At 43.3% G+C, this 144,179-nt stretch overlaps 1 protein-coding gene across 7 annotated transcripts; it reads right to left on the bottom strand.

Moving 5' to 3' along the window:
* Positions 1–24,459: 24,459 nt before the first annotated feature.
* Positions 24,460–89,563, bottom strand: ACTR3B (actin related protein 3B). 7 transcript variants are annotated; one of them, XM_082633082.1, is made up of 12 exons: positions 89,422–89,563; positions 72,615–72,670; positions 57,324–57,448; positions 56,549–56,659; positions 46,069–46,164; positions 45,096–45,144; positions 41,460–41,599; positions 38,518–38,691; positions 37,137–37,229; positions 26,992–27,117; positions 26,037–26,120; positions 24,470–25,481 (listed from the first exon to the last, which is right to left on the bottom strand). In XM_082633082.1, the coding sequence occupies exons 1-12, from the start codon at positions 89,463–89,465 to the stop codon at positions 25,386–25,388; spliced, it is 1,194 nt and encodes a 397-aa protein (XP_082489208.1). In that variant the 5' UTR covers positions 89,466–89,563; the 3' UTR covers positions 24,470–25,385. The 7 variants fall into 7 exon arrangements, 6 of the variants coding, with proteins under 6 accessions (XP_082489211.1, XP_082489212.1, XP_082489208.1 ...); XM_082633081.1 differs by having other exon boundaries at positions 24,471–25,481; positions 41,460–41,603; positions 45,037–45,144; XM_082633085.1 differs by lacking the exon at positions 72,615–72,670 and having other exon boundaries at positions 24,460–25,481; positions 41,460–41,603; positions 45,037–45,144.
* Positions 89,564–144,179: the final 54,616 nt, after the last annotated feature.

The following is a 144,179-nucleotide window of genomic DNA, read 5'->3' as shown; positions in this document are numbered from 1 at the left end:
GTGTCCTGTATTGTTTTCTGGTGACCCCATTTGAAAGCTGACTGGGGCAATCTTCAGGGTCACAAAAGCAGCTTTAGGAAGCCAGGTATGTGAGGAATAGCGATGGGGGTCTCAGAATGTGGAAGGTGTACAGAAAGAGAGGTAAGAGGGCGCACCAACCCAGACACTGCTGGGGGCCAGCCCAGGGCACTGTAAAACAGAGCTGGACCGGGAAATGAAGTTCTGCCCAGAAAATCAGGACTATGATGGCCCTTCAGAGCAAGTCTTTAACATTCGACCAGCGTATATTTAGCAAAGGTGAAAAGACATGACTTTTCTCTTAGTAAACATATTATATCTCTTTATATTCCAAGACATTCATTAAATGCCTTGAGTGTCATATAACGTTCTACCCTAGTTGGAGTGGACGGCAATGAATTTTTTTATGAGTCTACTATCGCATGAATGGGGCTAATAATTTACATTTTGTTCATTATGTCAGGATATGGGGAAGCGGGTATTGTGTTTCTGAGTTACTTAAATATTGTCTAAATATATATTCTAGATCAGCACCCCAGCCAGCTTCCTGGCAAACCCATCCCTTAATCCAAATGTGAACAGTATCTCATTACATACAGCATAGCTTATGTTTTTGCTGGGGCAAGGTATTGAAGAATATGAATATAGTAGATTATTTGAGCTGGCTTTCCAAGTTCTTAATTGATTTGTCTCCACCCAGCTTCCTTTCTATCACCATCCCTAATTTTAAAATAAGTATTTTCAACTTCTATGCATGGAAAAATTGGAGTATATATCCCCCTCGGCCCACAAAATCATCAAAATATCAATGAGATGCCAAACCTCCCACAAATTTTGGAGATGAGGGCCAGAATTATTTTATCTGAATAGTGAAAACAAAAACAAAAACCAAATACTAATCTTTAAGGCCCTTCAGGTGCAAAAAATAAAATCAACGTTGTTTATTAAGCATATGCTAGTCAGCAAGTGCCTCTTCATGCTTCTGTTCAAGCATGACAATAGCGATTCACAAGGTTTTGTCAGAATTAGAGAAATTGATCACAGAAAGCATTTAGAACCGTGCCTGGCAGAGTATAAGTGCTTAAACCAATCCATGTCATTATTATTATGATGATTGGTGTTGTGCTACGTGAAATAAGTCAGACAGAAAAAGACAAATACTGTATGACATCACTTATATGTGGACTCTAAAAAATACAACAAACCAGTGAATATAACAAAAAAGCAGCAGGACTCACAGGACTCACAGGACTCACTAGAACAAACTAGTGGCTACCAGTGGGGAGAGGGAAGGGGGGAGAGGCAATATAGGGATGGTGGAGTGGGACGTGCAAACTACTGAGTGAAAGACAGGCTACGAGGATGTATTGTACAACACGGGGAATAGAGCCAATATTTTGTAATTACTGTAAATGGAGTGTACCCTTTAAAATTATATTAAAAAATAAAAAAATTAAGTCAAAAAAATTTTTTAAATAAAAGGCATCAGATGACATCCAAGGGAAGATATTTGTTCTAGGCTTAAGCAAAGTCCTAGTCTTCTCCCTCTTTTCCAAGCTAGTTGGGCAGATATTGAGAACCCTCCACCCCTAGGATTGCCGGTCAATTCAAGGAGAAAGTTCATGGAAGGTTCTATGAAGCAGCCCGGCATGTGACTCCACGGATCACAGGCTGCTGTGGTCAAAGTCAGCACACAGGCCGTTGGGGGTGGTTTGGAGGCACCAGCGTTTTTGAGGATCTGAACCATGAATACCGTATTCGTTTGCTAGGGCTCTCATAACAAAGTACCTCAGACTGAGGGGATCGCATGACAGAAATGCGTGGTCTTGCCATTCTGGAGGTCCCTGGGGACTGGCAGTCTGTGGTTTGGGGTCGAGGACCTGGTATATTTAAGTCCTCCTCTTCCCCCACTTGCTCCCTGCTTGACGGGGCCCCAGCCCATCTCTTTGTTTGTTCATCTGTAAAATGAGAATAAGAACACTAGGCCTAGACAAAGAAAGATAAATATCATATTGCTTAGATGTGGAATCTAAAAAAAAAAAAAAAAAAGATACGAGTGAACTTATATACAAAACAGAAATAGACCCACACTTATGATTCCCAAAGGGGAAAGCGGGTAGAGGAATAAATTAGGAGTTTGGGATTAACATATACACAGACTACTATATATAAAATAGATAAACAGCAAGGACTTACTGTAGAGCACAGGGAACTATACTCAACATTTTGTAATAACCTATAATGGAAAAGAATCTGAAAAAATTGATATGTGTATATATATGTATAACTGAATCACTTTGCTGTACACCTGAAACTAACAACATTGTAAATCAACTTTACTTCAATTTTTAAAAAAACAACACACTAGGCCCTCAGTAGATTTGAGGTTGATATAATCAAACTACGGTGAATGGCCTGGTTCAGTGTCTGGCACACAGCAAATACTCAATAAATGCAGGGCCTGTCCTCACTTATAATAGGATTAAATGGATCCATGTATGGACCTGGCACACTGTAAATACTACCTATGGCTATCATTACTACTTATTATTGAACTTTACAAAGTAGAGTACGATTGCAACCATCAAGGCATTTAACATACAGCTCGAGAGTTGAGCAGTAAACCCACAGGAAGGTGAATCAGGCAGAGATGGCCGTGAAGAGGGACCAGCATCAGTGTCAGGGGTCCAGGAGCTGAAGCAGGATTTGTGCTGAAGAGGAAGGGGTCTGAGGACATCAAAGCTAGAGGCCAGGGCTTCCCTGGTGGCGCAGTGGTTGAGAGTCCACCTGCCGATGCAGGGGACACGGGTTCGTGTCCCGGTCCGGGAAGATCCCACATGCCGCGGAGCAGCTGGGCCCGTGAGCCATGGCCGCTGAGCCTGCGTGTCCGGAGCCTGTGCTCCGCAGTGGGAGAGGCCACAACAGTGAGAGGCCTGCGTACCGCAAAAAAAAAAAAGAAGGGGGATGGGGTGGGCGCGTCCTCTGACACTGTGAACCCAGGCTTCTCTGGCTTCCAGCTCAGGTGCCTATGTGGTCCCCTCCCTCTGCCCATCATGCATCCTGCCTTGCCTCCCTCCCGTATCTGCGGTTTATCAAAGGTAGCGGGTGGTGGAGGTCATGGGAACTGGTGATGCCTCCCTGCCCTGGCCACTCCCTTGCCTCTGCCCCCAGGAGCTCCCAGCTCAGCCCAGATCTTTCCATGCTCTGTACCTCATCCATCTCTTATTCCTTAATGTTAAACAGAGTACTGTGGCATCAGAAGCCCACAAACATTAGCTGAAAAATTAATTAACTGGTGCTTAATATGAGAGCAATTACTGATTTATTAGTCAACACCCATGAAGAATGTCTCCTAGAATTAGAAAAGCAAACAGGTTCCCTCTCTAGTATCCTCTGGGTGATTCTGAGGCCGGGTCCGGGCTCGGGAGGAAAGAGCATTGCCGGCAATTTCCCAGGATGCCCTGAGCCCAAGAGAGGGGGTCGGAGGTCAGGTGTGTCAGTCGGGGCTCCAATAGCAGGTCCAATAGGAGATGTGCATGGATGTGAAGGCAGGGGCCAGAGAAGGATTTATTTTAAGGAATTGGCTCACATGATTGGAGGGACTTGGCGCATCTGAAACTTAAGAGTGTTGGTTGACCATTTAGGAAGTCAGGAAAGAGTTGGTGTTACAGTCTTGAGTCTGAAATCTGCAGGGCAGCCAGGCAAGCTGGAAACTCAGGCAGGACGTCTATGTTAACAGGCTTGCAGCAGAATTCCTTCTTCCCCAGAAACCCTCAGTTTTTGCTCGTAAAGCCGTCAGTTGATGGGATGCAGCCCAACCACATCAGGAAGGGTAATGTCTTTAATGTCAGCTGATCCTAGATGTGAACCACATCTACAAAACACCTTCATGGTAACATCTAGTGTTCAGCCAAACAACTGGGCACCAGAGGCCAACCAAGTGGACACATAGAATAACCATCACAGGTCCCATGACTCTTCCTTCCCTGTTTTAGAGAGGGCTGCTCATCTAATCTGCCAATGCCTTTGGGTACACTTTGAACAAGGCTTACGCCATTAGGTTCTCAATGGGACCATTTCTTTTGGGTCTGACTTCTTTGTTTATTTTTTTTTATTGAAGTGTAGTTGATTTATAATGTTCTGCTAATTTCTGCTGTACAGCAAAGTGATTCAGCTAAACATATATACATACATTCTATTTTTATATTCTTTTCCATTATGGTTTATCCCAGGATATTGAATGTAGTTCCCTGTGCTCTCCAGTAGGACCTTGTTGTTTATCCATTCTCTATATAATAGTTTGCAACTGCTAACCCCAAACTCCCACCCCATCCCTCCCCCAGACCCTCTCCCACTTGGCAACCACAAGTCTGTTCTCTATGTCTGTGAGTCTGATTCTGTTTCATAGATAAGTTCATCTGTGTCTCATTTTAGATTCCACACATAAGTGGCATTGTATGATATTTGTCTTTCTCTGTCTGACTTACTTCACTTAGTACGATCATCTCTAGGTCCATCCATGGAGCTGCAAATGGCATTATTTCATTTTTTTTTATGGCTGAGTAATATTCCTAAATGGGGCCACTTATTAACAGACTGTGGAATTAATAAAGTTGATGCTTGATTGTAGAATTTTAAAACCTTGAGGAATATAATAACTCAATCGGAAAGTTCTGGGAGGGTCCAACATACGTCTAGTGAGCACCTGGTTCATTCCTCTACTTCCTGGAGGTCCCACGTTCACCATTTTTAAAGTCACAAGAGACTCCTCCCTGACGCCTGAGAAAGGGCAAGTGGGAGAGGGATTTGACAGAAAAATGGAAGGTAATATCCAATACGCACTAAGAGCTTAATACACAGGTATAAATTGATGTTCCATTAAAAGCCAAAAGGCAACAAGCTAAATAGGCCTTCTCCTGCTTATGGCCTGTACACATGGTGATGTATAGATGCAATAAGACTTAACTGGTTTTGTTGAGACGGCACAGAAGAAAAAACTACAGATCCCAATTGCTACCCCTAATTAGAATTTCAGAGAAACTGATTACCCACTCCTCCATCGTGTTCTAATCTTCTCGATCAAATCTGTGCACCCAGCCTTCCTGGTGAGTCCTCTGATACCCCTCCCATTGGGTCTGAACAATTAGGTCACCCTTGCAGGTCACCACAGATGCTTAACCCCGGGCTGATGGAGCTCCTGACCCCTAGCATCCTCCAGCGCTTACACATAACCTTGTGTTATTTAGGATGTCATGTGGATGTCTTGTCTCTGCATCAAAACTGCAAATGTTTAGAACAGCAGCCATATCTTACCACCCACTATTTTGGTCAACAAATGCTCCATGAATGATGCTCCTTTACACAGACGTCTGCAAAATTTTAGACACCATCATAACAACAGTGATTGTGCAGACGGCCAACAGAGCACTTCTACGTGTTACCTTATTTGATTCTCCCCACATCCCTGTAACATAAGTGACTTCATTTCTCATGTGGTCAACAGGAAACTGAATCTCTCGTGTCTTCAGTTACAGATGGTGCTGGAAAACTGCACGGCTACATGTAAAAAAATGAAATTAGAACATTCTTTAACCCCATACACACAAGTAAACTCAAAATTGATTAAAGACCTAAATGTGAGACCAGACACTATAAAACTCTTGGAGGAAAACATAGGCAGAACACTCTCTGACATAAATCGCAGCAATACCTTTTTTGATCCGTCTCCCAGTGTAATGGAAGTAAAAGCAAAAATAAATGAATGGGACCTAATTAAACTCAAAAAAGTTTTTGCACAGCAAAGGAAACCATAAACAAAAGGAAAAGACAACCCACAGATTGGGAGAAAATATTTGCAAATGATGTGACTGACAAGAGATTAATCTCCAAAATGTACAAACAGTTAATGAGGTTTAATATCATCAAAACAAACAACCCAAGCAAAAACTGGGCAGAAGACCTAAATAGACATTTCTCCAAAGAAGACATTCAGAAGGCCAAGAGGCACATGAAAAGATGGTCAACATCGCTAATTATTAGAGACATGCAAATCAAAACTACAATGAGGTATCACCTCACACTGGTCAGAATGGCCATTATCAAAAAATCTACAAACAATAAATGCTGGAGAGGGTGTGGAGAGAAGGGAACCCTCCTACACTGTTGGTAGGAATGTAAGTTGGTGCAGCCACTATGGATTACAGTATGGAGGTTCCTTAAAAAACTAAAAATAGAGTTACCATATGATCCTGCAGTCCTGTCCACTCCTGGACATATACCTAGAGAAAAACATGGTCTGAAAGGATACATGCACCCCCATGTTCATTGCAGCACTGTTTACAATAACCAAGGCATGGAAGCAACCTAAATGTCCATCGACAGAGGAATGGATAAAGAAGTTGTGGTACATATATACAAGGGAATATTACTCAACTAGTAAAAAGAATGAAATAATGCCACTGGCAGCAACATGGATGGACCTAGAGATTGTCATCTTGAGTGAAGTCAGACAGAAAAATAGACATATCATATGATATCACTTATATGCAGAATCTTTAAAAATAATAATAATACAAATGAACTTATTTACAAAACAGAAACAGACTCGCAGACTCAGAGAACCTATAGTTACTGGGGGGAAGGGTCAGGGGGAGGGATAGTTAGAGAGTTTGGGATTGACCAAAAAAATTGTACATCCCTCTATTGTACACCTGTAACTTATATAATATTGTAAGTCAACTATACATCAATAAAAAAGAAAGAAAGAAAGAAAAAGAGGGAGAAGAGGGAATTCCCTGGCGGTCCAGTGGTTAGGACTCAGTGCTTTCTCTGCCATGGCCCTGGGTTCAATCCCCAGTCGGGAACTAAGATCTCACAAGCCGCACAGCTCAGCCAAAAAAAAAGAAAAAGAAAAGGAGAAGAGACGCAGGAGAAAGCCATGTGAAGACAGACACCAGAGGGCAGGTGGCCATGGGGTGGCAGAGACAGAGGCTGCAGTGATGCAGCTGCGACCCAAGAAAGGCCAAGGACAATGGCCACCACCAGAAGCCAGAAGAGGGAGCCTGGCCCTGCCAACACCTTGATCTTGGACTTCCAGCCTCCAGAACTGGGAAAGAATAGATGTCTGTTCTTTAAGCAACCCAGTTTGTGATAGTTTGTGCCAGCAGCCCTGGGAGACTCACACAGGCGCTTTGTTTTAATTTGTTTTATTTGCTTTAAACAGTAGGCAGAGGGAAAGGGGAATAAGGAAGGAGATGGATAGTATAAGACAAAAATGAAGGATTCTTCTAGTTATTTCTATCACCTCATTCTTAGTCTCAACGGGCCGAATAAGACAGAATCGTCTGTGTTCATGGGGAATTAAAAGCCAGCAACGAGCATCTTCCAGGAAAGTGTCCTATTTCCTTAGGCTAAGATCAAAGAAAAGAGGCCTGAAAACCCCGTCGGTGCTCCTTGAAGCGACCAACCTGACTCTTGGGAAATGGAGATTGATGTCAGCACATGTGGGATCTCGGGGCAGGGGCAGTTCTGAAGCACTTAGGCCAGGAGAGGAGGCCCTATTGTCCTTGAAGCATCAGTCCACCCTTTTTAAAAAGAAATCTATAAAAACTGATCCTTCAGCTCAGCTGTGACAGAGACTGCTCATCAATGCCCAACATCCACTCTCCTATTTTTTAATCATGAAACACTGATTTTTAGCTAAGCCCACTGTCCCCCAGCCAAACGACTCCATTTTACCACCATCGCTGGCAGTTGGTTATTGCCATGCAATCAAGTTCAAGAAAGTGCTGGATGGTGCTTCCGTGAAATATCCTGAAGAGGGAGGAGTCACTCCCTTTCTAGCCACTTTGTTCGTCCTGCTGGCTGGAGAGCATGTGTGTCAGCTGGCGCTCCAGCCACTACTTTGGGCTATGAGGACCAGGGCCACAGTCTAGGGGCTGTAGGCCAGAATGTTTGGAGGAGCATGTCCCCGAGGCCCTCAGGGAAATCGTGATGCCAGCCATGGAGGGCCTGCCTACAGGAAAACATAAAACCTTATGTATTGAAACTACTATTGATACTGTTTTTTTTCACAAGCAGTCCAAATAAGTAGATCCTTTTATTTACAAATAAAAGCTCCACTCTTACACTAGACCGATAAATATATGGAGGGGAAAAAAAGAGGCTTCTACACTAAGTTGTTTGGGTTTTTTTAAGATTTTTTGATGTGGACCATTTTTAAAGTCTTTATTGAATTTGTTACAGTATTGCTTCTGTTTTATGTTTGGGTGTTTTGGCCCCGAGGCCTGTGGGATCTTAGCTCCCTGACCAGGGATCGAGCCCGCACCCCCTGTATCGGAAGGTGAAGTCTTAACCACTGGACCGTCAGGGAAGTCCCTACACTACGTATTTTTAACCAACCTCCTCTACCCCTGAAATCTTGTTTGTAGGTAATTAGATTCATGAAATGGGAATATTTTCTTATTTGCCTGATGGGAATCATTATTCACCCTGAAGAAGAAGTCACAGAGCTACTACAAGAGCAGTTTAAATTCTTTCTGTTTTTTCCCTGCTCTAATCCTCAGTACCTCTCATATTCCAATCTGATAGTAAAATTGAGCCTCTGTCTTCAGCTGACCCCCAGTGCTTCGTTACTGGATAACATTTTCATTTCTAAAATGATTAAAAGAATTTGATCCTATTAAAAATACAACTTTACCAAATGTGAAACTAGCGAATCTATGTCCTTGCATCTTCTGACAAAGGGGACAGAGGGACCAGCATGTCCTTCCCACACAATCGTTTCTCTTGTTCTTTCAGTTCTTTGGTCCCTGAGTTCAGCCTCTTCCACACATGTGCTGCTTCCGGAGAGGAACTCAATTTGTTTTCATTTTAACAGCTTCAGAGACAGAGTTTAGATGCACCGACGAAGGAAATAAATCACCATATTTAGGATCAGACTGGTAACACATGTACGGAGAAAAAGAGCTGGAGTCTGAGGAAGCCTGAAGTGAACTGGGCATTGCAACTGCCTTCTCCCAGACACAGCAGCATGAGTCACCCACCCAGGACACATCCACCCAGGGGGGCGTGTCCACCCAGGGGGACGCATCCACCCAGGGGGGCGTGTCCACCCAGGGGGACACATCCACCCAGGGGGACACATTCACCCCGGAGGACACATCCACCCAGGAGGACACATCCACCCAGGGGGACACGCCCACCCAGGAGGACACATCTACCCAGGGGGACACGTACACCCCAGAGGACACATCCACCCAGGATGACACATTCACACAGGGGGACAAGTCCACCCAGGGGGACACATCTACCCCAGAGAACACATCCACTCAGGGGGACACATCCACCTAGGAGGACACATTCACCCAGGGGGGACACATCCACCCAAGGGGATGCATCCACCTAGGGGCACGCGTCTTCCCCAGAAGAGACATCCACCCAGGAGGACACATCCACCCAGGAGGAAACATCCACCTAGGGGGACACGTCTACCCCAGATGACAGGTCTACCCCAGAGGGTGCATCCACCCAGGTGGACACAGATGACCTTTCCCAGATGGCCTTGCAGCTGGCGTTCCACATGTGACCAGGGTCTGCCCGGGCAGGAGGCAGCAATGGGAAGGAGTAGCCCCATCCTGAGAAGTCATCTTGGGCAGCACAGGGTTGCAGCCTTGTGTTTTTTTCAGGCTGTAGCAGTGAGAGCAGGAGCTACATGGTGGGCTGGGCCAGTGGTTCTACATTTCTGGTTGGCTTCCAGGCATTTTTCCTGATGACTGTGCTCTGGCCCTCCTGGGTCTTCTGAAGCCACCAGCACTCCTGTACTTTTAAAATCTAACTTGGTACAGCCATTATTTCATGATAATTTTTTTTTTTTTTTTTTTTTTTTTTGCGGTACTTGGGCCTCTCACTGTTGTGGCCTCTCCCGTTGCAGAGCACAGGCTCCGGACGCGCAGGCTCAGCGGCCATGGCTCACGGGCCCAGCCGCTCCTCAGCATGTGGGACCTGCCCGGACCGGGGCACGAACCCGTGTCCCCTGCATCGGCAGGCAGACTCTCAACCACTGCGCCACCAGGGAAGCCCATATTTTATAATAATTTTAAGTGGAGTATACTCTATAAAAATATTGAATCACTATGTTGTACACCTGAAACTAGTAAATCAACTATACTTCATTAAAAATTAATTAATATAAATAAATAAATAATGAACTTGCATTCTGTGGTCTGTAACTAAAACCCTGATACATGGGAAAGTGGAACATTGGGATGCTGTATTTTGTATGCAAACTCCTGCTCATTCCCTCAGGAATTCTATACTAAACCTATATATTAGTCTTCAAGCTCTCTGCTGCTGAATATTATTTAAATTTGAAAGTATCAAGAGGAGAAGCAAGTTTTGATGCAGGTATTTCTTAAAATCCCCTCCCAACCTAACTCTGTTGAAATAACTTATCTCGTTTTCAATGTATCCTATCTGTAGGTAAACTATATGTTTTGCAAATCGAAAATGAGAATAATCGGTTCTGAAGGACAACCTCAATTTGGCCAACCTCTAACATTTATTAATAGAATACACTTTGGGGGAAAAAAAAGACAACCTTGAGAAAGTGAAAGATAGATAAATGTTGTTTGAATTGATCAATAGTTTCTAAAAGCTCGAGCATGAAATCTGTGGACACGGTTGTTCTTACAATCCTGTGCTTGCTTTATTTCAAGGAGAGACTCCCTTTGGAAGTGATACTCACAGTCTATGCCCACTGGGGGCCCTGCCAACTATGCTGAGCATATGATATTCATGACACATTTTTGCAAATTTTTTAATTCTTCACTTTCTTACTTGTCTGACACAAACAAGTTTAAGCTGGATAATCAGTTTGTGCTTGACCAGAAGGAAAAGGAGATTAGGTGGAGAAGCAAACTGGTCCATCAATAGGAGTGTCCTTGTTCTGTTCCAGGGCTGAGCCACAAGCCACAAGTCTGCCCACCACGCTCAAGCTTCCCCCTAAACCCTGAACTCAAGGACACCATAGCAACGCGCAGGCGGGAAAAAGCAGAAGGCCCTTCCAGGCAGCCCTGAGGCTGCTCTAATTTACTATTCAAGCGTAAAAGTTTAATGGATGCCCTTAAGAAATCAAATGTGTTTTCTGGCACATAATTGTTTCTTCTCTCCTCTGCTTTACAAGAAGACTCATGAATCAATAAATACCATGCCCGGCCCCCATCCATCCCTGCACTGTCCATCCCTGCAGATCCATCCCTGCACTGTCCATCCCTGCAGATCCATCCCTGCACTGTCCATCCCTGCAGATCCATCCCTGCACTGTCCATCCCTGCAGATCCATCCCTGCACTGTCTCACCACCTGCTCCTCCGGGAGGGACACAGCCTTGTAATAAGATGCATCCTTAACGAAGGACCAGGAGGAAGTCAGGGTGTTAACAGCAGCGTCCTCTCCCTCCAGGGAGGGGTTCCCCCTCCAGCGGTGGCTCCTGCGAGGTGGGCGGTCCTCGCAGCATCCAGCCACATCTCCCCCATGTGCGTCTCTGGTCCTTTGACTGTCTCTTCCTGGGAAACTCTGGCGGCTTCGTGGACAAACTGCCACGTGATCACACAGGACTCCACACCCAGGTCGAAAGACCTACGCCTGCCATCCTGAAATTCTGAATAATTTTCGCACAGGGGTCCGTGTTTTCTTTTTGCATGGGGTCCTGCCACCAGTCAGCGAGGGGCCTGGTGATGAGGCGCGGAGTCCAGTGGGCAGAGAAGACCCTCAGCGAGGCCCTGCCCTCAGGAACAGAGCCCCGGGCGTTGGGGAGCAGTAAGTCCTTGGGCCGAAGGAACACAGGAAGATTGCCAACTGCTTCGAGGAGAAGCGAGCCCTGAGCTGGGCCTTCCATGTCTGCAAAAGTCAGATTGGCTGAGAACGCAGGCTGAAGGAAGCAGGTTCTCCCCTGAACCTGGACACCCAATCCCTTAGTGAGAGACACGCTGTTCCCTTTCTCCCCATGCAGATCCCTGCATTCCTGCAGACCGAGGGGCTCCTGGTTACATTTCTTTTTTTTTTTTTTTAATATTTATTTAGTATTTATTTATTTATTTTTGGCAGCGTCGGGTCTTAGCTGCGGCTTGCAGGATCTTCATTGAGGCGAACGGGATCTTTCCTTATGGTGCGCAGGCTTCTCTCTAGTTGTGGCGTGCAGGTTTTCTCTTCTCCAGTTGTGGCTCGCAGGCTCCAGGGCACTTGGGCTCTGTAGTTTGCAGCATGTGGGCTCTCTCACTGAGGCCCCCACGAGCTCAGTAGTTGTGGCGCGCGGCCTTAGTTGCCCCACAGCATGTGGGATCTTAGTTCCCTGACCAGGGATCGAATCCACGTCCCGTGCATTGTAAGGCGGATTCTTTACCACTGGACCACCAGGGAAGTCCCTGGTTACATTTCTAACAGCTATTCTGTTCCAGGAATTGTGCTGAGCCCTTTCCATGTAATCCTTCCAAACACACGAGGTATGCTATGCATCACGACCCTCCTCTTACAGGTGAGGAAACTGATTGGGTACCATGCTCACAGCTGCCCACTGAGACCCCAGGAGCACTGTGGATACCTATCAGCTCCAAGGAACCCAAGGCCTGTGTGTTCAGGGGTCTCGTTATGCACTGAATGGCCTCCCCACAAACCCATGTCGTAGTCCTAACCCGCAGTACCTCAGAACGTGATCTTATTTGGAAATAAGTAGCTTTTTGTTTTTTGGTTTTTCAGGCCACGCCATGCAGCATGCGGGATCTTAGTTCCCCAACCAGGGATCGAACCCGTGCCCCCTGCAATGGAAGCGCAGAGTCTTAACCACTGGACCACCAGGGAAGTCCCAGGAAATAAGTAGTTTTGAGGATGTAATAGTTGTGATGGTCACCCTGGAGCAGGGTGGGCCCCTCCTCTGAGATGACTGGTGTCCTTAAAAACAGGGAAAAGGTGGACCCAGACGCGCACAGAGGGAGCAGGCCACGGAGACCAGAGTTCTGCTGCCACAAGTACGGCCCTGCCGACACCCTGATCTCAGACTTCCGGCCTCAAGACCGTGAGACAGTGAATTTCTGTTGCTTTAAGCCCACCTCTTTCTGGTACTTGGTTACTGCAGCTCTGGGAAACTGATACAGGTCTCCTCACTTGTTTCCAGGGCTTCACTGTATCATCACAACACCCCAGAGAGAGTCGTGGGACCTCATCATATCCACGCCAAGGCCACTGGAGGCCCAGGGACTCACAGGGACCACACAGCACAGCAGGACCAGAGCAGGGACCAGAATGCTGGCATAGCAGCTACGTCTGAGGTTCTTTTCACCATCGCTTGAAGTCTTCTAAGGAAACACGTATTCGGTGGTAGAAATACTTCAAAGGTTTTATTGAAATATAGTGATAGCAGTACAGCAGCAGAGACTCAGGGGTGGGGCAGTCAACTTCTGTGCCTTGGGGAATGGGAAAATGTAGAGGGGACTTCCCTGGCGGCCCAGTGGTTAAGACTCTGCGCTTCCAACACGGGGGGCGTGGGTTCGATCCCTGGTCAGGGAACTAAGATCTCGCATGCCGCACTGCACAGCCAAAAATTTAAATTAATAAAGCATATGTATTCTTTAAAAAAAAAAAAAGAAAAAACTTTTTAAAAATGTAGTCTGGATCATTCACACATCACTCAAAATTTCCTTTTTCCAACTGAGAGACTAAATATATGAACAGACAGCAGCCAGACCATATGTGACAACCTGCCTCAGACCCACAACCTGCAGCGTGTGAAATAAAAGTCATATTTTATGGCAAGACAAGAAAAATTTAAACATAAAAGTTCTTCTCTGCCCTTTGGCCTCCTCTCTCCCCACACTGTGCACTGTGTATCTGCATTAAACCATTAAATCAATCAAACCTCCCCCATCAGCAAAAATACCTGCTCAACCAAAAAGAGCAACGTTCTCCCAGCATCAAGACAACTCCTTAAAAGATAACGTTCCTCCTTGAGCTCATAAGGGTCCCGTGACCCACCGCGATGGCACTTAGATCTGGATTGTGCAAGCTGTCAATAAGACATCATTTAATGTACACTGCTCTGTCTGAAAAAAAAATTTATATAACTATGCCTTGACTTGTAAAGGGCAGAACAGTTCTCAGAGCTTTCGGAGATGCTCTTCCCGGGTTATAATCCTCAAATTCGGCTCAAATAAAATTTTCCAATTCTTTCTTGGATCGACTGATTAATTTTTCTTCAACAAGCATCAGCCCAGGAAGCCAAACCACACGTGCAGCAACCAGCCCAAGACAGCCAGGACTCTATCAATGACAGACAGCTTCCCTAATTTCTGCCCCCACTTCCAACTCAGGACCAACTGGGGAAAACCCAACATACTCCCCTAACCAATCACGTGGGGAAATTAGCCGCCCAAGGTCCCCCGCGCCCATAGCCTCCACCAGGATGCCCCGGAGACCCCTTCCCCTGGATGGACCCCTACGCTCCATCAGCGCTAAGGAAGCCGCCTCTTACTTATGTGGTTCTTCATTTATTTCCATACAACAAAGTTTTATCTTCTTTACCACCAATTATTTTTCCCACAACTAAAAGGAAAGCCGTTTTCATCTTTAATTTTCCTCTACGTTCTCCAGAAGAGGTGCTGCCGTGAAGTAAAACAGCCGGAGGGCAGGGCAGGGGGACAATCAGAGTCCCCCCGGATAAGAATGGGAAGAGCCTACACGATGGAAGGTTGACCACACCCTCTGAAGTTCTGAATCAAAAAAAGGCTGAAAGTAAATGCCCTTTAGAAACTCTTTGCCCTAACCACAAATAGGATGCCCTCTGAAACTATTAAAATGAATAAAAATTATTTTCCTCTTTAAGAATATCCACACTCCCCCTGAAAAAAAAAGGAATATTCCCCAAAGCACACAATAGTGACTGGAGATTAAAGTAAAGAAAACTGGGGGTTCTCACTCAAGAACAAAGGATGTAGCATAACGTCATATCGCTCTTATTTTTTTCATACTCGTTAAAAGGAATCTGTTTTCCCTAAAAAATAACAATGGTTGTCCCAGTGACCACCACACTACCAATCCCCCACCCCCACCCCAGTTAGCACTGTAGGAACCCCTGGCATCTCTCAATCTTTTCCTGTCGGGGATTTTGTTCATATTTGAAATCAAACTCCAACAGATAGAAATTATGTCCTTACAGAAAAACTGCATGAATGCAGCCTGCAGACTGTAACACACTGAACGCATGCATCAACTCAGATGATGAATAAGAGCATAAGAAATGAAAAATTACGGAAAGAAATGCCAAACAGCCCATTTTCTTAATTACAATCTTTCTGCAAAATACCAAAATAGTTTCTGTAACTTCAATTTCCCTTAATTTTTTTTATCACCAATGACCATCAGAAGTAGAATTATCATTTCTCTTCAGTTCACAGTAAAATAAAAGTAATTATTCCAAAGTAAAAACAAAAAAATCCTTTTTAGAAACCTCGCTTTCCCTCAGTCTACCAATGAGAGAGGGCCCTCCACCGACAACCAGATCCGAAGGCGGCTCTCCCTGGGGGATCCCAGTAGGACGGATTCCCCAGACTCTGTCCTCTGGACCACTGGTGCCGAGAGGTGTTACTGTTTCGGGGGCCAGGGTGTAGACGCGGAACGCAGCGCACTACATTGTGCTCAGAAGGACACGACGCATCCCAGCATATCAAAAGCTCTCGTCAACTGAGTAAAGAAAGATGCTTTCTAAAAAAAAAAAGAAGGAATGTGCTTTCTTTAACACAAGGTTTCCTAAATATATCTGAGCTTGGAACTTGTTTTTCATCTCTCTGCTATAACAAGCACATCGGAAGCAGTTGCTTGGTATTAAGCCACAGTTCACTTGTGAGCAGGCCTGAGTAATTTTTGTTGGTCTCCATGGGGTCTCTGGGTCAAGTCCTGTGTAACCCAGCAAGCCCTACTCTGTGCGGTGGACACAGACTGCAATTCTGCTCACCATCAGTCATTTCTCATCCCACGTCGTCAAGAGGACCTGGTCGTGGGGAGGGCGGGGAGAGGTGAACTGCTTGGTCTAAAGGTCTGTAACTCTCATCCCCACAAATCCATCTCTGATGTTGGGGAAAGAACACCAAGTCCCTTTCTCATTCTATTCACACCGGCAACAAGCATCCCCCTTGGGTAAGGAACTGAATAAGCAGAAGTCCAGTACTTACAGCCCCAAGGCTTTCTTCTAGAGCAGTCCACTGGAATGGTAGAGTTTAAGATTTAAGAAAAAATATATACGCTCAAAAATGTATATCCCTTTGTGTGAATATATCCGTGATTTTTTCTTTTTTTTAAGAAAAAACAAAATCCTGAAAAACTATCCCCAGGTGTGGTTTTTAAGCCCTATCGACATCATTATTCCGTTTTCAGGTAGCTGATTTCCTAATGTGACATTGTGAAACCAGGCACCTACTTTACTATGTCATGAATATAACAACTTCTCAGGGCACTGCCACGACAAACTTAGTACACATATTATTATGAGTGGTTTAGTGATCACCACCAAATTACAGAGGGTGGCGTCCTCCTTGGAAGGGACACTGTTCACAAAGGCTCGGCACAAGGGCTGTCAGCTCTTTAAAAGTTACTCAACTGTAAATCAACCCGGACATGAAAGGCAGATCACCAGGAAGTTCATAATGCTATTCATCTTTGCCAGTAGGGGACATTTAAGTTACATATACTATTGTAATAACGTTCTTAAACTCTAATTCAGAGCACTGTAATGATATCACGCAATAATGTTTTGATTACCTATAATGTTTAATTTATCATAGACTAAGAGCTAATGAATAAATGCTAAAACATACTAATTCAGCTCAAGAAAATGACTGCATAATTAGAAATGCAAGTTCAGTATACCATCCTAATTAAGATGAGTCATGTCAGTGGAAAATACCAGTCATTTGCACCTTTACAGCTCACAAACTTATTTCTCTTGATAGCTTATTTCTAATTACTATTTAGAGCACTTTTTCTACACTGTGCTGTATCGTAAGTCCTTCTGTAATAGCTCTCAAATACCACTGATTATGCACAAATCGTAGGAGCTCTTTTTCTACAAAAGAAACAAAGCACAGAGCTAAGAAGAGTGAAAAACACCTACTACTTCTAAATTCAGCAGGAGCAATTGTCTTTCAGTTTTAAAACTGAAAACTAACTGCATCCACTGGCCGTATATTCTATTATACTAAAACCCCAAAAACCCATTCCCCACCTTCATCTGAAGATCGTAGGACCTGGCTGCTCTAAGACCTTTTGCCCACTGTTCTACAGGGTAAGGCTCGAACTTTCTGCCGGTCTTCCCTGGCTGCCTCTGCCAGACCGTCTGGTCTCACGAGACAACTTTCCCAAGAGAACACTCCAGAGCAGCCCTCGCGTCTGGCTGACTCCCCTCTTTTCTTCCACGTCTGCTTAGGCTCTAGAGAAAAGCTACAGCTCTTGGCTGAAACTTCCAGGCATGGCTGTACCAACCGGATCATCCACTCTTACGTTTAAAATTGTTTCACGTGCCTGAGGACTTTGTTCTCCAGAGAAAGACCGAGTTCTGCACCCAGCCCCACCTTGGATGCCTCTACTTCATCCATACCGGGCCTGTGTGTTAGTGAGGCATTGAATTGCCATATCGGCCCCTTCTGGCTGCTTCCCCACACCTCCACCCGGCTGGCGTCTCTCGTGGTCTCAGCTGGGTGTCACTTGCTCGGGAAGCTGCGACGCCATCCAGGGCCCCTGTGGTGTGTCTCAGCGCACCCCGCACTTCTTTCTCCTGTGGCCCTTTCACAGTCTGTGATAATCTGCGATTATCTGCTTAATGCACAGCTCTCCCACTGGCAAGGAAACATCCACCTCAGACTGGCACATCCTGGGGCTAACAGGCACTTAGCAAACGTGCGTTGACGGAACGGGGACTTAGCACAGTACCCAGAACCCAGCAAGCACTCGACAAATGATGGCTTTTCCCAGTTAAAAAAAAACAAAAACCGGAGGCCACCGCACAAACCCAGAGGGTGTGGTTCTATAGACTACAGTCTGAGAGGTGCCGTGAGAGCTGGACCACAGCCTCCTGTGGTTTCCTTGACAATGTCCCCATCCCCTCCTAGCTCATCTTTCCAGGAACTCTGGTCATCGGAGTGGTCCAGTAAGGTGGGATCCTGCGGCCACTGGCTCCCCCGGAGCACATAACCCCCATCAGTAGGTGAGCAGCAGAAAGAAATGAACTGATATTAACAAGGACCAGCAACAAGCCGACAACGATGCCAGAGTCTGGAGGCAGGATTTCAGCTGGCCCGTTCTCTGCCCAGTCGCCAAGTTCAGCCACACTGCCGTGAAAAGGGACACCAAGCGCACCCCTCAGAACTCCTTCTCATCTGGTCACCGTGGCCAAACCAGCTATAAGCACGAGGACAGACGACTCAGGCCAAAGTGTGTCTGATGGGAAACCAGTAAAACTGTATCTGCAGTGAGTGCTAGTGCAGCCACGAGTGACTTACACGGCGCTCTGATCAATTACTACAGCTGATCTGAGCCCTTAATACTGAAAGGATAGCCAATGTTGTATCATTTAAATTTTACTGGCCATCATAAACTCTTGGGTTTCTAATTATTAATTTTTAACAATGTATAGCTATATTCCTCTTTTATCAATCAAAAAGTTTTGAAATTCTTAGTAGCAAATACTATTAACTTATATATATATATGATTGTACACACACACACATAACCAGAAATAATCTGTAGCATCCCAAGCTAAAAACAAGAGGGTAAAACCTGAGAAGTCAATCTTCAGAGAATAAACAGCTGCTTACTTTTGAGACATAATACAGGGTAGAAAGAACAAAAATTTTAACATGAGAAAAATCTTTCCGTGATACCAATATCAAGCAATAGGTCTTTTCCTCCTTTTAAACAAGATTTATTTCCATCCAACCAAGTGAAATTGATGTAATTGCCAGTTAGAACCCCACACAATTATTTTGCCAATCAATTTATATTTCTATTTAACAAGCATGACAGTTACTTTTAAAAGAAACATTATGAAATAGTCTTCAATCAGATAAAGAATTATTTAACACATAAATATTCTTAATGGCGCTCTCTTGCGGTTTGAAATAAGCTACACGTTTGATTAACCTCACAAGCCTGTTCAGCACAATTGTACTTTTTACAAATGAGATAAAATGCAGGGATCATAAAAAACGAATTCATCACAAAACTGTCGGTACTTCACTCACACGAGAGCTCGTTAGGCGTATTAGTTAAGTTGGAGAATGAACTGGCCATCGCTACCATAAAATATACTTACATCTTCAAGATTCCTGCGGGGTCATTTCTTCCACTGGGCTCTCCGGCTGACCACACTGCAGACGGTGACACAGCGGAGGGAGGTCCTCTCACACACGAGAGGCATCGCACACCCACCTGTCAGGTATACGGAACACCTACTGGAGTCATGGCTTAAGAGCCAGATTTTTTTTTTTCAGAAACCTACTAAGTTCTTAACAGCTTTACTGAGATATAATTAACATGCTACAGAATTCACCTACTTAGTGTGTATAATTCAATGGCTTTTAGTGTATTCCCAGAGCTGCACAATCCTCACTAGGATCAACTTTGGACACTTTACTCATCCCAGAAAGAAACCCCGTACCTATTGGTAGGTACATTTCCTCCTAACCTTCCCCACCCCCGAATCCTCTCCCAGGCGACCACTGATCTATTTGATATAAGAGCTAGATTGGGGGAAGGATGTTGTGTACAACTTTATCTTTTTAAAAAATTTTTATTGGAGTACAGTTGATTTACAATGTTGTGTTAGTTTCGGGTGCACAGCAAAGTGATTGTTATACATATACATATATCCACTCTGTTTTTTAGATTCTTTTCCCATATAGGTCATTACAGAGTATTGAATAGAGTTCCCTGTGCTATACAGCAGGTTCTTGTTAGTTATTTATTTTATATATAGTAGTGTATATATGTCAAAGCTAATCTTTCAATTTATCCCTCCCCCCACTTTCCCCCATAAGTTTGTTTTCTAGATCTGTAACTCTATTCCCATTTTGTAAATAGGTTCATTTGTACTATTTTTTTAGATTCCACATATAAGCAATATCATATGATATTTGTCTTTCTCTGTCTGCCTTACTTCACTTAGTATGATAATCTCTAGGTCCATCCATGTCGCTGCAAATGGCATTATTTCATTCTTTTTTATGGCAGAGTAATATTCCATTTTATATATGTACCATATCTTCTTTATCCATTCAAAAGATAGATGTTATATCGTTAAAAGTCTTAAAGTCATGATGGGTAACACCCCAGACACCCAAAACCCACCTTTCATCCAAGGTTACCCAAACACACACCACTTCTCACTATACAGTATACCCAGCCTGGAAAAACCAGGGATGGAGTCTTCGTGTGAATAGAAATTTTAATTCAATATTTAACGGGCACCCACCACGTGCCGGGCATTGAGAAGGTCCTGGGGGCACAAAAATCAGTCCCGTTTTCCAGAACCTCAGTCAGGTGAGGGACAGAGGGCATAGCTGGTGCGTGGGTACGAAGAGGCTGACTCGGTGGGGAAGGTCAAAGGCGGCTTCACACATCGATGATGCTGGAGCCGAGGGCGAGAGCACTCAGGGAAAGAAACCCCTTCTGGGGCTGACCCCTTCAGGATGCTGTGCACCAACCTCCCTCTGAAATAACACCGTGATACCAAAGAGGAACTTTCAAATCCCAGTGTGTTCAACTAAAGCATGTCTATGGAACACGCATAGCCAAAACTGAGGCATCCTCACACTGGTCATACAGTGGCAGCTCCCAGCACAGAGCCAGGTGTAGTGTGTATCTGTTAATCCCAAAGTCCTAATATATCGCTCCCCACCCTTTCCCCTTTGGTAATCATAAATTTGTTTTCTGTCTGTGAGTCTGTTTCTATTTTGTAAATCAGTTCATTTGTATCATATTTTTAGTTTCCGCATATAAGTGGTATCATGTGATATTTGTCTTTCTCTGACTTACTTCACTTACTATGATGATCTCTAGGTCCATTCATGTTGCTGCAAATGGCATGATTTCAGTGAATGCATACTTTAGATCAAATAATGACTTCTCTGCTTCCTAACTGTGTGGTCTCGAGCATGTGATTAAATCTCTTTGAGCCATAGTTTCCAACCTGGAAAATGGGGGAATAATAGTAATGCCAACTTCACAGGCTGCTAAGATTAAATAAGGTCACGTGCAGTCAGCACTTGGCAAAGTTCCCCACACACTCTGTGCTCAGCTCGGGGCCACTACGCAAACGGACTCGGGACTTTGGCGACTGGGTTCCAATCTTGCTCTCACCTCCAAGGCCCCACCCCACCTGGATGATGCCAGCACGCACCAATCCACCCAACACGCTCATCTCAAAATTCCCTCGTCTCTTCCATGTCCAATGGCCTCTACACGATGACCACTCACTTCAACGATCCTGTTCTCACTGGGAAGTGCTCCACCTCTGAAATCTTAAACACTGACATCTTCCCTATGAGCCCACCCCCCTGACCTTGAAATCCAGGACCTTCAATCCTCCCTTCCCTTTACTCCCCCACCTACCCGGACTTCATAGACTTCAAGGACAGAGAACCCCCAGGACACCTGCCCTGTCGCCACACTTGCCCAGCAAAACCCCACCCTTAAGGAAGCTGACTCGCTGCCTTCCTGCCTCTCCCATCCGGGCTACATGGAAGTTCCATTGAAGGGCGTCCCTGCCCTGTGGATTTGTTCCACTAGAAGGATCTGGTGCATCCTGGGCTTCTCCTCCCCTCGACTCTGGACCACATCATCTCCCACCTCTGCGAGGACCTTGATCAAGGAGTTACCTACCCCTCCCCCCATTGGTATCTTTTTTTTTTTTTTGGCTGCATTGGGTCTTCACTGCTGCGCGTGGGCTTTCTCTAGTTGCGGTAAGCGGGGGCTACTCTTCGTTGCGGTGCGTGGGCTTCTCATTGTGGTGGCTTCTCTTGTTGTGGAGCACGAGCTCTAGGCGTGTGGGCTTCAGTAGTTGTGGCACGTGGGCTCAGTAGTTGTGGCTCACGGGCTCTAGAGCGCAGGCTCAGTAGTTGTGGCGCATGGGCCCAGCCGCTCCGCGGCACGTGGGATCTTCCCGGACCAGGGCTCGAACCCATGCCCCCTGCATCAGCAGGCGGATTCTCAACCACTGCGCCACCAGGGAAGCCTCCCCACTGGTATCTTGAACTTCCCTCTCCTGTGTTCTTCCCCTACCCCTCACACATTTAGGAAAAAAATCATAAGCCTCATGTTCTTTGATCCCATCTTGGCTAGAAAATTAATAAAAGCAGAAGTGGCAGCCCTCAGGAGGAGGTGATAATGCTCCCTCTGCAAAAACTGAGAGGCTGTTCCCACAGGTGGGTTGTAAAGAGCAACCCAGAGCCAGGCACCGCATCTTGTTAGAAAGGGAACACCGGCAGATGCTCACACACCAGTTAACCAGGTTTTCCTTAAGTAAGGCGTTCCTGTAATATTCTTATCATCATAAAGTTATGTTTACATCTGTCAAATGGGGTGAAGTGACTTCTTGTCGTATCTACAGGCTTAATAGTTGTAAAAACTACTGACTTATCATTTTAGAATGTTTTGTTAAAGTGTGCATTGCTTGAAATTTTTTATAGAAAACTGTTCGTTGAGAGTTCTAAGGCATTTATAAGGCATCACAGAGGGTTGATTTTACCCATAAACTCCATTAATACTTAACTCATTGCTGCATTATGATCCAGTGCTAATTCCATCTGAAGAAGAGGTATGTGTGGATTTTCTTAAGATTACTAACAACTCTAAGCATTTTTCCTCCTTATAGAATGACCAACGCACATTGCGGAATCGCATCCCATTTCTACATACAGTATCTGGCAGGCGTGTTGAAAAAACAAAAAAACTATAACTCCAATCTACTAACAGCAGTGGGGCCACTGCAATTCTCAGCTAGATGAGGAAACAGAAGAGAAACCACCTGCCTAAGGAACAGCCAGAATTTAGATTCAGATCTTTCAGATTCAAAAGTCCTTCCTCTGCTTCCCAGGGTTTTCAGCCCCAGCTACAGACGGGCATCACCTACGGGGCTTAAAAACAGAACGTGAAAAATGAACGCCTTCCTTGTTCCCTGCCACTCCCCCCATCCTGATGCACGGGATCTGGGAGGGGTCTCAGCCGGAGTTGAGGGCCCCTCATCACACCAGTCACGTTCTCATGTATGACACTGTCCCACCCATGTTATGCTAAAACAAAATGCTCTGATGAAGATTCTGTAAGATGAGAAACAAAAGTACAGTCTCAAAGATAATCTTGTCCCAAACAAGGGCAACGGGAGCTTTACAAGTTCTGTGGTTGAAGGACGGGTTACACTAGTTCTAGTTTAGCCGAGGTGGGTGATACTGGGCTCCTGACACAGGGTCATTTGAGGGGCAGCTAAAACAGCAAGTGGGCACGACCCCTCTGAAGCCCGGGGCCGGCACTGGCACACAGGAGCACATTGCTCTTCGAGTTTGGGGGAAATGCACCTGCCAGCAATAGCACCTGGCCGATCAAAGCAAGGGGGGACCAAGCAGAGGCAGAAACGATGCGTTCTCTGTGAGAAGCACAGAGACGGTGAAGCTGGGGAGGCAAAGGGCCCCAGTGGGAAGACGCCCACCGAGACGGGAGACAGGAGGGGCCCCGAGGGCCCCACGGTTCCTGAACAGCAGAGGAAGGCGGTAGAAGCGGTGTCAGGGGAGGTGACTCCCGCCCACACGCAGGGTGTACGGGGCGCCTGCACGAGAGTTGGGAGAGTTGGGATACAGGGGCTGGAAGACCAAGAGAAAGCAGTCCGGCCCCGGGGCCCTGAGCAGAGCAAACCCCAGCGGGGTCCAAAGCAGAGTTTGGACAAAGGAAGCACCAAGTGGCCTGAGGCTCTCCACCGAGGAGCTGGAGGGCCTGGGGTCGCTGAGCATCAGGAGCAAGTGGCAGGGCCCGCCTCCGGCCCGGGAAAACCGATTTCACCACACTGGGCGGAAAGATTCCTTTATCACCCCAAACTTCTTAACCTTAAAAAGTAAAACCAAATGTTTCTTTACAAAGGCACATTTTCAGAGAAAAAAACATACTTCATGATCTAGAAGAAATACCATAAATAACAGTTTAAAAAGTAACCTAAGTATTATATGAAGAATGGGGTAAAACTAAATCTCCTAATTTAGCAAATTACCTCTCAAGCCAGCATTCCACTCAGCAGATGTCAGAGTAGCTACTCAAAGCTTAAAGCCATGAATTCTGAATTCCCAGGAAGGGGCGGTGGGAGCCACGAGGCACGTCCCTCCACCCGGCCCCCCACGCTCACAGGCCCATCCACACCACCTCCAGGGGCCGAGTGGTCACTGCAGGACAGGCAATCCACATCATTTTAGGAAACTTCCTCCCCAAAACTTGGTGTCAATCATCAAAGCCTCCAAAGACGCGAAACGAATTTCAGTATTCTTTGAAAGAAGTTCAGGCACAAAGGGGAAAACCAAAAGACCACTACAGCACGAGAGGAGAGCTTTATAAAGAGTCTAACTGCTTTTATTACAATGGTGCAAGGTAGTATTTCATCCAGCACTCACCAACAGCAAACCGGCATCTTCTATAAAACAATTCCAGAAAGTTCCAACAAGAAAATGAAAAGATACGTTGTCTGTAATAATTCTCATACAACACTGCTTAGTGTTTAAACTTCCCATCACTCCAATAAAGTGTAACCATTTCCTAGCAAACATATGGCCAAAAAAGTTTACTCTGCTTTATTTTGTTTGCCTACAAACACATCAGAACATGCCTCACAGTTAAAAACGTTTTATGACAACACTCCATGACATCGACATCTACTCGTGCTCGGGATCAGCCAGGTGTACCAAATACCATAAAATACAAAATGATAGGAAATATAAACATCAATTTGTATTTCAAGTTTATAACATTTTATTTACAAAAATAGTCTGGGAGGAGAAGGGTTGAGAGCCCATACTCTGCCCTGGGTGGGGAGCTATTTTGCGCCGTGTTCTAGGGTTTTCCGTAACAAATCTGAGAGTCGCAGCTGAATTCCTCCAGAATTGGATCTGTGGACTCGAAGCTCAGGTGGAGAGGAGAGCGGGGAGGGGCGGGGGGAGGCCGGGAATGGAGATGGCTTTGCTGGGCTGCCCGGCACCACAGCACGCGCACTGTGTACAGGAGCCGGTCTCCTCCGGGTCTGAAGGACACTTGCACACCCGCCGTGACACCACTGGAAGGGCGGTGTCAAAGCCACCACTAAGACATGACTCCAAAGACGGGGTTGTGGCGGCAGATGCTGGGGCCGTACTCCTCGTAGCCCTTCTTGGTGTGACAGACCTGGAAGAACTCCGGCTGCAAGAGGCAACCAGCAGACGGAGCATAAATGCTCCAGAAGGGAAATGAAACCAAGTCAACGACCAAGCAAACGAGAAACTCTCCTCACCCCAAACCTCCACCCTCTCCCCGATGGCCTCTGTCACAGACTCTGACCTCTTCAAAATGGGAGCTTATTTCATTTTTTCCACTCATTCAGCTTCTATTTAGGAACAGCTACGTGCTCGCCCTAAATCAGCAGTTCGTTAGCCAGTCCCAAATTTGAGGCAAGAAAGTAGTAATTACTCGGAAAAGTCACTGGAACTAATGATTAATGCAAGATGTTTTAGGTTATTTTTGGATTCTCTTATCCATATTCTCTGTAACCCCTAATTGGCAAGGATGCTTACGAATTAGCTGTGCAGTTTAAATGGTCATTAAAGTTATTTCTTCTATCTCAGAATTAAACGTGCGGCTGTTTAGAGCCACACACAATTAAAACACACATAATTTAACCTCCAAAAGACAGTATTTATTCAAACTCAGCAGGGAACACAGAGATGAAAAGACAGCACAATCTAGAAAAGGACTTACAGTTGAGGCCAGCATCGAGCCTCCGAACCACACCGCATAGCGCTGCATGTGATGCGTTATCACCTGGACCTCCACGGGCTTGGGCTGGAAGGGGAAGTGATGTGCGCTGACTCACCTGTGCACACGCCCTTCCACCTACTGGACGCCGCTCCACCCTGAGGGCCTCCTCCCCTCCCCCAGGCCCTGCCCTCAGCTTCAAGCACCTCTGCACTCCGCCCTGAAAGGAAGGTTCTCAGCCGCTCCTGCTGCCAAATTCACGTGGCCCCCAGCCCCCAGCCCCCTCCCCCCGGCCCCAGGAGGTGCAAAGAAGAAAGCACACAAGTCAAGGGCAGGTTACCTCTATCTAAAGGCATTTTAAAAAGTAAAATATCCAAGCAAATAACCCAACTGATTTTTTTAACTAAACAAATTAGATGTTTTAGCATTTAGAGATAATTCCAAATAACACTAAGTGTCCCCAAAATACTATAAGAATTACACTTTGCCAACAGTGTGATCCCACTAGGTGAGGACACGCAGGTTAGCTCCCATTCACCCCATACCAAAGCCCAAGCCTGCCTGGGTAAACTGAGTTAACTCACCAGCTAGTTAAGAATCATTATCTTGGAGGAACACAGCAGTAACGCCCTGCCCGTGTTAAATGAGAATGTTCCCAAAGGACGCTAAAGCTCCTCACTGTAAACTGACCCGTCTCCTTGGGATGCTGGTCATTACACTACACACCTGACCTCCTACACACAAAGGACACTGCTGGCGTGCGTGGGTCGGTGGGCGGTGTAAAGCTGCACAGCTGCCTCACGAGGTCCGTATCCGCCCTGACCGCACACCTGGGGTGAGTCCAGGTGACAAACCTCTGAATGTCACTTCACACGGTGGCTGAGAGTGGCTGCATCTTGCGCTTCTCCCTCGCTGCCCAGACGGGCGCCCGCTGACTTGTGCTGTCGAGGGGCCTCACCTTTATTCTGCCGCCACTGAGCTCCTCGCTGAGTCTCAGTCTGGCGTCCACCACCCTTTTTAAGTCTCTCTGCAGGCGACGTCCAAAGTCCCTGAACATCGTCGAGCCCCCTGAAAGCACGACATTCTAAAAGACACAAAGCAGAGGTTTCCTTGCGTGAGATCACCCGCCCACGCTGGCCTAGTGACCTGCCCACAACACACCCCACGCGCCCAATCGCTTGTTTGAATAACACACTTCAATCTATGTGAAAAGATGATCACCGAAGCAGAGCTAATGCTATCAAGAAAGTATAAACTGTACTTTTTTCCTGTGTCACAAATTCTTTCTCTCGGTGCTTCTTCCTCAACTATAACCAAGTGAAAACACGCTGCCTGTTCCATTTCTCAAAGGGCCGTCTCCTACCAACACCCCTCCCCGTTTTCTCTTGACAAACGGCAAATCTAGATCTTCCAGACAACATCCTACCCCGGGATCAACACCATGAATAATCACCGCTGCATCCGGTCACCTGTGGAGAAATCGCTCCGAAACAACAGGAGACGGTTCGGCTCCTATCAGAGCCAAGGGGCCACCAACCCACGCCGCTCTCAGGGGTCACCCCTGCTCACCGACACTCCTCTTCGACCTGGCCAGGAGCTGCGAGAACCAGGCCCAAGTCCCGGACAGGTCAGATGGCAACCTTAACCGAGTCAAACAAGGGCATTCTGATCCCCACCTCCTTGAAGAGACAGGTCTCTTCGCCTGTTAACACCTTCACATAAACTGCGTATCTGCTTGCTACTGAGAATCACAATTTAAAAGCATGCTGGATATTCTGGGCATCATATCTTAGAATGAGCCTCACAGGTCAATTCTCGACTTCATGAATTACATTGATGAAAAAAACTTCATCTAAATCCATCACTGCTCTTGCAGTCCTGTCACCTGCACTATTAACACCCTTCCCAGCAGTTTTCTCTCCAGTCCCGGACACAGTCTTGGGTCAGTTGCTGCAATTACTTCTCATATCTCTGCAATGGATTTTTCCATTTAAAAATTAACTCACCAGGGTATGAAAACGAATGTTCGTTAAGATCAGAAGCATTGCAAGATCTTGAGTTGCTTTCAAAGGTGTAACACAGAAGGTTCATGTTTTCATTCATTCACACAACAATAAGAACGGTGCTGTGGGGCTTCCCTGGTGGAGCAGTGGTTAAGAATCTGCCTGCCAAGGAAGGGGACACGGGTTCGTGCCCTGGTCTGGGAAGATCCCACATGCCGCGGAGCAACTAAGCCCATGAGCCACAACTACTGAGACCGTGCGTCTGGAGCCTGTGCTCCACAAAGGGAGAGGCCGTGACAGTGAGAGGCCCGTGCACCGCGATGAACAGTGGGCCCCGCTCGCCACAACTAGAGAAAGCCCGTGCACAGAAACGAACACCCAACACAGCCAAAAATAAATAAATAAAAATTAAAAAACAAAAAACAAAAAACGGTGCTGTGTATACACTGTGTATACGTGGTCAGATGATTTTAGACAAAGTAGCCAAGACACTTCAACAGGAAAAGACTAGTCTTTGCAACAAATGATGCTGAATAATTAATATCCACAGAGGAGAAATGAACATTTGCTTATTTACCTTACTTCACACATACAATTTAACTCAATATGGATCACAGATTTAAATGCAAGGGCTAAAGCTTACAGAGCTTCTAGAAGAAAATATTTTCTTAAAGTCTTCATGACTATAATGTAGGCAAAGATGTCTTTGATCGGACATAAAAAGTGTGAACCGTAAAAAATAAAAACTGATAAATTGAACTTTATAAAATGAAAACTTCTGTTCTTCAAAAGATACCACTAAGAAAATGAAAAGACAAGCCACAGACTAGGAAAAAGTAGTTGCAATGCATACATCTAACAAAGGACTTATATCCAGAATATAAAAAGAACTCTTACAACTCAATAATAATATAAACAAGCCAATTAAAAAATGGGCAAAAGATTCAGACATTTCACAGAAGATACACAAATGACAAATAAGTACGTGAAAAGATAGGCAACAGCATTTGTAATCAGGATCATACAAACCAAATCCATTACACACCAAGTTTAGGTTAAAATACAAACAAATGAAACTCTTGCACATCGCTGGTGGAAGTATAAATGATACAACCACTTTGGGAAAAGTTCAGTCGTTTTTATAAAGTCAGCGGTTACTGTTTTCTTTCTTAAAGACTCTGGCACTTCTCAAATTTTCTAAATGCATTTTAAGCCAGAAATGATAATCCTCGCTCACCTGTAGAGTGAACGTTTCCTACACTAAGATGGTGTTTCATGGTGCTGTCCGCCGACCTGCTGAAAGGCCGCGGAGCCCAATTTGCACAGCACCTCCTCACTCAGTGCGGCTGTGCTATCTGCTTACCCAGACCACTGTGTGGACTGGGTTCTTCTACAGACTGCAGCTTACTCTGCTGCATAACTGTTTATCCCATGATGTCAAATAAAAGCCTCAATCGTAAACTACCTCTACAAAAGCAAAGGCCCTGTCTTTATGCTAGTAAAGAACATCCTAGCACACATCATCATAAACAATACACACAGCCTGTTAGCCACCTGACGTTTAAGCCAGAAAGACAAAGTCGATGTTAATAAGAAGCTCATTCAATACCTTATATAGTATTAAAAATAACAAAAACTCCCATTCCTGTAACGTTAAGTATACTTTGTGCTGGAGACTCTATTCGTACTCTTAATCCCGTCTGACAGACACGCCGTGCCCCTACCCACCATGCTATTCCTCCATTAACCAGAGGCACAAAGTAAGATGCTCACAGTGAAGTCTCCACCCCCACCGCTTGCTACAGGTTAAGATGACAACTCTCCCGGCAACCACCCCTACGTGGAAATTTTGAAAGGCTTGTCCCTCTTTAGGGACAAGGGCTTTTTTTAAAATAAAAAAATTCACAGCTTTTTAGGGAAGCATGCAACTTATTCTGTTACAGCAGTTCTCAAACTTTTATAAAAATATTTATTTTTATTTTTGGCCACGTTAGGTCTTAGTTGTGGCACGCGGGCTCTCTAGTTGTGGCGCGTGGGCTCAGTAGTTGCAGCGCGAGGGCTTAGTTGCCCCGCGGCATGTAGGATCTTAGTCCCCAACCAGGGATCGAACCGGCGTCCCCTGCATTGCAAGACGGATTCTTAAGCACTGGACCGCCAGGGAAGTCCCGGCACAAGAGCTTTTTTACTCTCAGACAGAACCCAAAGACTGCAATCCCAGCAAAGTTTGAACAAACTTACTTCTCAAAGGTGGGCCGTATGATGCCCCGCCCTGTCCTAGAGGAAATCCAACTCCAGGCTGGCTCGAAACGGCTGCCTGACCATAGGAGACGTAAAAACCGACGACGAATGTCTTCCGAGAATTACCTGCACGTCTTCTCCCCTAGTGACTCCTCCCCTCAGCTGCTGTAACCTGGCCTCTGCCCGCACCCTCACCGAGAACCCTCGTCCTGGGTGACCTCTCGGCGTCACCTGACACGGCTGATGACAGCTGTCTCCCCTTGACTCCCAGAGTGTTCTTTCTCTTCTTTCTTCGACTGCTCCTTCCTGGCTTCTTGGATGGTTAACTTTGTGTGTCAGCTTGGTCTGGCTACAGCACCCAATGACTGACCCACACGGCAACCTCGGTGTCGCTGTGAAGGTACTTTGCAGATGTGGTCAACGTTAAGGGCGTCCTCCCTAACGCGGATGGGGCCTCTTCCAAGGAGCTAGAGGTCCTGGGAGCAAGAATGAGGCGCTGGCCTCAAGCCCAACACACTCCCGTCAGGGTCTATCCAGGTGCCCAAGTGAGGCCGGGCCCTCCTTGGAGGCTCAGTGCACATTTGCTCAACGTTGTCAAAACGGTGTCAAAGCAGCCACCATCGGCCCCTCCTCACTCTCTCATAACAATAAGCCTCTGGAAGTTCCTCTCCACCTGGCAGGTCAGCGCTCAGCTGCGACGTCACTCGTCCCTCCCCAGCGGCACATGGACCCTGTCATTTCTGGACACCTGGGCAGGAAGCACCAACTATGGGGGTGCGCATGGAGCCGGGGGCCGGACCGGCAAGCCCCGAGCCTGCTCTGTCCACCAGCTGGCCCCAAACCGCCCGCCCATCTGCTCACACGTCAGACTGCACTTGGGATCTCACCTGAATAGAAGGCCTACTGTGAAAAGGGTTGAACAAACCAATAACGTCTTAAAATGTGTATTTCGATCTCTAAGTATTAAAGATATTTCAACTCGTTCACCATTAAGAATAAAAATACATATATAACTCATTTTGCAATAGCTCCTCTGACTTAAAAGGTATTAACATACTTACATACAACCCAATTCAAGCAATCTGTTCCAGAAAAATCATTCCTTGAACCACATCAAGATGCAGTCACGTCTGCTTGACAAACACAAGGAATGAGAATTTTTAACAACTCCCAGCCCACTGCCAAAGCAGGTCTAAAAATACTGAATTGCCAGCCCCGCCCCCACTCCGGGACTTGCTCCCCACCACCTTCAGTACCACTCTGGGCTCCACCCGGGGTGGGGTTCTACAGCCTCTGCCCTGCGCCCGCGCTGCCACCTATGCCAAGTGCCCTCCCCCTGGCTTGCATCCCCACCTCCTCTCTGCAGGCTGAGCCCTCAGACCAGCTCCCTGCCACCTTCTCCAAGCCCTCCTTGAGCCCTTCTCATTAAATTTCCATGACACCTCAATAAACGACATTTAGCTTGTGGTGGTTCCCATGAGAATTATTTCAGTATTATTTTTAGCTTTTTTATAAGCTCTTGAAGACAAGATCCATCTCTCATACATACTTAAGTCCTCTAAGTTAACAACAATAGTGTCTTGTATTTAGTAGAGACCCAGCTGCATTACAAAGCAACTCAAAACTGGCTTTGCCCTCGAGTAAAGCAGGAAAGCTACTAAACGCTGACTAACCCCAGAGTAGACTAGTTGCTAACAGTGGTTCTCAATTTAGCTGCACATTAAAATCATCTGGGAAGCTTTTAAAATCCAGATGCCCAGGACAATTACATCAGAATCTCTGGGGGTGGGACCCTGACATCAGTATATTTTAATGCTGCTGGGGTGACGCTCATGGACAGCCAGGGCCGAAAACGTCTTGTTTCAAGCAGCACCTGCTGCCTGCAATGACTTGGCTTCGTGGGGAAATCACAGGCCTCCAAGACTTGGCTCTCACACACGAGTCCCCTCCAGACCCGACCTCCATCATACTTAGAGACTGAACAGAAAAAGGGGGCATGTGAATACCCTTCTGATCTACAGGCCAGACTGAAATAAAAATTAGATTATAACTCCTTTTGTCCAAAAAAAACTGTTTTACGTTTTTGAAGATTCTAAATTTTCAAAGCCACATTTTATTCTCCACCAACTTCTTTTTCTTGTGTACTAGCCTGAGGAGGGTGTTAACTCAAGGACCAAGAAGGTCTCGGGTGCTTCCTCCTGCTCGCTTCTCCATAAGCAACTCCACCTACAGTTCCCAAGACTGAGCCTGAGAAACATAAGACGTCCAGGCCCGACTGGTCCAGACAGCACCTTTGGGAGCAGGTGAGGCCACGGGGAGACACCTTCCTCTGAGGCTGTGAGCTGAGCAGCAGAGCTCAGGGCACCAAGCAGCAGCCTCAGAACCCTTCCTGCGAGGCCTGTGGCTTCCCCTCTGGCTGGTTCGGCCACCTCAGCAGCCCGTCTGAGCCTGTGGGCACTGCGGGAACAGTGCACGGAGGCAGAAGTCAGGAAACCAGCCTCCTGGAGGGGCACCTTGCCCAGGCACGGAATCCAGCAGGGCTCAGCAGACAGGCTGCTTCCCCTTGGCAATCATGAGTTTCTTTGGGTACGAACCTGCTTCCTACTTCTTTAGTGGTTACTGAGTACTTTTTAAGCCCCACGGCACGTGTCTGGGACACTGACAAAAGGGGGCCCAGCAGGTAGGAAGAAACATCAGTAACAGAGGAGGGAATGACAAAGTAACGGTAAGACTGGAGAGGAAAGACATGCTACCTAAAGACACGTGAACAGAGCTCTCCAGAGCAAGACGCCCACGTGTTCTGCAGAAGCACCTGTATGTAGTATGTCTCTTAATTACTTTCAAAATCCCACAAACTGTACATGTGTGCATTTCATGAACACAGATGTCGCAGTGGAAGGTTCTTTCCATGGCAAGCTCACGGCTAAACTCTGGAGGAGGAGGAGGAGGAGGAGGAAAGCGGGACCAAAAGTTCAGAGCGAATCCGAAGAACAAGGCCGCCCGCCCAGGATGCTGCCCCGGGAGCCCGGAACACGGGGTGACGGCCTCTGGAGACGAGGGGCCAGAGCAGTGGCCTGCGGGGGCCACAGGGCCCTGGGGTGAGAGGAGCCTTTCCCAACAGCAGCCCTGGCTGCAGTCAGTGAATGAGTGTGTGAGGCCTGAGCCGGAAAGTGTGAGAATCACGCTTCCCGCCTACGTCCCCAACGCCTGCTTTCATACACAAAGTTCCTGGGAACACAGCCCTTCCTGGTCACTCGCGTGTCCTCTGGCAGCAACATAGACCGAATGGCCCACAAAGCTGAAAATACTTACCATCTGGCCCTTTGCAGAAAGAGCTGGCCAACCCCTGGTCTAAAACCACCATGGGGAAAAGCACGAGGACAGCCATTACCTGGCAGGCAAACACGCAGGAAAGGGCATTTTTAGGCTTCGATATTACACTTGCATTCACTCATCAAGCCCTTTGTTCTGGAAACAAGACCCTTTCGTGGTGGCTGTGGCAGAGGTGCCAGCAGACAGTCCTCACCCTCCCCACGCCCAGGGCTGGCAGTGCGGCCGGGCCACGTGGCAGCGATGGGCCACGGGCGGGAGCCAGGTGCCTGCCAGCTGGCTCCCCCACAGGGGTGACCACCAGGGTGACACTCCAGGGGAGCCGCCCCGCAGGGGACAGTCTGTGAACACACAAGTGAACGTGTGCTGTGAGCACCGAGACGCCAGGGTTAGCTTCTCACCTGCTTGCTGGGTGGCAGCGCAGACCGGGCCCCACTGTGTCCCTCCTTCCCCACGGGGTAGAGAGCCCGACAAAGGAGAAAAACACGGTCCACCCCCAGTCAGCCCCCCACCAAGCCTACTGAGGTCCTAAACCACTCGCAAGGCTGCCATAACTCAGCCAACGTCCCGCACAGAAGCACTCACACGGCTGGCGGAGCAGGGCCAGGCGACCAGGGCCAAGCAGAAAGCCCTCGAACGCCTCAGGGAAGAAATGACTTTTCCAGGGGGTGAAGCAGTTGGGACAGGGTTTCCCTCTTTGCGGAATCATCTTCCTGCCACATTTTACATAATCTTCAGTGTGATGTGGTGGAAAAAGCACGCGTTTTCAAAAGTGTGGCAAGTGGACTCAAAATCCAACCCTGCCACTTAGCTAAGTGATCCTACCCGGCGCTTAACCCCTCTCAAAACTCAACTGTCTGTTGGACAGCTACATATAAAAGAATGAAATTACAACACTCTCTAACCCCATGTACAAAAATCAACTCAAAATGGGTTGAAGACCTAAATGTAAGACCAGAGGCCATAAAACTCCTAGAAGAAAGCACAGGCAGAACACTCTCTGACATAAATCACAGCAATATTTTTTGGATCCATCTCCTAAAGCAAAGAAAATAAAAGCAAAAATAAACAAATGGGACCTAATTAAACTTAAAACGTTTGCACAGCAAAGGAAACCATCAATAAAACGAAAAGACAACCTACTGAATGGGAGAAGATATTTGCAAATGATACGACTGAGAAGGGGTTAACCTCCAAAATATATAAATAGCTCATACAACTCAACATGAGAAAAAACAAACGACCCAACCAAAAAATGGGCAGAGGATCTGAACAGACATTTTCCCAAAGAAGACATAGGGATGGCCAAAAGGCACGTGAAAAGTTTCTCAACACCGTTAATCATCAGAGAAATGCACATTAAAACCACAATGAGCTGTCACCTCACACCTGTCAGAATGGCTATCATCAAAAATACCACAAAAACAAATGTTGGAGAGGGTGTGGAGAAAAGGGAACCCTCGTGCACTGTTGGTGGGAATGTAAATTGGTACAGCCACTATGGAGAACAGTATGGAGGTTTCTTGAAAAGCTAAAAATAGAACTACCTAATCTAGCAATTCCACTTCTGGGTACGTATCCAAAAAAAATGAAAACACTTAACTCAAAAAGATATATGCACCCCTATGTTCATAGCAGCATTATTTACAATTGCCAAGATATGGAAGCAACCTAAGCGACCATCAACAGATGAATGGATAAAGAAAATGTGGTGTATATATATATATCTATATATATAGATATATAGATATACACAAGGGAATATTACTCAGCCATAAATAAGAATGAAATGTTGCCATTTGCAGCAACATGGATGGACTTGGAGGGTACTATGCTAAGTGAAACAAATCAGAGAAAGACAAATACTATATGAGCTCACTTATATGTGGAATCTAAAAAAGAAAACAAACCAGTGAACATAACAAAAAAAAGCAGACTCACAGATATACAGAACAAACTAATGTTTACCAGTGGAGAGAGGGAAGGGGCGAGGGGCAAGACAGGAGTAGGGGATTAAGAGGTACAAACTACTACGTATAAAATAAACAGGCTACAAGGATATACTGTACAAAAACAGGGAATAGAGCCAATATTTTATAACAACTAGGAATGGAATATAGCCTTTAAAAATTGCAAATCACTATGTTGTACACCTAAAACTTACATAATATTGTACATCAACTATACCTCAATAATTTTTTTAGAAGTCCAAGACCAGTTTGCTCCATTTGACCCAGGTCCCTCTAGTTTTGCCTCCTTTTCCCATCTCTGGGGCTCAGGGCCATCATCTATTAAACAAGGAGCTCAGGTTACAAGGCCATCTCTACTTCCTGTAAATGTACTGAAAGTGAACTAAACTGTCTGATGAGAAAAAATCTCAGCCATGAACAATCTGTAACCGCTGGCAGAAGTTTCTTTTCCGTTAGGATGAAATAAAGACTAAAACGTGCACACCTGTTCCTTGCTTTCATGGACAAGAAGACACAGCTGATGTTAAGTGAGATTTAAGAAGCAGGGAGAGCAAGGCATGTATTTTACTAAACTTACTAATACTCCCACCTGTCTCTAGTTTCCCTTTCTTGCACATTTTGTTGGAGGAGAGAGCTGTTTAATTAAGGACATGTAACAATAAAAATAGAATTATAATTTGTTTTCACCCATAAAAAGTTGCCTACATAGGAAAATGTTTTCCAATAATAAAAATAACATTTGTTAACTCTAAAATTTCAATCTTAAAACACAAGAAGTAGAAGGTAAAAGTTATGCATCTTCTTCCCCCAAAGATATGTTATTTTCTTTCAGAGTTTAGCATTCATTCAAAACCTTTTCATATATATATGCAAACTATATTTTTAAATAAAATACTACGTGTAAACTTTACAACATGCTTTTTCACTTAACAGTGTATACTACAGACATCTTTTCATTTGAATTTACATTGATTCACCTCATTCTTTTTAAAGACTGCGTAGTGTATCCCATTGTGTAGATGAAACAAAATTTATTAAGCCCTCACTCCTGAGCCTGATATGCTCCTCTTTAAACTCAGGTCCCTGGGCTGAGAAGGTAAGACAGGGCAGAGGCTGAGGGCTGAAAATTACATGAGTATTTTCTACCTGACTGCTTCACTTCAGGCTCTGACCTCTTCCTGGCAACAGCACATTTGGCACAAGCCTAAATATGCATGAAGCAAGACCAGTGAATTCATGGAACCCATGAGGGGAAGGATACCCTTCATCTTTCCATCAATACATAAGGTTAAAATTGTCCAGTTTAAAATACAGCTGGCCAGGTAAGAATAAAGCCATGAGAATACTTAAACACTTCTGGTGAGCTGAGTCCTATTTCCAAACATTTAAGTCATCTCCACTCCAAGAAAAATATTTCGCCAGTATGCTGGCCTTTAACAAATCCTGTAAGACAGGAGTGAAACAGGAACATCTGCACACTGACGTTAAGAACCTATTATTCCAAGAATGCTGGCCCTTTAACTGTGGGATGAACCCGAGCACCTTACCCAGGCAGCTTATACCTTATACAGCGGACGACGGACATCGATGGGGCAGTTCTGTATGACTTCATCAACAACGTCCGAGATGGACTCCATAAAGTCTGGGTTGGCAAACTGAATTTCATATAAATATAAAAGAAACATTACACATTTCTCTCAATAACCTTTTTTAAAAGTAACTTTAACAAATACAGAATGTACTATACCTTTAAAACCGTCACACTGGAATGACTACGTCAAATGTTCACATGTCAGAAGAACCCAAGTGACCGTGCATGGGGTGATGGTGACACGTGTCCTCAGGAGATGACATGTGTGGGGTCAGCAAGGGGAAAACATCAAAGAGTAGCAAAAACAGACCAGCTCTGCATTAGGACACACAGTGAATCCTGCTGTCAGAGTGTGAAACGTGTGCATGATGTATGTGTCATGTAATGAAAACGCCACGAGTACAGAATAAGTATACCACTTATGAATATTAACATCATGAAAAAACTAGCCATGATATAAGAAAAAAACACAGTCAATGAAAGATCACACTGTAAACCTGAGCTAGAAGCCTGGGGAGGGTTCAGGGGGGTGGCTTTTAAATGAAACAGTCAATATGGTAGCAATCATGTCACTGAGTAAACAGTCTTAGATTCAATTCCGTAAGTTAAATAAGTTAAAGTATAAATAATTCAACATAAAAAAAACTTTAAATACACTTTAAAAATCAAGGAAAGCTTTAACGTACTCAAGGGGAAGAAGGTAACATCCAGTTGCTCACCAGCTGTTCACTGGACATTTTCGGTTTTATGTCTATTTTAAATCAGTAATATCAAAGGCATGATTATTAGATTATAGTAAGGCATACATTGTGTGCCATTTCCCTATACAAAATGGTCATACACATCTAAAAACAGGCAGCAGTTTGTAACCTACTTATCAAATGTAAACTGAATTAGGCAGAAAAATATACCAAAATACAAATAAAATCCACTTCATTTAAACCTTAAAATGTTGCCTCTTGATGACTGCTTCTGCAAAATAATAATTCTTTGTGACTATAGTTAAAATGATGATATCTGTAATTCCTAAAGCCCATCTAACTAATGGAAAGGTTAGTCCTCAGACAGAAGCTTTAACTAATCTGCAGCAGGGAACACAGCAGGACCAACTGTCTGGGGTTAAAAACCGCAACTAGGATGGACCATCACCAAGGATGGAAAGGTTACATGTTACATGTTACCCTACTCCCATACAAAGTCAGACTGCATTCGGTCCCCGGGATTAACTAGTTTTCATATTACTATGGATTAATTTCATTTCCATTATCTTCTATTGCTCTTAAAGCTTCTCCCTAATTACTCATAACGCTCCACAGGTGCCATACCTCACACTCAAAAAACTAACATCTTACCTCCGGGTGAAAGAAAATCTCAGGGCCCAGGAACCTTTCGTAGCCAACATCTATAATGAACTTCTTCTGGTTGACTGCATTGATCCCCGTGTACTGTTTGATCCACTTCTGAGGATCCACATCGTACTTGGCAAATTCCTTGACGATATCAGGGCAAATGTAACAGTATTTCTCCTGCAGACACACACGAAGAGATGTCACCAGAGTCTGCCCTCTGACAAGTACCCAGTAACCCCCAGCATCAAACACCCTGAAATGAATCCCACTCACACACAACTCCAGTATGGACGTGTGGCCAAGCCTCACAGACTTTTCACGACTACGCTCTGGACTTGTAAATCTGCTTCCTTTGCAGCTCGGCTATGAACCTCAGCTTTACCCTATCAAATTTTGCTGCATATCATCTAAAGTGACGTCTAAAGTTATCCCTCTCCGCTTTCCTTATTCCTCCTGGGCCCCTCCACAGCGCCTGGCCGGGCACACACCGCCATTCACGCTGCACCAGTGGACCGCATCCCCCACGATGAATGCGGTGGGTCTCACCCCCATGCCTACCACGGTCCACCAGTGGGTCGTGAACCTGCCGTGCAGCCCGACACAGCACAGTCATCAGCTAGGCACACGGGATGCTCAAGGGAACAGAACACATGCAGACCCCTGCCCACTGGAGCATACGCTCTGGCTGAGAGTCGAGAGAGTAAAGTGACAGCCGTGATACGTAAGTAAGTGACACAGCACGCTAGAAGGCGGCAGGTACCACGGACAAAAGAAAAGGCCCGCTTAGGCACGATGGAGCTGCCGTACGCCCGTACAAGAGGAGACACTCATGGTTTCCACCCCAGCACCGGACCAGCCTGACAGGTGGAAAGTGTCTCCTCAGCATCTGGTGACGCTTGGCTGGGGATCTCTGGGTCGATCATCTGTCCTGAGAGCTAACCTCAGCAAAGCAGCAGGTGGCACTTGGGTGGCAGATTCTGAAAGTAAGCTGCCTGTGGGCAAGGTGGGCTTTGTTCAACACCAGGCACACAGCTGGAGCTCACTACACATTTTAGAAGGACCTCTGAAGGTCTTTTCATGATATGAAGTTTAAAGTTTCTGAGAATCCCTGAAACAGATCCTAACACTATCCTTGATATACTTTGTTGAATTATAAGCTACACAGCCCTGCTCATTGACAAAGGAGCGAGTCAGTCCATGTGACTTTAAATCTACAGACTGGAGACAGAAACATTACATTGCCTTAAGAGGCCTGGTCGATTTCTTAGGGCACCTCAGCTGGCTTAAGTGATGACATGAAACGCCTCAGTGAAGTTGGATGGAGAGCATCCCTGTCAGCCCTAAGCTCTGGACTCCCGCTGCAAGGACAGTGTGCGCCAGAGCCCACCAGCCTCAGGCCCACCTGTGACCCTGGGAGTAACAGGATGCAGGGGCTCTAACCACCCTTTCCAGATCTCCTCCATCACAGAGAGAGGTGAGGCGAGAACGAACAGCAGGGTCGGTGCAGCTCATCTGCAGAACACAAGGAGTCTCTCGCATGCCTGACCTTCACTGCTGAGCGACACACCGTCAGGGCCGGAATGGGCCAGCTCCGGGGTCAGGGCCAGAACCGGACCCCAGAGAGCCAGCAAGTAAAGGAAATGCCTCCCGGTCATCACCGGGGCTCTGCTCACCCCACGTCCACCCCGAGGGTCGGGTCCCATCTGTGAAAGAGGGCGTGGCGAGGGAACCTGGATCAGAGATCCAAATCTCTTTCCTTGAAGAAAGGCAAGGAGAGGAAGAGGGAAAGTTGGGGAAATATTTTATTCTAAAAAGAAAGTCTTATGTTGCTTCTATAACCTTCCCACCAGAAGGAAAGGACAGGCCCTGGTGCCTTGGCTGGGCATTCGAGGTGCTCCCGTCCTGGGCACACGGGGCAGTGGGCCCCTCGTCAAAGGAGCCCTGACCACTGCCAGTGCGCCCAGGCTCACAACACCTGTGCTCACCAAGAGTGGCGGGTGAAACGCGGGAGTCCCGCCCCCGCCCCATGCTTCCTTTCCTTTCAGCCAGCCCGGTCCTGGGTGCTTAGTGCGAGGAAGCCAGGGAGCAGCGATGGGGGCGCGGGAGGACAGGCTAAACTCCCCTGCGGCTCAGAAGCTAAGTATATGCTCAAGGCCATGTGTCATCCCCACGTTTAAATTCTTCTCCAGAAACAAACAAAACCCTTGCTCTTCATCTATATGAAGATCACGCTTGTATTACTAAGAATCTCTTGCATTTTGGCTTTAAAAAAACACAGTAATTTGTCCTAATTTTGCAACCTGAAAAGAAAGCTCCTTTCAACAGGGTCTGTCAACTGCTACATACAGAGTCATACAAAGACCAGACTGATGGATCAGGTCAAGCAGGCATCTTAAAAAAGGACCAATGAGCTATTTTTCTTCTATTCTTACTGATTTGATTTTAAAACCTCCTGTAACTTTTCCAGCATGGTAATTACAGTCTGGAAATTACATGTGGATTCTGTTTTATGATTCCACCCTAGAACAGCATTACTCTCAACTGTAATTCACAGGGCACAGAACCACAGACTACAGGTACTGGAAGTTAGTTTGAATACTGGCTGACTTCACAGGATTCCTAACGGTCGCTGCTGCTGCTGCTGCCTGTTCCTTATTCTAGAAATGAACTTGGAGGGAGACGTGGGAGACGCATCCAGCTAACTGAAGGTTCTACCTGCTCAGGCACCAATGAAACGATGCTGTACTGCGTAGGGTGCTCGATCTCAGTGATCAGGCTGTTCTCATGTATAGCTAGAAGCTCCACGAGTGTAAACAGACCGAGACCCACGTTCGCGGGGAGTGGGGAGGAAGGAAGGTGAGGGCGGGGGGTCTCAGCAGCAAGGGAAGCACCCAAACACCATTCCTGTGTCACCCGCAAACGGCCCCGTCTGCTCCTGCTTTTACCTTGATGGCTTTGGCAGTCTCCAGCGACTGCTCCGGAGGAATCCCCACCTCCCGCTCCCTCAGCAGCTGTTGCATGAAATACGTAATATCTCTCCCTGCGATAGGGATGTGTTTGATGCAGCTCCCAATGACATACCCTTCTGCCTAGGAAGAAGAGAAGACAGACGGCGTGTGAGCGACTCCAGGAGAGAAGGGCTCCCTGGGCGCTGAGTCAGTCTCCCGCCCCGCCCGCGTCACTGCATTTACTGAGTCCCCACTCTGTGCACAGCTTAGGCCTGGAGGTCTTTTCCAACAACCGCAGGCACAGTTCCGTAGTAGAACCGGAGATGCCCCGTAAGCCACCAAAATGACGTCTTCGTCAGGAATGCAAAGAGAAAAACCACATGAAATGGTTCATTTCCAGAAAGTACTGCCGTTTGTCAGAACAATGGATGATCAATCATTTTTTTCTTCCTCTAACAAAAAGGAAGAAGTTTATCTATAAAATCATTAAAACAACTATAAATCGACCTGTATTTAAAAGTCAACCATTTGGTTAGCAGGCAGGACATGGCTTCTAACAACCTGGACTCAATCCGGCTCCACATCTGTGGGCTGAGCGACCATGGACACGTCTGGTAACATGTTTCATCCTCAGTTCCTTCATCCATAATATGGGGCAAACGGGGTTTATAATACAGAATTCATGAAGCAGAGGAAGTCCAGCTCACAGCCCTGTGTGGGACCAGCAGTTAGGTACTCAATAAACGGTCCCGTTTACTGTACAAACAGCGGCACTTGTTAGGAGTGCTTCTGGCCAGTTCACCCAAATGCTCTGCCGTATGAGACCACGCTGGGAGGAGCTGGGATCCTCTCGCTGGGCCGCCCCCTGCCAGCGCCAGGAAGGGAGCTACAGCCCTTTGCCCGCGGCCCGCAGCTCGGCCCGAGGACCCACACCTTTTAAAAGGAGCTACACACACACACACACACACACACACACACACACACACACCCCACACACACACACCCATATATGCAGAAAATATGCCTGTAATATATATAAATAACTAGTAACAGGGCTCTCTGAGCAGGAGGCCTGGAGGAGGAAGATGAGAAGGAAGAGGAGGTCTGACTGTCCACTGTGCATCTCCCTGCGGGCATGGCGCCACGGAAGCCAGGCTCGGAGCCTCCGGCTGCTCTACAGAGCTGACAGTCAGAGAGAGAAGCCCTACCCAGCTTCATCAGGTAGAGAAGAGACACTCCGCGATTCCCGTGAAGCAGCGGCTTCTGTGCCAGGTGCCCCTGAGACAGAGGGACAGGAGTGACTCCACGTTTCAGGGGCATCAGTTCTAACGATCCTAAGCATAGATACAGTCTCAAGTTAAGTTGCAAGAACAAGTCACTGAATTCCTCGTGTGCTTTCTTCTCAGGTACCTACTTCTACAAGTAAGAGTAGGTGTGGCCTTTCCGAAGAGTCCAAGCCATTTATAAAATATTTTAAGATCAAGAAAAAGGGTATGTACAAACTATTAAAATAATAAAGATCAACTTCAAAACTCCTAAGAATATGAATTCTAACACAAACTATTCACAATTTTTATAATCCATGCCTTACATATAACATTTTCTAAAATGAATTCAACCAGCGTTAAATAAGCATCAGCTTCATCACAGCATTAAATATATTAAAACAACCCACAAGTCCAACAACAGGAAAATAAGTGAGTAATGTTATACCCACGTGACGGGCTATTATGTAGTTACTATTTTTTCACAGAATATTTAACCCTAGGAAAAAATATTAGGGATTAAACCAACATGCAGAAGATAATTTTAGGATTACATTGTACAATTAGAAGACAAAATCAGACATAGGATATTCCAATTTTGCTTAAAACATGCACACGTGTGTTTAAGAAAAAGAGCTTAGAAGGCTATACAACCAGAAGTATGATGCAGCCCTCCAGGTGGGTTTATGAGTCATTTTATTTTCTTCTTCACATTTCTCTATTTTGTCCAAATTTTGCACAACAAATGTAATTTTTATAATCAGCAAAAAAACTGAACTAAGAAGCATAAAAGAGTTGAACATAGGCTTTCTCTGTGGGCCTGTCCACTGTGTGGCATTCGTTTTCTTTTCTTCTCCTCAATCAGGTGGATGAGGAAGGCCAAGAAGCAGGGCCCACAGGCACCTCCCCGGACCTTGGTCTGTGCTCACCTTTGAGGGCAGCCCTCAGAGAGGAGACCGGTCAGCGTGACTCCTCAAGGGGCACCAACAACTGTCACAGCCCCCAGAGGAGGAGGTGCTCGGAGCCCGGCCGAGGGGCGGTCCGAGCACAGAGCAGGCTCTGCCCCGTCTCCCTCACCCCGCGGAGGGCACGCTGGCAAGGGCGCGGCGACCACATCGACCGTCCCCTGCAGCAATTCGTGGCCTTTCAGGAACTAAAGCCTTAGCCTTTTAGTACATCATTCCTTCGACTTCGTGAAATGAAAACGGTGGCTCTTTTTTCGATTAAAGTAAATGGTTTAAAAAAAAAAAACCCAGTTTGCATTTTTAAAAGGAGCTATACACACACACACACACACACACACCCCATATATGCAGAAAATATGCCTGTAATATACATAAATAACTAGTAACAGGGCTCTCTGAGCAGGGGGCCTGGAGGAGGAAGATGAGAAGGAAGAGGAGGTCTGACTGTCCACTGTGTGTCCCCTTGCAGGCAGCTTCGATTCATCTTCAAAAAAGCAAACTTCAGGGGCTTCCCTGGTGGCGCAGTGGTTGAGAGTCCGCCTGCCAATGCAGGGGGCACGGGTTCGTGCCCCGGTCCAGGAGGATCCCACATGCCGCGGAGCGGCTGGGCCCGTGAGCCATGGCTGCTGAGCCTGCACGTCCGGAGCCTGTGCTCCGCGACGGGAGAGGCCACAGCAGTGAGAGGCCCGCGTACCGCAAAAAAAAAAAAAAAAAAGCAAACTTCAAATAATTCATTTAAATAGTCCACTGGATCGAAAGAAAAATATAGACATTGTCTCTTGAACCTGAATTAGGATTCACTTCTCTAATATTTTGAAAATTAAAGCCAAAAGGTGACACTGCAGAGCATTCTGCAAGTCAAAAGGAACAATCTCCCCTTCTTGGCTCTTAAATAAATTTTGAAAAACAAGAAGCGATTCCTCTAAAGCATGAGCTGGGTAAAGCCGTCCACATCTTGTCACAGAACACAGAGCTCATCCTTCAGAGCGGCCGTGCACCACACCTACTGATACCCAAGCTGACAGCTCAGAACGCAAGCCAGGAAGGCCCTCCTGGTGATGTACCCCCGGTGATCAAGCAGAGCCCTGGAGACCCCGAAGGACTGCTGACATCCTGAGTACAGAAATGTCCCAGCATGAATTCCAACTTGCCAGCACCGAAGACACTGGTTTTCTTCTTCTTTCTCACATACCTGAGTTTAAAGACTCTTGTTACCTTTGCTAAGTACAGCTACGGTTTCTAAAGTGGTACTTTAATTACAGAAGGGTTTTTTCCTTTAGTCTCTCCCCTTACGTCCAGTCGGGGAAGGCCTACAGAAGGTGAAGCACTCAACACTCTGCTTACCACTGGGATAGCATGGGTGACCCCATCCCCACTGTCGATGACGATCCCCGTTAACGTACGTTCGCCCACTTGTCGCGAGGTCCAAGACGCTGCCAAGGCCAGCACTGCCTGCAGCAAAGACACGGAGACCATCAGCATTCGGGGAGACTCGTCCCAAGGGCGGCACCTGATTGCTCTCAGGGTCAATCAATGAGACCTTTCTTACGGGTACCTCTTTCCCTTCCCTATCCTGCATCTTCCCCCCAAAATTCAAATTCCAAAGTGAACAACGAACACGCAAATTCTGTATACTTCACCTGGAGGGGTCAAGTTTTCAATAAAATAAATCAAAGTTTTGCAAAGAAAAGCTGGAGAGGATCACCAGAGGCAACAGCCTGTGCTATCTCCCAAATTAATTTTCTATGCAACTCCTTCTCCTTTTTCTTAGAAGGGACTGGAATAGGCAGAAAACATCTTAGGAGATACTTTTTAAAAATTTATTCCCCCAAATCTCAGTCAATTCCCTTATATAGGGTGGCAGATAAATAACAACATCCAAAACCAACAAAAATCCCCACACTAAGAACAAGTAGCTTCAAAGGAAGTCCTACAAGCTCATGGAACCACAGGAGCCCAAATCCCAAAGGTGGAACCCTCTAGAGACATATGTTTTGTTTTTTAGCAGATATTATAGTATCTTTCCTTTTTTATGATCAGAAGTGAAAGAAGCCAAAAAAAGAACCATCATATCGATCTTGTCACCCAGAGAAGAATTCATTAGATTCTCAAGCATGTAAAAAGACAAAAGCTGGACAAACTCTATACCAGCAGTAAAAACATAAAAATATAAATTACAGAACATGGTCTGTACAGTGTTTGAGTTCAAACCTGAATGGGGTGTGTGTGTGTGTGTGTGTGTGTGTGTGTGTGTGGAGGGTGTGGAAAAGGAAGAACGCACAGCACAATCTTACAACCGAGGCCTTGAGAATCACCATGTCTTCCACTATTAGACAGCTAAGGTCATTTGGGAATCAAAAATCACTTTGTTTTTACCTGAACTGCAATGTAGAGTCCTGGTACATTAAATGATTCAAACATAATTTCTGCAAGATATTCTCTGTTTTCTGGTGTGTTCAGTGGAGGTTCTGTCTGTAAGAAAACATTCACTATATTTAGTGTTCACCCAGATTTCATGTAACTGTATCAGAATCATAAAAAAGTTAACCTAAAAGCATGTTAATTAGGATGCTGTACAACTTCCTGATTTTACAGGTAGCGTACACCCAGAGCGTACTCTAAAGAAATTTGTGCTTAAAGAAATTGTCTTAAAGAACTTTGGCTGTGGGGCTTAAAAGCTTTGACCCAGGGCTTCCCTGGTGGCGCAGTGGTTGAGAGTCCGCCTGCCGATGCAAGGGACGCGGGTTCGTGTCCCGATCCGGGAAGATCCCACATGCCGCGGAGCGGCTGGGCCCGTGAGCCACGGCCGCTGAGCCTGCGCGTCCGGAGCCTGTGCTCCGCAACGGGAGAGGCCACAACAGTGAGAGGCCCGCGAACCGCAAAAAAAAAAAAAAAAAAAAAAAGCTTTGACACAGCAGAGTAAAGGCCTCTCTAAACACTTCTGCTCTTATTAACCACCCCAAGACAGGAACAAGTTACAGAAAAGGGAACTCTACCTTCGATAATATAACACCCAAACACCCTGAAACTGAAAAGCCCTGCAGCAAGTTGCCAAAGGTAGTAATAACCCCACCAAGACGAGTGAGGATGCCAAGAGGGAACACCAGTGACATCAGACCCCAGGCAAGCTACGCAGGTCTCCAGAGAGAGGAAAAGCAGTGAGCCGTTGCTTGGAAAAAGACCAGTTTGAGCAGAACAGCTGAGAAGCCTCCCTCGCCAAGCCCCACCTGCCATCAGAGCACAGGCCACAAGGTTAGACGAAGCATCTTTGCCATCAGCTGCGAGGCAGAAAAAGCTGGGCAGAAGCAGCTTCACCCAGACACTGCCCCCCGCCCGGCCTCAACTCACACACACAGCCTGTCCAGGAAGAATTCCCCTTATTCAAAGATGAGGAAAGAAACACAGAGAAACCAGCCCAAGACCATATAAAGACACTGAAAGAAAAAGAGAGGGAAGAGAGGAAAGTAACGGGAAAAACAAATGGCAGACAAAAAAAATGTACCCAGAAAAATGTAAAAATACAGCAGATGAAAAATCATGATAAAGACATTTCAAAAAATTCAAATATCTATTTAAAAATAATAACCATTATCAAATAGGAGGAAATTAACAGGATTACAGAAAGATAAAAAGAATAAATAAACCTGCTTTTTTGTCATTCAGCAATAGGTTGTGAACATTTTTCCATGTCAATAAATATGGTTATACATCACATATTTAAGCTGCAAAACAAAGAAAGAAAGAAAGAAAAAAAGAATAAATAAAAATTCTCTGGGCCTTTTGGCAAAAACTCCCACATTACCCTTTGTTATGGAGTGAGCTGTGTCTCCCAAAATACCTATGTTGAAGCCCAACCCCCCATGTGACGGCATCTGGGGACAAAGCCTCTGGGGAGGTAATCAAGGTTAAATGAGGTCATGGGGGAAGCCCTAATTCGAGAGGACCAATGTCTCTGTAAGAAAAGGAAGAGACACCAGAGAGCTCTCTCACGCACACGCACAGAGGAAAGACCGCGTGAGGACACAGCGGGAAGGCGGCCATGTGCACACCAGGAAGGAAGGTCTCACCAGAAACCAACCCTGACAGCACGCTGATCTCGGACCTAAAGCCTCCAGAACTGTGAGAAAACACATGTCTGCTGTGTAAGCCACTCAGCCCGTGGGATTTTGTTATGCTTAGTTCGAGCACCTAAAACACCCTTAAAGCAGGAAAAGTACAGCCAGCCTTGGCCATCAACACAGATACGTTTGTAGCACTGGGACACATGAGGCCACACTTACAGAGTCTTCAGGGCAACGTTTGTAGCACTGGGACACATTGGGGCCACACTTACAGAGTCTTCAGGGCAGGAAGGTGTGACCCAAGAATTCTACATCTGGCCACACTGCCAATCAAGTATGTTGCAAAAACAAAGGACCTTTAAACATATAAGAACTTGGGAGAATTTGGTTCCTATGAAGCCTTCATGAATTAACTATTAGAAGATAAGAATGAAGAAAGTACGGCCAAAGACTCACAGTGAGCAATTAATCCATTTAAGGTGTAGGAATAAAGATTTTTCTTTCCAGGGAATAATAGCTATAGAACAGAATGCAAACATTATAAATTAAAACAGCAGAACGAGCATCAAGTTGAGAGGTACAGATGGAAGGAGAGAATATAGACATTGATATCCTTGTACCATGGAATCAAAAGATAATTGTCTTATTATAGAGTATCAGAGACATCAGTAAACCTAAAGTTGTAAATAGTAGAATAAGTTTAGTAACATAATCAATCAAAAGCAGGTGACAGAGGAAGGAAGAGGAGGTAAGAAAATGTGGAAATGTACCAACTTGATCACTAAGCACAGTAGGAAGTAATCATACCTAAACACAGGTAAATATATTATACAGAAGGACAGTTATATTAAAATAGTTTTAATGAATTATTATGAATTATTTTTATAAATAATAAGTCTTAAAATACTAATACATAAATAAAACACATTAAAACCAGAAAGCAAAGCATATAGTAGGACAGCTGAACTAAGGCCACACACACCTGTCACACAGTGGCATGCCACACCAGCCCGGTTAAAAGGAGAGCTCGTCCCACCTTCAATTTTACTAAGTTTAGAAGGTGGTTTCCTCTCTCAGTGTGTAATTAGCACTGACCTCACAGGAGTCTAAATAAAGTGCTCAGGGCAGCACCCAGCATGTGGTGAGTTACTGTTACTAAAATCATCAGCAAGTACCAGTGAGAAACTCACTAAAGACAGTCTCTTAGCTAAGACCGTGAAACAAAATCAAATTACATTCCCTAGGCAAGAAAAAACAAGGTGCCTCAGAGAGGTCCAAAGTCAGCATTGCTTCTAAGATCAGAAAAAACCTTGGGACTTCCCTGGCTGTCCAGTGGTTAGGACTCCATGCTCCCAACGCAGGGGGCCTGGGATCAATCCCCAGTCAGAGAACTAGATCTCACGTGCGTGCCGCAACTAAGGAGCCCACGAGCTGCAACTAAGGAGCCCGCATGCCGCAACCAAGACCCGGCACAACCAAATAAATAAATAAAATATTTTAAAAAAAAAACCTAAATGCCCATCACTAGGAACTGATTAAACAAATTATGCCACATCCATAAAATGCTACACTTTGCAGCAATTAAAAAGGATGAGCTTTTTGCGTGCTGGTATGAAACAATCTCTATGATAAACAGGTAAGTGAAAAGAGAAAGGCATCTCCACACTTTACACATTCTTAAATGTTCTTCTGTATCAACAACTTTTTTTTAAAAAATCAAGGTGTACGGGGGCGAGGAAAAGGGAGCTGTTCAACGGGCAGAGCTTCAGTTCTGCAGGATGTGAAGGTTCTAGAGACCTGTGACACGACAATGCGAATATAGGTAACACTCTGAACTACACACTTAAAAAAGGTTAAGGGAGTAAATTTCATGTTTTTAATCACAATTTTTAAAGGTTTTACAAGAAAAAACAAGGTTACAACCATATGTGTATTTCATTACCATTTTATAAAACAAGTTTATGTACAATCCATATGCCTGCACACAATTATCTCTGGTTAAGAACCAGTAAAGGTGTTTTCCTCCAGGAAGGGGATCTGGGGGGCAGCACAGAGCTGGGAAGGAGACACACGTGCACTGGAAATCCTTCTGCACCTTTTGAATTCTGTGCTGTGCATGTTATCGCTTCAAACAAATAAGCAAGTCTGGCTGTCAGCTCGCTGGGGGCTTTAGCTTAGACTCTTGTGTAACAATGATGGAAAGCTCAAACGCAGCGCCCCAAGTAAGTTTTAATGACTGTGATTAGAATCAATATATAATATTCCCTGGATGGGAGAGAGAAAGCAATCTTAAGACATATGTGAGAAATAATAAGGTCATCAAAAGCAGATTGTAAATAAGGGATCTGAAAGTCACCCAACAACAACATAACTTATTTTAACATGCCCACCTCAGGGGGTTGAGATTTGTTCATACCTTAAAGCGCCCAGCACACAGCTGGCCCTGTGTTATGATTACTATTTTAGACTTCTTGCATTTAAAGCACATGAGTAATAGCTGCACCTTCCAGCAGTACTGGCTACATGTATCTCCTTAAAGCACCTCCTACCCACCTGACAAACAGGCCTAGTAACTACCTCCCTCAGGGTTGTTGGTGGGATTAAATGAGTGAATACGTGTAAATACCTGGTGAGGGGAGGGGCAGGGCACATAGCAAGCGCTGAATAAATGTCAGCTATACCATCAATAATGTAATTCACACCAGAAGAAATTATATATATTAGCTACAGAGATCTATAAAATCTTTTCTCACCATGAAGAGAAATGCAAGCACCTTAATAAGTTAACTTTATAAACAAAGCATTTAAACTGAGTAGAGGGGAACAAAAGGATCCAGAGAAGACGACTAAAAAGGCATGAAAAGTGTGAGCACAGTCGAGGAACATTTCTTGCCTGCCGGCTAAGAGCTGCCTATTTGGTTTGAAGCAAAAAGTGAGCCTACAGAAGACATTCCCAGCAAGAAGTAGATTGACACTGGCTCCTGGATTCTTCCTGGGTTTAAGTCCAGTGTCAAATGATGTTCCAAATATATCCCAAATGGATGAAAATTATGTATAAACATCAAAGGAAAACAGTTTACTACATAAAAACTTACAGATTCAAAAACATAACCTACAAAGGGAAAAAAATCAATTGAGAAAAAAAGTATCTGCTCCTGACAAAAGCTTCCTATCTATTATATGGAAGAGTTCACAGTATAAACAAAGTGTGATACATATATATAAGACAGAATATCATTCAGCCCTAAAAAGAAGGAAATTCTGACACATGCTACAATGTGGCTGAACCCTGAAGACATTACACTAAGTGAAATAAGCCAGTCACAAAAGGAAAAATACTGTAGGATTCCACTTATATGAGGATCTAGAATAGTTACAGTCATAGACACAGAAAGTAGGATGGGGGGTGCCAGGGGCTGGAGGAAGCAGGAATGGGGAGCTATTCTTCAACGGGGTCAGAGTTCCAGTTTGGAAGATGAGAAAGTTCTGGAGATGGATGGTGGTAACAGGGGCACAACAATGTGAATGTACTCAATTCACCAAACTGTACGTTCAAAAATGGTTAAAATGGTAAATTTTATGTACATTTTATCACAAAAAAAACTTTTAGGTAAAAAAAAAAGACCATAGGGCTTCCCTGGTGGCGCAGTGGTTGGGAGTCCGCCTGCCGATGCAGGGGACACGGGTTCGTGCCCCGGTCTGGGAAGATCCCACATGCCGCAGAGTGGCTGGGCCTGTGAGCCATGGCCGCTGAGCCTGCGCGCCATGGCCGCTGAGCCTGCGCGTCCGGAGCCTGCGCTCCGCAACGGGAGAGGCCACAACAGTGAGAGGCCCGCAAACCACTAAAAAAAAAAAAAAAAAAAAGACCATAGAAATCACAGCAATAGGAAAAGCAATAAAACACTGATATGTACAGAACACAGGACATGAATAGGCAATTCACGAAAGAGAAAATACAGCTAATAAACACATGAAAAAATGTTTAAGGTCAAAGTTATTAAAAATGCAAGTTGACAACAAATAATCAAAAATATTAATCAGTGCTGACAAGAGTTCTAATAATGTGGCCTCTAGTACACTGAAGATTTCAGCGTGAAACGGTATGCTAAAGATTCAAAATTATTAATACTTCTGTACCCCCAAATCATATATAATTTTTATATTTTTAATATAAAAATGCTAATATAGAAAACACTGTGCAAAGATTACTTCTTAGAAAACCAGAAATTGGAAACAAAAGTAAACATCTAAAAATGGTGAAACTGCTAAACAGATAGGAAATATTCACTGGACAGAGGATTGTCTAGCCATTAAAATGAGGATTATGAAAAGAGTGTAAGAGAATGGGGGAAGAGGACACAATATTGAATGCAAAGTCATACAAAAACATGGGTGAAAAGATTAAATGAAGATATGCTAAATGTTAATATTTATGTTAATGGGATGTAAAAAGTCCCACAGATATCTTTCAAATTTTCTAAATCACACTTACAGTTCTATAATAAAAAAAAATCTTTACAAGAGTTGTGAAACCCTGGGTTACAGCCTGTGTGTAAAGACCACAGAAACCCCCAATACAACTTCTTGATCTATTTATCCAGACGGAGAAACTCACAGAGGCAAGACGGCAACACAGAGCAGAAGCAGCAGTGCATCTCGACATGGCTTTTCCTGGCCTCCTGGCTCCCGATGGGGACGACACTCGCCACATCCAGCCAGAGTTGTGAAGACAGTTGAATGAATTCTCGCCTGGCCACTGTCTTCATACCTGTAGTCACATCATTATGGAAGGCACTGCAACTTGCCTTCCCTGTACCTATTCTCCCTTCTGCCTTAATGACAGACCACTGATCAATCACAGGCCCAGAGGAAAAGCATTTCCCAGACTTCCTCATGGACAGGGATGGCTAAGTGACTAAGTTCTGGCCAATAAGAAGCAAAAGCTGATGGATGTGGCTTCTAGGAAAGCTCCTTACAGGGGTGAAGGCAGGCTCGAGCAGTAGACTCCCTTCTGCTTGCTCTTAATGCCTTCTTTCCTGGAATGCAGAGGTGGTGATGGAGCTGCAGGAGCCAGCACGGGGTCATCAGGTGACCTTGGAATGAAAGCCATACGCTAGAGATACCAGAGCACAGAGACCGCTAATGACACCAGGATGCTGCCCTGCCAGCACTGCCCTCCCTACTACAAATGGATGTAAGGAAAATAAAACCCTTAACTTGCTAAAACCAATATTTAATTACTTGCTGCCAAAAGATTCACCATCTGTGAAGAATTTACATTAAAATCTACATACTTCTATTTAAGGGAATGTTTACAATATAATTAGGTTCTCCTGGCTCCTGAATCAAATTCAGCATTATTAAAGGCATATTCTTATGGGTTCTGAGAATCATAATCATAAACCCATTTTTTCCTCAATCCTCCATTTCTTTTATGTTTACCACCAGTAACTGTTCTTTTAGGAGACCAATTTAAATGGAACTTTCCCCAAACCATTATTTACAACAAGATCTAAATAGGGGATATCAAGTTTTTCTTATTTTTTTAATACTGAAGCATATGATTAAAACATCACATGAATGCAAGTCACACAAACAAATTTATTCATAATAATGGTGAAACATCATCTGGTATTAATTCAAAAATAAAGAATTAATCTGTTCCATAAAACCAATCCATATTTCCGGATAAAGACAGCAAACTGAACACATGTACCTAATACTGCTCCACCCACAAGCCTCTCTATAATTGCAGTAAAGAAACCTTTTTAGGGCCTCCCTGGTGGCGCAGTGGTTGAGAGTCCGCCTGCCGATGCAGGGGATACGGGTTCGTGCCCCGGTCTGGGAGGATCCCATATGCCGCGGAGCGGCTGGGCCCGTGAGCCATGGCCGCTGAGCCTGTGCGTCCGGAGCCTGTGCTCCGCAACGGGAGAGGCCACAACAGTGAGAGGCCCGCGTACAGCCAAAAAAAAAAAAAAAAAAAAAAAAAAAAAAGAAACCTTTTTAAAAATATAAATCCTGAAGGGAGGGAGACCAGGAGAGGAGATGACAAGGCACTGTAAGGTGGAGGGCACATGGGCCAGGGGTGATGGACTCAGCGTACCCAGGGCTGTCAGCCTTCGCAGCGGCCGGTGGCTTCCGTACTGGACACAGCGGGTCTACATCATTCTCAAGAGCCAGGAAACTATGATGGCGAGTCAGGACTTACCACATGTCATGGTCAGCTTGACTAGGCTAAGGGACACCCGGAGAGCTGGTAAAACATCATTTCTGGGTGTGTCTGTGAGGGTGTCTCTGGAAGAGATTAGCATTCAGCGGACTGAGAACAGAGACACGCCTTCACCAACATGGGCGGGTGTCATCTGAGCCACTGAGGACCCAGACGAAGGAAGGGTGATTCTCTCTCTCTCCCTCTCTCTAAGCCGGGATGTCCATGTTCCCGGCTCCCGGCTCTCAGGCATTCTTGATCAGCACGTGCTGCTTGCTCTTCCTCCTTGACTCATATTCAAAACGTCTGCCAATCTCTTCTAAAGTTGTAACTCGATTTCCACTCAAGAGCACTGCAGTTCTTTAAAATACATGCTTCTGTTCTGAACTCTGGGCTCTTCAGTATTGGAGAAAAGAGCAGGATTCCCATTTGCTATCTGCTCGATCCACATGACAGATACAGCCGAGTCTCTGAAATGTCTTGAAAAACGTGAGCCGTAATGAGCTCATTCTCACCTATACGCTCAGGCATCTGGTCACCGCAGTCAGAAAGAACAATTTGGGGGGCTACTGAGGGACCTTTAATTTAACCCCTTTAGACTCTCTTATACCAAAAAGCATTATCTGATATAGCAGTTCAGTAAATGTCTTCAACTGACTTCTAGGCTCGGCCATAAATCTCTATACCTGCTTTACTCCCCTTGAACTATTCCATGAACTGACGACTAAGGGCATAAACCTGAAAGAAATGTACCATTCTCATTACTTCCTCAGTCACATCATGCAATGAACTGACCTTGCAAAATTCAAAGCACAATACACAGAACACAATATTTTCTCTGTTTAATTTAATAAACTTGATTATTTTTGAATATTCATTACAGGTACTCATTTTTGGCAAATGGACTTTTCCATATTCACACCAAACACCTCCAATTCCTTCCGAGAAAGTGGTTTTATCTTACTAGCCTATAATGCCAGCTAAAGTAGAAAATAATTTCTTGCAGGAAACAATTCCTGTAGGCTGTGTTCTGGTGGTGTGTGTCTGCTCCACAGGCTAGGACTAAGTGTCCCTCTGAGTGGAGTGAGAGGGGACCACCTGGCATGGGAAGCTGAGGCAGACAGAAGTGCTGGGCGGCATGCGCTCCTGAAGTCCTGTCCAACAAGTTGTTACACAACGCGCGAGAGATGGAAAGACGCCAGATGGGACAGGTAGGAATCTGTGATCTACTGAGGCTTTAAAGACAAAGCCACTCAGACACACTGTCAGTTTCCTGGCTCCATTTATTTTACATAAACCACTGTAGACGCACAGGAGAGAAAACACATGGTGGCCTGTAAAACACAGTATTCACACTTGGCAATTCCTAGTTATGGCAATATAGCCAGAAAAAAAGACCAGGGCACTTTCAAGGACTTGCTGTAATAGATATTAAATATATAGATTCCACTAACTACCATAATAGCCTTGTAGTTAACATATTTTAAACCAGATAATTCTAAACAACACTCCATATTTAACATTAGAAAGAACTAGATAATTGGGGACCAGGGACCATTTGACAATGTACTTGCATGGAAAAAATCCAAAGCTAAATTACGTAGGTTGTAATGTGCAGCTTATGCTACGTGCAATTGCTCTCCACAAAGCAAGTGTTTTGTACATGTAATTAATTTTAACTTAAAAAGAACATTTCATGGAAGGAAACATGTGAAGTTGAGTCAAACAAGTAGAACAGACTCCATAACCAAGAGATATTTCTTTTCATTTCTCTGTAATGCTTTATTTTGTTTGAACAAGATCAATTAAGTACAATATCAGGGCCCATAACTCAGCTCAATTTTATTTTAGAGTGCGATTTAAACCCCGGCAAAATAACATCTTGACTCAGTTTCCTCTGCTATAAAAGCAGCAAAAATCAGAGTCATCCAATTACTTCTCGAGGACATCCAAGTGCACAGTTGGTTTCCTACCCAAATCCATTCCTCCCTCCACCTTCCTTGCTGTTAGAGGCCTGTTTAGGTACCTACCCTCTTGGGGCCAGGTGATCAGACATCGTCCCCTCACCAGCCCAAGGGAGAGAATCTTGATCAATCTAAACCTGTCAAGGTAATTCCATTCCCCTTGCAAGGGACCAGGCTAGGCATGGATGGATGGAGTAAATCTGCTGGGGAGTAAATCTAGGAAAGGGATTCTTAATTCCTAAAAAGTGCTTCCACCTCTGACAGCAAATACACCAAGAGGTGGTAAAGGAACTTGGACAGTCATCCTGGGGCTTGAAGGTAACCAACACAAGAGGCCAAACTACTGAATTGGGCTGGTCCTTGCCTCCGTCCCTGAGTTGCTGAAATAACGAGCCCTGGAGCGGCCTGACTCTGGCCTTTTTGTTTCATGAGATAATAAGCCGCTTTTGGCTTTCAGGCATTTTTGTTGAGCTTTCCGTTATTTGTCCAAAAAGCACCCCCATTCATACAAACAGCTTTAGCAGGCATTAAAAACTCCCCAGGGAAGAACACCTTGGGGAGTGTTAAAATCTATGCAACTTGGAATTTACAGGGATATATTCCTCTTAGGTCCAGTTACTCACCATTAAAAAATAATGATCCTCAGGCTCAGCTCGAAGATATTTAAAAATCACTTGTTCCATGAACCTTTCCATTAGATCCCAGTCTTCAATTATTCCGTGTCTTATTGGCCACTAAAGCAAGAGAAACCAAACTACATCAAGCTTCAGTTCACATCAGTAAGAGCAACCGTTTAACAACAGCACTGGCCCAGAAGAGATGGAAGACAGCAAGTTGTTGAACAGTGTTCCTCTGCATGGAGTGTATGCTAATTTATATAAAGAAACAACAGGCACTTGACCAGAAAGATTACATGACATTACTGTTTATATTCTACTCCACCCATTTCTAAGCACAAAGAGTCGTCTTAACATGGGGTAACAGATGGAAAAGCAGAGCTAATCGACAATACCATTCGATCTGGATTTGGGGAGTGTTCTGTTTAGAACAAATGTCTAGTTAAATAACTTTAGTGCTTCTTTTTAAGTGATCAATCCGCAACTTTCCATATATGACAGGTTAATTAGTCAACCTTCAGGTTTCCACAGGAGCAGACCTTGCTTTCCACATAACCCAGCGGTCCCTGAGTCAACTCTGCATTTGTAAGTTCACGTGATTCCCCACATCAAAAATACCCTCATCAAAAACAACAACAAAGCCTCTTTTCACACGTAAGAATAAAATCTATTCTACAACTCACAAGTACAGTTTCTACACAAAGCGCCACTTTGCATCACTCATCCTGCTGCTCTGCTCTTGGCCGTGCACTTGCAGAAGCGAATCCCAGTAGGCGTTTACCTTTGTGGCGTACGTGGGTTTGTCTATGGCTTCGTCCCCTATGAAGAAGTCCAGGTCGTCGACACCCCTCAACACCCTCCTCTGGGCTTGGTCGACCACCTTTGCAGACTCTCTGATGGCAATACCTTGGGAAAAACAGCACAAAGAGTCCATCACCACACTCATTCATTTCAACGATCAAGAGAGGATGATAAAATCCCTATGTATGGACAAGTAAATTTCCAACGTTAGGGTTTTATTTGGGGTCGAGTGTGTTCATAGAAAAGACTCTACCAATGAGTACATAAAGTAATACAGAAACAAGTTACCATGTTCCAGCATTATTTTCAGCATGGCACAAAAGAACTCAGCTGGTCTGCTTTTAATGCTGACAAAAGCTACATTACTAAATTTCTCAGTTTCATCTGAAAAAAATCCCTCAAGATAGTAAGTGAAATGCCCATGGAGTATCAAATAGGTTCCAAATTTTAAAATATAGGAGACAAAATTTTAAATATAATACAGAAGAAGAGAGTAAACTGAAAAAATGCCTCATGTCATTTTCATGAAACTCTGTCAGATTTAAAACATATTTTTAGTCTTGTTACCAAAAAAAAAAACCTGATTTCCCATTAAAAGAAAAACTAAGAGGTTGCTGACTAGTATATGACAAAAAGAAAAGTACAATAATCAAACAATTGTATTATGTAAAAATATTAATGGCTTTTTGGAAACATTATTTTAATAAGAGCTTGACCTTGATACTTAGGAATATACTTAGTAGTAAATAATCATATAAAACTTAACTCCAGAATTAACATCTAATGAAATGTGGAAAGCTTCAAAAAGATTCAATTTTCCATTTGAACTCCTAACCCCTGGTTAAACTCTGAGTTCCTAAAAACTACTCTTTATCAAATTTATTCCAAAACAAATTAGTAAACAAATACAATTATTTTTAAAGGTAGATTATCTGAAATCCCCAATTTATTACAAATGAAGAATAGCAACAAAGCTACAGGAGTGAATTTTAATCCTTTTTCTCAGAAAGCTATCTTTAAGTAACAGGCTGAAGAGGTGGAAAAAAAAAAGACAGAAATCACTTTGCCCATCTCCTTTTCTCACTCCAACTCATTGCCACATTTAGTCTCGAAGCTTTCAAGTTACGAAAGGTGGCGCAAATCTAAAGGACAGAATTTCTGCAGGAAATGCTGGGGGCTGAGCCCAGAGGAAGCATCCAGGTCAGAAGCAGTGAGCCCATCAGGGCCACGGGGCTGCGAATGGGGCCAGAAAAGTCTGGAGGGCCAACACTTACTAAGGCAACCTGTGGAAACAAACGCAACCCATCTCTGAACACCAACCATGCCATCCAGTGGCGCACTGACACAGAATCATCCGATGCACCAGTTAGCATTTCAAGGGCCCCTGGAGAGAGGGCTTGCAGCAGACCTCAAAACTCCTCGCCGTGTGGCAGTGCCAGATTCCACCCTCTGGGCAAGACCAAACTTAACTATGCACGAATTTAGAATTAAACTTCCAAGTCAACATAAAAGACTGCAAAGAGACAAAGACAAAAAGATTCTTCATTTCATGACTTCATTCGAGTCTGTCAAAAATTTGAGGGCAATATATCTAACCAAGAGAAAACTCACCACCTTAAAGAAAACAATGCTAACCTTAGTGAGAATGAAGCTACCATACTCAAAAATTCACCTGACAACAAAGTAAATCTTATCCCTCCCAAAAGGGAGATGTAAGTACTCTGACCCCAAATCACAGGAGATCTATGTTTTAGTGGCCCTTAGCAGCAGCAGCAACAAACCATAAAGCGTGCTTCTTTTAACTATTACACGGAAGCAACTACAGCCATGAAAGAGAGTAAAGGTTTATGGAGCTTATATTCAAAATTTTTTGTTCATACCTATGAAAAGCATGTGGTCCAAACAGTCCTTGCGAACATGATGGAGAAATGGGTCTAAAGAGTAGCTATCAGTGGGCATCTCTGAGTATTCACGGAGTATATACATGACTCATCGTAGGACACAGATCTAAATCACCCGCAGCTTTCTCCAGCACACCACAGCTTCCTACAGGACCCTGACTCAGGTGTAAACAAAGACAACAAGTGTGCAGAGAACATTAAGATGGAAAGGACAACAAATAACAGATACCAGGATCAGCACCTAAACATTCCAACTGCTTACATACATGTGGCATCTCCATGCACTGGAATATCATGAGGCCACGAAAAGCAATGAAGGAGTTCACGGAGTGACCCACAACGTTCTCCAAGATGGAGCGTCAGGAGAAAAAAAGCAAGGTGCAAAACGGTGTCCGTGGTATGCCACCACTTAGGTAAAAACACGACTGCGTATATTTGCTGGTACATGTAGAGTTACCTCAGGAAGGAAGAAACCAGAAACAGTAGTTGCCATCTAAGAGGGGAAGTGGGTGGTAGAGAGTTAATTTTCACTGTACATCTTTTTACAGCATTTAATTCGTATGTCACATGAATGCATTACCTATTCAAAATTAATTAAATTTGGACTTCTGCTTCTGGAAAGATGGAGTAAACATACTTTTCTCTACTCCTCTCACTAAGCACAGCTAGAATCCCTGGACTTTATATTTGAAAGAAACATAAAAATGCTGAGCAGTGAAGAGAAAGCAGCAGACTGGCTAGGGACCTCAGGACCCAAGGAACAACACGCTGGTGACTTCCAGGTTTTCGTTTGTTTCACGTGTCCTACACTGGCTGCCACGGAAGCCAACAACCCAGAAACACCAGTGGGAACAAACACAGTCCCCCAAAGCCTGCTGTCTCCAGCCAAAGGAGGTGAAAGGGGCAGTGAAAACATACAACTGCCTGACTCCAGTCAAACACGACAGAAAAACAAACCCCCCACGCGCCGTGTAGACACCACGCGGGAGCCGGGACCCATCCCACCCCTCTGCCTCCACACCAGGGTCCTGACAGAGGAGGCCCGGTGGAAAGTCAACACTTCCACCCCTCACCCTCCCGGCGGATGGTACCTGCAGAGGCCTAGTCAAGGGTCTGATCCCCCGCCCACACTTCAGCAGCAACATGGAGCCCCTCCCCAAATGAGTGTCAACAAAGGCCAAGAGGAAAAGCTGAACTTCAGCCCCAAACTGGCATTAACAAAGGGTATCCCCCTTCCCCTGCTGGAGCGATATCAGAAATGACTTGCCAGGGCTTCCTTGGTGGCACGGTGGTTGACAGTCCGCCTGCCGATGCAGGGGACACAGGTTTGTGCTCTGGTCCGGGAAGAGCCCATGTGCCGTGGAGCGGCTAGGCCCGTGAGCCATGGTCGTTGAGCCTGCGTGTCCGGAGCCTGTGCTCCGCAACGGGAGAGGCCACAACAGTGAGAGGCACACGTACCGCAAAAAAAAAAAAAAAAAAAAAAAAAAAAAAAGACTTGCCAAAGCATAAGATTTAAATAAGATCTGGAATCTCATAATATAATACCCAAAATGTCCAGGTTTCAATAAAAAAAGAAAAAAACTCTCACCATAGCAAGAACCAGGAATATCTCAAGTAAAATGAGAAAAGATGATCAACAGATACCAACACTGAGATGACACAGATAATAGAATTACCAAACAAGATTTTAGGAGCCATCATAAAATGCTTCAATGAGCAACTACAAATGCACCTGAAACAAATGAAAAATAAAAGGAAGTCAGCAAAGGAACACAAAGTCACAGCAAAGATAAAAGATATAAAGACCAAACCCATAGAAATTTTAGAACCAGAAAACACAATACCTGAAATAAAAATGTCAATGGATGAGCTCAGCAGCAGAAAACGACAGAATAAAGAGTCAATGAACTTGAAGACAGCAACAGAAATAACCCAACCTGAACAACAAAGAGAAAACAGACTGAAAAACAAATGAACAGGGCTTCAGGGACATGTGGGCTGGACAACAGCAGATCTAATATTCATGTATTCCAAGTCCCAGATGAGAGGAGAAAGGAGGTAGGGCTGGAAAAGCATCCAAAGAAATTATGATTAAAAATTTGTCAAATTTAGGAATTCCCTGGTGGCCCAGTGGTTAGTACTCTGCGCTTCCACTGCAGGGGACCTGGGTTCGATCCCTGGTTGGGGAACTAAGATCCTGCAAGCTGCGTGGTGAGAAAAAAAAAAAATTGGCAAATTTGGCCAAAAAAATAAAATAAACCTATAAATTTAAGGTTGAATAAACTCCAAAGAGGATAAACCCAAAAAAATCCAAAAACTAAAGAGCAAAGAAAAAATTCTGAACGCCTCCAGCAAATTTCTCATCAGAAATCAGGTAGCCCAAAAGGAAGTTGCATATTTTCAAGTGTTGCGAGAACTGCCCACTCAGAATTCTATATTCAGCAAAATTTCCTTCAAAAATGAGGAGCAAATCTAGACATTCTCAGATGAACAAAAACTAACAGAATTTGTCACCGACATATCTACTCTAAAAGACTGGCTAAAGAAAGTTCTCTAAACGGAGAGGAAATGATAAAAGAAGGAATCCTGGAACATCAGGAAGAAAGGAAGAACAAGAGCAAAAATATGGAAATTACAATTACTTTCCTTCTCCTCTTGTGTTTGCTAAGTTATGTTCGGCAGTTAAAGCAAAAATTATAATGCTAATGTGCTTCTCAATGTATAACCTCAATTATAACAGAAAGGGAGGAGGGTAAAGGGACATAAAGGGAGATAAGGTTTCTACGTGTCACTGAAACTGGTAAATGCTGACACCACAGACTAAGAAAAGCTATGTATATATAAGATAATAGCTAGACCAACCATTTAAAGAGCTACACAGAGAGAAGCACTCAAAACACCACAGATATGGGACTTCCCTGGTGGTCCTGTGGTTGGGACTCTATGCTCCCAATGAAGGGGGCCTGGGTTCAATCCCTGGTCAGGGAACTAGATTCCCACATGCTGCAACTAAGAGCCTGCATGCCACAACAAAGATCCCACGTGCCACAGCTAAGACCCAGCGCAACCTAAATAAATAAATAAATAAGACACCACAGGTAAGTCAAAATGAAATTCTAAAACTATACTCAAGTAATCCATAGGAAGTTAGGTAAAACAAAACAAAGAAATGAAAAACAGAAGAACAAACAGAAAAAGAACTAATCAATAATCACGATAAATGTAATGGTCTAAACACACCAGTTAAAAGACAGATATTGGTAGAGTGGATTAAAAAAACATGACTGAACTCTACATTGTCTATGAGAAACTCTCTTCCAATATAACAATATACAGGCACACCTGGTTTTACTGTGCTTTGCTTTTATTTAGTCTTTTTTACAAATTGAAGGTTTCTGACAACCCTGAGTCAAGCAAGTCTACTGGTGCCACTTTTCCAACAGCATTTGCTCACTTCATGTCTCTGTGCCACATTTTGGTAATTCTCAGAATATTTCAAACTTTTTCATCATTACTATATTTGTTAAGGGGATCTGTGATCAGTGATCTTTGATGTTACTACTATGACTTGCTGAAGGCTCAGATGATGGTTAGCAATTTTTAGCAATAAAGTTTTTCTGGGTTTTTTTTGTTTGTTTTTTTTTTTGCAGTACGTGGGCCTCTCACTGCTGTGGCCTCTCCCACTGTGGAGCACAGGCTCTGGACACGCAGACTCAGCGGCCATGGCTCACGGGCCCAGCTGCTCCGCGGCATGTGGGATCCTCCCGAACCGGGGCACGAACCCGCGCCCCCTGCATCGGCAGGCAGACTCTCAACCACAGCGCCACCAGGGAAGCCCGCAATAAAGTATTTTTTAATTAAGGTACATACACTGTTTTTTTAGACATATGCTATAGCACACTTAACAGATGGCAGTACAGTGTAAACATAACTTTTAAATCGACTGGGAAACCAAAATTTCGTGTGACTTGCTTTATTGTGATATTCACTTTATTGCAGTGGTCTAGAACCAAACCCACAACATCTCCAAGGTATGCCTGTATATAGGTTAAAACTAGAAAGATGGAAAAAGGTACTCCACAAAAATATTAATCAAAGAAAGTATGAGTGGCCATACTGCTATCAGAAAAAGTAAACTTTATAGCACAGAAAATTACCACTGATAGAAAGGGACATTAAATAGCAGTAGTCAATCTGTCAAGACAGAGCAATCCCAAATGTGTGTGTACCAAAGAATGCTGCAAAACATGAAACAAAAACTCAAAGGAGAAAAAGACAAGTCCATAATTATAGATATAGACTTTACCTCTCTCTCAACTAGTGATGGAACAAGTAGAGAGAAAATCAGCAAGGATATAGAAGAACTCAACACCATCAACCTAGAGGATCTAACTGACATGAAGAGAACATTCCACCCAACAAGAACAGAACACGCATTGTTTTCAAGTGCACATGGGACCAAAATAAATCTAATACTGGACCATAAAATGAACCTCAACAAGTTTAAAAGAATTAAAACCATAGAAGTGTGCTTTCTGACTACAATGGAATTAACTCAGAAATCAATAACAGAAAGATAATGAGAAAATCCCCCAAATACTTGGAAACTAAACAACATAGGTCTGAATATCCATGGATCAAAGAGGAAGTCTCAGGGAAAATAAAAACTGCATGAACAGAAGGAAAATTAAAAGACAAAATATTAAAATGTGTGGGACATAGGTAAAGTAGTGCTAAGAAGGAAGCTTTTAACACTACATGCTTACATTAGAAAAAAGAAGTCTCAAATCAACAATCTGAGTTCCCACCTTAAGAACCGAGAAGAGTAAAATAAACCCAAAGCAAGAAGATGGAAGGAGATAAAGGGCAGAAATTGATGAAATTTAAAACAGAAAAAAGAGAGAAAGATCAATGAATCAAAAAGCTGATTCATCGAAAGTTAAAACGTTTGCTCTGCAAAAGACCCTGTGAAGAGGATGAAAAGACAAGCTAAATGATGGGAGAAATTACTTGCAAACCACATATCTGACAAACGACTCATATCTAGTATATACAAAGAACCCTGAAAACTTAACAGTAAAAATACAAGCAACACTATTAAAAAATGAGCGAAAGACACGAAGAGACATTTCAAAGATGATATTCAGATGGCAAATAAGCACATGAAAAGATGTTTGCCATCACTGGCCGTTAGGGAAACAAAAATAAGGAGGAGAATGAGACATCACTGCATACTTACCGGAACAGATAAAGTACACCAGTGACAATGGCAAACACTGTCAAGGTGAAGCTGGCTCTCGCATACATAGCTGGTGGGGGTGCAAAATGACACAGCCACTGTGGAAAGCGCTCTGGTAGTTACTGAAAAACACTAGACACAAACTTGCCATACAACTTGTGCTATGCACAGGATTTATCCAGAGAAATGAAAAATTATGTCCACGCAAAGACCTGTACACAACTGTTCATAGCAGCTATATTTGTAACAGCTAAAAACTGGAAATAACCGAGATGCCCCTCAAAAGAAGAATGTTTAAACATCTGTGGTACACATCCACACACTGGAATAATACCACTCAGCAATAAAAAGGGACAATCTACTGATACATGCAACAACCTGGATGGCACCCAAGGGCTTTATGCCAAATGAGCAAGCTAATCTCAAAAGGACACATATACTGTATTACTCCATCTCTATAACATCCTCTAAACAGCAAAATTATGGAGACGGAAACAGATTAGTGGTGGTCAGTGGGCAAGGACGGTGGAGGGGAGGGATATACGTGTAATTATAAAGAAATAACATGGGAAATAACACGTGTAATTATAAAATAATAACACATGTAATTATCAAGAAATAACACAACTTCTTTGTGGTGATGAAATAGTTCTATATCGTGACTGCAGTGGTGGTTACAGGCACCTACACATGGGATAAAATGACAGAGAACTGCACTTACACTGTTCCAACGTCAAACTCCTGGTTTTGATATTGTACTATGATTGTGTAAGATGTAACCTTTGGAGAGAACAGGAAAAAGGGTACACAGAACCTCTCTAAACTCTCTTTACAACTTCCTGTGACTCTATATTTCAAAATAAAATATTTTAAACACAAATAAAATACAGTTGTAAGGTATGTATGAGCTTGTAAATTATTTAAACAAATTAAAAAATAAAGCACCTCAGTTAGCTATAATGATGAATCAAAACTAACAAGATTAAACTTAATAAAGAACAATGTAAAAGTTCTGCAGATCATGCAGCTCAATAACAAAAAAACAAAGAACCCAATCCAAAAATGGGCAGAAGACCTAAATAGACATTTCTCCACAGAAGATATACAGACTGCCAACAAACACATGAAAGGATGCTCAACATCTTTACTCATTAGAGAAATGCAAATCAAAACTACAATGAGATATCATCTCACACCAGTCAGAATGGCCATCATCAAAAAATCTAGAAACAATAAATGCTGGAGAGGGTGTGGAAAAAAGGGAACACTCTTGCACTGCTGGTGGGAATGTGAATTGGTACAGCCGCTATGGAGAACGGTATGGAGGTTCCTTAAAAAACTACAAATAGAACTACCATATGACCCAGCAATCCCACTACTGGGCATATACCCTGAGAAAACCATAATTCAAAAAGAGACATGTACCAAAATGTTCATAGCAGCCCTATTTACAATAGCCCGGAGATGGAAACAACCTAAGTGTCCATCATCGGATGAATGGATAAAGAAGATGTGGCACATATATACAATGGAATATTACTCAGCCATAAAAAGAAATGAAATTGAGCTATTTGTAATGAGGTGGATAGACCTAGAGTCTGTCATACAGAGTGAAGTAAGTCAGAAAGAGAAAGACAAATACTGTATGCTAACACATATATATGGAATTTAAGAAAAAAAAATGTCATGAAGAACATAGGGGTAAGACAGGAATAAAGACACAGACCTACTAGAGAATGGACTTGAGGATATGGGGAGGGGGAAGGGTAAGCTGTGACAAAGTGAAAGAGCGGCATGGACATATATACACTACCAAACGTGAGGTAGATAGCTAGTGGGAAGCAGCCGCATAGCACAGGGAGATCAGCTCGGTACTTTGTGACCGCCTGGAGGGGTGGGATAGGGAGGGTGGGAGGGAGACACAAAAGGGAGGGGATATGGAAACATATGTATATGTATAACTGATTAAATTTGTTATAAAGCAAAAAAATAAAATAAAATAAATTAAAAAAAAAAAAAAAAAAAAAAAAAAAAAACTGTATGGGTATAGAATGTGTATAACCAGAAGACACAGGCTATTCTCCAAGTGCTAAAAAGTCATTAGAAGGCAATCTAAGGAAGATTATCAGGAAGAGTATATCTAAGGAAAAATATACCTAAAGATTTAGATAAAAATTCTATATCTCAAGAACACTTGCTAAAGCAGTTGACAGACAACAGTAATTATTTTTTAACATTTATTTATTTGTTTGTTTATTTGTTTGTTTGGCTGTGCCAGGTCTTAGTTGCGGCACACAGGATCTTTGTTGCTGCACGTGGGATCTTCGTTGTGGCATGCGGGATCTTTTAGTTGCAGCATGTGGGAACTTTAGTTGCAGCATGCAAACTCTTAGTTGTGGCATGTGGGATCTAGTTCCCTGACCAAGGATCAAACCCGGGGCCCCTGCATTGGGAGAGCAGAGCCTTAGCCACTGGACCACTAGGGAAATCCCAACAACAGTAATTTTTAAAATAAAAATATCCATTATATTTCTCAAAAGAATGTCAAACATTTTACTAAACCTTCAAACAATAATTCCTAACTTATATAAACTATTCCAAAGAACAGAAAAGAAAGCTAACAACCTCATTTCATAAAGCCAGTATAATTTTGATGTACAAACCAAACAAAACTAGTACAAAATAAAGAAAATTATAGATTAATCTCACTTTTGAACATTGATAGAAAAATCCCAAATAAATATTTGCAAATACAATTCAGTATGTACTTGATATTTCATAACCAAGTAGGGTTTATCTCAAGAATAAAATAAAAGAGTGTTCAACATTTGAAAAATATATCAATGTAATTCATATTAGGAGCCTAAGTGTCAAAACCACATAATCATCTCAAGAGATACACAAAAAGCCTTAAATGTCAACATCTATTCATAATTAAAAAAAAATTTTTTTTAATCTCTTAGTAAACTAGGGATACAACGGCACTGTATTAACCTGAAAAAGCATTTCCACAAAAGCCTACAGCAATCACTAGTGAAACAGTAAAATCATTCTTTTTAAAATCAGAAAGACAAAAGCACCGGCTATCCCCAGTTCTAGTCACTGATAGAAGTTCTAGCCAGTGCAGCCAGATCAAGAAAAAAATATGAAGTACTGGGGTTGGAAGAGACAAAATAACCATTATTTGCAGTTAATACAATACCTTGCATAGCAAACTTAAGAGAACCTGCAAGCTATTCGAACAAATAAGACAGGGCAGCAGGACTGTTGGATTCAAAAACAACTTTAAAAATTCAGCAGCATTCCTACTATGGTGGCAACAATTAGAAAATTTAATTAAAAAAACATTCACAACAGCAAAAAAAATAAAGGTACCTAAAAATAAATATGGCAAAAGGTATGTATGAGATTTTTAAAGGATACTGAAAAAATTACTGAAAAACATAAGAAACATGAAAAAAACAATAAAACATATATACCATACTCCTGGATAGGAAAATTCAATTCATAAAGATATCAAATTTTTTAAAATATTTATTTATTTAGGCTGCGCCGTGTCTTCGTTGCGGCATGCGGGATCTTCGTTGCGGCACGCAGGATCTTTAGTTGCTGCATGCATGCAGGATCTAGTTCCCTGACCAGGGATCGAACTCAGGCACCCTGCATTGGGAGTGTGGAGTCTTACCCACTGGACTACCATGGAAGTCCCAAGATACCAAGTTTTTCCCAAATTAATCTACAAATTCAATGTGTCTCTAATCAAAATCCCATCAAAATTTTTCATTGACCTTAAACTGATTCTAAAATTTATGATAAAGAGTAAGGGCCTAAGAATAGTCAAACCTACTCTGAGAAAGAAAAAGGAGAAGGAACCAGACCTATCGGATATAAAGAGACATGCCAAAGTAATAGTATTTAATAGAGTATGAATTTGCAACAGAAAAACACCATAAATATTCCCAACCATACACAGTGCCTCAATATGATTGAAGAGGCACCCTCCGATAAGTGGTGCTGGGGCAACTAGCCTTCCATTTGGAAAACAACTAACTCTCTCTCCCATACCATAAAAAAAAATTTTTTTTCTTAGAAGAAAATACAGACAGTCTTTATGACTTTAGACTATAAATGCATTTTTAATAGAAACAAATTATAAAAAAAGGTAAGACTGAAAAACTGAACTACATGAAACTTTTAAACTTCTGGGATTAAAAAATAATTTTAAAGACATCTTAAAATAGGAGAAGAGGGACTTCCCTGGTGGTGCAGTTGTTAAGAATCCGCCTGCCAACGCAGGGGACACGGGTTTGAGCCCTGGTCCGGGAAGATCCCACATGCCGCGGAGCAGCTAAGCCCGTGCGTCACAACTACTGAGCCAGCGTTTCTACAGCCTACGAGACACAACTACCGAGCCCACGTGCCACAACTAGTGAAGCGTGCACACCTAGAGCCCGTGCTCCGCAACAAGAGAAGCCACTGCGATGAGAAGCCCGTGCACCGCAACCAAGAGTAGCCCCCGCTCGCCGCAACTAGAGAAAGCCCACGCGCAGCAACAAAGACCCAACGCAGCCAAAAATTAATTAATTAATTAATTAATTATAAATAAAATAGAAGAGGATATTTACAAGACATTAGTATTCAAAGTATACAGAGTTTCTGTAACTCCATAAAAAAGACAAAAAAATGCAACAGAAAAATGGGCAAATACAGACAATGAAAGGTGCTCAACCTTCCTAGTAATCAGAGAAATGCAGACTTATAAAATGAGACATCATTTTACATTCATTAGACTGACAAAAATTTAAGTCAAATAAGATCAACTGTCATCAAGGATGTGCAGAAACAAAAACACCCATCCACTGCTGATGGGCATTTAAATCAGTCCAGGCGCTCGGAAAAGCCGTTTGGCAATAGCTGACAAGGCTGAAGAGGTGCACACCTGAGTGATGAAACAACCCCGTTTCTCATGTTTTCTCTTGGGAAACTAGCACATATGGATAAGAAGATACTTACTGTATCATTGTACAACAGAGAAAAAACTGGAAAATGCCCAAATGTAGATTCATGTATTAGATTTCTGATCTAGATCTGTATATATAGCAACACTGATACATCTTGAAAACAAAATATTGAGGGTTTAAAAAAAAACAATGTAGAAAGTTATTTACAGTATAATTATCATTTTGGAAATGTTTAAATTCACAAAATACTACATACTGTCATTGTATCCTGCATCTGTAACATAAGGATGAAGCGTGGACTGAATACAGCTAATGTCCAGCAAAGGAGGGAGAGCGGGGAAGGACAGGAGGAGAGGAAAGGGGACTGGCGCTCAAACGGATGTATGCCTGTATTAGGTACTTACAAGATGCAATTGTGTTAACATTCGTTCATTCCCGGTGGTAGGTAAATGGGTCTTTGTTATATTATCTTTCTTTCTTTCTTTTGTTTTCCAAAATAAAGATTTAAAAGACATTCAGAAACAAAAGCATCTCTGGGCTCAATCCCTGTCTCCAGTCTAGACCTTTCCCCAGAGCATCAAACCTTTTACCCTGCTGCCTACAGGACGTTTACACCTGAACTCTTCAAACATCAACTGTCTAAAATGTACTCACTTTCTCCTGACCCCTCCCACATCCTCTTTCTATGGATGTGATCACCACACATACACTCCTCTGCCTGAAACTTTTCAATGGCTCTCAACTTTCTCCAACAACTTAAAGGAAAAGAAAAAATAGGTAGAGAAAACCTTTCTTCAAACAATCAAGCAAATTCTGCACAGAAGCTCAAATAAATAAGATACAGGCAGGGCTGCCCTGGTGGACCAGGACAGGGCTCGGCGACTCTCTAGTCTGGGACAAGGCCCCTAAGGGAGCCTGGGAAACAATGCGAAGGTTCCCCGTTTGCAAAATAAAATGACAATTCCTTAAGATACAAGTGCTGGCCCTTCTCCACGTTCCCAGCCCACTCTCCCAGCCCCCTCTGCCTGGGGGGTGCCTCCCCTCTGTTCCCCCCCAGAACCAGAAAGGCCCTGTTCCGGCACTCTCCACACAGCCACACATGTACAGACAAGCCCCCTTCTCTCTTTGGAAGCCACTTTGCATGTTGAACTTCACCTTGTGAACAGAGCCTCTGTAAGGACAAACAGGGTTCGGATGCCAGGACTGGGAGGGCAGCAGGCCTGCTGCCCAAGGTACCCGAGGCCCTCGGTCCACCTGTCCCAACACACTCCCTTCTGTCCCCCACGGCTTCTCTAACTCTTGCAACAAATTCAGCCAAGGGTGTAACTCTTCCTTTACTCCTGCCTCCTTGACCTTTTTCTTTCTAGCTTCTACCACTGCTGTTCTCAGCACCAATGCGAGAGCTGCCGCGCCTGCTGACAGTGAATGGAATCCGCCTAATAGCTGACTTCAATCCCCTCTCTGTTAACGATGACAGGTGAAGTGGTGCAGCCAACTGAATGCTGCCGACAACTGTATTAAAGCAAGAGGTGCAAGGTAATCCTCTTAGAGCTGCTGCACTTCACAAGGTTAAAACTAATCTGCTTTGAAAAATCAGAAAGTCCAATTCCAATTTACCAATTCAGCATGGAATGATCCAGTTCTCTGGCATTCACAATATAAAATTCACAGAAGACTGATCTATCCTACAGAATGCCAATTGTTATGGACTGAACTGTGTCCCCTCAAAATTCCTATGTTGAAGCCCTAACCCCCAATGTGACTGTAGTTGGAGATGGGACGTCTCAGTTTAAATGAGGTCATAAGGGTAGAGCCTCAGTTCCACAGGACTGGTGTCCTTATAAGAAGAGAAAGAGATACCAGAGGTCTCTCTCTCAGCCATGCACACACACAAAAAAAAGGCCATGTGAGGACACAGTGAGAAGGCACCATCCACAAGCCAAGGAGAGAGGCCTCACCAGAAACCAATCCTGATGGCACCTTGATCTTGGACTTCAAGCTTCTATTCTGTGATAAAATTAATTTCTGTTGGTTAAGACATCCAGTCTATGGTATTCTGTTATGGCAGCCCTAGCAAACTAATACAACAAACCATGAATTTAAAATGAGGACCAGCAGACCAATCATGCCTATTGTCGAGGACACCCCGTCATAGTAACCAAGTATTTAGACCTAGAAAATCCAGTTCATGATCAGTTATCCAGCAAGCAAGGACCTGGAATGAGGTGAATTAAATGTCCTCAAGGAACGAGGGTGCACTTTCTAGCGATTTGAATACCCATATCCACCGAAAAGGCTTTAGTCTCCCTTGAACAAACACTAATAACTAAGCTCCTTCCCCACTGCTCTGCGAGGCTGCTCACGCTCCATGGTGGTCAAAGAGCCTGTTACTCAGAAGTCCCCGAGCCCATAACGGCTTACAATTTCTAAGGTCGTGACTTATCTTACAAGGGCTACATTTAGGAGGCAGAACTTCACTTCACTCTTGACTGACATACCTGCCTCTTTGGTAAACGGTCTCCAAAAAATAACCCGGAAGTTAAACAGTTTTGGAGAAGAATTCTACCCTGTGGACTACCAACCTGACCTTGGGGTCTCCTGTGAATAAAGAGTGGGCAGGATGCACTCTGGCCAAAATGGGGACGTTTCTTCCCTTATTATGCTCTACTGACTAACATTTAAACAAAAACAGGACACTTCAGAACATAATAAAACAGGCCTCTCCTTTCAAAAAAAAAAATCTTTCAATAAAGTGAACAGTGTAATACAATAGATAGTCCACCAAAGTGCCAAGTTAATAAAACTGTACTTACTTAAAATTACAAATTAACCTTAAGGAACCACATATACGTCTTGTAAGCAGCTCAGACATGTATGACTGAATGAAGGCCTCTGCCAACCACCCAAGTTGAAACTCCAATGACTGTGACAAAGGACTGTATCAGAGGAGAATCAAAGGACTAGAAAGCTGGGAGGGCTTAGGTGACAGCTCCGGCCCATAGCAATACTCAGCAGCCAGATGCCAACATAAATAACTCCCCAGCAACCAGAACAGTCATCTAAAAGAAGACGGCAAGTAAATTCATATACCTTGAAAAACAGAATTAGAATGTTTAGAACAATTATAAGAAACACAATCCTTTATAAACCGAGGGTGGAGCTTTACTTACATGAAGGAATAATGAACTGTGGCTCAGTGTTGCCTGCGTAGCCAAGCTTGGTATACCTAAAAGCACAAAGTCATCAACACATGTTTAGATAATAATACTCTCCTCTATATCCCATTCATGTCTTTTATTATAAGCTCTCCAAGGCCTAAAATATCAAGACTGAAAATATGCCCGTGAAATTAAAGAAAAAAAAAAAAAAAACTTCGTGATGACTAAGAATCAAACGCCAATTTCAGATAAGCAAGCAGTTACAAAAACATAAAATATTATGCCTGTTTCTACTGGAAAAATTCATATATTAACACATGAATTACATTTGTGTATCCCTAATAATTTTAAGGTGCTTTTATATTCTTTTAATCTTTACAAAAGTCTTACAAAGGAAGTAAATATTAGCCCTGTTTTGCAGATGAGAAAACTGAGGCACTGAGAAGTTAATTAAGCTGCCCAGAGCCAAACAGTTAGAGAACAGAAAAAGAACCCAAATCTGAATATGCAGGCTCTAATTCCAGAGCTGCCTCTCAAAAAAATGTACTTACTTCCCAAACTTCATGAACTTTTGGGGGGGGTTAGGGAATTCCATAATTTTCTTAAAGTATCATGGCACCTGTCTGGAAGAGCTACTGCCAGGTCCTGAGAGCATCCGACAGAAGCAGCTCTCTATCACCTCATTTCAGAACGAGCCCATCTTCTGTCAAGATACTCTTTACGATGGATTCCAAAAGTCTTAACTAAAATGAATGCCAAAATACTACCATCTGTTCCAAAAGCATTTGCTTATCTCCTAAAAAAAAAAAAAAAAAAAAAAAAAAAAGTGGGGTGGGGACCACCCCCCGGAACCATCTGCTGGAAATGTGACCCTGGAAAGACTCCTGAGTGCCCCCCTTCTCAGCAGGCCCTCTGTACCAAGCGGTCAGGTCGAGACAAGGAGCCATCATTCTGCAGTAATGCTCCCAAGGAATAAAAACACTTCCTAGCAGTGCTGAAGGCAACTTTATTAATTCATGCTATTTTACGAATTATTTCAAGATGCTTGATACTAAATTTTTTGATGTGATTAATACATTCCAAGTTCTAATAAATTAATTTTATGATTTTTAAATGTATTTTAACCATATGCTAATTTTACTATTTTTGAACACACATTAAATAAATAAGGTTTAGGGAGACAAAAAAAGCAAGTCGGGTCCACTTACATCATGCCTTACTGCTCAGTCTCCAAGGAACTAAGGTCTTGGTGTCACAAGAGTTTGGGCAAGGCCAGGCGCTGAGACCTGTCAGGCCCAACAAGGAGTTTATAAAAGGCAAGAGCCATCTGAGGGCACTCCCAAGTTCTACCGAAGTACACAAACCAAGTGGACCCACAAGTCCTCGACTCCAGGGCTCGCCAGACCCAAAAGGAGAGTTGAAGCCAACCCAGAGCCCAGGGGAGGCAATATATACTGAACTTTAAGAATTCTGGATCATCTTCAACTGAACCAGTTTTCTGGAAGTAAATTCCAAATAACAAATATAAACAAAGTGAATGACTGACCCAAGGCTAAAGAAGTCCAGAGAAGCTAACAAGCAGGCCAGAAATCACTAGAATCACTGCACTGCACCTAAGTCTGTGCTTTTAACAGGGGCCACTTCGCTCATCAGCCACACCATCCACCTCGTACTTAAAGAAGCCCACCTCCCACACTGTTAGATTATAAATTGCAGCATGACCAGAACAGGGTCCTTCTTTTTTTTTTTTTTTTTGCGGTACGCAGGCCTCTCACTACTGTGGCCTCTCCCGTTGCGGAGCGCAGGCTCCGGACGCGCAGGCTCAGCGGCCACGGCTCACGGGCCTAGCCACTCCGTGGCATGTGGGATCTTCCCAGACCGGGGCACGAACCCATGTCCCCTGCATCGGCAGGCGGACTCTCAACCACTGCGCCACCAGGGAAGCCCCAGGGTCCTTCTTCTTGATTTTATCTCCACCCTGCACAGCCCTGGCTGTGGCAGACACTCCTTAAGTATCTGCTGAATGAGTTCTTACCAGGTGTAAGAAAAGGCAATCACTGGCCAACTGCTGGGGAAGGAACCAGTGTTTGAAAGGGGGGGATGCTGACAGTCAGAAAAACAATTTGATGGGACAAGAAAAGAACAAAGACATTGTCTAATACAACCTCTCGCACTTGGTTTTGTGTAACAGGGTTATTTCAAAAAAAAAATAACCTGAAACAAATATTTATACCACTGACCCTCTGAACAACACACGTTTGAACTGCACGGGCCCACTTATGTGTGGTTTTTTTTCAACAAATATACAAAAATATATGTGTAGAAGATCGTGTGCAAGGCTTACACTGAACTGGATAGCCTATCCTTACACAGGCGCAAGGTTAAGTGATATATAATATAAAATTAATAAATGAATCAACTATATACATCAATAAAAAAATAAAATGAAAAAAAAAATAAAATTAATAATGTGTTCATTTTCTTACTTTGCTTTCAAAGAGTTACATTACAGTATGCCTCTCTCTCTCTCTCCAGTAACTGGAGAACCTGCAGATCAGTCTATCATCACAGGTAAGTGATGGTGTTTAAAATGCAACAATGTTTCCAAAACTGTATTATGAATGGGACTGTAATACTGTCTACCATACAGATTCTATAACAGCTCACCCATCAGTGTACAGGCTGGGCTACCGAGAAGCAGGTGTATCAGTTACACCAGGCTTCCATCACACTGCTGCCTCTGCGTTATTAATGCTGGAAATGCACTGTAGATAAATATGAATTCCTTTTTCACATGTCTTTTCATTGTTGATGTCTAGTGTTAGTAACACATGTAACATCTACAGTGTTTTGTATAATACTGATGTAGGTACGGACAGGTGATTCATCGTGTAAACAGATGATGTAAACTTATGGTACCAATAAATACAGTCCGGTGCTATAAATGCATTTTCTCTTATGATTTTCTTAACAACATTTTCTTTTCTCTAACTTACTTTAAGAATATAGCATATAATACATACAACAAAATATGTGTGAGTCGACTGTTTATGTTGTCAGTAAGGTCAACAGTAGGCTATTAGTCGTTGTTTTGAGAGAGTCAAACGTTATACACGAATTTTCAACTGTGGGGTGGGGGGATCGGTGCCCCTAGCCCCACTTTTGTTCAAGGGTCAACTGTACAGAAAAATGCTAACATTTATTAAAATTAGGCGCTAAGTATCATTCATGTCCGTTATATTACTTTCAGTATTTCTGAAAGGCAACAGTGTATTGTATTGGTTGTGACCATGCACTTTGGCACCAGACTGCCCAAGTTCAGATCCCAGCTCTGTTATTTGCCAAATGTGTAACTATCTGTTTCTCAGTTTCTCCATCTGTTAAAAGGAGGATCATAATACAACCTACCCCTAGGATTAGTGAGTTAATATATTAAAAAGATAAAATAGAATGAGCATTACAACAGTGCTAGCTATATATGTTTCAGTTATTTTTTACTATTATTTTTCTGTATGTTTGAAATATTTCCTAATTTAAATTTTTGGAAAATTTTTTAAATTTATTTATTTATTTATTTATCTATTTATTTACTTTTGGCTGAGTTGGGTCTTCGTTGCTTCACGCAGGCTTTCTCTAGTTGCGGCAAGCAGGGGCTACTCTTTGCTGCGGTACAGACTTCTCACTGTGGTGGCTTCTCTTGTCGCGGAGCACGGGCTCTAGGCGCATGGGCTTCAGTAGTTGTGGCACGTGGGTTCAGTAGTTGTGGCTCGCAGGCTCTAGAGCGCAGGCTCAGTAGTTGTGGCACACGAGCTTAGTTGCTCCGCGGCATGTGGGATCTTCCCGGACCAGGGATCAAACCCATACCCCAGGCACTGGCAGGCAGATTCTTAACCACTCTGCCACCAGGGAAGTCCCTGAAATTTTTTTTTAAAAAACAGGACGTTCTGTGCCCCAAATCATATTACTCAGTCTTTCTGCTGTGCCCACTCTAAACACCACAAACTGATTTGTGAAGTGATGGAGATAACCTGCACCGGCGGTGAAACTAGAAGTACCAGGTGTCCTTCAACAACCCTGGCTCAACTCCATCCCACGTTCTGTGCCCTGAAATCATGAACAGTGGCCCACAGCAGCAAAAGGTCAGGCTGCAGAAACGCATGGGGCCCTTTTCAGGCCCACAGCTCTAAAATTCAGCTATATACTGATGATGCCACTACCACATGCCACTTGGCAACAGCTGCTAGAGTGCTCAGATTCTGAAGTCACCATGTTCTAAGACAGCACAGCCCTCACAGGAGGGAGGCTTTCTGTCACAGAATTACATGAGTACCTTGCAGTAGTAACATTCGGCAAACAATGATCTTCATGACTGAGGCAAACTAACATTAAACTATATTAATATCTGTAGGTACTAACAACTAATATGAGGTCTTCCCTTCCTTTGCTAGCAAAACTGAAACCATTAAAACCACTGGCAAAAGCACAAATTACTCAGATCACTTTATGGTAATTTAATGTCTTTGAATCTTCCTGTGCTATTTTTTATATAGCATCAAATACACTTGAGGTTTTCTCACTTTGAATAATCACAACGTAAGGATATGTAACAATATTTTTTAAGAGACATTCAAATTTTAAATTTTAACAAAATCTTCATCAATACAGGTTCATATAGAACTTCAACAAGACTCTATTAAACAGAACACTGTAAATATAACTAACAGGTGCTCCTCCTAAAATTCTCTCCTAGGAGGACAACCCAGTGCTAGATTGGCACACCCCATTAGAGGTAATCTTACAATGGTGCAACTATACAAAGAACACAACCAAAAAGAAATCAACAAGTAAAACACAACTCTTAAACAGGTAAAGTGTTCAAGACACCATTTATGCAAACAAAGAAACATTCCAACCAGTTTACTAGCTAGAAATTATGTAGCAGGCATATATGAGGACACTGAGAGAGGGAGACGAGGGGAAACACGGTCCTTGTCCTCAAAATGTTCCCCAAAATGTTCATCTGTTAGACTCACAAACACAGAAAACAAACTTATGATGACCAAAGGGGAAAGAGGGAGGAGGGAGAAATTAGGAGTTTGGGATTAGCAGATACGAACTACTATATATAAAACAGATAAACAACAAGGTCCTACTGTATAGCACAGAGATCTATATTCAATATCTTGTAATAATCTATAATGAAAAAGAATACACACATGTATAACTGAATCACTTAGCCATACACCAGAAACTAACACAACATTGTAAATCAACTATACTTCAATTTAAAAAAAAGAAAAATGTAATGTAAAAATAAATAAATGAAAGCCGTACAATAAATGATGTGAATTATACTTTTTTTAAAATGGTCACCTGTTAGAAACATGATTTCAGATTGAGTTTTTCACAGTAGCATGGCCCACATTATCTGGCAGGTGAGTTTAAGATCATCTGGGTAGGCATCTAGAAAGAGTGTACCAAGCCTGACTGATCAGATCACCTGGGAAGCTTCTGAAAATACACATTCCCAGGACCTGTCCCAGAATCACAGAGAAGGAGGCTGGGCATCCGTATTTTAAACATCCCCTGCCCCTCCCCGGCCATGGTTCTGATGATCAACCAGCCCAGGAATCACTGACTGAACTATACCACATGCGATCATCTGTGAATTTTTAGGTAACGCAAGCTCCCCATCCTCACGCTCACGTTCTAACAAAACCATCTACACCTACCACATTATCAGATAAAATGTACCTACAATGTTGAAGTTTAATAATGGCTAGAGGCTCAGAAGAAAGGACTCAGATGTACCGAGTCTGTCTTATTTAGAATACTGTGTGTTTAAGTATTCTATGGAAAAAAAAAATGTAGAAAATGCTTTTCAATGCAAACTATTTATGTAATTAAGGTGTGATGAAAAAAATCTAGTAGTGGGAAAAAAAAAGGCTCAAAACAGAAATAGTTAATCCTTAGGAAGAGATAATGGGGGGCGGGAAATCTCTCAAACCAAAAGACAGTGAAAAACCAGAAGCATTCCTATTGAAGACAGAATGAAGCCAAGGAGACCCACCACCATAACTCTCATTTAACATTGTTTTGGAGGAACCAGATAATACAAATCACAAAGAACTAAATAAAAGGAATAGTACTGGGAAAGAGAAGGCAAAATTTATTTGTAAATCATAATTACAGACCTGGAATATCAAAGGAAATTAAGTGAAAAACTAAAAGCAATAGGGAATTCAGCAAGATGGCCAGTTACTCAACGAAGAGACAAAAATCAGCAACTTTCCTACCAGTCACAAGTGAGACTATACACTGGATGAAAAGATCCCATTCACAACGGCAACAACACAGAAAAATATTACCCGTGAGAATAAACCATATGATGTGAAGAACTCTCCATATACAAGGAGACAAATAGAGACACACCTTCTTCATACAGGATGAGTTTTAAAAGAAACATCACATATCACTAAATTCACCTATAAATTTAATGCAAAAGCATTCAAAATCTGGGCCAATACTGAAGGTTAGTAGTAAATTACACATGGGTGTTATTAAAAGGCTGAAGTGTCATTACAAAGAGAAGTTTCACATTACCTATCAACATTATAAATGCATGTACCATATTATCCAAATGGTTTTAAACGCATACACCCTACTGTCCAAATAGCACATTTCTAGGTATTTACCCCACAGAAGCACGTTTACATGTATGAAAAGATATGCACAAAAAATGTTCTCTACAGCATTATAACAGCAAAACAACGAAAAAACTGGAAACACTCAAATGCCATAAATAGAGGATAAACTATATTGCAATCATTCAATAAAATGCAACACAACCAACAAAAATGAAGCAGACTTATGTTATTGGCCATATATAGATATAATCTGAAAACAGTTGTGCTAAAAAACCAATGGGTCAACAATGAAACCAAAAAGGAAATTAAAAGATACCTTGAGACAAATGCCAGTAAAAACACAATCCTACACAATCTATGGGATGCAGCAAAAGCAGTTCTCAGAGGGAAGTTCATAGCAAAAATACTTGCAAAACAGTATATTTTCATATTGTGAGGGAGTTAATGGGGCCCACAGTGCTGGGTTCAAAGCGCAGCACTAGCTCTGACTTTAATCCCGCCTACTTTAGTTGCTTCATTGGTTCAAGGTGAGTAATAACAATCCCTACTTCAATGTTAAACATTACCATTTCTGGAAAATATCTCCTAATTCAAAAAGTAAAAGGATCTCACAGTCAATAATTTTATTTTACTACTGAATGTTATCTGATGTGTAGTCATGATCTGTATTTCTTCCATGAATTGTCCTTGATAATTTTTCTACTAGACTTTTGGATCTTATCAATTTGTGTAAACTCTTACATACTGAGGATTTTAATGCTTGCTCATATATATTACTAATTTTTCTGAGTTTGTTGTTTACCTTCAGTTATACATTTTCTGAAATATAATTGTTTAAACAATTTAGGTGATCAAATCTACCAGTTATTTTCCTGAATAATTTCCTTCGCAGTTTCTACCTTGAAAGTCTCTCCCTACACTAAAATTTTGTATCGTTTCTCTTCCAGTTCTGTGTACATCTGATATACCTGATACATGAAGAGACACATCAATCAGATTTTCCCAAACATGTGTACATAAGGAATTAAGATCAACAACTTTTACATTAAAAGGCTTTGATTTTTTGTTTGTTTGATGGTGTTTGTTTGAACACCATCTTCCCAAAGGACAGCCAGCATGGTGGGGGCAAGCATCATTCTCAAAAATACATAAACTAAGCTTACAGACTGCCAGCCATATTCTCAAACTCAGTGCCACCTTGCACACATCCCCTGACCTGAGACCTTTTCTCATACGGAAATCAGGACAGACAGAAGATACGGAAACAGATCAATAGCTGCATAAAGCAAGACCAAGAGTTACAACTCTGCCTGTTAACCAAATATGTTCTCAAACTTCCAAACACTCTAAAAAGGTACCTATAAAAAGTCTCACTCTCACTCCTACACCCATCTACCCCATTTCGCCTTCCATCCTATTCTCATATATCCTCCAATGTCTCTTTCTGTAAATAACATATATCCTTATTTGCCCCAAACATTTTAAAAGGTCCTTGTGCAAAACTTCTTTCGCTCTTCCTGTGAAAGGCCCCTCTGCCCACAGCAGTAACTGCCTGCAGTGAGGAGGATTAATCTGACTACCGTCAACTCAACATACTTATATATATCCCGCCTACAACCATGTGTCTAGAGCAGAAGGTGACAATGTAAGCTTGATTAATTTATGTTTGAAAGTGGAAATGTCACATTTTAAAACAGTGTTTTTGAAACTGTATCCTGCAGGGAGTTTTTGATTGAGACCTCTTATGAGGTCCAGTCTCAAACGTCCAACTTCAACCAGAATAGCTCTACCCTCTCCTAAGATGTTTTCAGTTTTTAAAAAAGTGACTACACTGACTCAGAATATGATTTTGATAAAACTAAAGTTGCTCCCAGATCCTAATGATAGAGTTCTAAATAATATACACTCCCCACACTGTACCCTGTATATTAACATATGATCAAGTTCTTCAAATGTTTCTTGGGTTGTCTGTCATACAGAAAAGGGTAGTCTCTGTTTATAGGACACAGTTAAACATGTAAGTTCAAATTTATTAATTCTTTTATCTAAATCCAATATCCTTTCTTTTCTTTTTCTCTATTTGATCTGTAAATTTTACATTACCCTATATACTTGTCCATTTCTTCTTCTACAGCAGCATTCTTTGCCCTATGGCTAGTAAATATAAGATCATGATGTGTGGCCTCTTGGTGGGTTTGGTGCATTATCAAGTGAACTCTGACTTCCAAGGTAAAACGGTGGGCTGAACGTGGCCTAATTTCACTCTGTCCCGAAGTCCCACTAAAACCAAAGCAAAATGATTTTTTTTAAGATATATAAACCACAACAATAGGGAGAAAAGAAGAGGAGGTAACCGCAAAACTCTGGCCCTGGAGAGCAGCGGACCAGTAGGAAGTGGCTTTGGAGGTGTACACAATCCAGCAGTGGGCAAAGCTGAGAACCAGCCCAACACACCCCGGACCCTGAAAAGGCCCGGAATGGGCGGCTGCACGGGCACCTGTGGAACCAGGACTGCAGGGCCCAAAACACGAACCTGAGGTGATACTGTTCCCTCCCGCCCCACTCCTCGGGGTGACCACCCTTCCCTGACCTTCACATTCCCACAAGCTGACTCTAGAGAGTGTAAAGCCAAGCGCCTTTGGACTCCCAAGTCACCTGGCCTGGGCGAGTCCGGGAGCCATCCTGAAAAGAAAGGGGTTACCTGACAGAATACAGAAAAAAGCTGATGGCTCAGAGGCCCTCTCCCACGCCCTTCTCTGCCCCCAACTCAGCTCTCACAACACAAGCACCCAGACCTCACCCTCCAAGCAGACGATCAGAAGTATATCCTCTGGGGAAAATGACCAGCTCAAGAGGAAAGAGGCAAAGGCTGTAAGACCAGGAGATTTCCCAACAAACAACCCACCTATATCACCCCTGGTGAAGTTCAAAATCAATAAGCCAAATCTACACATGCAGGCACTCAATAAGGCAGCAGTAACTTTCACAAAGCAAGAAGAAATAAACAAGAAACACACTAGTGATAGGAGCACTTAACACACCATTCTCAGTCAAAGAGTAAGTGGACAAAAAACTGGAAGACCTAAATAACATCATTAATACGATAGCTCATATAGATATACACTGAACTCCGAACATACCAATAGGGAATATTCCTCTTTCCAAGTACATACAGAATGTTCACAAAATTGACCATATCTTAGACACAGTGAAGTCTAAAGAACAGAATATAAACAGCCCTCTGACCATAATGTAATAAAACTAGAATTAAAAACAAAAACAAAAAGGCCCTTTTACCTGAAATTTTTTAAACATACTAGCATAGAAATATTGAGTTAAGAGGGAAATTCAAAAGAAAACTACAGAAATGTCTTGAAAACGATAATGAGAAACTATACCCAAATCCCTGTACGTAAGGGATACATATAGGTAAAGACATAACAGCCAAAATTAAATACTTTTTCAATATAAAGGGAAAATTAAAATGAATTTAATATCCAACTCAAAAAAAAAAAAAGGAAGACAGAAGAAAGAAATAAAAATAAAAGTAGAAATAAGTCAAAAAACAGAAAAATAGGGCTTCCCTGGTGGCGCAGTGGTTGAGAGTCCGCCTGCCGATGCAGGGGACATGGGTTCGTGCCCCAGTCCAGGAAGATCCCACATGCCGTGGAGCAGCTGGGCCCGTGAGCCATGACCACTGAGCCTGCACGTCCGGAGCCTGTGCTCTGCAACAGGAGAGGCCACAACAGTGAGAGGCCCACGTACAGCAAAAAAAAAAAAAAAAAAAAAAAAAACAGAAAAATAACAGAACTAATAAGTAAACCCCAAAGCTTATCTTTAAAAAAAAAAAAAAAGATCCACAAAATAGGCACATCATTAGGTAAGCCATGAAGAAAAAAGGATGAAAACAAAATAAATTTGAGCAACAAAGGGAAAAATAGCCATAAAAACAAAGATTTTTAAAAATCATGAGACTACTACATACATAAATTTGGAAAATCTAGATGAAATAGAATTTTTCTTTAGACAAATACAACATACCAAAATTGATTCCACTTGAGGTAGGAAGTCTAACCAGCCTTAGAAGAAATGTAAAGAGCAGCAGGACTCTCCTCTCAAGAAAGCACTAAGCTCAGACAGTTTCACTGGGGAATTCTACCAAGACTTTAAAACTCGGATAATCCCAAAATTACTTAAACAATTCCAGAGCACAGAAAAAGAAAGAAAACTTCTTAATTTGTTTTATGAAGAGAGTGTAACACTGATCCCGAAATCTGACAAAGAATGCACCAGAAAACTAAACTATAATTCATACTAATACTGACATGAAAATCTAAATAAAATATTAACAGAATCTACCTACACATCAAAAAATAATGCAGCACGATCAAGTGGGGATTATTACAGAATGCAAGAGTGGTTCAATATTAGGAAATCCACCATATTAACTGGCTAAGGAAGAAAACCACACGTTCCATTTATTATAAAGAAATCATACAACGTGCAACACTCATTCATGTTATAACATTCCAAAATATAGCAGTTGACAGATACTTTCTTAACATATCTGTATAACTTTCTTAACATATATTTGTAGACGTGTGTAAGTATGTACATACACACAGCAGCCCAAAAGCCAGCATCTTACTTATTTTAGAAACACCAGAAACTATTCCACTAAAGTAAGGAACAAAAGGATAACGCCCACTAACTCCACTCCTATTTAACATTATTTGGAGGCAATGGCCACTGCGGTATGTCAAAATAAAGAAAATGGGACTTCCCTGGTGGCACAGTGGTTAAGAATTCGCCTGCCATGCAGGGGACGTGGGTTTGAGCCCTGGTCCGGGAAGATCCCACATGCTGCGGAGCAACTGAGCCCATGCACCACAACTACTGAGCCTGCGCTCTAGAGCCCATGAGCCACAACTACTGAGCCCACGTGCCACAACTACTGAAGCCTGAGAACCTAGAGCCCATGCTCTGCAACAAGAGAAGCCCGTGCACGGTAATGAAGAGTAGCCCCTGCTCGCCGCAACTAGAGAAAGCCTGTGTGCAGCAACAAAGACCCAATGCAGCCAAAAATAAATTTAAAAATTAAATTAAATTAAAAAAGGCAATCAGAGCTCCTAAAAACGGAAAGGAAGAGGGAAAACCATCTCTATTTGCCAATGATAAAATTTAAAAATTAAATTAAATTAAAAAAGGCAATCAGAGCTCCTAAAAACGGAAAGGAAGAGGGAAAACCATCTCTATTTGCCAATGACAAAATTCTGTATCTGGAAAACCCTAAAGATCAAGGGGAAAATGCATACAAACAATAAGAGCATTTTGTAAAGTAGCAGATTATAAAATTAACACAAATACAGTTTATGCTGAACACCTGCTTTCCTTCTGGGACTCTGGAATTCTGGTTTGTGCTAGGCAGGAGGTGCCATGACCAGCCCCCAATAAAAACTCTGGGCACTGAGTCTCTAACAAGCTTCCCCGGTAAACAACGGTTCACACGTGTGTCACAACTGGCTGTGATTAAGCACATCTGTGTGACTCCACTGAGAAAGGATTCCGGATGCTTGCTCCTGGTTTCCTCCAGGCTCTGCCCCATGTGCCTTTTTCCTTGGCTGTTCTTGCTTTTACCTTTTCACTATCATCCTGTGCTTGTTCCTAGCAAATCAATGAACCTGCGGGTGGTCTGTGGGACCCTCACCACACCCCAATCCATAAAGAGCTTCTAAAAATAAAGCAGCAAAAGACTAAAAACCCACAGAAAAACTGGCTAGAGAAATGAAGAGACAGAAAACAGAAACGCAAATGCCTCTTAACCACATGAAAAGATGCTCATCTTCCCACATAATAATATAAGAAATTCAAATTAAAACTACAATAAGATATCATTTCCTACTTTCTAGATTGGTAAAAAAATTTTTAATTTGGCAATTACTCTGCTGGTGAGTCTGTAAGAAGCCGTAGGCACTCTCACACGTTGCTGGTGAAGACACACACTACTGAGTTGGATGTGACACTGTCCAGCAAAATTACACATGCACTTAGCCTTTGACCCAGAAATCCCATTTCTAGAAACCTATCTCAGAGATGCTCCAGCAAAAAATGTAAAAAGACAAATGCACTGCACTGGCTACGTTGCAGTCTTTTGATAATAACAAAATGCTCAAAAAATGATGGGGACATGTCTAAAGAACTCCAGAAACAGCCTGAATGGGCTTCTGCTGGCCACATCTGGACAATTTAAGCATCAAAACAAATAATGGCAATAAGAAATAATAATCCATTGAATACAGTAAGAATGACATAAATAACTCTTTGAACGAGCCAATAACCCATACAGACGATAAATAAATAAAGGGGAGCCACAGAAAAGTGCATCCTTATAGTAAAATGTTACCTAATAAATGTAGAAAATACTGAAGTTTAAAAAAAAACCCACAATATTGCAACCATCACTGTAATAATCCATTAGAACAAGAATCAGTACCAATGGATACTAAAACTAATAGGTGAAAGTTTAAGGAAGAACAGGGTATTTGCATAATCTCATAATATCTCTCCACAAATGACATTAATTACAAAGGGGAAAACAGTAACCGTACAATGGAGAAATCTAGTCGACACCACCGTATCCAGATAATCCAAATGAACGTCATCAACCATCTTCAGCCTTCTGATAGGACGAGTAAGTTCTGGGGAGCTAATGGGCTACACAGTGATTATAGTTCATAATACGGTTTTATACTTGAAAGTTGCCAAGACAAGTGGATCTTAAATATTCTCCCCACCAAAAAAAAAAAAAAAAAGGTAATTACGTGACGGGATGGAGGTGTCAGTACCGTAATGTGATAATCATTTTGCAATATATAAATGTACCAAATCAACACGTTGTAACCTTAAACTTATGCCATGTTGTGTGTCAAGTACATCTCAATAAAGCTGGAAGGGAAAAGCCTTCTGATGTGATACACTGAGAAGCTTTGACATCACTTCTGTGGTACTCCTGACAAAAATACACACCCTGTATCTGTCATAAAGAAACACCAGACAAGCCTAAATTGAGGAACATGATCCATAACAACTGACTGTCAAAAATGTCGCTGTCCTGAAAGACAGAAAAAGGCTAAGGAACTGGTCCAGTGAAATAAGACTAAAAAGACATGATGAACAGGCAAACACAGTGTATGGTGCCGGATGAGGGCAGAGAGCTGAGCATCCAGAGACATAATGGGACCATTCATGGGATCCAGACTGAGTAGACAACTCTACTGCATAAACGTTAAATTTTCTGATTTTGATCACTCGTCTGTGACTGTATGAGAGAAGGTCTTTGTTTTCATAAAGGATACACTGAAGTATCTTGGTATAAAACAGCACGATGCCTGTGACTTACAAACAGTTCAGAAAAATAATAATGTATATAGTATATAGAGAACAATAAGGCAAATGTTAATAGTTGGTAAACTGGATAGAGAATATATAGCAGGTTTTTCGGTACTCTTATTGCAGCTTTTCAGTAGATCTGACATTTTTCAAAGTAAGTTTAAAAATATAAAAATCTTCAAAAATACGAAAAGTTGGGCTTCCCTGGTGGCGCAGTGGTTGAGAGTCCGCCTGCCGATGCAGGGGACACGGGTTCGTGCTCCGGTCCGGGAAGATCCCACATGCCGCGGAGCGGCTGGGCCCGTGAGCCATGGCCGTTGAGCCTGCGCGTCCGGAGCCTGTGCTCTGCAACGGGAGAGGCCACAACAGCGAGAGGCCCGCGTACCGCAAAAAAAAAAAAAAAAAAACGAAAAGTTCAGTTAAGAGAAGTAACACTAGTTTTTGTGGGATATTCTCTGAACACTAAGCAGCCTAGTAATTCACTTAAGTAAATGATGCTTCATCTCTGGAGCAAGCAGAGCCATGGTCCATATTATCGTGGCTCCCAGCTCGCCTGTGCTCACTGAGCTGGTCTCAGGGCTCATTAGAGGAGGCCAGGCTCCCAGGATGAAATTTATTTGCAATTAAAAAATACTATTTAGTACACTGTCTACTCAATCATTAAGGTCCACTATGTATAATTCAGTGTGAATTTTTCTGTTAGAATTTAGTACTAGGAAAAGTTTTTTCACCTGAGAAACAGGTATTCTCTTCCTTCCCGATAACAGGCATTACATAACTGATGATGACCCTCTTATAATTTTGTCAGACAGGAAGACTAAGGCCAAATGTGACACTGGTCGGCTGCACCACTGGTCTACAGTTTAGGGTGACGCCCCAGGCCCATTCTTTTCCTTGGTCCTAGTTATTTTTAATCTGCATTTTACCCCTTTTTATTGTATTTTGAGGTAAAAGTCAATCCAAAAACCACTTAGCTCTATGGGAAATATAAGAGCTATTAACATGCTTAAATAAATTTAGGCTCTTCCAGGCTGCTCCATCTGGCCACACACTGGACACTGGAAATTTATAATTAACCACTGTTGTTTCCACAACAGAACATGTCCATGTGAAACCCACTGGGAAGATTCCCGGCCACTGTTTCTAAGTCCTGACACCAAAGCCTACGACAGCCTGAAGACAATAACATAACTGGGCCATAAAACAAAGATATTCTGAAGTTACATCTCCAAGTGAGATACCACCTACCTCAAAAAGTCAAAACTGCGCACCACATTTTAGATATTTACAGCAAGAATGATGAGTCAGGTCCCCAGCTTACTATTAGTAGAGGTATGACAAATCTTGTGGGCACATTTTACTGCTTCTGCCAAGAAATGCTTTGCATTTCAATAGTTTTACAAGACCCAAACCACAAAAACAAAAAATCTCACGTGCAAATGTGAGAAGGAAAAATTCTTTTACCTGCTGCCTGCACTCTTGACACAGACCTCAGGTGGGTGTGGGGTGAACACCAGTTCCTGGGAGGAGGGGTTGAATAAGGAAGCCAACAACTGGGCGGGGGGTTAATATCAATGCTGGTTTGGGCTTGGGTTTTGGATAACAAAACAACTTCTAAAATAAAGAGCCCCGGAACTTCTGGTACAATGTGTATTTCAAAAGGGAAAATTAGTACAAGCAAAGAGACAGTTTTTTCCAGCCTGTAACCACTACCGGTGGCTTCAGCAGCAAAAGGAAGGAACGATCCGTAGGAGACGGACTGAAGACACCCCTACAAGGTTGTCAAGGAAACGAAACCAAGTGCATTTCTCTACAGAAAAGAATCAAGGCTAAGGTGAACATACCATGGAATATTTTGTGGAAAAAATGATTAAAACCCCATCTTGAAAGATCTTTAAGAGGCTAAATTTACTTCCAGGCTACTTTATTAGGTACTTCACCTACACTGCAAGCAGGCAAGCTTGAATTTCTAAACCACCAGCTAGATGGATTCGGTGAGCACCTTCCTAAAACCAGTGAAGCGGGGGCCACTGAAAGAAAGTACAGGAAACTTCCTAAGGTCTCTTTTGCATATCTCAACAACATCAAAAGAAGCAATCACACCCCAAAAGTAATGCGAAATAAAAACTATACCACAAACAGGCTTTCCCAAATTTAGACTGTTTTTCAAAATGGAGTCTTTTTTTTTTTTTTAAGTGAAAAGGCAACTCTACGCAAAGTAAAGCACGAGCTTAGCCCGAGAGAACCATTCACTCCTGGAAGAGAGCAGAGTGGGCTGCAAAAAAAGGTGTCAACTTGGTAGATGAATATAAAAACCTCCACAAGTAAGTGAGAATCATCAGCAAGGAGAAATGGCATGCGTTTGGGAACCCAAAACGAGGGCCCCTTTTAAGAACGTGAGGAGGTAGGGGCACCGTCAGGCAGGCAGAAGGCAAGTGACGGCAGCGGGGTCTGCAGCCGCCCGCCTGAAACCTGGCATCCCGGGAGGCCCCGGCCGAGCGCGGAGAGAGGAGGCGGGAGGCAAGGCGAGCCGGCCCGACTCCTCCCCTCGGTCCTCTTCGCATCAAGGGGAGCGAGCTCCGCGCGTGGCCCTCGCGGGCGTGGAGGAGAGGAGCGGGGCGCGGAGACAGGCCGGCCGCCCGAACCTGCCCAGCTGTCGGCCGAGACCCGGGCCCCGAGCGGGGCACCTCCAGGTGAGACAGGGGGCGGGCCGCGGGCAGGTGCTCGGCGCCGGGGCTGGAGCGGGGCCGCGCGGGAGCGGGGTGGGCGCCCGCGGCTCTTACCCGGTGCCGCAGTCCACCACGCAGGGAGGCAGGGAGCCCGCCATGCTCTGCACGCGCACCGCTCCGTCCACGCTGGCTGCCCGGGAGGTCCCGCCGCTGTCCGCTTGCCGCGTTAGCCCCGCGCGGCCCGCTCCCGGGAGCCTCCGCAGCGCCTCTGCCGGGAGCCCGGATGCTCGCCTCAGCCCACGTGACGCATCTCCTGACTGACCAATCACGGCGCAGGCAGCCCCGTCCCCGCCCCCTGTCCGCCATCTTTAGTGCTGGCGGCGGAGCCTCGTTGCCCATACGTCCAACCTTGCTGCTTGAGAGACTGCGGGCTATTTTTAACTGACTTACGGTGAACGTGACCCCATTTCCGAAGGCTGACTCCTTCTCATCCTTTGAGTCTCCGCTCAAATGTCACCTTCTTAGATTAGTTGTCTGTGATCACCCACTAGGTGCCCTCCCTGCACGTTACTCTCTTATCTCAACAATCTATTACTTTCATTCACAACATCGGGAGCAAATTTATATTTTTATTTGTAGTCTGTCCTCCCACTGGAATATAAACTCCGCTAGGATAGGGCTCCTGAATATCTTACCATTGATCACCGGATGCTTAGCACGGTATTTGGTGCATTCATGGGAGGCACCCAAATGTTTTTTGAATGAATAAAGAAAAAAATTGCCGTTAGAATTCTTATACCTACCAGAACACTGCATGCCTTCCTCTATAGAAGAAAAACCTATAAAACAAATGCATGGTCAGCCTTTAGAAATGAATGACCTTAGATTGGGTTAACACTACACCAAGATCATTATGGAAAACGTTTTCAAGTATCAAAGATGGGATGATGTCCAAAAGTTCTTACTGGAACCCTGGGACCAAAGTAGGCAACCACTTACCGCCTATGTTATGAAGGTACTGAAAGTCCCACTTCCTTCCTCCTCCCTCCCTCTAATAAATTCCTGACATTATTTTTTAGGAGCTTTCTGGAGACATAATTCCCTGTAGTTTAACTGGTATTAAAAGCACATGTTTTTTTGTTGTTGTTGTTTTTTGTTTTTTTGGCGGGTCTTGCCGGACGGCTTGTGGGATCTTAGTTCCCCCGACCAGGGATGGAACCCATGTCCCCTGCAGTGGAAGTGTGGAGTCCTACCACTGGACCAGCAACTTTTAAGTCCCTTAAAAGCACTTTTAAACTGCTTTTTCCCTAGGAAAAGTAGTAGATTAGTTGGTCATGCTAGGTAACCCATGATCATTCCTTTTTTTTTTTTTTAACCTATTCAGTTCAAATAAGGGCCAGATCTAGAAATTTTTAAAGGGAACTAGAAAGAAAAGTAGAAGGTGGGAGGAAAAGGAAAGGTCAGGAGTGTGGAGGAATCCCAGTATAGGACCCAGAGGCTGGGGGCAAAGGCTCACTCCTTTGTATTTTGCCAAAGCCCTGCCCAGCCCCACTTTTCCATGGCCCTCAACAGAATGTTGTAAACTCTAGACTGCAGACTGTCAGCACTGCCACGTCTTTCATTCGCTTAATACATATTTATCAAGTGCCTACTATGAGACAGGCCTTGTATTAGATTGGGCATGAAACAGTAAGTGGGACATTTACAGTCTCTGCCCCCAAGACTTTAGAGTCTAGTGAGAGATAGCAACAGTAAACAGGCAGTTGCAATACAGTGTAATCCAAGTTGGTGCAAGTCCAGGGTGCCCAGAAAGCCATTAACAGGGCACCTAAACCTGTCTTGGGAGTCAATGATATCTTCTCAAAGCAATGGTGTCTAAGCTGAAAGCCAGAAGGTGGGTGGAGAATAGCTTGATGGTGGAGAGGGTGGGGTGGGAGAATGTTTCTGGGATGGGAAACACATACAAAGGCCAGGAGGACCTCAAGACTCATATATGGGCCCGTCCCCTTCACCAGGGAAGAAGCCTTAATGGAATTTGGAACTGGCTCGTAATAAAGGATGTGCCTTTTTGGGGAGTGTCCCTTTTGCATAGGACTTATTGGAAATGGTGACCATGGCCAGTAGCTGGTAGTAAACAAAAGACTTCCTGACTTCAATTATTTCCTCTAGACACCACTAACCCTTGATGTATGAGTTAAGGTGTTTTCCCTTAAGATGGCACAGGAAATAGCAAATTTTATTGTTTCATATAATAGAAAATCCAGAAATCCCAGGATAATTCAACCATTCCATGACATCACTGTGGGCCTGTACATTCTGTTCTACCAGACTCTGCAGATTGGCCTTCGTGCTCAGACAGATCCCCTTGCTGTTGTGAAATGGGTACAGCCGCTCCATCCACCATAACTGTAATGGGCAAAGACAGAGGGAGAAATGCCCCATCTTGGTTCTTTTCTAAGAAGGAGAGGGAGGAAGTTGTCGCTGGAAGTCCCTAGCTGCTTTCTCTCATTTCATTATCCAGTTCCATGAGTTTCCCAGGGCTACTGTAACAAAGTACCACAAACTGGGCAGCCTAAAACAACAGACATTTATTATCTCACAGTAGGGTAAAAGGTCAAAATCAAGATGTCAGCAGGGGGCTTCCCTGGTGCTGCAGTGGTTAAGAATGTGCCTGCCAATGCAGGGGACACGGGTTCGAGCCCTGGTCCAGGAAGATTCCACATGCCGCAGAGCAACTAAGCCCATGCGCCACAACTACTGAGACTGCGCTCCAGAGCCCACGAGCCACAACTACTGAGCTTGAATGCCACAACTACTGAAGCCCGCATGCCTAGAGCCCATGCTTTGCAACAGGAGAAGCCCCTGCAGTGAGAAGCCTGCACACAGCAACAGAGAGTAGCTCCCACTTGCCGCAACTAGAGAAAGCCCACACACAGCAACGAAGACCCGACGCAGCCACAAAAAAAAAAAAGATGTCAGCAGGACCAGCCCTCTCGAAAGGCTCTAGGAGGAAAGTCAGAGAACCCTGGTGTTCCTTGGTTTATAGATGCATCTCTCCAGTCTCTGCCTCTTCATGACATGGTGTTCTCCCTGTGTGTTTCTGCATCATCAGATGGTGTTCTCTTCTTATAAAGACCAGTCATACTGGATTAAGGCCCACCCTAATGACCTCATCTTACCACGATTCCATCTGCAAAGGCCTTGTTTCCAAATATGATCACATTTACAGGTACCAGGGTGAGGATTCCAACATGTCCTTTTGGGAGACAGTTCAACTCATAACACCAGCCTATGCCAAAAGTAGTCATTGGTAAGGGGAACTGATAGACTGTGATTAGTTTAGACTATTAAAGACCATACTCGTGGGCTGGAGCGGGGCCTCAAGTCCTCAGAAGCATATGGTACCGATGCCTGATGGCAATGGGATTTAATGAGCAACAAGGGGAATGACAACAAATAGTTTCTGCCTCACTCGTTATTTTCCTAATTAAACCATATATTCTAACTGATTCTACGCCTTTTCACTCCTTTAGCCTCTGCTTGGAATTGTCATTTAAATAACTCATCCTTAGGGACTTCTTGGCAGTCCAGTGCATTCCAGACTCTGTGCTTCCACTGCAGGGGGCACAGGTTCAATCCCTGGTCAGGAAACTAAGATCCCCCATGCTGGGCAGTGTGGCCAAAAATATATATAAATAAATTAAATAAATAAATAAAGAATTCAGCCTTGCTGACCCAGGTGGAGATCTGCCCACTCTCTGAAGCTTTCCCTCAACTTCCAGAAGGAGTAAGCGCTCTCTCCTCTGGGCTCCCAGAGAGCCTCCTACATCTTTCCACATTTTCACTTCTCTGATGGCATCATAAGGGTTACGCTTCCATAGCCCTTGGTACACCAGGAGCTCTCTGAGAGTAGAACTATGTCTTGTATAATTTTATGTCTCTAGTTCATCGGACACTTCTGGCATTTTGTAGCCACCCAGTGAATGGTTACTGAATAAATGAAAGTCATCCAGCAATTTTTTTTGTTTTTTTGTTTTGCTTTTTTTTGCAGTACGCAGGCCTCTCACTGTTGTGGCCTCTCCCGTTGCAGAGCACAGGCTCCGGACGCGCAGGCTCAGCGGCCACGGCTCACAGGCCCAGCCACTCCGCTGCACGTGGGATCCTCCCGGACCGGGGCACGAACCCGCATCCCCTGCATCGGCAGGCGGACCCTCAACCACTGCGCCACCAGGGAAGCCCTATCCAGCAATTTTTAAGCCTCTCAATTATACATGACACTTGCTTTTATTTGCTGTCATCATCAAAAGCAAATAAAAGCAAAGGTTATGTATAATTTCTGTGTTTGTGTTTTTACTGTTTTTTATATACATTACAACCCACTCTTGTGTGTTATTCTTCTTAGATCATAAACTCCTATAGATCAGAGACTGATGGCGTCCCTTTTGACAAAGGCCAAAACACCCACAGAGAAATAAACCTCCCATTCTGTAAGAAGCACTTCAAGTACAGTCTCTATTAATTATATTGCTAAGGTTTGCTCCCTCCAACATACTTAGCAAAATTCTACAGTCTCCTTGTAATGAGAGGAATGTTTTATCAATAGTTGGCTTTCTGTGGCAGGAATGAGCATCTCTTTATCGTGCTTCTACCCAACAATAGCCTCCTACTCCCCTCCCCCAACCCCCAAAAAGGCAGAAACAGGGGAACCGGAATGCTTCCTGTATAGAATTCAGCATCACTTCCGTGGCAGATGATGTGACCGTTTCCTACTCTCCTGAGGGCTGCATAACCCAGCATCCCTCTCAAATGAACTTTTAATAAACATCTTTTGATGCTGGTTACAATGCATTTTTATGCATATGAAGACAACGTAAAAACAAAATAATCAGGACTTTTGGGGTTGTCAATCTAATGGAATTTAGTCAAGGCACACCCGGACAATGTGATCTTAATTTCCTGCATTTAACTAGTCGTGCTGGGCCAAGAAGGAAAAAGAACACAAAAACTAAAGGCTGTCTTGAAAAACTGCCCACCTAGCAGCTCTGTGAATCTTAATTTGCAGAGCTGGGTAGGAGCAATCTGTGTGTTCTCTGTTGCCATGAGGATACAAATAGAGAAAGGAGTACCCAAAAAGTAGGGTCCGTTCCTTTGAAAGTAGCTGGCATTCTCCTTTAAGAGGAAGGGCCTGTCACTGCACTCAAAGGACCACCCAGAGGCCTTGGCAATAGTGTGAGAAAATGGTCCAAGCTGGAGTTGATTGGCCGGAGTGTGCTGAATTGATAACAGACATAAAACCACAAGATTGGTAAGGAAATCACCTAAAGCTCTGACCTTATTCAGATCAACTCTGCTGTTTCTGCCTCCACCCATGGCAATGATTCCGACTGGAAAACTGGTCCTCCATCCCCTACCCCTCTTCTTGCTCCCCTCCTGTGCCGTTCATTCAATCCCTTGTGTCTATGACCCTGCTTTTTCTCCTACTGTCACTCTTGCTAAACTACTCCATAGCTTCCTGCCAGCCAGCCTATCGCCATGTTTTGCCCATCCAAGACATCTTGGGGTGAATTATGCTGCTAGGAGAAGCAACATGGCAAAATCCAGAAAGTTTGTACATCATGTCAGTCTCCCTTCCCCACAACCTTCAGTGACTCCTTATTGTTACGGAATTTGATCCAAACCCTCAAGTTGGCATTCAGGGTCCTCCATGATCTGTTCCCAAGTCACCTTTCCAATCTCATCTCGCATGATGCCCTTGACACGTCTGGGCACAGCCGACTGCGGACCAAACCATTGCTATTGTCTGGTCTTCGTGCAGGCTCCTCAGTCTAGAACATTCTTCTTTACCTACCCCATCCTCTACATCCATTCCATTCAAAGCTCACTCGTCCTTCCAATTTCAGTTCAAATCCACATCATTTATTCATTCAACAAAACAGGATGAGTGCTTCCTCACGGCTCTAATCAGAATCAATCACCAATTCTATGTCAGAGTCTACAGATGAAGTCTGCAGATGTGCACTTTATCTCTTTTTTTTTTTTTTTTTTTGCGGTACACGGGCCTCTCACTGTTGTGGCCTCTCCCGTTGCGGAGCACAGGCTCCGGACGCGCAGACTCAGCGGCCGTGGCTCACGGGCCCAGCCGCTCTGCAGCATGTGGGATCTTCCCGGACCGGGGCGCGAACCCGTGTCCCCTGTATCGGCAGGCGGACTCTCAACCACTGCGCCACCAGGGAAGCCCCAGATGTGCATTTTTTTTTTTTTTTTTTTTTTTTTCCGTACGCGGGCCTCTCACTGTTGTGGCCTCTCCCGTTGCGGAGCACAGGCTCCGGATGCGCAGGCTCAGCGGCCATGGCCCACGGGCCCAGCCGCTCCGCGGCATATGGGATCCTCCCAGACCGGGGCACGAACCCGTATCCCCTGCATCGGCAGGCGGACTCTCAACCACTGCGCCACCAGGGAGGCCCCAGATGTGCATTTTAATGAGGTCTTCTGCTCTACTAAACAGTCTTATGGTTTTATTTGTAACTACTTCCTATCCACTGCTCATGGAGAAAACTAAATTATAACAGTATCTTAGTTTACAAAGCATTTTCACTCCATCACACATTTAATCTTCATAACAATCCCATGAGGGAGATATTATAAAAACCTCTCTGAAATAAAGAACTGGAGACTCGTACTTTTCAAATTAGGATATATTAAAAGTTTAATTTTGTTCTGGGCACTTTCTTTAGGCGCCCTTGAGAAAACTGGAAAATGCTAAAGTGTTTCAAAGCCAGCATCTGGTATGCATAGGTTCAATGTATGTTAGAGCCTGAAGGAATCTCAGCAGTTGGTCCTTCAGACTAACCCAGTCCTTTGATGATTTCAAACACACTTTGAAATTTTTGAGCTCTTCACCTTGAATGTTTTCTATTTCCAGTAACAAATGCCCATGAACTCCCATTAGGCAATTACTATACGTTCTAGAGACTGAGTAATATCCAATAAAAATCTAATTCTTTTGCCAATCGGAGTGAAACTGCTGAGTAGCGGAATTGGACGCCAAGCAATCTGGACAGAATGTACTGCCAAGAGCTCTAAGTCCAAACGTTTCTCGCCATTGTGCAATCTCACAAGCAACGGGTTTTGGAGGAGTTGTCTTCCCAGGGGCCTCTCCTTTCCTTTTTGATGCTCATTCTAGAACGTTTTTTAGAAGCATCACAGAACTCATATAATTATAAGGGAATAAAGGAAGCAAGACTGTGCCATTTCAACATGTCTTCACTGGATATTGACTTGGTCCCTTTGGGCAGGAAAAGATGTGCAGGGAAACTTAAAGAGTTTCTACCTGAACAGTGACAGGTAGGAGGGTGCAAAGTGAGAACCCACACCTGCTGAGTTTGTCTTTTCATCCAGCTGAAACTCTGGTTGCAACAAAATGTATCTGAAACTGGACACACGACCACAATGTTTCCTGTCTTATCTTACTATTTCTTGTGCTTCTTACTTATCAAGGTGCAATATGAATTCTAAGCAAGAATAGTTTGCAGGAAAACATTTGGTCACTGTGTTCCCAATAATTATAACTGATAAGAAATAGCTATCAGTTAAGATAAAAATTATACTGTATTCTTAATCCAGATTTTTTTTCTTTTTTTTTTTTGTGGTACGCGGGCCTCTCACTGTTGTGGCCTCTCCCGTTGCGGAGCACAGGCTCCAGACGTGCAGGCTCAGCGGCCATGGCTCACGGGCCTAGCCACTCTGCGGCATGTGGGATCCTCCCGGACCAGGGTACGAACCCATGTCCCCTGCATCGGCAGGCGGACTCTCAACCACTGAGCCACCAGGGAAGCCCCAATCCAGATACTTTTAGTTGTATTAGTTTGTACCAACAAAAAATGTATAAAATTAATTTTACTCGTTTATTGGAGTATGGAAAGAGGCTAAATTTGGAAGTCTTTCAGAACTGTGTTCAAATCTCATCTCAGAAACTTAAATATGTTTCTGCATGAGTTATTTAACATCTCTAAGTTTTAGTTGCCTTATCTGTAAGGAAGGATTTTTCTGAGTTTTCAAATTAGCTTATAAAAATACCAGGCATTGTAACATGTAAAGTGTTCAATATCATTACTGCCCGGATTCTCAGTGACTGCTTTTCTCTGATTAGCAATTCTCTTAACCTTAGATTTTTGTGGCCACAATCACACAGCTCTGTTCCAGCTATTTGGATTATAACTAAGGGATTTAAAAAAAAAAAAGGATTGACATAGACCTATCGTCACTAATACTTAAGATTTGAGACATTTTTCCATTAGTGGAGATTAGCTATGTTGAATCATTCATCCTCTTACCAGCTCTCCCTTGTGACCAAGGACACTTCAGTCATGGTGCTAAAGATTTTGTGATTCAGAGCTACATAGTCTGTATTGGTGAAAGGTCCAGGCTTGGAAGGCAAATTCCCTTGGTTTGAATTTCAGCTCTGACTTTATGCATTTATTAGCAAGTACCTTTTAGATGCTGGCAGTGGGCTAAGTGATTGGGGTCTAAAGATGAACGCCTGTGCGGGGGGCGGGGAAGAGGAGGAAATGTATACATGTCAGTCTCTGAACATGCTAGGATAGATGGGGACGTTGTAGGGAACGCCAAGGAGAGAATAATTAATTCTCATCAGGAGACCTAAGACAAGCTCCACAGAGGGAGAGACATCTAAAAATAAAACAATGAAAAGTGGGAAAAGAAGAACAGCATTTGCAAAAGCACAGAGGCTTATTTCAGGAAATGACTAGTCCGGTGTGAGCCAATGCAGGATACGTTCGTTGGTTGAGATGAAGTTAGGAAGAAGAGTCTGAAATCAAACTGGGCAAAACCTTCAGCACTATTGTATGACATTATAGTTTATTCTAGACGATAAATATCCAAAGATTTTGCAGGAGGAAAGTGTGTGTGTGTGTGGATGTCTGGAGGGAATAGAGAGGACGAGATTGAATGCAAGGATGTTAACTAAGGAACCAATGAAGTAGTTGAAATAGAGGGTCATGATGGCAATAGGGATAGAAAAGATATTTCAGTGGTAGAAATATGGAAATAAAAGGTCTCAGGGACCACTTGGTTTTTTTTTTTTAAGTGAGGAAGAGGAAGACAAAATAATTGCTATATTTAGCTTGTATGATTCTGTGTATGGGGAAGCCATGAACTGAGATCAAAGAAGGACCAGCAGGTTCCCTTTGAAGCACTTCCTGGACATCAAGGGAAAGATGCTCAGGAATCAGTTGGAAATGCTGGTCTGGAGCTGAGCAGAGAGGGCAGATGCTCTTCATTCCTCCAGTGCCATAAAAAGGACGTCACTAACTTTCTGTTATGTTTGGAAGAGGCAAGGTGGGGCTTTGGGTTATTCATCTTTGTCTTTGCCTATGGCACAGGGACATAGAAATGTCAAAACTCTTCCCACTGCACCACAAGGCTTCTCTCTCCAGTTATCTGCCCGGCTCTTTCAGCCATCATAAGTTTGACGTGCATCCCAGTTTCAATTATTTGGTCCCATTGTCTCCATAAATTTATTTGTACTTAGATCATGTGTCCTAAATTTTAGCTTGGACAATACAGGAATCTTAGTCTTCAGCTATCTGTCACCCACACACTCTTGTCACTGGTTTGCATATCCTTCTTGCGTTCCGCCAACACATCAACAATCTCTTAGTCACTGAACAAGCACATACCCCATCAGAGGTCCCAGTTTTTACCAAAGTCCGTCTACCTTACAACTATTTTTTTTTTTAATCCAGAAGCTCTCAGAAAAAGTGGTTTAAGGAATGGAAGAAGGAAAGAGGTGATAAAGAAAACAAGGTCAACTTAAGAGAGATGATCCCAGGTCAAACTTCCAGGTAAAGCGGGTCTGCCTCAAAGTACCTTCCGTCCTACGGGTATTATGTCAGAAAACAGATAGTGGACCCATTAGCCCTGTCTGAGGGCACTTCATTCTCAAAACGACACTGTAAGAAGGTCATCATTAATATCCCAGAGCTACGGATTCTGGGCTTGCTCTCTGTGTCGCTGCCTGAAACTCTAGATTCCATTTCTTCAAAAAGGTAAACAACTCTGGGAAGGTTAAGAGGTTTAGGGCTTTCACAGATCATCATAAATTAGCGGTTGCTTTCCTGAGCCAGCTACTGGGGAAACAGGATATTTGATGCAGGGCACAGAGGGCAAGCGTGGCAGGGAGAAGAGGATTGTTTGTTTTTTTTAAGGCTTGGACAACGGCCAGAGGCACTGAATATTTAATGACTGCTGCAGGAAGAGAATAATATTGAAGCAGAAAACCTCCTAGAACCATAGAGGAAGGGCTTAAGGCAGCTTGAGGGCTCTAGGACCTGGCCCCCCACGGAGAACAGCCCTGGGATAGAGTAGATTGTGCTGTGCCCCTTCCTTACCCTGCAGAGCCCCGGCTTCTGGGATGCACATCTAAGTCCATACATTGCCAGTGACACAATAATAGTATTTATGGGTAATCAAATAGAACATCTAATATTCTTCATATGTTCTGAGTCCAAACAACTGAATGTACAATGAACTTTTGGAACTCCATCCATATTTACGTTGGGAACTGTCTAATAATAAAAATAGCTATCATTTAAATTTTTTATTTTATTGAAGTATAGTTAACTTACAACGTTGTGTTAATTCTACTGTACAGCAAAATGATTCAGTTTTACATATATACATTCGTTTTCTTATTCTTTTCCATTATGGTTTATCACAGGATACTGAATATAGTTCCCTGTGAAAAATAGCTAACATTTAAAAAAACTTACGAATCACTGTGCTAAATGCTTTACATGAGTACTTTTATTTAATCCCTAAAACAGCTCTGCGAGGTTGGTGCTATTGTCACTATGCTCATTTTGTAGATAGGGAAGCAAGTTTAGAACTAAGTGGTGGGGGCTTCCCTGGTGGCGCAGTGGTTGAGAGTCCGCCTGCCGATGCAGGGGACGCGGGTTCGTGCCCCGATCCCGGAGGATCCCACATGCCGCGGAGCGGCTGGGCCCGCGAGCCATGGCCGCGGAGCCTGTGTGTCCGGAGCCTGTGCTCCGCAACGGGAGAGGCCACAGCAGTGAGAGGCCTGCGTACAGCAAAAAAAAAAAAAAAAAAAAGAACTAAGTGGTGGATCCGGGATTCCAAGGCAGCAATCAGACTCCAAAACAACACACACATCAGGCAAGACACTTGTGTTCAATGATAGTCACTGGTTTTCATTCCGGAAAGAAGAAAAGCTTGTCAATCAGCCCGGCAGTTCTGGGCGTTATCTTCACAAGAGATGGTGTGAGTAGTGATTAAAGGTGGGTATCTTGATCCAAGTGGACATGGGTTCCAGTTCTGACTCTGCCACATGCAATCTGAGTCACCCTGGACAAGTTCTCACCCTCTCTGAAACTTAATACATTCATCTGTAAAAGAGGGGGAAACAAGGCCGACCATGTAGAAATGGTGTGAAGATTAAATAAACTGACAGAAAGTGTGCCTGGAACTTCATAAGCATTCAATAAATGGCAACAACTTCTCTGTCTGCCATCCCTGCTTTGGTGGCAGATGTGTAAGCTCTGGAGTATCTGGAAATATGCAATATCTACCAAGAAATTGCAAGGATTTCACCAAAACAGTAGAGTTAGATCATGCCTTCTAGTTCTTCTCTGGATTCTTACCTAGAATCCCCACCCTGACCGCCCCCCCCCCAAGTAATATACAAGCAGGCAGATGATCAGAAGAATTTCACAAAGCCTATAGTAGTAGCCATCCTCATAGTGGTGCAGTTATACGTATAACCCTCACTGGGATTACCTACAGTTGACAAAAGAGAAAAATGATGCAAGTTCTCAAGCTCAATTGGTTGGGCCAGTGAGATCAATTGCTGGGTTAAAAAAACAAAGAAACAACAACAACAAAAACCCAGCCACCTCTTGTATTTGCCTTTGCTACTTTGTCCATGGAGTAGAAGGTACTGGAAAATAAGGGGGAAAACACAAAAGATGACAAGCTATTCCAGAAAAGTTTCCATGGATTTCTACGGTTACGTATGCTAGTCTTAAATAGCTCAGCTTACAAGCCCTGCTCTGCCGCTGACCAGCTCCGCTGTCTCGGACAAGTTACTTAACCTCTAGTTTCAGTTTCCTCATCTGCAGCTTTGGAATATCGAAATGCCGTCTTTACAGAGTTGGAAAAGTTAAATGATCAGCAAACATTTAACAGCTCCTTCAACTGTTCTTCCACACACCTGTGCTGTGCTCCAGGGAAGCAGTGATGAACAAAAATAGACAACACTCTTTTGCACAGAGTGTATTGCCTCTCTAGGTGGGAGTGTTGCCCACGTGTAAAAAAAGGTTGGGAAGGACCTTTCTCGGGAGTGGGAGCCATGGGAAGTGAGAGTGTTAAGGATGCAGTAGACACTCCGGTTTTCTCATAAAGTCTACCTTATTTGAACCTAAGCTTCAAGAACCCTCTGAAGATGCATTGTCATCACTTTATAAATGAGGGAGCCAAGTCCCAGAGAGGTTAAGAAGTTGCCCAAGAGCACAGGCTGGTGAGCAACAGAGTAGGAATTTGAATAGGTCCCTCCCATCCCACACTTCATAATGCTAATGCATTTTAGCAAATGTAAACCCATTAAACTGTCATCTCTCTCTAGGAATATTTTTGCATTTTTTTCCAGATTGGTATTTTGGCGTTAATAACAAAAATGTTCAATCCAGCTATAGAGAATCAGGGTCAGATATCATCATTCCAAGGCAAGATGGGGTCAGAACCAGGGACACCTGCTGAGGGTACAGGGCAGGAGCCGGTCCTGGGGCACTGGTCTCCAAATGCTTGATCATACACCACTATAAAAAATTTTTGAACTTGCTTTGTATATGTGTGTGTGTATATGTGTGTGTGTGTGTGTCTGTGCATATATATATTGTTTTGTATATATGCTACTGCATTAATATTATTCTAAAACATACACAAAATTTAAATGTAAAAGAATAAAATAAATAATATTTTTTAATAATTCTCATTTTATTTCATCTATTAATGGAACAAAACACACTTTACTCTGTGATTAATTGTGCTTCCTTATTTCACGAGATCTTGATTTAACACTGTGATAGTTATTCAAAGTCTGATGTCAAATTTGGTTTCCTTCTGTACTCGTTTCATTACTAAACCTTGCCCAACTTGCTGAAAAAGATACTTCACAAAAGCTAAGAAATGAATAGCTCCTCTTTAAACTCGAAGACTCTTTGAACTACTCTGTGATGAAACAACCAATGAACCTATGTGTGGCACAAAATATTTTCAGGGTCATTCCCCATCTCATTACAAAACTTTTGTGGAGATCACACAATTTAAGATAATACATAGTACACATATAAATTGGAATATTACTCAGCCATAAAAAAGACTGAAATAATGCCATTTGCAGCAACATGGATGGATCTAGAGATTATCATACTAAGTGGAGTAAGTCAGACAGAGAAAGACAAATATATGATATCACTTATTTGTGGAATCTAAAAAAATGATACAAATGAACTTGTTTACAAAACAGAAATAGACTCACAGACAGAAAACAAAGTACAGTTACTAAAGGGGAAAGCTGTGGGGAAGGGATAAATGAGGAGTCTGGGATTAGCAGAAACAAATTAATATATATAAAATAGATAAACAGCAAGGACCTACTGTATAGCACAGGGAACTATGTTCAGTATCTTGTAATCAACTATAAGGGAAAAGAATCTAAAAAAGAATATATGTATATATATATTGTGTATAACTGAGTCACTTTGCTGTACACTTGAAACTAACACAACATTGCAAATTATACTTTAATAAAAAAATAATAAAAATTAAAAAAAAATTTAAAGATACTACAACGTATAAAGCCACTTAACCCTGTGCACGTAAACTGCCGTCTTCACAATGTGCTGACAGCAAGGAGGCATGGAGGGGTTGTGTCAGCCCCTTGCAGTGTCCCCTCTTCTTCCCTTTCCAGCAGTGTCACATCACCAGCTACAGTTCTGACCCGTGGCCACCAGGCTCTTAGATATTAACCAAGCTTTGTGTCTGACTATGTAAAACGTAGATACAATCAGAATTCTATTTGCCCTGCAACCCTATGGAGTTTCTTACATATACCCGGCGTGGATGTCCGAGCTCCAGGGAGGTGACAAGCTCTCCACAGGCTGTGAAGGCCCCGTGCACCAAGCTTCAGGCATGTAACCCAGCAGGTGCCCCTGAGTGGATGCTGAACCCTGAGCCCTGACCGCAGAGCCCCAGGTCTGGGTCCCAGGTCCCGGGTCGCAGGCGTGACGGCAACTAAACCAAGTCCTCGCCCCACCCACCGGGGATGAAGGGAATCCTAATCATTTTTTATTTTGTTTTGTGCTGTTTTCTTATTAACTCGGGGGGGGGGGTAGGCAGGACCAAACTAAAAGGCTACAGATGTTCGATTCTGCAGTTGGATAGGGCCATTTATAGGCAGCGACTTGATAAAAAGTCGCTGAGAAAATCATTTTGAATGTCCTCTATGGGTTTTGTTTTTGTTTCTAATAAATTTATTTATTTATTTTTGGCTCCCTTGGGTCTTCGTTGCTGCACACGGGCTTTCTCTAGTTGCGGTGAGCGGGGGGCTACTCTTCATTGTGGTGCACAGGCTTCTCATTGCAGTGGCCTCTCTTGTTGCAGAGCACGGGCTCTAGGCGCACGGGCTCAGCAGTTGTGGCTCGCAGGCTCTACAGCGCAGACTCAGTAGTTGTGGCGCACGGGCTTAGTTGTTCCGCGGCATGTGGGATCTTCCTGGACCAGGGCTCGAACCCGTGTCCCCTGCCTTGGCAGGTAGGTTCCTAACCACTGTGCCACCAGGGAAGCCCTCCTATGGGTTTTGAAATACAGGACCTTAAGCAAAGCACGTAGCCTCCCTAGATCTTAGCTGCCTCATGTGTGAGATGAAGGGGCTAGACCAGGGGATCCTTCTCAAAAAGTCTTTTAATTCTATGAAAAAAAAGGAGGCCAATGTGAACTACCTCTGGAAATTTAGTATCATTCATACGTGTTATTTGCGCCTTCTTAATCCTTTCTTTTTAAAAAGCTAAGAGAAAATATTTAATACTTTTCTACAGTCCTTTATCCACAGCCTTTAGTTCCAGGTGCATTTCAGAATTCAGAATTTCAAGGCTTCAGAAAGGAAATGGTGCAGGTATAGATCGTCGGGTAACATCAGCAGGGGTCGGGGCAGCGTGCTGTAATCAATCATTCTAACGTTTCTGCAGTGAAACATAGGACTTCTCACACTAAGTAGTATAAAGACTGAAAATAGCCTCACGTTGGTTCAGGTCAAGTTTTACAGCCAAAAAGTTTGCCGCATACCGAACAAAAACCCTTCTGTTTTCAGAGCCCTTTTGAACTTCAGAATTGTTGCAAGGAATCACAGCCCCGTGGTAACTCATGCTAACCCCCAGGTAATCATTTTATGTGTGTGTGTGTGATGTAAATCAACCTAATATTAGTAAGTGCCAAAGATTTCACAACCTACTAGGACATGTATTATTCAGAATTTAAAGGCCAAAAATTCCCTAAAATTGAAATGTCTCACACCCATTGTAAGCTCTTCTAGTAGTTAATCACTATTGTAGAAGAAAATTAGGATAGGTCTGATAAAATGTGTCCTTTACAAAGTCAATGTTTGAGATTTTCGCAACTGGCTTTCTGAACATTTTTAGAATTAAAATTAAGTAGACTGGACTATAATCTCTAGTTATACCCTTTGTCCTCATTTTCTAAATATAGCCAGTGCATTTATCAGCTCCAGCTCTCCCCGCCTTTGGATTCCTAACAACTAGTGTCCTTCAGCATCTTACATTCTACAAGTTCCTAGAAATTCGATATGTCAACAGCGTCTCACTCAGATGAGCAAAAACAACCCAGAGAAAATGTGGACAAAGATATTCCAGAAGTGTCTTATCCTCTTCTGGAAGAAACCTTCCCATAATTTGTTTCATTTCTGCCTATAAATAGTGAGCAAGGATAGTAGGTCTTGTCAAAGGTTCCCTCCTACCAGGATTGTGTTCAGACATGTACAACCTTACCGCTCACTTTCCATAACCAACATGGGATGGGGGAGACACATGTATTTTAACTGACCATTTATTATAACCATCTGTTCTCAGAAATATTAAAAGGCAGCAAGATGACCTAGGTTAATTTTCCAGTACTGTCACTGTATTTTCTCAGCTCACTTTCAAGTGGAAATCCTAATGACATTTTTTTCTTTTTTGACCATGCCGCGAGGCTTGAGGAATCTCATTTCCCCAACCAGAGATCGAACCCAGGCCACGGCAGTGAAAGCACTAAATCCTAACCACTAGACCACCAGGGAATTCCCAGAAATCCCAATGATTTTAAACTCTCACCCCACTGGCTCTTCAGAGGAAGAGAAATGAGAAGCCTTAATCAAGATGTGTAACTATTGAAGGGACCATTTACCCACACCCCCTTACTTTATAATGCTGTGACATCTAGAACAAAGATATGTACTCAGAGACATTACATATATAGAATATATATATTATATTTTTATATATTTTATATTTATAGCTGCTGATGACAGTGTTACTCAAAATATAAAACTTAAATGCTCCATGAAAATCAAAATATTGCATGTCTTTTGCTTTGCTGTATCTAGCAATCAAAACAGTTACTCTATTGGAGAAGAAAATTAAAAGGGACTAACAAGTCTTAGTCTCATAATTGTGCTTTATAACTGATTGATTGATTGATGTCAGCCATTGATATCACTCTCCTGTCAATGTCTTAGGTGGATAAGTGGAAAGTTAGAAGATTTGATTAGTTAACATGAATACTTACAAGGATATAAGTAAAATTCAACTAAAATAGTACAATGTTTCCTTAATCGAAGGTGCCCCATCAATTCCTGCTTTAAATTAAGTGTTCAGGAAATTTAACGAGTGAAAAAAAGTGATACCTTATAACTGAAGAAAAAATTTCAGTGCATATTCTCGCAAAGTGCCAAACGTTTATTACAGTGCCGTATCCTCTCCCTGTAATCAGCAGTGAAGAGCGAGTCGAAGTACATCCTCTTGGACAAACCCTCAATGAGCTTTCACCTTTTTGTGGCTTTGAAAGGACATGTCACCCACCTTTTGACCCTATATCCAAGTTCTGGGTAACTTTTTAAGTAGTCTCCCACCTTGTGAACAAGTAATATCCGAAGATTATTTTTGATGACAAGCAAAGGCTGGTATCCTTATGTTTGGTCTGATTGTTACACGGTTGCAGCAAGAGTGTTATGTTAATTTGTCAATGAAACTCTCAAAGTATCTGTGGATTGAAAGTAATTATTCTGCTGTTTAATTTGATTTTTAAATTATTTGGTAGACTCTCCATCTCAGCATATGAAGCTTGAGGAGCACTCCATTTTTCTGATGAAAAAACAAATTAGCAATTAGCAGTAGTTTTGTCCTGCCCCTGTGAGTGTGTGTGTGTGTATGCGTGTGTGTACAGTATACTTGCAGAGACCACTCCAACGCTCATCATGCTCAGTTACTTATTTAGAGCCTCTGCCTTTCCAAAATTGTTGTGTCTTCACTCCCTAAGTTCTTTCCTGTCTCCAGGAAAGAAGGTCAGTAGACATTTACCTCTGGATACCACAAGGACACCTCAAGTTCAAGCACATAGAAAGAGATGTTATTATCTTTATCAACAAACTAGATCTTCTCTCTGCAGACCATCCTCATTCTCCACACTGTCACCAGAGCCAGATACCCAACGTCCTGCATGCACTCTACTAGATTATAATTTTCAAAATGAGAAAATCATGACTCTCATGTAAATGTAAAATGAACATTTGTCAAATATATTATTCAACTCACTAATTAATGCAGGAAATAGTAAGATGTTAATACTGGTGCAAAGATCGAATGAGAAGGTAGGTATGTATAAGCAAATTAATGAAGAAACATTAGAATAGGATTGATGGATTGGATTAAAAACTGGCTAATACACTAGGGGGCAATCAAACATAACCTTTGGGGTTTTCTTTTCCACTGAACCGAAATTATTTGCATCTCTACCAGACAAAAATCTACAAGTTAACATGTAACTTCTTTATATCTGGGAACTTCAGTCACTAGTAAACAATGAGCTAAACAAAGTACATTCTGTGATAATCATTGGGTGGGTTTTTCGCCCTTGTTTGTCATTGACAAGCTGTGCAGCCTACCTTTTTACCTTGTTTCCAAGTTTGGGATAATTTTTCTCAGCATCTCCTGACTCTTCCCCAGCCCCTACACTCAATTCCTGTTAGTTTTCCCTCTATGGCATCCCTGTGAATATCCCCTCCATTGACGATGCTACAGCATTTATTCATATCCTTATTCTCTTACCTTGGATTTTGCAATTGTTCTTCCTAAATCATCTCCCAAATTCCATGGCATTGTCAGGGGGAAACTCAAATCTGATCAAGTTAATCATGTATTAGCCCCTTCAAAGCATCCCTGTTACCTATAAGATTGAACACTGGGCCCCCCGTGATATACCAACATCTCCAGCCTCACGTCTTGACAAGCGTAGATCCTCAGTGCAACTCACCACCATGCACGATTGTTTTATATTTCTGCTCACCCTCTTGGAATCCTCTCCTGGCTCACATCACTCCCTCCCCTGGCCCACCCCAGATTCCTTGCCTTATTTCAAAACTCACTTACTTATTACAAAACTCAGCTCAAGAACCATCTCGTGCCAATAAGTCTACTCCAGGTGGGTAGAACTAACCACACCCCCCTTTGTTCCCCTTCACTCATCTTTATACATTTATTGCACCACCCAGACACTTTTCTTTTTGCACGTATATTTTTGTCTCCTTTTCTGTCTTAGTTTGGGGTCACCCAGATGCAGATCCAGAAACAAGGGATCAGAAGCCAATCGTTTATTTTGGAAGTGCAGAAAACACCTGTAGGGGGTACGAGGTGGGAAAGGGAAAGACCCAAAGATGCCTTATCTAGCCGGCTACCTCTGCGCATCTGGACTTCCTCTCATGGGGAAATTCAAAGTTATCCCACTTGAGGGCAATACAGCTGGGGTACCCATACACTAATTGATAACATTGTCAGTCATTGGCTAAACTCTGCTGGTATTTTGTGCCCAAGTCTTAATTTATAATGGTGACCAAGTGATGACATGAAGAGGGCAATGCTGTTGAAAGGAAAGTTTAATGTTATACTCCTGGAGAAATGAGAGGCAGATCACAGCATGCAGGGCCATGTGGGGAAGCCCCAGGACCAGTCAGGAGGCAGAAAGGAGGGAAAGGAAGGCGTACGACACAGCCTTTATTGGGGTTCCCACAGGAAAGGCAAGACAGGGCTAGGGTTGGCTGGTTTGAATGGTTTCAGTGGCTTTGGGGGCACAAGTCTGGTACATGGCCCTAGGGTGATTTAGGGGAGTGACAATACTTTTGGGGTGTGAGTCAGATAAAGGAAGTAATTGAAGATAAGAACCAGGGCTGCTTGGTTTGCATATGAAAGGAGTGTCTGCAGGTGGGTTTAGCCCTGGGAGAGGCAGTTTCTACCCAGCGGGATCCCAATATGTCAAAACATCATAAAATGCAGAAAATGAAAAATATGATTAATACAGCAGATGGTGTTAATTCCTCGAAGGTCTGGACCTCCGAGTCTTGGGGCAGGACTCCTCCAGGACTTTGGAAAGAGCTCTCGGTAGTGTAGCCACTAGAAGCGCTGGAGAAGAGCCGCCGGGTCAGCGGGGAGAGCCAGGTTCTTGGTCCCAGGCCTTCTGAACTGGGGGTGAAGCTGTTTAAATGAATGGTCTAGGGACGCCACCTGGGGACTTTGGGGCCACTGCGGGTCCTTGTCCTGTCAAAGTAAATGAGCTGCTGGCCCTATGGGAAAGTAAATCGTGGTACAATCCCTCTCCTGGGGGGAAGGTGGAGGCTTTGTGCACAGCTGACTCAGAGTTCCGCAACTTGAGTTGATTGAGTTCCTTAAATCACTTTGGGCCTCTCTATTCACTGAATCACCTTGATTGATCTTTGTATTCGTTTCCTGTGGCTGCTGTAACTACAAACGTGGTGGCTTAAAACAGCAGAAGTGGGAATTCCCTGGCGGTCCAGTGGTTAAGACTTCGCCTTCCAATGCAGCGGGTGAGGGCCCGATCCCTGATCGGGGAGCTAAGATCCCACATGCCTCCAGGCTAAAAAACCAAAAAACATTAAAAAAAAAAAAAAAAAACAGCAGAAGTTTATTCTCCCCCAGTTCTAGAGACCAGAAGCCTGAAATCAGTATCACTGGGTCCACATCGGGGTGCCAGCGGGGCTGCACTCCCTCCGGAGGCCCTAGAGGAGAGTCTGATTCCTTCCCTCCTCCAGTTTCTGGTGGCTGCCGGCACTCCTTGGCTGGGGCTGCAACACCACCAAGCTTCAGACCAGCATCTTCACATCTCTCTGTTCCATCTTTACATCACATCTCCTCTGTGTGTCTCTTCATAAAATCTTCTTCTGCCTCTTTGCCTTTTATAAAGATACACATGGGGCTTCCCTGGTGGCGCAGTGGTTAAGAATCCACCTGCCAATTCAGGGGACATGGGTTCGAGCCCTGATCTGGGAAGATCCTACAGGCCATGGAGCAACTAAGCCAGTGCGCCACAACTCCTGAGCCCACGTGCCACAACTCCTGAGCCCACAAGCCACAACTACTGAGCCCGCGTTCCTAGAGCCCATGCTCCGCAACAAGAGAAGCCACCGCAGTGAGAAGCTGGTACACCACAACAAAGAGTAGCCCCTGCTCGCCGCAACTAGAGAAAGTCCACGTGCAGCAATGAAGACCCAACGCAGCCAAAAATAAAATAAATAAACAAACAAATAAATAAATAAACGTATTTTATATTTATTTATTTATTTATTTATTTATTTATTTAGGGGACTTCCCTGCGGGTCCAGAGGGTAAGACTCCGCACTCCCAATGCAGGGGTCCTAGGTCAATCTATTGTCAGGGAACTAGATCCCACATGCATGCCACAACTAAGACCTGGCACAGACAAAATAAATAAATAAATAAACAAATATAAATAAATTTTAGTAAAATAACTGGACTTTTTAAAGAAAAAACATCCATTGAACAGCTAGGTAAACAAATATACATAGAGAAATAGAATTAAATTATGATCAAACTTCTGGCAGTAACACTTCATACCAGAAGAAAATGGAGTAAATTCTTGTGAGCTAAAGATTACCTATTTAGCAAAACTGACCCTCAAGTATAAATGGCACAGATAAACTATTATCAGGAAAACCTGAAACTAGGTGTGTTTTGTTGAAAGAATACAACATCACCCCCGGGCTTGCTGAAATGATCACAGCTCAGTGAGATCAAGCCTCTGGCTGCGCTAACCAGTGTAGCGAGGCTGTGCAACACCTAGAAATTTCGTACGTTGCTGGTGTGAGCGTGCATTGGTCTAGCCTCTTTGGAAAACTGTTTAACAGTATTGATTAATGTTAATGTGTGCCTACCAGGTGACCCAACAATTCCATCCCCAAGTATGTATATATCCAAGATTAATAGTACATATATCCTCCAAAGACATGTATGAAAATGCTCATAGTGGCTTTGTTATAACAACCCAAAACTAGAAATAACCCAAATGCCTATTTACCTTGGAATGGATAAATTAATAATGGTGTAGTCATTCATGGAATACTACACAACAGTTAACAAGGACAAACCACTGCTGCACACAACTTGGATGAATCTCACAGGGATTGTGTTGAGCCAAAGTATAAACCCTCTGGTTCCATTTATACAAAGGTGAAGAAGAGACAAAACTCATGTTACAAAACTATGAATAGCTCCTAGCTCTGGGTGGAGGAGGGTGGGGTAGTGCCCGGGAGGGAACCTAAGAGAACATTCTCAGTTGTTGGAAATAGTCTGTATCTTGTTTTGGGTGGTGATTACTCCATTGTACACACTATAAAAATTCATTGAACTGTTTGTACTGAATGTATGTTATATACAAACAGGCACGTATAGATGAAAAACAATAAACTGACACATGTACTCCCACAATTTCCAACACTCGGTAACCATGCTAATAGAGTCTCACTCATTTCTCAGATTATCATTTCCTATTTACCCTACAAATTTGTCTACAAACTGGGTTAAAGTTCTGTGACAATTTATCCAGTCTTTCACTCTGAAACAAGAGTCCATGGGCTTCCCTGGTGGCGCAGTGGCTGAGAGTCCACCTGCCGATGCAGGGGACAGGGGTTCGCGCCCCGGTCTGGGAGGATCCCACATGCCATGGAGTGGTTGGGCCCATGAGCCATGGCCGCTGAGCCTGCGCGTCCGGAGCCTGTGCTCCACAATGGGAGAGGCCACAACAGTGAGAGGCCCGCGTACCGCAAAAAAGAAAAAAAAAAAAAAGAAGAGTCCACAGTTTCCTCCCCATCCCCCTTATGTATAAAGATTCCATGACTCACAAACCAAGCAAAAACAAAACAACATTTCTAGGTGAACTACCCAGGCAGTGGAAGTCGATAGAAATGGTTTTATCTTGGCATATCTTGGTCACTAACTGGCAAATAGGGACTTTAGCCAAGTCCCTTCACCCTTGTGTACCTCTTTCTTCACATGCCAAAAGGAGAGAATAATACCTATGAGAGAATAATACCTATGCTGTCCATCCATCTCAGAGGTTATGAGAGTAAGGGGGAAAATGAGTATGAACACGCTTTATTTTTTAAGGTTTTGTTTTCATTGAAGTATAGTTAATTTACAATGTTGTGTTAGTTTCCAGTGTAAAGCAAAGTGATTCAGTTATACATTAATATATATATATACTATTTCATATTCTTTTTCATTATACTTTATTACAAGATATTGAATATAGTTGCCTGTGCTCTGTAGTAGGCCCTTGTTGTTTATCTATTTTATATATAATAGTGTGTATATGTTAATCCCAAACTCCTAATTTATCTCCGCGTTCCCCGCTGCCACAAACATGCTTTAGAAACGAGTGATACACTTGTCAAATATTAAGCTTTTATAACTGGTGCCTATCACAGTGCAGAAAACAAAATAAATGCTCAATAAACAGTTGAATAATGGATTGACAATTACTTGCCAGCCAGCCAGGCTGCTTCAGGAAACCGTAAAAAGACACATATTCCATACAAATTATTTTTATTTTTATTTTTAAACCATCTTTATTAGGGTATAATTGCTTTACACTGGTGTGTCAGTTTCTGCTTTATAACAAAGTGAATCAGTTATACACATACATATGACCCCATATCTCTTCCCTCTTGCATCCCCCTCCCTCCCACCTTCCCTATCCCACCCCTCTAGGTGGTCACAAAGCACCGAGCTGATCTCCCTGTGCTATGCGGCTGCTTCCCACTAGCTATCTGTTTTACGTTTGGTAGTGTATATATGTCCATGCCACTCTCTCACTTTTTCCCAGCTTACCCTTCCCCCTCCCCGTATCCTCAAGTCCATTCTCTAGTAGGTCTGCATCTTTATTCCCATCTTGCCCCTAGGTTCTTCTGACAATTTTTTTTCTTTTTTTTTTAAGATTCCATATATATGTGTTAGCATACGGTATTTGTTTTTCTCTTTCTGACTTACTTCACTCTGTTTGAGAGTCTCTAGGTCCATCCACCTCACTACAAATAACTCAGTTTCATTGCTTTTTATGGCTGAGTAATATTCCATTGTATATATGTACCACATCTTCTTTATCCATACATCTGTTGATGGACACTCAGGTTGCTTCCATGTCCTGGCTATTGTAAATAGAGCTGCAGTGAACATTTTGGTACGTGACTCTTTTTGAATTATGGTTTTCTCAGGGTATATGCCCGGTAGTGGGATTGCTGGGTCATATGGTAGTTCTATTTTTAGTTTTTTAAGTAACGTCCATACTGTTCTCCATAGTGGCTGTATCAATTTACATTCCCACCAACAGTGCAAGGGGGTTTGCTTTTCTCCACACCCTCTCCAGCATTTATTGTTTGTAGATTTTTTGGTGATGGCCATTTCTGACCGATGTGAGATGATATCTCACTGTAGTTTTGATTTGCATTTCTCTAATGATTAATGATGTTGAGCATACTTTCATGTGTTTGTTGGCAATCTGTATATCTTCTTTGGAGAAATGTCTATTTAGGTCTTCTGCCCATTTTTGGATTGGGTTGTTTGTTTTTTTGATATTGAGCTGCATGAGCTGCTTGTATGTTTTGGAGATTAACACTTTGTCAGTTGCTTCAATTGCAATTATTTTCTCTCATTCTGAGAGTTGTCTTTTCGTCTGGCTTATGGTTTCCTTTGCTGTGCAAAAGATTTGCAGTTTCATTAGGTCCCATTTGTTTGTTTTTGTTTTTATTTCCATTTCTCTAGGAGGTGGGTCAAAAAGGATCTTGCTGTGATTTATGTCATAGAGTGTTCTCCTATGTTTTCCCCTAAGAGTTTGGTGGTGTCTGGCCTTACATTTAGGTCTTTAATCCATTTTGAGTTTATTTTTGTGTATGGTGTTAGGGAGTGTTCTAATTTCATTCCTTTACAGTAGCTGTCCAGTTTTCCCAGCACCACTTATTGAAGAGGCTGTCTTTTCTCCACTGTATATTCTTGCCTCCTTTACCAAAGATAAGGTGACCATATGTGCATGGGTTTATCTCTGGGCTTTCTATCCTGTTCCATTGATCTATATTTCTGTTTTGGTGCCAGTACCATACTGTCTTGATTACTGTAGCTGTGTAGTATAGTATGAAGTCAGGGAGCCTGATTCTTCCAGCTCCGTTTTTCTTCCTCAAGATTGCTTTGGCTATTTGGGGTCTTTTGTGTTTCCATACAAATTGTGAAATTTTTTGTTCTAGTTCTGTGAAAAATGCCAGTGGTAGTTTGATAGGGATTGCATTGAATCTGTAGATTGCTTTGGGTAGTAGAGTCATTTTCACAATGTTGATTCTTCCAATCCAAGAACATGGTGTATCTCTCCATCTATTTGTTTCATCTTTAATTTCTTTCATCAGTGTCTTATAATTTTCTGCATACAGGTCTTTTGTCTCCTTTGGTAGGTTTATTCCTAGATATTTTATTCTTTTTGTTGCAATGGTAAATGGAAGTGTTTTCTTAATTTCACTTTCAGATTTTTCATCGTTAGTGTATAGGAATGCAAGAGATTTCTGTGCTTTAATTTTGTATCCTGCTACTTTACCAAATTCATTGATTAGCTCTAGTAGTTTTCTGGTAGCATCTTTAGGATTCTCCATGTATAGTATCATGTCATCTGCAAACAGTGACAACTTTACTTCTTCCTTTCCAAGTTGGATTCCTTTTATTTCTTTTTCTTCTCTGATGGCTGTGGCTAAAACTTCCAAAACTATGTTGAATAATAGTGGTGAGAGTGAGCAACCTTGTCTTGTTCCTGATCTTAGTGGAAATGGTTTGTTTTTCACCATTGAAGATGATGTTGGCCGTGGGTTTGTCATATATGGCCTTTATTATGTTGAGGAAACTTCCCTCTATGCCTACTTTCTTCAGGGTTTTTATCATAAATGGGTGTTGAATTTTGTCGAAAGCTTTCTCTGCATCTATTGAGATGATCATATGGTTTTTCTCCTTCAGTTTGTTAATATGGTGTATCACATTGATTGATTTGCATATATTGAAGACTCCTTGTATTCCTGGAATAAACCCCACTTGATCATGGTGTATGGTCCTTTTAATGTGCTGCTGGATTCTGTTTGCTAGTATTTTGTTGAGGATTTTTGCATCTATGTTCCTCAGTGATATTGGCCTGTAGCTTTCTTTCTTTGTGACATCTTTGTCTGGTTTTGGTATCAGAGTGATGGTGGCCTCATAGAATGAGTTTGGGCGTGTTCCTCCCTCTGCTATATTTTGGAAGAGTTTGAGAAGGATAGGGGTTAGTTCTTCTCTAAATGTTTGCTAGAATTCGCCTGTGAAGCCACCTGGTCCTGGGCTTTTGTTTGTTGGAAGATTTTTAATCACAGTTTCAATTTCAGTGCTTGTGATTGGTCTGTTCATATTTTCTATTTCTTCCTGGTTCAGTCTAGGAAGGTTGTGCATTTCTAAGAATTTGTCCATTTCTTCCAGGTTGTCCATTTTATTGGCATAGTGTTGCTTGTAGTAATCGCTCATGATCCTTTGTATTTCTGCAGTGTCAGTTGTTACTTCTCCTTTTTCATTTCTAATGCTATTGATTTGAGTCTTCTCCCTTTTTTTCTTGATAAGTCTGGCTAATGGTTTATCAATTTTGTTTATCTTCTCAAAGAACCAGCTTTTAGTTTTATTGATCTTTGCTATCATTTCCTTCATTTCTTTTTCATTTATTTCTGATCTGATCTTTATGATTTCTTTCCTTCTGCTAACTTTGAGGTGTTTTTGTTCTTCTTTCTCTAATTGCTTTAAGTATAAGGTTAGGTTGTTTATTTGAGATGTTTCTTGTTTCTTAAGGTGGGCTTGTATAGTTATAAACTTCCCTCTTAGAACTGCTTTTGTTGCAACCCATAGGTTTTGGGTCGTATTTTCATTGTCATTTGTTTCTAGGTATTTTTTTATTTCCTCTTTGATTTCTTCAGTGATCTCTTGGTTATTAAGTAGTGTGTTGTTTAGCCTCCATGTGTTTGTATTTCTTACAGATGTTTTCCTATAATTGATATCTAGTCTCATAGCATTGTGGTCAGAAAAGATACTTAATACAATTTCAATTTTCTTAAATTTACCAAGGCTTGATTTGTGACCCAAGATATGATCTATCCTGGAGAATGTTCCATGAGCACTTAAGAAGAATGTGTATTCTGTTGTTTTTGGATGGAATGTCCAATAAATATCAATTAAGTCCATCTTGTTTAATGTGTAATTTAAAGCTTGTGTTTCCTTATTTATTTTCATTTTGGATGATCTGTCCATTGGTGAAAGTGGGGTGTTAAGGTCCCCTACTATGATTGTGATACTGTCGATTTCCCCTTTTATGGCCATTAGTATTTGCCTTATGTATTGAGGTGTTCCTATGTTGGGTGCATAAATATTTACAATTGTTATATCTTCTTCTTGGATCGATCCCTTGATCATTATGTAGCATCCTTCTTTGTCTCTTGTAATAGTCTTTATTTTAAAGTCTATTTTGTCTCATATGAGAATTCCTACTCCAGCTTTCTTTTGATTTCCATTTGCACGGAATACCTTTTTCCATCCCCTCACTTTCAGTCTGTATGTGCCCCTAGGTCTGAAGTGGGTCCTCTTGTAGACAGCATATATACGGGTCTTGTTTTTGTATCCATTCAGCCAGTCTATGTCTTTTGGTGGGAGCATTTAATCCATTTACATTTAAGGTAATTATCGATATGTATGTTCCTATTACCATTTTCTGAATTGTTTTGGGTTTATTATTGTAGGTCTTTACCTTCTCTTGTGTTTCCTGCCTATAAAAGTTCCTTTAGCATTTGTTTTAAAGCTGGTTTGGTGGTGCTGAATTCTCTTAGCTTTTGCTTGTCTGTAAAGCTTTTAATGTCTCTGTCAAATCTGAATGAGATCCTTGCTGGGTAGAGTAATCTTGATTGTAGGTTTTTCTCTTTCATCACTTTAAATATGTCCTGCCACTCCCTTCTGGCTTGCAGAGTTTCTGCTGAAAGATCAGCTGTTAACCTTATGGGGATTCCCTTATGTGTTACTTGTTGTTTTTCCCTTGCTGCTTTTAATATTTGTTCTTTGTATTTAATTTTTGACAGTTTGATTAATATGTGTCTTGTTGTGTTTCTCCTTGGATTTATCCTGTATGGGACCCTCTGTGCTTCCTGGGCTTGATTAACTATTTCCTTTCCCATATTAGGGAAGTTTTCAACTATAATCTCTTCAAATATTTTCTCAGTCCCTTTCTTTTTCTCTTCTTCTTCTGGAACCCCTATAATTCGAATGTTGGTGCATTTAATGTTGCCCCAGAGGTCTCTGAGACTGTCCTCAATTCTTTTCATTCTTTTTTCTTTATTCTGCTCTGCAGTAGTTATTTCCACTCTTTTACCTTCAGTTCACTTATCCGTTCTTCTGCCTTAGTTATTCTGCTATTGGTCCCTTCTAGAGAATTTTTAATTTCATTTATTGTGTTGTTCATGATTGTTTGTTTACTCTTTAGTTCTTCTAGGTCCTTGTTAAATGTTTCTTGCATTTTCTCCATTCTATCTCCAAGATTTTGGATCATCTTTACTATCATTATTCTGAATTCTTTTTCAGGTAGACTGCCTATTTCCTCTTCATTTGTTAGGTCTGGTGGGTTTTTGCCTTGCTCCTTCATCTGCTGTGTGTTTCTCTGTCTTCTCATTTTGCTTAACTTACTGTGTTTGGCGTCTCCTTTTCGCAGGCTGCAGGTTTGTAGTTTCCGTTGTTTTTGGTGTCTGACCCCAGTGCCTAAGGTTGGTTCAGTGGCTTGTGTAGGCTTCCCGGTGGAGGGGACTAGTGGCTGTGTTCTGGTGAATGAGGCTGGATCTTGTCTTTCTGGTGGGCAGGTCCACGTCTGGTGGTGTGTTTTGGGGTGTCTGTGGCCTTATGATTTTAGGCAGCCTCTCTGCTAATGGGTGGGGTTGTGTTCCTGTCTTGCTAGTTATTTGGCATAGGGTGTCCAGCACTGTAGCTTGCTGGTCATTGAGTGAAGCTGGATGCTGGTGTTGAGATGGAGATCTCTGGGAGATCTTCACCGTTTGATATTATGTGGAGCTGGGAGGTCTCTTGTGGACCAGTGTCCTGCTGAACTTGGCTCTCCCACCTCAGAGGCACAGCCCTGATGCCTGGCTGGAGCACCAAGAGCCTGTCCTCCATGTGGCTCAGAATAAAAGGGAGAAAACAAAGAAAGAAAGAAAGAAAGAAAGAAAGAAAGAAAGAAAGAAAGAGAAATAAATAAATAAAATAAAATAAAATAAAGTTATTAAAATAAAAAATTATTAAGAAAAAGAAATTTTTTAAGGAATAAAAAAAGAAAAATGGACAGACAAAACCCTAGGACAAATGGTAAAAGCAAAGCTATACAGACAAAATCACACAAAGAAGCATGCACATACACACTCACAAAAAGAGATAAAGGGGAAAAAATAATATATCTTTGCTCCCAAAGTCCACCTCCTCAATTTGGGATGACTCGTTGTCTATTCATGTGTTCCACAGATGCAGGGTACATCAAGTTGACTGTGGAGATTTAATCCGCTGCTCCTGAGGCTGCTGGGAGAGATTCCCCTTTCTCTTCTTTGTTCGCACAGCTCCCGGGTCTCAGCTTTGGATGTGGCCCCGCCTCTGCGTGTACGTCTCCTGAGGGCATCTGTCCTTTGCTCAGACAGGACGGGGTTAAAGGAACCGCTGATTCGGGGGCTCTGGCTCCCTCAGGCCGGGGGGAGGGAGGGGCACGGAGGCGGGGCGAGCCTTTGGCGTCAGAGGCCGGCGTGACGTTGCACCAGCCTAAGGCGCGCCGTGCATTCTTCTGGGTAAGTTGTCCCTGGATCCCGGGACCCTGGCAGTGGCGGGCTGCACAGGCTCCTGGGAGGGGAGGTGTGGAGAGTGACCTGTGCTCGCACACAGGCCTCTTGGTGGCGGCAGCAGCAGCGGCCTTAGCGTCTCATGCCCGTGTCTGGGGTCCGCGCTGATAGCCGCGGCTCACACCCGGCTCTGGAGCTCCTTTAAGCGGCGCTCTGAATCCCCTCTCCTCGCGCACCAGGAAACAAAGAGGTAAGAAAATGTCTCTTACCTCTTCAGCAGCTCCAGACGTTTTCCCGGACTCCCTCCCGGCCAGCCGTGGCGCACTAACCCCCTTCAGGCTGTGTTCACGCCGCCAACCCCAGTCCTCTCCCCGCGCTCCGACTGAAGCCTGAGCCTCAGCTCCCAGCCCCGCCCGCCCCGGCGGTGAGCAGACAAGCCTCTCGGGCTGGTGAGTGGCGGTCGGCACCGATCCTCTGTGCGGGAATCTCTCTGCTTTGCCCTCCCCTCCCCTGTGGCTGCGGTCTCCTCCGCGGCTCCGAAGCTTCCCCCTCTGCCACCCGCAGTCTCCGCCCGCGAAGGGGCTCCTACTGTGTGGAAACCTTTCCTCCTTCACGGCTCCTTCCCACGGGTACAGGGCCCGTCCCTATCCTTTTGTCTCTGTTTATTCTTTTTCTTTTGCCCTACCCAGGTACGTGGGGAGTTTCTTGCCTTTTGGGAGGTCTGAGGTCTTCTGCCAGCGTTCAGTAGGTGTTCTGTAGGGGTTGTTCCACATGGAGATGTATTTCTGATGTATCTGTGGGGAGAAAGGTGATGTCCGCGTCTTACTCTTCCGCCATCTTGAAGCTCCTCCCCTATTTTATTTTTAAATTGGCAATCTGCACTTGTTAGCAGATTGGGTTTTTTAATTAATTAATTAATTTATTGGTTGCATTGGGTCTTTGTTGCTGTGCACAGGTCTTCTCTAGATGTGGCGAACAGGGGCTACTCTTCGTCGCAGTGCGCGCGGGCCTAAGTAGTTGTGGCTCGCGGGCTCTAGAGCGCAGGCTCAGTAGTTGTGGCTCACGGGCTTAGTTGCTCCATGGCATGTGGGATCTTCCCAGAGCAGGAATCGAACCCATGTCCCCTGCATTGGCAGGCAGATTCTTAACCACTGCGCCACCAGGGAAGTCCCACAAATTATTTTAAAATATTTCACCATCAACACCAGTACCGAATCGTCGATTTTGTTTAAATTTCCAAATCAGCCTTACAAAGAGTCTTCACATGAGAGCCAACACATGATCCATCTGTTCAACTGGGTCATGGGCCAGAATGGGCTGGATTATGTCAGAGGGAAATAAGCACAGTTGAAGTGTGGGTGGAAGGCTATTCTCTACCTGACAGCAGGTTCATACCAGTAGGGAAGAGATGGGAGCAGCTAGGAGTAAATGAGGTCCCATGGGTGGGACCTCATTTAGCAGAGGAATCTTTCTGCATTAAGGTCAGCTTGACTCTGGCTGTTGAACAGAGATATTCTTTTCTCATATGCATGCTTTCATCTCTCTGATTTCACAGATCTTAACTTTTAAAAAAATATCTCCACCATTTAAATTCTAGCTCTTCTCTACGGTAATAATTAAATCCGGAAGTCTTCTGTAAAAAGAAGAGGCTGTAAGTTTGAAACTGCTTGAGATTTGATGTCCATTGATAGAAAATTTTCTCCTTCTTTTCTCTCCTTCCGCTTTCACCTCATTCTTCTTCTTCTTATCTCCTATTTCCTCTATTTCCTAGGATCACCAGTCCGCTTTAAAAAATTTTTTTAAAGTTATTGCTTACTGTTAATTAGAAAGACTTCTTAGTATCAACTTCTTCTGTAAGTAGACATAAGACTGGAGTTCTCCTTCTGCTACTTACTTGACCTTCTGCTACTTAACTGACCCTGATCAACTCACTCATCCTTGCTGTCAACAGGGGAGCTAACAATGCCTACCCATCTACCTGAAGGGATTATTGGGAGGTCAAATGAGATAATACACATGAGAGTGTTTTGATGAAATGAGTGACACAAATGTCAGGTGTTATTATTAATAATTCATGATCTGAAACACTGACTAATATTCTCTAACCAGAGAAAAGTGATTCTTGGATTTAGAAGTCTTAGAAAATGGCTTTCACTCAAAACTGGAAATGTAAGGGTGGCTCATTCTCAACAAGTTGTTTGCATGCAAGACACTAAAAATTAAAGACTTAATATGTCAACAGAGACAATTACCTCAAGGCTAAAGCTTATTGTACAACGTCCAAAAAAAAATTTAGAGCAAAAGGCTTTTAATAATCTTCTCTGCTGAAGCTTTTGGGAAGGTGCTGATTGCCATGGGGAATCAACAGTCACTTAGCAGGATCTGATGACATCAGTGTGAGTCATGCTAGTATGTAAAACTAGTATGAGGTCATTTTAAGCTAATCAAATGGGTGGCTGGAGAAAGGTGCCATTCACTATTTATTACCTCAACCAGCAACAAAAGGACTGGATTTAGTTAATGGAAACCAAGGGCTTAATGAAGCAGACTAAATGAGGAGGGTGGTGGTAATTGTGTCATTAGGGCCCTAATGCTGAGAATCTGTCTACCTCTGATACTGGCCCTAAGGCAACTTTTCCAAAGGTGATTCTATGGTCATTTAAAAAGCTTTCTGCTTTCAACTGTAGAGCTTTTCTTAATGCGGTCACTGAAAAGTGGTTTCTGGGTTACTGGGAGTTTGTTCCGGTCATTGGGGATGTTCGTTATTGGTCTGCAAAAATGTCGGTGATGCCCATCAAATTCTCTTCCAATGGCAGATGTCTAATCAGCCGGCTGATGTGACTACATTAAAAAAAAACAAAACCTAAAAACTAAAGCTGATTATATTGAATGGTTTCTGGAAACCAGTCTCATTTTCTTACTGTGCCAACACTCCAGACAAGCACACAAATTATTACAATTCAAGGAAGGTGCCATAAAAGACACATAGAGAGCTGTGGGGCAGGGAGAGACCAAAGGACTGAGATTTTTTATATCTGAGGGGTGGGCTCAGGAACTGCTCTTTAGAATGACTCTTACAGACATTCTAGAGTTAAAAGGCTAGAAGTAATAAGAATCTGAGGAAGCTGGTATTACAGCTAGAAGAGCAGGATGAAGATTTTATAAGATGATATAGATGGGGTAGCAAAGGCAACAAAAGGTAAAGAGAACTTCAGATTTCCATTTGAGTATATGGTAAAGAAGTGAAATAATTAACCGAAAGGAAGAAGTGAGGGAGGGCCATGTTTGAGGAGGGGAAAAGATGATTTGGGTTTGGGATATGCTACTTGAAAAGGCACAGGGAGAGAGAAGGCAAAAAAGCAGGAACCCAGAGCCAGGATGCAATCTGCCCTTTGCAGTGATGCTTATATTCTGATGCAGCTGGAGTGAAGAGGGCAGGATTCAGTTCAGGGACCATCTGAGGGTCCAAAATCTTGGTTGCCAATTCCAGGATGTAGAGAAGGCAGACAGGGATGGGATACAACATGGTGGTTCTCAAACTTGAGTGTCCCTCAGAGTCACCCCGAGGGTTTGTTCAAACACAGTTTGTTCAAACTCTGGGCCCACCTCCAGAGTTTCAGATTCAATAGGTTTGAGGTGGTGAGGCCTAGGATTTCCATTTCTAACCAATTTCCAGGTGCTGCTCTGGGGACCACACTTTGAAAACCGCTGGTGTAGAGGAAGAAGTATGGGCTTTGGGTTCAGAAGAATCTGAGATGTTTCCAACTCCATCAGGTTACCTAATCTCTCTGTAAGCTTCAGTTTTCTCAAGTGGAAAATGAAGAAATAAACTACTGACCTTGAAGACTGAAGGGTATGTGTGTATAAGCTATTAGTAGTGCCTGGCACATAGGTGGTGTTCGGTGTGTGATCTTATAGGCAGGTAGGTAGGAAGAATATAGGATGTTGGTAGGTAGGTAAGTAGACAGTCACACAGGAGAGCAGAAACCTGCCAGATGTGGGCAGGGAGGAGGATATGACAAGTTATACAAGGAAATTTGTGATCAAAAGGAGGGCTTCCCTGGTGGCAGAGTGGTTAAGAATCCGCCTGCCAAGGCAGGGGACACGGGTTCGAGCCCTAGTCCAGAAAGATCCCACATGCTGCAGAGCAACTAAGCCCACGCACCACAACTACTGAGCCTGCGCTCTGGCGCCCGTGAGCCACAAATACTGAGCTCACATGCTGCAACTACTGAAGCCCGTGCACCTAGAGCCTGTGCTCCACAACAAGAGAAGCCACTGCAATGAGAAGCCCACACACCACAACGAAGAGTAGCCCCTGCTCACCACAACTAGAGAAAGCAGCAAGAAGACCGAACACAGCCAAAAAATAAATAAACAAACAAATAAATAAATAAAGGAGGTATGTCAGTAGAGAACAGACTTGTGATTGCCAAGGGGGAGGAGGGATGGGGGAGGGATGGATAGGGAGTTTGCAACTAGCAGGTGCAAACTATCATATAGAGAATGGATAAACAACAAGGTCCTACTGTATAGCACAGAGAACTATATTCAATATCCTGTGATAAACTGTAGTGGAAAAGAATATGAAAAGAATGTATATATATGTATAACTGAATCACTTTGCTGTACAGCAGAAATTAACACAACATCAACTATACTTCAATATTATAAAAGAGAGCTATGTCAGAATATTAGCCTGCGCCAAACAGCATTCAGCCCCAGGTGCTTCTTTACCTGATACCTAGGTTTGTCAGGATGGTTATTGACTGTTTAGATACAGCTGGGGAGCAAGAATAAACATGGTAGCCAGACAGGGTCCAATAAGAGATGATGGGTCAAAACTGTGATGTTTGGGCTTCACTGTCCATGTTGTGGGGTGACCGTGGCAGGTGCACTTCAAAAGAAGACACAGACTCTTAATCTCAGAGGCTGGGGTTGAGAATCAAAAGATGGGTCCAGACTACCATCACCGAGACTCTTCTCTTTCTCCTGGCAAGGCTTAGGGCATAGCATGGTGCCAAGAGCATAGAGTAGGGGCAAGAAATGGGGAGAAAAGAGAGAAAGTAGAAAATTCTATCAAATGGACGACGAGCTACATAACTTGCAGGTCCCAGTGCAAAATGAAAAGGTGGGGGCCATGGTTCTGAAAGTATTAAGAATTTCAAGATAGCATCAGCATGTGCACCCAAGCATGGGACCTTCCTAAGTGTGGAACGCTGTGTGTACCAGTCACGCATCCTGGTTACAAGACCCCAGTATCCCTAACCCTGCCGTGTGTCTGCGGTACACAGGCACTGGGAAAACAAGTAGCCTGTATTTGCAAACTCTGGAGCTCAGTTCACTGGCTCTGGGAACCTCTTAATAAAACAGAAACTCCAAGAGAAAGAAAATCTCTTTTCTCCCACGCAGAATCGTTTAAGTGCAAACTGATGACTTAGCGTCTGATGTGGTCCTCTGAAGTGTTTTTGGGCTCCCATGACACTTTAAACATTGAGAAAAGTGAATGCCTTTATAAGGGGCATACCTCTGCCACAGCTCCTGCGGTCGCACCCCTACCTGCCAGGCTCAGGAAGGGATATGAGCTGGAAGACCTGGTTTGAATCTTGGTTTTGAAAAGTCAGAAGTTCCTTGCTTGGGATCCATTTTGTGATGAAACTTTCACTGTCCTTGAGGTTTCTGCTGGCGGGTAAAAACCCACTCAAACCTGCTCCAAAACCTCCGTCTCCAACCCACAGTGGCTTCCCGTCCGCGGATGTGAGGCAGTACCTACGTTAGACACTAGGAGGCAGTGTTGTCTGTGTGAGGCCACATTTTAAGGAATTTTTTTTTTTCTGTCTCCGCTCCAGTTGCTAAAGGACTCTGAACCCTTACTGTAAAGAGATGACGGGATACTCAGTTGTCTACTTCACAGCAATTTAAATATATTAGCTTTATGAGGAGTACTGCAAAAAACCAAAAATGCAAGGGTACTTTTGACTGCCGGGTGCCGTTATTAACTCGATTACATAAACCGTTAGACCTAAAACCACGGGGTCAAATGCTGGTTTCAAGACGGGCTGAAAGAGCTTCTAGTGAATGACAGTCCCGGAACTGGAGAAGAGCTCAGGTTTTCTACCTCCCCCCACCCCGCCAACGCCCCCAGGTAAACTTGGAATGCAATGTAGCCCAAGGACTGGCTTTGTGATTCCTTATGGCCTGAGGCTTAACAGCTTTCCTTTGTTGGCAAAACAAAGTAGAAGTGATACTTCTAAGGCTGTTCATTCACCCCCACTGGGGCCATAAATCCCTCCCCATCCCACTTCCCAAAAAAGCCAGCAATCTCTGTCTTCTGGAAACACTCATCAAGTTTCTGTGATGGGTATAGAAAGAGCTGTACATTGTTTTCTACCATCTTATAGGATATGAAAGGAGGTAATTCGTGTGCACAAATAACTCTACGTGATCCTGTATCTAAGGAAATAATATGAATTACACAGTCCCTGCCACGAGATTTCCAGGCATGGTGGCAAGAAATCCCTCCAGGCAGGAATAATCTAGCTTCACAAAAGCATGGCCCTTGAGAAGGACCTTTTGGTCAGAGGAAAGGGAACAGTAGAAAAAGCACAACTCAGGTTCAAGGGGCAGCACAAGGGTACGTCTCTATGAGATAGTCTAGAGAGATGGGTGGGTGGAAGCATATTTTAAAGATGCTGAATGCCAGGTTAGAAATGCAGAATTTGGGGCTTCCCTGGTGGCACAGTGGTTGAGAGTCCACCTGCCGATGCAGGGGACACGGGTTCGTGCCCTGGTCCGGGAAGATCCCACGTGCCGCAGAGCGGCCAGGCCCGTGAGCCATGGCCCCTGAGCCTGCGCGTCTGGAGCCTGTGCTCCGCAATGGGAGAGGCCACAACAGTGAGAGGCCCGCGTACCGCAAAAAAGAAAAAAAAAAAAAAAAAAAAGAAAAGCAGAGTTTAAAATGTGCAAATCAAGAGCCAGTTGAGATTTTTAAAAAAGAAAGATTCCATAAGTGTCTTAAAGGAAGATGTGTAGAATAGAATGAAAGAAACACAAGTAAGGAAGCACTTTAAAAATATTATCGGGCTTCCCTGGTGGCGCAGTGGTTGGGAGTCCGCCTGCCGATGCGGAGGACACGGGTTCGTGCCCCGGTCTGGGAGGATCCCACGTGCCGCGGAGTGGCTGGGCCTGTGGGCCATGGCCGCTGAGCTTGCGCGTCCGGAGCCTGTGCTCCGCAACGGGAGAGGCCACAGCAGTGAGAGGCCCACATACCGCAAAAAAAAAAAAAAAAAAAAAATTATCCCCCCAAATACCCCTGAGTTGGGGGTGGGGAAGCCCAGACTGTTTGCCTGTGAATTCCCACTCCCTCACTTTGGGCTGTGTGACCTTGGGCAAGCTAGTAAACCCCTCTGAGCCTGTTGCTCATTTGTAACACAGGTTAATAAGAGTATGATCCTCATGCGATTGATGTGTAGATTACTTAGATCTTCTGTGTAAGGCACTTAGTACGGTGGCTGGCATATCGTAAATGCTCACTAAATACTGGTTATAATGATAGGATGCAGATAATGGTATTGTGAGGAAATTGCAGCTCAAATAGATAAAAAACTAACAAGAGGTAAATCTGGGATACAAACCAAAGTCTTCTAACTCAGATCCAGTGTTTTTCTTCCTTGCACACACATTTTAAGAATTTGGGAAAGTCCTAAAATATTTCCTGCAATCTTGTGTTTTGATCTTTATGTCGAAGCACAAATTCTTTCACAAACAGAGACCCTGTCGAAGCTCCATTTTCAAAACTCTGAGGAAGAGAGCCAAATTAATTCCTACAGTTAAATGATTTCCAGTTCATAGAGATTTTATATAGCTGGGGATTTAAATTGTCTTTCAATTGAATCCATTGATTTGCATTTCAGTAAGAAAATTTGATAGTATCTATAAACATGCTATAGAACAAAATGTATTTAAACTTTTTTCTGCTTTAGGAGATACACTGTACACTTTTTTTTAAGTTATCTTGATTTTGAAAGTTTACTTTTGCAGCTGCAAAAAAATCACATGAGTATTTGACTTATTTATGCAAGTGAAACTCAGGTAATTGAGATAGAGTCTTCAGAAGATAACCATCTATAACCTAATACTATGATAGCATAATATATGCTATGTAATGGCATAATAAAGTTATAATGGCAAAAACAAACCTTTCACAAAAGCAATTAACTCATTTTATTTAATTCCAAGCAAGCTTACTATTATGAATGTTTTTCTTTGGCAAGAAATATGTACAATTATTTTAGTTCTACAATGCCACATGAGGAATAAAGAAACTCAAAATATTTTGACCAGAGATGAATCATGTGGTAAAGGGGTGGGTGAGGGGAGAGATAGAGGTGTACCCAAATGCAGGTTCTGCCACTGGCCACTCAACAGCCAATAAATTGAGGGGCAAGCTTCAGTAGAGAAGAAAGTTGCTTTATTCAGAAAAGCCGGCGATCTGGGGAGAAGGCGGACTTATGTCCAGAGACCAACTCCAAAGATTCTGCTCAGCCATGACAATTTTTAAAGGGAAAAAATCTCAGTTAATTGTTAAGGCAGGAGGTCGGATTCTTCGTCACTTTTCCATTGCGTGCAGGACTGCTGACTTCTCCCAGTCTTCCTTGTCATGTTGTCTTGCTCACATGGCCTGCCTGCAACTGGTTGTTCTCTTGCCCACGTAATCCGCCTGCGTCCTCAGGCTTCACCTGCAAATTTACTTAGGGGAAGCTGGGGTAGGAGACTCAGTCATTCTTTAACTACTTAATTCTTTATTCTTATTCCTTCTAATCCAGGAAAGGAATCGACAGGTTAGGCAAGGTGTTGTGTATATTTAGAAAAGCAGAGATCAGGAGCTAACTTAAATGTTGCCTAATGATCTCACCTTTATGCTTAAGACTAAGGAAGACAGGGATGAACAAACACAAAAGGAGCAAGGAGCTGCTTACAGAGGGTTGGAGAAGGTAATGAGAGAAGATCGCTGTCTTGATATTCTTGCAGAACCATCACTGCGTAGAAGAGGTCAACTCATTCTGTAAAGTTCTAGAAGCCCAAATAAGGACTTAACCATTTGTAATCTGCAGAAATTCCAGTTCAATTTTAGATACAACTTTCTGTCAGTTAGGGTACTCAAAAAGAAACTTAATATAGAACTGTGTTGTCATATGTATTAAAAAAAAAGGTGTGTATGGCGCTGGTTTAAGGAAGGGTGCTACACGCATATGAACACATGTACAAAACCCTTCTGCTACAATACAACAGTAGAGGACTTCCCTGGTGGTTCAGGGGTTAGGAATCCACCTGCCAATACAGGGCACATGGGTTCGGGCCCTGGTCCGGGAAGATCCCACATGCCGCAGAGAAACTAAGCCCATGCATCACAACTGCTGAGCCTGTGCTCTAGAGCCCACCAGCCACAACTACAGAGCCCGCGCACCTAGAGCCGGTGCTCCGCAGCAAGAGAAGCCACTGCAGTGAGAAGCCCGCGCACAGCAAGGAAGAGTAGCCCCTGCTCGCCGCAACTAGAGAAAGCCCGTGTGCAGCAACAAAGACCCAACGCAGCCAAAAATAAAATAAAATAAATAAATTAAAAAAAAATACAATGGTTCCACAGGGAGGAGACTGAGGTAGGATGGAGAATTACCCTGTTCAGCGTGCTCTTTTGTTCTGCATGCGTTTTTTTTTGTTGTTGTCGTTGTTTGTTTGTTCCTTTTGGCCGATCCGCGTGGCTTGCGGGATCTTAGTTCCCTGACCAGGGACTGAACGTGCGTCCTCGACAGTGAAAGCTCCAAGTCCTAACCGCTGGACCTCCAGGGAATTCCATGCATGTGTTTTAATACAGAGTCAAATGAAATGAAAAGGAACCCCCTAACAGTTTTCCTGACATTGATGGTACTTAAGCAGAGTCTTGTCAATGAGTTGATGCTTTAAAAGGAATTCCTGCTTTGGGTAAGGCCCAGTTCATGACAGGGTCAGTACGTGGCCTTTTCATTTAGAGACGCTATGAATGAGGTAGATGAGGCAGGGAGCCCGGGAAAGTGGGGAGCCCTTGATCTACCCCATTTCCTTCCAGGCTGCAGGAGAGAAGGGGTGTTAGCCTCTCAGTTGCACAACCCAGACTCAGCAGTGGTTATCTGAGGCAGACAGAAGCCTGCAACCCTGTCTTGATTTTTTTCCTTATGCTTTTCTGCTTGAACATTTAATCCCTCTTTTAGTTTCAAATCAGCACAGTGGCAGATATTATCAACAACCATTATCCCTGTCCTGAGGTAGTTGTCAACCCGGGGAGAGAAATAGGATCAGCTCTGGGGAAATACCGCCTGGGCTTTGCTTCTGGAGGCTGTAATTGCCTCTGTCAGGAGAGGGATAAAATTCCACTTCCCTCTCTGCCCACAGAAACCAGTGTGAAATTCTCTTCCCCTGCGTTCCTCTGGGCTGGTCCTATTGAGAATGAGGCTGGCTCCGGACAAGAAGGAAATTAAAGCAGACTGCCCCAGTTACAAGGTCTCACCAGATCCTTCCAGCTGCTGTGGCCCTCCCCAGGTCTGCTGACCTCTCCCCAGGCACCTTGGCCTGCTGACTGCCAAGGCCATCTCCCATCCTTAGCTCGTGTCCACTCTGACGGACTTGCTCTTGCCCAGGTTGACTGATGGATTTAGCACTGATCCCTGACTTGGCCATAATCTTTCTGATGAGGTCACCTTCCTGGCTTTGCACCTTCAGCCTAATGCTACCTCCCCCTCCTGTGAGACAAATGGTGTGCACACCCACGTGTCATCGAGGAAGCGAAAAACAAGTTCTGTCCCTCTTGATGAAATACCTGATTACTTTATGCTTTGCATAAAGAGAAATTTGCTTCGGGGAGGACATAATATATAAATGCTGGACTTCCCTGGTGGCGCAGTGGTTACGAATCTGCCTGCCAATGCAGGGCACACAGGTTCGAGCCCTGGTCCGGGAAGAGCCCACATGCCGTGGAGCAACTAAGCCCATGTGCCACAACTACTGAGCCTGCGCTCTAGGGCCCTCGAGCCACAACTACTGAGCCCTCACGCCACAACTACTGAAGCCCGCGCGCCTAGAGCCTGTGCTCTGCAACCAGAGAAGCCACCGCAGTGAGAAGCCCGTTCACCGCAACGAAGAGTAGCCCCAGCTCGCCACAACTAGAGAGACCTACGTGCAGCAACGAAGACCCAATGCAGCCAAAATTAAATAAATTAATTAATTTAAATATATATATATATATATATATATATATATATATATATATATGTCAATGCTGAAAATGGGATTGCCTTTTAAAAGGGAGAATGTCTATTCAGCCTAATTCGGGGACTGTTCCTTTTATCCCCATTGTTCAGACTAACTCTACAGTTTGTGAATTAACCAGATCTTTTCCTTTATCTTGTTTGGCCATCTGCCTTGCTTCTCAGTTATTTAGAAAGTGTTTTAATAGCATCTTTACCAATAAGTAAAGAAACAGAAAATGACATTTTTTAAACAGAAGCTTTTTTTGTTGGTTTGTTTGTTCATTTGTTTTTTACTATTAGATTATGTGGGAAGAAGAGAATTTTACTAAGGATTGAATTGGATATCTTCTGAAAATGGCAGATTAAATCATGAGGAACAACTCTTTCACTGAGAAGGTTTAGAAAAGCTGCACAAAATATAAGAATACTTGGCTTCCAGGCATCGGGGGAACTAACTGTACAGTATGGACTTATGGGGCTGAGATCAACACAACAATGGAACTGAAGGAGGAGCTTCCAGCTGTAGGCCTACTGTTGTCCCAGGGCATCTGCTAATGCCTGAGAAAGTAACCGAAAGATTGAGAAGCTGAGCAGTTACTATGAAAGTCTTGTGCGGGGACCTCCCGTCTTCATACCGCTTCCTGCGCCTTCAGTGAAATCCTGCCTATGGCAGGCTCAGTGCAGACTTAGTGATTGGTGAGTACAGGTCACTGATATGAGCTAGTCTAGTCTCCCTTCCTCCAGCATAACTAGAAAGTAAGACCTTGCTTTAGGAATACATGGTAGGTCCTGGCTAAGCTCAAACTAGAACTCAGAGTATGGAGGATGGGCATCTGGGAATTCCTCCAGGTGCCCTATTGGCATGAATTGGTATGAACAGAGACCCTGGTCTGGGGGCTGGTGGGGGATGAAGGGTGGGATGTGTGGATGCCTGAGCAGAACGGGCAGAATGTGGATAAAGAGTGAGGATGGGTAAGCACGCGTCACCATCACTGTTTTTTTTAAATTTTTATTGGAGTATAGTTGATTTATAACGTCATTAGTTTCAGGTGTACAACAAAGTGAGTGGGTTATACATATACGTATACACACTCTTTTTTAGATTCTTTTCCCATACAGGTCATTACAGAGTATTGAGTAGAGTTCCCTGTGCTGTACAGTAGGTCCTTACTGGTTATCTATTTTGTATATAGTAGCATGTGTATGTCAGTCCCAGTTTATCCCACCCCCTGTCCCCCGTCACTATTGACTGAGGGGGTAGGGCCCCACAGGGGAAGAGATGTGCTCCCCAAAGGCTCTGTCTGAGAGCTGGGAGGCTCTAAGGACCAGGTGACAGACTGAATCACAAAACTGGTGGGAGGTCCATCCTCTGCGGTCTGCACGTTTGGTCCTCCATGGACTCATTGCAGCCACCTGCAGAGGACAGCAGGATCCAGTCGAGCTAGGTACCCAAGAAGGCTACGAGCAGCAAAGGCCAGGGTGAGATACCTCAGAAGAAAGCCGGGCAGAAGGACATAACCCAACCCTGGTGGATCCCAGAAATTCCCTGGGGAGCGAGTGGGGCTGGGGAGCATAAAAGGTGCTGAGTTGTCTCATGAGCATGTGGGAACTGAGGCTCTTCATGTTCATGGTGTTAATTCAGTTACACCCTGAGTGGGGCCCGGGACCTTTAGCTCTGGATGAAAAATAATAATTTTGGGTGGTGGGGAGGGATAGACTGGGAGTTTGGGATTGCTCTATTCACACTGCTATATTTAAAATAGATAACCAACAAGGACCTACTGTGTAACACAGGGAACTCTGCTCAATATTCTGTAATAACCTAAATAGGAAAAGAATTTGAAAAAGAATAAATACATGTATATGTATAACTGAATCACCTTGCTGTATACTTGAAACTAACACAACATTGTTAATCAACTATACTCCAATATAAAATAAAAATTAAAAATAATAATTTTATGAAGGAAAAATTTTCAGACAGAGATCACTCTTTCATAAATGTATAGAAATTCAAGTTTTAAAAATTATCCTTTTTGGGGACTTCCCTGGTGGCACAGTGGTTAAGAATCCACTTGCCAGTGCAGGGGACACAGGTTTGAGCTGGTGTGGGAAGATCCCACATGCCACGGAGGAACTAAGCCTGTGCACCACAACTACTGAGCCTGTGCGCTAGAGCCCGCGAGCCACAACTACTGAGCCCACGTGCCACAACTGCTGAAGCCCACACACCTAGGGCCCATGCTCCTCAACAAGAGAAACCACTGCAATGAGAAGCCTGTGCACTGCAACAAAGAGTCACCCCCACTCGCCACAACCAGAGAAAGCCCGAGTGCAGCAACGAAGACCCAACACAACCAAGATAAATAAATAAATTAATTAATTAAAAAAATTTTTTTAATTATTAGGGTTTTTTTGCTATTGAGTTATAGGAGTTCCTTACATATTTTGGAAATTTATCCCTTATCTGACATATGGTTTGCAAATATTTTCTCCCATTCTGTAGGTTGACACAGCATTTTATTGATTGTTTCCTTTGCTGTGAAGAAGATTTTTAGTTTGATGTAATCCCACTTGTCTATTTTTGCTTTGTTGCCTGTGCTTTTGGTGTCACATCCAAGAGGTCATTGCCAAGACCAATGCTGTGAAGCTTTAAAAAGAATGAGCTAGGGCTTCCCTGGTGGCGCAGTGGTTGAGAGTCCGCCTGCCGATGCAGGGAATACGGTTCGTGTCCCGGTCTGGGAAGATCCCACATGCCGCGCAGTGGCTGGGTCCGTGAGCCATGGCCGCTGAGCCTTGCGCGTCCGGAGCCTGTGCTCCGCAACGGGAGAGGCCACAACAGTGAGAGGCCCGCGTACCACAAAAAAAAAAAAAAAAAAAAAAAAGAATGAGCTAAAGAGTTGAGTAGACATTTTTCCAAAGAAGACGTACAAATGGCCAATAAGTATACAAAAAGATGCTCAATATTACTAATCATCAGGAAAATACAAATCAAAACCAAAATGAGGTATTACCTCATACCTGTTAGGATGGCCATTAAAAAAAAAAAGAAAAGATAAGTGTTGGTGAGGATGTAGAGAAAGGGAACTCTTGTACACTGCCAGTGGGAACGCAAAATAGTGCAGTCATTATGGAAAAACAGTGTGGAGGGGTTACAAAAAAATTTAAATAGAACTACCATCTGATCCAGCAATTCTACTTCTGGGTATTTAGCCAAAAGAACTGAAATCAGGATCTTGAAGAGATATCAGCATGTCAGTAATTGATTAGCACAGGAATTCTGGGAATTCAGAATTACAGCATTGCAGCATTAGGTCACAATAGCCAAGATGTGGAAACAACCTAAATGTCCAGGATGGATGAATGGATAACGTAAATGATATAATGGAGTATTATTCAGCCTTTAAAAAGAAGGAAATTCAGGGCTTCCCTAGTGGCGCAGTGGTTGAGAGTCCTCCTACCGATGGAGGGGACACGGGTTCGTGCCCCGGTCTGGGAAGATCCCACATGCCACGGAGTGGCTAAGCCCGTGAGCCATGGCTGCTGAGCCTGCACGTCCGGAGCCTGTGCTCCGCAACGGGAGAGGCCACAACAGTGAGAGGCCCACATACCGCAAAAAAAAAAAAAAAGAAAAAAAAAAAGAAGGAAATTCGGAATGTGTGACAACATGGATGAACCTTGAAGATGTTATACTAAGTGAAATAAGCCAGTCACAGGACAAATGCTGCATGGTTGCACTTACACTATCCAAAACAGTCAAACTCATAGCATCAGAGAGTAGAATGGTGGTTGTCAGAGGCTGCAAGAAGGGGAAAAGTGTGTATTGTGAATCAATGAGCATAAAACGTCAGTTTGCAAGATGAATAAACTCTAGAGATCTGCCTTGCAACATTGTCCCTATAATTAACAATACTGCATTGTAGGGACTTCCCTGGTGGCGCAGTAGTTAAGAATCCGCCTGCCAATGCAGGGGACAGGGGTTTGAGAAAATCCCACATACTGCAGAGCTACTAAGCCCGGGCACCACAACTACTGAGCCTGCGCTGTAGAGCCCGTGAGCCACAACTATTGAGCCCGCGTGTGACAGAGCCCGTGCTCCGCAACAAGAGAAGCCAACTGCAGTGAGAAGACCGCGCACCTCAATGAAGAGCAGGCCCCACTCGCCACAACTAGAAGAAGCCCGCACACGGCAACAAAGACCCAATGCAGCCAAAAATAAATAAATAAATTTATTTCAAAAATACTGTATTGTACACTTAAAATTTTATTGTTATTAGATCTCATTGTTGTTATCATGATACAATTTTAAATAATACTTTTTCTTCAGTTCATTTTCAAGTTTCTGCTCTCAACCAGATTTTGTCGAAATTACAAAGGAAGATTCTGTCCTCAAAGAGGCTATGGCCTTACCAGAGAGACAGTCAAGGAATTTTTTTGAAAATAGCAAGGTACACTGACTGTTTAACTGGCAGTGAAACTGACAACTGCTATTCCTCTTGTCTCATTTCAAGTTTCATAATTCTAATCCACAGTGTCACTTCACTTCCCAATTCCAACTGACATCTTTTTGATATACATTTTAGGTTGATGCCTAAGGACATTTAAAAACAGTTTAGTGCTGAACATAGGCTGAATATATTCCCAGAATTCCTGTGCTAGTCAATTATTTATCCCTTACATATGCTAAGACCAAAAATGAAAAAAAGTTCTATATTTCAGGTTGACAGGAGGTTTTGGGAGACTAGCAAGAACAAAATGCTTTTGAGTTTTAAGTCTCAAAAAATGAGCTTCCCAGTTCACTTATACTTTATCTAAACAAGGCAAAGATTATTCCTTTGCCACCAATAGTTAAAAATAAACTTATAAATTATGAGGAACTTATACTTCATATGAAGTGTTTTAGTCTTTTAACATGAGAGTTATTGGGATTTTCTCATACAACTAGTAAACATACTGTGATTCTTTGGTTTTAATTCAAAAGGTAATAAAAATGCTAAATTCCCACTTCAATAGCATCTTTTTATCCATGAAGTTCTCATTTTTGTATACATACATTTTTTTTTTGGCTGGACTGCGTGGCCTGTGGGATTTTAGTTCCCTCGATCAGGGATCGAACCCAGGCCCTCAGCAATGAGAGCACAGAGTCCTAACCACTGGACCGCAAGGGAATTCCCCACACATTTTTCAATAGACTTTATATTTTTAAGTAACTTTAAATTTACAGGAAAATTGAGAAGCTAGTATTAATACAAAGAGTTCCCGTGTACCTGGCCCCCGCTTTCACCAACTATTAACATCTTAAATTGGTATGGTATACTTGTTACATTTAATAAATCAATACATTATCATTAACTAAAATATATACTTTATTTGGAGTTCCTTAGTTTTTTCCCTAATGTCCTTTTTCTGTTTCAGGATCCACCCAGGAAATCATGCTGAATTTATTTTATTTTACTTTATTTTTTTACGGAGAATGATTTATTTATTTATTTTAAAATGTATTTGTTTATTTATTTGGCTGTGTCGGGTCTTAGTTGCGGCACGTGGGATCTCCATTGCGGCATGTGGGATCTTTCGTGGCAGCGCGTGGGCTCTCTAGTTGTGGCGTGCAGGCTCCAGAGTGTGCAGGCTCAATAGTTGTGGTGCATGGGCTTAGTTGCCTCCCGGCATGTAGGATCTTAGTTCCCTGACCAGGGATTGAACCTGCGTTCCCTGCATTGGAAGGTGGATTCTTAACCACTGGACCACCAGGGAAGTCCCCTCATGCTCAGTTGTCATCTCTCCTTAGGCGCCTCTTGGCTGTAACAGTTTACAGACTTTCTTTTCCTGGGTAACCGTAACAGTTTTGAAGAGGACTGGTCTGGTATGTGGAAGGATGCCCCTCTATTGAAATTTCCTTGACGTTTTTCTTGTGGTTGGACTGAGTCTGTGGGTTTGGGGAGGAAGACCACAGAGGTAAAGTGCCCTTCTCATCACATCATATCAAGGATACATACTGTCAACATGGCTCACCACTGTTGGTGTTGACCTTGATCATCTGGCTGAGGTGGGGTTTGTCAGGTTTCTCCACTGGAAATTATTATTATTTTTTTAAGATTTTAAATTTTTAAAATTTATTTGGCAGCATTGGGTCTTCGTTGCTGCACGTGGGCTTTCTCTAGTTGTGGAGAGTGGAGGTTATTCTTTGTTGTGTTGCACGGGCTTCTCCTTGCAGTGGCTTCTCTTGCTGCGGAGCATGGGCTCTAGAGCACAGGCTCAGTAGTTGGGACATGTGGGCTTAGTTGCTCTGTGGCTAGTGGGATCTTCCTGGACCAGGGATCAAACCCATGTCCCCTGCATTGGCAAGCGGATTCTTATCCACTGCGCCACCAGGGAAGTCCCTGGAAAGTTATTTTTCCCCCCCTCTGTCCATACTGTCTTTTCTGGAAGGAAGTCTCTGTGCACAGCCCAGGCTTAAGGAGTAGGGAGTTATGCTCCACCCTGAGCACAGAGTGTCTACATAAATTATTTGGAATCCTTCTGCAACGGAGATCTGTCTCTTCTCCCTCAATAATTAATTTATTCTATAATTTTTATATCCCTGTGGAATCATGGATATCTATTTTATACTTTGTGTTTTAATCCAGTACTACTTATTTATGTTGCGGCTCAAATTGTTCCAGTTTTGGGGACTTCCCTGGTGGCACATTGGTTAAGAATCTGCCTGCCAATAATCCAGTACTTTCCCCGTAAATTACAGAAAGCACCTTTTCCAAACACATGCTGTAAACAGCAGATACTTTAACATAGAGCATTGATTATGCTCCATATACTAACACGAATGACCCCGGTCATGGCAAACCCACCTCTGAGAATCCAAACTCCTCTGCTTATTTTTCTAATCTCTTCCTGCCTTATTTCACCTAATTACCATCATACTTTGGATACACGTTAAAGTCCCAAGGAAGTAAGTTAACCATGTAAAGGGGTGAATTCTAACTAGTCAAAATACCTTATCTGGCAATTTCTATAAATGTTTAGCCATTCTACCAAGCCCACGCTTAGGTTTGCCTACAAAGAAAGGCAAACTGACAGTAAAAAATAATAATGTATTGTTTCTGAGGACAATGTATTGCTTGGCATTTACTATCTTTCCTTTACAACTGATGGTGCATCTGCAATCCAGTTTCATCTCCCCCACCAACTAGAACAGTGTTTATGTGGCCTGTTTGCCAAGTTTGGATAGAAAGATGTTCAGCTTTGCAGGATACAGATGTTCTTGCTCACAAGCATTGTACCAGACTTTTACAAAGTGAATTTATACAAACATCGACATTAGTTTCAATAAATTTTGTTTTGATACTCAAAAAAAAAAAAAAGAAATCTGCCTGCCAATGCAGGGGACATGGGTTCGATCCCTGGTCCTGGAAGATCCCACATGCCGCAGAGCAACTAAGCCCATGCGCCACAACTTCTGAAGCCTGCATGCCCTAGAGCCCACACGCCACAACTACTGAGCCCACGCGCCGCAACTACTGAGCCTGCGAGCCACAACTACTGAAGCCCGCACACCTAGAGCCTGTGCTTCGCGACAAGAGAAGCCACCGCAATGAGAAGCCCGTGCAACGCAACAAAGAGTAGCCCCCGCTCGCCGCAACTAGAGAAAGCCTGCGTGCAGCAACAAAGACCCAAGGCAGCCAAATAATAATAATAAAAATAAATAAATAAATAAAATTAAAACACAGCTGTAAAAAAAAATTTGTTCCAGTTTTGGCCATTGGGAGCTCTTTCAGTTGGCTCTTGTGCACCTTTGATACCCCTCCACCAACGTAAGAATTTTTTTTTTTTTTTGGCTGCACCATGCAGCATGTGGGATCTTAGTTCCCCAACCAGGGTTTGAACCAGTGCTCCCTGCATTGGGAGCACAGAGTCCTAACCACTGGACCGCCAGTGAAGTCCCGCTCCAGGCTCCTTTTGTATATTTCCTGCTAGAGTCGCAGAATCAGCCGTTTCTCCAAGGAGTCCTGGTTCCTCTTACAGGAGATGGTATTCACAAACCAAGATATGTGTGATTATTGCTACTGTACTGTCATTTCTTTCTTTCTTTCTTTTCTTTTCTTTTTTTTTTTTTGCCATGCGGCATGTGGGCTCTTAGCTCCCCAACCAGGGATGGAACCCATGACCCCTGCAGTGGAAGCAAGGAGTCACAACCACTGGACTGCCGGAGATTTCCCTTGTGATTTCTTTTAGACCCTCGTATTTGAGTATACTAATCTCTCCGTCTCTCTGCCTCTCTCTGTCTCTCTCTATTTCATATTTCTCTATGTTACTATCTGTATCTATATTAAGCTAAACATGAGTTCTTACGAATGTCTCCAGTTCTAATGCATTACCGCATCAATCATTCCAACAATAAGAAAACCAGCTACCATCATCTGCCATCCATTTATTAATGCTTAATTTTTCAATTCCTTTATATACACAATACCCCAGGCCCCCACTGGAAACAACTTACTAGACTGCAATACTTAAGTGCAATTCCCTTTGGCTTTAGTGTTAAAGACATTTCCAGAGTTACTAAGTGCAGCACATTTCCCCTCATCCCCTTCAGTGAGGGTGTTTTATACATTTGTAATTCAGTTAGATTCTTTTGTCATAATCTGTATTCATTCCTGGGATCTTCCAACCTTGTGGGTTTTTTCTTCCCCTTTAGTATGCCTTGTACTTTTTCATTGAAAGTGAGACATGATGTATTGGGTAATAGGAATGGAGGTAATTAGGCCTTTAGTTTGAGGTTTTTATGTTAATCTGGCTAAGAATGGGCTTCGTTCAATGCTTGCTATAGTTGTACATGACTGAGTCTTCAGTTTCCTCTAGTGTCTTTGATTTTGGGTTTCCCTGGAGACTCCTTTTTTAAAATATTTTAAAAACATATATATATATGTTTAAAATATACATTTTTAATATATTTAGTTGTATATATTTATATATATATATATATATATATATATATATATATTGGCCATGCAGCATGTGGGATCTTCCCCCACCAGGGATCAAACCCCTGCCCCCTGCAGTGGAAGCCTGGAGACCTAACCACCAGACCTCCAGGGAACTCTCAAATATTAGTCCCTTAGTGAACCTATATTCACAAATCTTTTTTAGCTTCCCCCCCTTTCTCAGTGAGACAACTGGGAGGAACTGGGAAATACCCTTTCCCAAGGCTGGATGAAGCTCTGGTAAAGACTTTTACACTGAAGAGTAAGCCTTTGTAATGGAGAATATGTTATTTTACAAGGTTACCCCCCTGTGACCCCCCAACAAGAAGGGATCTTTCTTGGTTCTGCGCTATGAGAACCTAGCGGAATTGCTGGAGGTAAGACCCACAAAACTGTGGGAGTCCTCTAAGACTGCAGGCCCCTGGAGTTTCTAATTTTCATACTAGTCCACACTCAGCCTCCAGCAAATCATCAAAATTACCAGAGTTTATGGCTCTAGCAGCTTCTGTTCCAGTAAACAGATCTCACCTGTGCCTCTGGTTCCACCTGTTTCTCCAGATTTCAGAGTGATTTCCCCCTGATATTTTAGTTCTTTCATGAGTCTAGGAGAAGTTATTGATTTTCAATTTATTCAGCTTTTTTCTTGCTGTGGGGATAGCGTGGTGACTTCCAAGAACTTTAGAAGTCGGAGATGAAACAGGAAGTTGCACGTGCATTTTTTTTTTTTTTTTTTTTTTGCAGTACGCGGGCCTCTCACTGTTGTGGCCTCTCCCGTTGCGGAGCACAGGCTCCGGATGCGCAGGCTCAGTGGCCATGGCTTACGGGCCCAGCCGCTCCGCGGCATATGGGATCCTCCCAGACCGGGGCACAAACCCGTGTCCCCTGCATTGGCAGGTGGACTCTCAACCGCTGCGCCACCAGGGAGGCCCTGCACGTGCATTTTTAAAGCTGGATTACCATACATTTTCACAGAAGCTTTTTAAGCAATAAATGAAAAGCAGTGTATCATGAGTGACCAGGACAGGAGGACGCAGATTGCCAGATGTGCACTGGCTGTGGCTTTCAGAGAACTCACTGTTCCCAAGGCCTACCATTACGTAGCTGAGCATGAAAATAAAAGACCTGAAGCCCATGAGGACTCGTGTCTGTTCTCTTCCTTCCAACCAAGTCATACTGAAACATTTCAGCCACATAAAACAGGCGTGGTCTTGGGAGTGACATGTACACACTGCTATATATATATTTTTAATGCATCTTTATTGGAGTATAATTGCTTCACAATGCTGTGTTAGTTTCCGTTGTACAACAAAGTGAATCAGCCATAAGCATACATATATCCCCACATCCCCTCCCTCTTGAGCCTCCCTCCCACCCTCCCTATCCCACCCCTCTAGGTGGACACAAAGCACCGAGCTGATCTCCCTGTGCTATGCAGCTGCTTCCCACTAGCTATCTGTTTTACATTTGGTAGTGTATATATGTCCATGCCACTCTCTCACTTCGTCTCAGCTTACCCTTCCCCCTCCCCATGTCCTCAAGTCCATTCTCTATGTCTACGTCTTTATTCCTGCTCTGCCACTGGGTTCATCAGAACCCTTTTTTTTTTTAATCCATATGCATGCGTTAGCATACGGTATTTGTTTTTCTCTTTCTGACTTACTTCACTCTGTATGACAGACTCTAGGTCCATCCACCTCACTACAAATAACTCAATTTCATTTCTTTTTCTGGCTGAGTAATATTCCATTGTATATATGTGCCACATCTTCTTTATCCACTCATCTGTCGATGGACACTTAGGTTGCTTCCATGACCTGACTATTGTAAATAGGGCTGCTATGAACATTGTGGTACATGACTCTTTTTGAATTATGGTTTTCTCAGGGTATATGCCCAGTAGTGGGACTGCTGGGTCATATGGTAGTTCTATTTGTAGTTTTTTAAGGAACCTCCATACTGTTCTCCATAGTGGTTGTATCAATTTACATTCCCACCAACAGTGCAGGACGGTTCCCTTTTCACCACACCCTTTCCACCACACCCTTTCCAGCATTTATTGTTTCTAGATACACTGCTATATTTAAAATGGATAACCAACAAGGACCTCCTGTAGAGCACAGAGAACTCTGCTCAATATTATGTAGCAACCTAAATGGGAAAAGAATTTTAAAAAGAATCGATACATGTATCTGTGTAACTGAATCACCTTGCTGTACACCTGACCCTATCACAACATTGTTAATCAACTATACTCCAATACAAAATAAAGTTAAAAATAACAGCAACAAAAAAAGGCGTGGGCAGTGCCGTGTGTGTGTGTGCATGTATTTGTGTGTGTTAAGTTTTTTTGAGGGGGATGCCTACAAGTAAAGAAAAGCAAAACTTACTTGGCTTGGTTCATGTAACAGAAAGTTGAGGTCTAGATTCAGGTGAGCTAATTGCAGTGATTCAGATGATGTCACCCAGGATCCACCTTCTTCCCATCTCTCTCTGCCTTTAGAGGGTCTGGGCTCTGCCCCAGACTCCGCCTCCAGCTGCCCTCCCTGTTGCCCCTCCTAGGCCCCCCTTTGCGGTTTCAGCTGCCGTCATGTCGGAGTTCAGACCCTCTGACCATGCCACACTCTGCCTCTTGCTTTCCCACTGAACAATACTGTGTTCATATCTTTTTTTTTTTTTTTTAATTTTTTTTTAATGTCTCCACTCATTTTATGTTTTATTTTATTTTATTTTATTTATTTATTTATTTTTTTATGTTGGGGGTAAGAGTTTCTTAATTAATTTATTTATTTTTGCTGTGTTGGGTCTTCGTTTCCGTACGAGGGCTTTCTCTAGTTGTGGCAAGCGGGGGCCACTCTTCATCGCGGTGCGCGGGCCTGTCACTATCGCGGCCTCTCTTGTTGCGGAGCACAGGCTCCAGACGCGCAGGCTCAGCCATTGTGGCTCACGGGCCCAGTTACTCCGGGGCATGTGGGATCTTCCCAGACCAGGGCTCGAACCCGTGTCCCCTGCATTAGCAGGCAGACTCTCAGCCACTGCGCCACCAGGGAAGCCCCATATCTTTTTCATATCTGTATAGAGGGCTACCTTCCACTATGAGTGAATCACCATACTTTATTAAATTAACAACCGATTTACAGACATTTGTATTATTTTACTTTTTTCTATTACAAGTAAAGCTCTAGTATTTATCCTTGCAAATATACCTTAGCTGGTATTTTCGAGGACAGATTCTTACAGGGGTATTAATAGGTCTAGGGGTACTGATCGTACTCCTTTCAGCCTCCCAGAGATAAAGATTTGACAAAAGCTGTTTCATCAGTCAGCTTTTATTTCTCTACTTTACTCACAAACTAGTAAATGCTTGGTCTGATCAAAATGTGTTATGTCTATGACAGTTCCACGACTTAAGGGACTTATTTTTGAAGACATCTTCCTTTGGTCTTGTTCTCTTTTAAATTAAAATTCTCTTGTTAAACCACAGGGTTATAGCTTTTTTTCCCCTCCTCTAAAATTCTACTATTAAGTTCAGGACATATCTGACTGGACCCAACGTTTCCTCTAAGATAATGTGGTCATTTTCCACTACATCCCTCCCACGTGGTCAGGACTAAGCTTTGTGTAGCAGTTACTCTCATTTAACATTTAAATTTGAACAGTTTGGGACTTTCCTGGTGGCTCAGTGGTTAGGGCTTGGCGCTTTCACTGCTGGAGTCTGGGCTGGATCCCTGGTCAGAGAACTAAGATCCTGCAAGCTGCGCAGTGTGAGCAAATTAAACAAAGATCAAATAAATAAATAAATAAATTTTAACAGTTTAATTTCCAACCAAGAAAGTTAAGGACATATCTGATGCTCCACTTTCAACAGAATGAGACTTTTCATCAAGGAACAGACAATTCAATCCTCTTTGTGTTTCTTGTGCTGGTTTTGCATCTCATTTGGGGAAAACATGACTCATTGTCTCCATGTGGTCTGGTGGTCTCCCTACAACACACCTCCTGCACCCCCTTCCTCATTTCTGCTTTCCCAAATGCTTTCCACCATTTCCCTACTAGAATGTGTATTTCCCCAACAGGTGTATAAGTTTTGGATAGAAAGTACCAGGTCATCTCTCTTTTAATATGTTTTTTTTTAGAACAAAGTGTACTCCCTTATTTTCTTATTCATATGATGAATTTGATATAGCTCATTCTCAGTGACTTTATAAGACCATTTTCCATATTCATGTATTCAAAGTTCACTTTGCTTAGTACCCAGCGTCTGGATGTGGCATATCACATGTTACAGGGATACGGATTCATTTAAACCCTGTTGTCTTGTCCCAAGAATTACCGGAACAGTGTTTCTGCTATTTTCTCCTATATTACTAACATCTGAACTAGCCTGGACTGAAACCTGCTTCTTTCCTGCCGAATTTTCAGTCTGTCACACAAGGACTGAAAACCATTGGTTCTAGCCTCTGGGCTTCTACTAGAAAGCGTATCCAAAGTTGAGTAGAAATGCAGTGTGCTCTACATGTGGAGTATGAGCAGGTTTTTCTTTTTCTGTTATGGCCATTCCTCCTCCATGATTAAAATGGTTTCCATATTCTCACAGAGCAAAAATAAATGTTTAGTTTTGAGGCAGAAGCTTTATTACTTAATCTTTGTACATATACCTGGGCATCTGTGCACATATTTTGAGATGCAATTATTAAATGATGATCCTATTAAAATGAAATGTGAAACCTAGTCAAAGGAGCTGCCATCAGTAATTTAGTGAACACTAAACCCCCGGTTCCCACATATGATCTAAGAGCCCAGGGAACCCCAAGACCTTTCAGGGGTTCACGAGATCCAAACTATTTCATAAAAGGACTAAGATGCCACTTTCCTTTTCCGTGGTGCCGACATTTGCACTGTGCTCACATCACAACAGATTGAATGCAGAAGCCAGGTGTGAGATTCTGTCACAGAGAGTTTGCAAAGATGTGGACCGATGCTACTCCTCTCACTAATTTTTTATTTCAGAAAATAGTTTTTTAAATGAAATACATTGAGGGACTTCCCTGGTGGTCCAGTGGTGAAGAATCTGCCTTCCAGTGCAGGGGGTGCGGGTTCCATCCCTGG

This window comes from Mesoplodon mirus, assembly GCF_964341445.2.
Source record: "Mesoplodon mirus genome assembly, chromosome: 9".
Classification (NCBI taxonomy): Eukaryota; Metazoa; Chordata; class Mammalia; order Artiodactyla; family Ziphiidae; genus Mesoplodon; species Mesoplodon mirus.
The sequence above is the reverse complement of the archived record's forward strand: the minus strand, read 5'-3'. Positions and strand labels throughout refer to the sequence as shown.

Bases quoted from the DNA above. Each gene is read 5' to 3' on its own strand.
- ACTR3B (XM_082633081.1), bottom strand. From the start codon at position 89,465: ATGGCGGGCTCCCTGCCTCCCTGCGTGGTGGACTGCGGCACCGG. The intron at 56,660-57,323 runs GTAAACGCCTAC...CTCTTGCTTTAG, and splicing joins AACCCACGTACGCCACAAAG to TGGCCAATAAGACACGGAAT. The intron at 41,604-45,036 runs GTAAGCAGAGTG...TCTTCTTCCTAG, and splicing joins TCACCCATGCTATCCCAGTG to GCAGAAGGGTATGTCATTGG.